The sequence below is a fragment of the Pseudophryne corroboree genome, chromosome 1 (assembly GCF_028390025.1).
Source record: "Pseudophryne corroboree isolate aPseCor3 chromosome 1, aPseCor3.hap2, whole genome shotgun sequence".
Classification (NCBI taxonomy): Eukaryota; Metazoa; Chordata; class Amphibia; order Anura; family Myobatrachidae; genus Pseudophryne; species Pseudophryne corroboree.
In genome coordinates, this window is record NC_086444.1 from 639,438,286 (window position 1) to 639,568,525 (window position 130,240).

At 47.3% G+C, this 130,240-nt stretch overlaps 1 protein-coding gene across 1 annotated transcript; it reads right to left on the reverse strand.

Moving 5' to 3' along the window:
• Positions 1-35,856: 35,856 nt before the first annotated feature.
• Positions 35,857-105,445, reverse strand: ARL9 (ADP ribosylation factor like GTPase 9). Its single transcript, XM_063914608.1, has 4 exons — positions 104,530-105,445; positions 79,455-79,617; positions 54,419-54,594; positions 35,857-36,830 (listed from the first exon to the last, which is right to left on the reverse strand). The coding sequence occupies exons 1-4, from the start codon at positions 105,202-105,204 to the stop codon at positions 36,639-36,641; spliced, it is 1,206 nt and encodes a 401-aa protein (XP_063770678.1). The 5' UTR covers positions 105,205-105,445; the 3' UTR covers positions 35,857-36,638.
• Positions 105,446-130,240: the final 24,795 nt, after the last annotated feature.

A 130,240-nucleotide genomic window follows, 5' to 3' on the forward strand; every position in this document is an offset into this window, starting at 1 on the left:
CGCTTCCAGGCCCGAGGCGGCATCCATGAGCAGGGCGACAGGTGACAGCAACATGCAGTGACCCCAGACGGAGTCCGCTCCGGCGGACCGACATAACAGCGGTGAGTCGATTCCTGACAGCCACTCCTAGATGGGCCAGGTGTTTGTGTCGGCCACTTCGGTCGCTTAGCTTAGTCACACAGCTACCTCATTGCACCTCTTTTTTTCTTTGCATCATGTGCTGTTTGGGGACTATTTTTAAAATCTGCCATCCTGTCTGACACTGCAGTGCCACTCCTAGATGGGCCAGGTGTTTGTGTTGGCCACTTGGGTCGCTTAGCTTAGCCATCCAGCGACCTTGGTGCACCTCTTTTTTTCTTTGCACCAAGTGCTGTTTGGGGACTATTTTCTTAATCTGCCATCCTGTATGACACTGCAGTGCCACTCCTAGATGGGCCAGGTGTTTGTGTCTGCCACTTGGGTCGCTTAGCTTAGTCACACAGCTACCTCATTGCACCTCTTTTTTTTCTTTGCATCATGTGCTGTTTGGGGACTATTTTTTAAATCTGCCATCCTGTCTGACACTGCAGTGCCACTCCTAGATGGGCCAGGTGTTTGTGTCGGCCACTTGGGTCGCTTAGCTTAGTCACACAGCTACCTCATTGCACCTCTTTTTTTCTTTGCATCATGTGCTGTTTGGGGACTATTTTTTAAATCTGCCATCCTGTCTGACACTGCAGTGCCACTCCTAGATGGGCCAGGTGTTTGTGATGGCCACTTGGGTCGCTTAGCTTAGCCATCCAGCGACCTTGGTGCACCTCTTTTTTTCTTTGCACCAAGTGCTGTTTGGGGACTATTTTCTAAATCTGCCATCCTGTCTGACACTGCAGTGCCACTCCTAGATGGGCCAGGTGTTTGTGTCTGCCACTTGGGTCGCTTAGCTTAGCCATCCAGCGACCTTGGTGCACCCCTTTTTTTCTTTGCATCATGTGCTGTTTGGGGACTATTTTTTAAATCTGCCATCCTTTCTGACACTGCAGTGCCACTCCTAGATGGGCCAAGTGTTTGTGTCGGCCACTTGGGTCGCTTAGCTTAGTCACACAGCTACCTCATTGCACCTCTTTTTTTCTTTGCATCATGTGCTGTTTGGGGACTATTTTTTAAATTTGCCATCCTGTCTGACACTGCAGTGCTACTCCTAGATGGGCCAGGTGTTTGTGTTGGCCACTTGGGTCGCTTAGCTTAGCCATCCAGCGACCTTGGTGAACCTCTTTTTTTCTTTGCATCATGTGCTGTTTGGGGACTATTTTTTAAATCTGCCATCCTGTCTGACACTGCAGTGCCACTCCTAGATGGGCCAAGTGTTTGTGTCGGCCACTTGGGTCGCTTAGCTTAGTCACACAGCTACCTTATTGCACCTCTTTTTTTCTTTGCATCATGTGCTGTTTGGGGACTATTTTTTAAATCTGCCATCCTGTCTGACACTGCAGTGCCACTCCTAGATGGGCCAAGTGTTTGTGTCTGCCACTTGGGTCGCTTAGCTTAGTCACACAGCTACCTCATTCAACCTCTTTTTTCTTTTCTTTGCATCATGTGCTGTTTGGGGACTATTTTTTAAATCTGCCATCCTGTCTGACACTGCAGTGCCACTCCTAGATGGGCCAGGTGTTTGTGTCGGCCACTTGGGTCGCTTAGCTTAGTCACACAGCTACCTCATTGCACCTCTTTTTTTCTTTGCATCATGTGCTGTTTGGGGACTATTTTTTAAATCTGCCATCCTGTCTGACACTGCAGTGCCACTCCTAGATGGGCCAGGTGTTTGTGTTGGCCACTTGGGTCGCTTAGCTTAGCCATCCAGCGACCTTGGTGCACCTCTTTTTTTCTTTGCACCAAGTGCTGTTTGGGGACTATTTTCTTAATCTGCCATCCTGTATGACACTGCAGTGCCACTCCTAGATGGGCCAGGTGTTTGTGTCTGCCACTTGGGTCGCTTAGCTTAGTCACACAGCTACCTCATTGCACCTCTTTTTTTTTTCTTTGCATCATGTGCTGTTTGGGGACTATTTTTTAAATCTGCCATCCTGTCTGACACTGCAGTGCCACTCCTAGATGGGCCAGGTGTTTGTGTCGGCCACTTGGGTCGCTTAGCTTAGTCACACAGCTACCTCATTGCACCTCTTTTTTTCTTTGCATCATGTGCTGTTTGGGGACTATTTTTTAAATCTGCCATCCTGTCTGACACTGCAGTGCCACTCCTAGATGGGCCAGGTGTTTGTGTTGGCCACTTGGGTCGCTTAGCTTAGCCATCCAGCGACCTTGGTGCACCTCTTTTTTTCTTTGCACCAAGTGCTGTTTGGGGACTATTTTCTAAATCTGCCATCCTGTCTGACACTGCAGTGCCACTCCTAGATGGGCCAGGTGTTTGTGTCTGCCACTTGGGTCGCTTAGCTTAGCCATCCAGCGACCTTGGTGCACCCCTTTTTTTCTTTGCATCATGTGCTGTTTGGGGACTATTTTTTAAATCTGCCATCCTTTCTGACACTGCAGTGCCACTCCTAGATGGGCCAAGTGTTTGTGTCGGCCACTTGGGTCGCTTAGCTTAGTCACACAGCTACCTCATTGCACCTCTTTTTTTCTTTGCATCATGTGCTGTTTGGGGACTATTTTTTAAATTTGCCATCCTGTCTGACACTGCAGTGCTACTCCTAGATGGGCCAGGTGTTTGTGTTGGCCACTTGGGTCGCTTAGCTTAGCCATCCAGCGACCTTGGTGCACCTCTTTTTTTTCTTTGCACCAAGTGCTGTTTGGGGACTATTTTCTAAATCTGCCATCCTGTCTGACACTGCAGTGCCACTCCTAGATGGGCCAGGTGTTTGTGTCTGCCACTTGGGTCGCTTAGCTTAGCCATCCAGCGACTTTGGTGCACCCTTTTTTTTCTTTGCATCATGTGCTGTTTGGGGACTATTTTTTAAATCTGCCATCCTTTCTGACACTGCAGTGCCACTCCTAGATGGGCCAAGTGTTTGTGACGGCCACTTGGGTCGCTTAGCTTAGTCACACAGCTACCTCATTGCACCTCTTTTTTTCTTTGCATCATGTGCTGTTTGGGGACTATTTTTTAAATTTGCCATCCTGTCTGACACTGCAGTGCCACTCCTAGATGGGCCAGGTGTTTGTGTCTGCCACTTGGGTCGCTTAGCTTAGTCACACAGCTACCTCATTGCACCTCTTTTTTTCTTTGCATCATGTGCTGTTTGGGGACTATTTTTTAAATCTGCCATCCTGTCTGACACTGCAGTGCCACTCCTAGATGGGCCAGGTGTTTGTGTTGGCCACTTGGGTTGCTTAGCTTAGCCATCCAGCGACCTTGGTGAACCTCTTTTTTTCTTTGCACCAAGTGCTGTTTGGGGACTATTTTCTAAATCTGCCATCCTGTCTGACACTGCAGTGCCACTCCTAGATGGGCCAGGTGTTTGTGTTGGCCACTTGGGTCGCTTAGCTTAGCCATCCAGCGACCTTGGTGCACCTCTTTTTTTCTTTGCACCAAGTGCTGTTTGGGGACTATTTTCTTAATCTGCCATCCTGTATGACACTGCAGTGCCACTCCTAGATGGGCCAGGTGTTTGTGTCTGCCACTTGGGTCGCTTAGCTTAGTCACACAGCTACCTCATTGCACCTCTTTTTTTCTTTGCATCATGTGCTGTTTGGGGACTATTTTTTAAATCTGCCATCCTTTCTGACACTGCAGTGCCACTCCTAGATGGGCCAAGTGTTTGTGTCGGCCACTTGGGTCGCTTAGCTTAGTCACACAGCTACCTCATTGCACCTCTTTTTTTCTTTGCATCATGTGCTGTTTGGGGACTATTTTTTAAATTTGCCATCCTGTCTGACACTGCAGTGCTACTCCTAGATGGGCCAGGTGTTTGTGTCGGCCACTTTGGTCGCTTAGCTTAGCCATCCAGCGACCTTGGTGAACCTCTTTTTTTCTTTGCATCATGTGCTGTTTGGGGACTATTTTTTAAATCTGCCATCCTGTCTGACACTGCAGTGCCACTCCTAGATGGGCCAAGTGTTTGTGTCTGCCACTTGGGTCGCTTAGCTTAGTCACACAGCTTCCTCATTGCATCTCTTTTTTTTCTTTGCATCATGTGCTGTTTGGGGACTATTTTTTAAATCTGCCATCCTGTCTGACACTGCAGTGCCACTCCTAGATGGGCCAGGTGTTTGTGTCTGCCACTTGGGTCGCTTAGCTTAGTCACACAGCTACCTCATTGCACCTCTTTTTTTCTTTGCATCATGTGCTGTTTGGGGACTATTTTTTAAATCTGCCATCCTGTCTGACACTGCAGTGCCACTCCTAGATGGGCCAGGTGTTTGTGTTGGCCACTTGGGTTGCTTAGCTTAGCCATCCAGCGACCTTGGTGCACCTCTTTTTTTCTTTGCACCAAGTGCTGTTTGGGGACTATTTTCTAAATCTGCCATCCTGTCTGACACTGCAGTGCCACTCCTAGATGGGCCAGGTGTTTGTGTTGGCCACTTGGGTCGCTTAGCTTAGCCATCCAGCGACCTTGGTGCACCTCTTTTTTTCTTTGCACCAAGTGCTGTTTGGGGACTATTTTCTTAATCTGCCATCCTGTATGACACTGCAGTGCCACTCCTAGATGGGCCAGGTGTTTGTGTCTGCCACTTGGGTCGCTTAGCTTAGTCACACAGCTACCTCATTGCACCTCTTTTTTTTCTTTGCATCATGTGCTGTTTGGGGACTATTTTTTAAATCTGCCATCCTGTCTGACACTGCAGTGCCACTCCTAGATGGGCCAGGTGTTTGTGTCGGCCACTTGGGTCGCTTAGCTTAGTCACACAGCTACCTCATTGCACCTCTTTTTTTCTTTGCATCATGTGCTGTTTGGGGACTATTTTTTAAATCTGCCATCCTGTCTGACACTGCAGTGCCACTCCTAGATGGGCCAGGTGTTTGTGTTGGCCACTTGGGTCGCTTAGCTTAGCCATCCAGCGACCTTGGTGCACCTCTTTTTTTCTTTGCACCAAGTGCTGTTTGGGGACTATTTTCTAAATCTGCCATCCTGTCTGACACTGCAGTGCCACTCCTAGATGGGCCAGGTGTTTGTGTCTGCCACTTGGGTCGCTTAGCTTAGCCATCCAGCGACCTTGGTGCACCCCTTTTTTTCTTTGCATCATGTGCTGTTTGGGGACTATTTTTTAAATCTGCCATCCTTTCTGACACTGCAGTGCCACTCCTAGATGGGCCAAGTGTTTGTGTCGGCCACTTGGGTCGCTTAGCTTAGTCACACAGCTACCTCATTGCACCTCTTTTTTTCTTTGCATCATGTGCTGTTTGGGGACTATTTTTTAAATTTGCCATCCTGTCTGACACTGCAGTGCTACTCCTAGATGGGCCAGGTGTTTGTGTTGGCCACTTGGGTCGCTTAGCTTAGCCATCCAGCGACCTTGGTGCACCTCTTTTTTTTCTTTGCACCAAGTGCTGTTTGGGGACTATTTTTTAAATCTGCCATCCTGTCTGACACTGCAGTGCCACTCCTAGATGGGCCAGGTGTTTGTGTCTGCCACTTGGGTCGCTTAGCTTAGCCATCCAGCGACTTTGGTGCACCCTTTTTTTTCTTTGCATCATGTGCTGTTTGGGGACTATTTTTTAAATCTGCCATCCTTTCTGACACTGCAGTGCCACTCCTAGATGGGCCAAGTGTTTGTGTCGGCCACTTGGGTCGCTTAGCTTAGTCACACAGCTACCTCATTGCACCTCTTTTTTTCTTTGCATCATGTGCTGTTTGGGGACTATTTTTTAAATTTGCCATCCTGTCTGACACTGCAGTGCTACTCCTAGATGGGCCAGGTGTTTGTGTCGGCCACTTTGGTCGCTTAGCTTAGCCATCCAGCGACCTTGGTGAACCTCTTTTTTTCTTTGCATCATGTGCTGTTTGGGGACTATTTTTTAAATCTGCCATCCTGTCTGACACTGCAGTGCCACTCCTAGATGGGCCAAGTGTTTGTGTCTGCCACTTGGGTCGCTTAGCTTAGTCACACAGCTACCTCATTGCATCTCTTTTTTTTTCTTTGCATCATGTGCTGTTTGGGGACTATTTTTTAAATCTGCCATCCTGTCTGACACTGCAGTGCCACTCCTAGATGGGCCAGGTGTTTGTGTCTGCCACTTGGGTCGCTTAGCTTAGTCACACAGCTACCTCATTGCACCTCTTTTTTTCTTTGCATCATGTGCTGTTTGGGGACTATTTTTTAAATCTGCCATCCTGTCTGACACTGCAGTGCCACTCCTAGATGGGCCAGGTGTTTGTGTTGGCCACTTGGGTTGCTTAGCTTAGCCATCCAGCGACCTTGGTGCACCTCTTTTTTTCTTTGCATCAAGTGCTGTTTGGGGACTATTTTCTAAATCTGCCATCCTGTCTGACACTGCAGTGCCACTCCTAGATGGGCCAGGTGTTTGTGTCTGCCACTTGGGTCGCTTAGCTTAGCCATCCAGCAACCTTGGTGCACCTCTTTTTTTCTTTGTATATATATATATATATATATATATATATAAGAAATGGTGCATCACCCCAAAGAAAGAATTCTCACTGCGGCTCCAGCTATAATATCAACGTTTCTCTGACGTCCTAGTGGATGCTGGGGACTCCGTCAGGACCATGGGGATATAGCGGCTCCGCAGGAGACAGGGCACAATAATAAAAGCTTTAGGATCAGGTGGTGTGCACTGGCTCCTCCCCCTATGACCCTCCTCCAAGCCTCAGTTAGATTTTTGTGCCCGACGAGAAGGGTGCAATCTAGGTGGCTCTCCTGAGCTGCTTAGAATAAAAGTTTAAGTTAGGTTTTTTATTTTCAGTGAGTCCTGCTGGCAACAGGCTCACTGCTACGAGGGACTTAGGGGAGAGAATAAAACTCACCTGCGTGCAGGATGGATTTGCTTCTTAGGCTACTGGACACCATTAGCTCCAGAGGGAGTCGGAACACAGGTCTCACCCTGGGGTTCGTCCCGGAGCCGCGACTCCCCTTGCAGATGCCGAAGTTGAAGAGGTCCAGAGGTTCAGAAACAGGCGGCAGAAGACTTTCAGTCTTCATAAGGTAGCGCACAGCACTGCAGCTGTGCGCCATTGTTGTCAGCACACTTCACCAACAGTCACCAACTGTCACTGAGGGTGCAGGGCGCTGGGGGGGGCGCCCTGGGCAGCAATGTATAATACCTTTTTATGGCTAAAATACATCACATATAGCCCTTGAGGCTATATGGATGTATTTAACCCCTGCCAGATCTCACAAACTCCGGGAGAAGAGCCCGCCGAAAAGGGGGCGGGCCTATTCTCCTCAGCACACGGCGCCATTTTCCTGCTCAGCTCTGCTGTGAGGAAGGCTCCCAGGCTCTCCCCTGCACTGCACTACAGAAACAGGGTTAAAACAGAGAGGGGGGGCACTTATTTGGCGATATGATTACATATATAAAAATGCTATAAGGGAAAACACTTGTATAAGGGGTTGTCCCTGTATAATTATAGCGTTTTTGGTGTGTGCTGGCAAACTCTCCCTCTGTCTCCCCAAAGGGCTAGTGGGGTTCTGTCCTCTGTCAGAGCATTCCCTGTGTGTGTGCTGTGTGTCGGTACGTGTGTGTCGACATGTAGGAGGACGATGTTGGTGAGGAGGCGGAGCAAATTGCCTGTATTGGTGATGTCACTCTCTAGGGAGTCGACACTGGAATGGATGGCTTATTTAGGAATTACGTGATAATGTCAACACGCTGCAAGGTCGGTTGACGACATGAGACGGCCGGCAAACAAATTAGTACCTGTCCAGGCGTCTCAGACACCGTCAGGGGCTTGTAAAAACGCCCATTTACCTCAGTCGGTCGACACAGACACAGACACGGACACTGACTCCAGTGTCGACGGTGAAGAAACAAACGTATTTTCCTTTAGGGCCACACGTTTCATGTTAAGGGCAATGAAGGAGGTGTTACATATTTCTGATACTACAAGTACCACAAATAAGGGTATTATGTAGGGTGTGAATAAACTACTTGTAGTTTTTCCTGAATCAGATAAATTAAATGAAGTGTGTGATGATACGTGGGTTTCCTCCGATAGAAAATTATTGGCGGTATACCCTTTCCCGCCAGAAGTTAGGGCGAGTTGGGAAACACACCTTAGGGTGAATAAGGCGCTCACACGCTTATAAAAACAAGTGGCGTTACCGTCTCCAGATACGGCAGCCCTCAAGGAGCCAGCTGATAGGAAGCTGAAAAATATCCTAAAAGTATATACACATATACTGGTGTTATACTACGACCAGCAATCGCCTCAGCCTGGATGTGCAGCGCTGAGGGGGCTTGGTCGGATTTCCTGACTGAAAATATTGATACCCTTGACAGGGACAAGATTTTATTGACTATAGAGCATTTTAAGGATGCATTTCTATATATGCGAGATGCGCAGAGGGATATTTGCATTCTGGCATCAAGAGTAAATGTGATGTCCATATCTGCCAGACGACAGTGGTCAGGTGATGCAGATTCCAGACGGCACATGGAAGTATTGCCGTATAAAGGGGCGGTCCATCGGACCTGGTGGCCATGGCAACAGCTGAAAAATCCACCTTTTGTTACCCCAAGTCACATCTCAGCAGAAAAGGACACAGTCTTTTCAGTCTCAGTCCTTTCGTCCCCATAAGGGCAGGCGGGCAAAAGGGCCAGTCATATCTGCCCAGGGGTAGAGGAAAGGGAAGAAGGAACAGAAGCCCTCCATAGCTTCTGCCAAGTCCGCAGCATGACGCTGGGGCCGTACAAGCGGACTCAGGTGCGGTAGGGGGTCATCTCAAGAGTTTCAGCACGCAGTGGGCTCACTCACAAGTGGACTCCTGGATCCTACATGTAGTATCCCAGGTGTACATTGGAAATTCGAGACGTCTCCCCCTCACAAGTTCCTGAAGTCTGCTTTACCAACGTCTCCCTCCGACAGGGAGGCAGTATTGGGAAAAATTCACAGGCTGTATTCCCAGCAGGTGATAATCAGAGTACCCCTTCTACAACAAGGGAAGGGGTATTATTCCACACTATATTGTGGTACTGAAGCCAGACGGCTAGGTGAGATCTGAAATATTTGATCACTTACATACAAGCGTTCAAATCAAGATGGAGTCACTCAGAGCAGTGATAGCGAACCAGGAAGAAGGGGACGATATGGTGTCACTGGATATCAGGGACGCTTACCTACATGTCCAAATTTGCCCTTCTCACCAAGGGTACCTCAGGTTCGTGGTACAGAACTGTCACTATCAGTTCAGACGCTGCCGTTTGGATTGTCCACGGCACCCCGGGTCTTTACCAAGGTAATGGCCGAAATGATGATTCTTCTTAAAAGAAATATGGACGCTTTCCTGATAAGGGCAAGGTCCAGAGAACAGTTGGAGGTCGGAGTAGCACTATCTTAAGTAGTTCTACGACAGAACGAGTGGATTCTAAATATTCCAAAATCGCAGTTTTTTCCGACGACACGTCTACTGTTCCTAGGGATGATTCTGGACACAGTCCAGAAAAGGATGTTTTCTCCCGGAGAAGAAAGCCAGGGAGTTATCCGAGCTAGTCAGGAACCTCCTAAAACCAGGAAAAGTATCAGTGCATCATTGCACAAGGATCCTGTGAAAAATGGTGGTTTCTTACAAAGCGATCCCATTCGGTAGATTTCACGCAAGAACCTTTACGTGGGATCTGCTGGAAAAATGGTCCGGATCGCATCTTCAGATGCATCAGCGGATAACCCTGTCTCCAAGGACAAGGGTGTTTCTTCTGCGGTGGCTGCAGAGTGCTCATCTATGAAAGGGCCGCAGATTCGGCATTCAGGACTGGGTCCTGGTGACCACGGATGCCAGCCTGAGTGGCTGGGGAGCAGTCACACAAGGAAAAAATTTCCAGAGAGTGTGATCGAGTCTGGAGACTTCTCTCCACATAAATATACTGGAGCTAAGGGCAATTTACAATGCTCTAAGCTTAGCAAGACCTCTGCTTCAAGGTCAGCCGGTATTGATCCAGTGGGACAACATCACGGCAGTCGCCCACGTAAACAGACAGGGCGGCACAAGAAGCAGGAGGGAAATGGCAGAAACTGCAAGGATTCTTCGCTGGGCGAAAAATCATGTGATAACACTCTCAGCAGTGTTCATTCCGGGAGTGGAAAACTGGGAAGCAGACTTCCTCAGCAGGCATGACCTCCACCCGGGAGAGTGGGGACTTCATCGGGAAGTCTTCCACATGATTGTAAACCGTTGTGAAAAACCAAAGGTGGACATGATGGCGTCCCGCCTGAACAAAAAACTAGATATTGCGCCAGGTCAAGGGACCCTCAGGCAATAGCGGTGGACGCTCTGGTAACACTGTGGATGTACCAGTCAGAGTATGTGTTCCCTCCTATGCCTCTCATACAAAAAGTACTGAGAATCATAAGAGGGAGATGAGTAAGAATGATACTCGTGGTTCCGGATTGGCCAAGAAGGACTTGGTACCCGAAACTTCAAGAGATGTTCACGGAAGACCCGTGGCCTCTACCTTTAAGAAAGGACCTGCTCCAGCAGGGGCCTTGTCTGTTCCAAGACTTACCGCGGCCGCGTTTGACGGCATGGCGGTTGAACGCCGGATCCTGAAAGGGCATTCCAGATGAAGTCATCCCTACCCTGGTCGAAGACAGGAAGGATGTAACCGCAAAACATTTTCACCGCATTTGGCGAAGATATGTTGCGTGGTGTGAGGCCAAGAAGGCCCCTACAGAGGAATTTCAACTGGGTCGTTTCCTACATTTCCTGAAAACAGGACTGTCTATGGGCCTAAAATTAGGGTCCATTAAGGTTCAAATTTCGGCCCTGTCGAATTTCTTCCAGAAAGAACTGGCTTTAGTGCCTGACGTTCAGATGTTTGTAAAAGGGGTACTGCATATACAGCCTCCTTTTGTGCCCCAGTGGCACCTTGGGATCTCAATGTTGTTTTGAGTTTCCTAAAGTCACATTGGTTTGAACCACTCACCACTGTGGACTTAAAATATCTCACATGGAAGGTGACAATGCTATTAGCCCTGGCTTCAGCCAGGCGTGTGTCAGAATTGGCGGCTTTATCATATATAAAGCCCTTACTTAATTTTTCATTCTGACAGGGCAGAATTGAGGACTCGTCCTCAATTTCTCCTTAAGGTGTTTTCTGTTTTTCACATGAACCAACCTATTGTGGTACCTGCGGGTACTAGGGACTTGGAGGACTCCAAGTTACTTGACGTTGTCAGGGCCCTGAAAAATATGTTTCCAGGAAGGCTGGAGTCAGAAAATCTGACTCGCTGTTTAGCCTGTATGCACCCAACAAGATGGGTGCTCCTGCTTCTAAGCAGACGATTGCTCGCTGGATTTGTAATACAATTCAGTTTACACATTCTGTGGCAGGCCTGCCACAGCCAAAATCGGTAAAAGCCCATTCCAAAAGGAAGGGGGCTCATCTTGGGCGACTGCCCGAGGGGTCTCGGCTTTACAACTTTGCCGAGCAGTTACTTGGTCAGGGGAAAACACGTTTGCTAAATTCTACAAATTTTATACCCTGGCTGAGGAGGACATGGAGTTCTCTCATTCGGTGCTGCAGGGTCATCCGCACTCTCCCGCCCGTTTGGGAGCTTTGGTATAATCCCCATGGTCCTGACGGAGTCCCCAGCATCCACTAGGACGTCAGAGAAAATAAGATTTTACTTACCGATAAATCTATTTCTCGTAGTCCGTAGTGGATGCTGGGCGCCCATCCCAAGTGCGGATTGTCTGCAATACTTGTACATAGTTATTGTTACAAAAATCGGGTTATTCTTGTTATGAGCCATCTTTTCAGAGGCTCCTTCGTTGTTATCATACTGTTAACTGGGTTCAGATCACAGGTTGTACGGTGTGATTGGTGTGGCTGGTATGAGTCTTACCCGGGATTCAATATCCTTCCTTATTATGCACGCTCGTCCGGGCACAGTATCCTAACTGAGGCTTGGAGGAGGGTCATAGGGGGAGGAGCCAGTGCACACCACCTGATCCTAAAGCTTTTATTATTGTGCCCTGTCTCCTGCGGAGCCGCTATATCCCCATGGTCCTGACGGAGTCCCCAGCATCCACTACGGACTACGAGAAATAGATTTATCGGTAAGTAAAATCTTATTTTCAATGCTCTTCATTAACGTGGCAATTTAAAATTTAATCAATGCCACTTTAATAAATGTCATTGAAACATTGAGAGCACCCAGCATTTTACTTGTTTATGTGGCTGTGCAGGACACATGCATGTATGCATATATATATACACACACACACACACACACACACACACACACACACACACACACACACACACACACACACACACACACACATATATGTATATATATATATATATATACATACATATACACACACACACACACATATATATATATATATATATTTGTTTTCCTTTTTGCTTTGTATTTTACACACAACACACACACACACACACACAGACACACACACACACAGGCAAACACATACACAATCACGCACACAAACAAACAAACATACATACATACATACACATTCACACACAAACTTCAACCTTACATATTTATACAGTACATACCAGGCAGGGGCTTAGAGAGCAGGCGGGCGGCACTATGAGGATGGAGGGAGCTGCTGTGGTGGAGTATGTGCAGCCAGCAGCTCCCCACAGACTTTCTCTGTGCAGAGAGCTACGAAGCTCTCTGATACTGCAGCTCCACGATCGCAATCGCGAACGCGGTCGTGGCTTTTCTTGAGAAGGAGACACAGCTGTCTCCGTCTCTAAAATGAAATGTTCTGCTCGGGGGGGGGGGGGGGGGGTTTCCAGGTACTTGGAAACCCCCCTCTGCGTGCGCCACTGGTACCTGGTGACTGTCTGTCACTGCCGGCGCCAGTGTCCAGCGGCACAGCTCCGCACTAGTGATCAATCAGACTCAAAGTAAACTACAGCACCTAGCAGCCCTTGGTGTGGGGAGCTCCCAGCAACAAGGGCTGCTGGGAGCTGTAGTTTATGTTGAGTCTGATTACAAGCAAGGTGCAGGGCGCTGCTGCCGGACACTGGCGCCGGCACCAACAGACAGTCATCAAGTCTGACAGTACTACTTGGTTCTACCCCCTGGCCATGGATGGCACAGCCGGACGGCCCCCCCCCCCCCCCCCCCCCCTGCCTGGCGCCCCTGGCGAGTGCCATCATGGCCAATAGGTAGATACACCCCTAACTGGAAGCAATACTAAGTTATATGTAACTATGTAACTTGCAACACAAGTGAATTGTCAAGTACTACACGGCACACTATCAGGCAGTTAATGGTAAACTGTGTGGACACAAGTGGTTAGTCAGACATTAGCTGGATGGCACAAACACAAGCAGGTAGTCAGACATTAGCCAAGTTGGCACAGAACTGGATACTCAGTTACATGCCAGGCTGATACACCTGTGGGTCAGTAAACAAGCTAGCAGCAGTTAATGAAGAGAAGCAGGTTCAGGTAGCAGAAGCTGAACAAACAAAATACTCTTGCAAAGGGATACGGTCATTAGGTCGACCAAACTTAGGTCGACAGTCACTAGGTCGGCCACTATTGGTCAACATGCATTAGGTCAACATGGTCACTAGGTCGACATGTGCTAGGTCAACATGCGTTTTTCCATTTTTTTTCTTTCACTTTTTCATACTTTACAGTCCATGCGGACTACGATTGGCAATAGTAACCTGAAGCATGGTGAGTGAAGCGAGCCATGCAAAGGGACATGGTGCACTAATTGGGTAAAAGTAAAAAAAACCTCATGTCAACATTTTTTCATGTCGACCTGATGACTGTCGACCTAAATGTGGTTGACCTAATGACCCATACCCCTTGCAAAGGCTTCAATCAGGCAGCACCAACTGACAGGTCAGAGTAGGTTTTAGGTACAATAATGAGCACTGGTGGCTGGAATAAAAATTGTTCCCTTATGACAGAAAGTGGTTAAATTAGCGCAAACCTGTTTGGGTCTCAAATTCACATACACTAATGGAAGGTAAGGTGACTATATGGCATATATGAGCTGTCTGGGAACAGTTTGAGCAGCAGCAGATTGTCAGAGCTGTGGTAATTAGAGCAAAATCAAGCTCTATTTTGTATTGGGTTCGGTATGAGATCCCGGCTGTCAGGATGATGGCGGTCACATGACTGATACCGGCATCCTGACACTGAGAATGCCGACAGGTGACGGGTAATTATTTTACCCCTCCCCTGTCCCCTACCCTAACTTGCCGGGGTGGCAGCTAGGACTAAGACTCTGCAGGTGGCGGCTGGGGCTAAGAGTTGGAGGGGTGGCGGCTATGGTTAACCTCCCCTAGTGCCTGACAGTGACCCCAATACTATCCTTCGGTATTCCTACAGTCGTTATTCCAGCGCCGTTATTCTGAGTGGTGTCGGGATTCCGGGGCCGGTTACCTGACCGTTGGCATCCCGACTGCCGGGATACTAAACGCATTCCTTTGTATTGGCCCACCTCTCCATCTTCATTGGTTGGCATGGCAATAACGAGACATCACTTGGAAAAATTGATGGGACATGAGCCAAGACTCGAGCTTCTGCAGCATTTAGAAAAACAAAGATCAGCACGTCAGAAAAAAACAATATGGGGTGGGGGGAAGAATGGCATAGCATTTGAATTGGAAGCACAATGTGTCATAATGTGAACTGGGGGAACACACAGTGTGGCATATAATATGACTTTGGGCATGCACAGTGTGGTATATAACGTGTACTGGGGACATGGACAGTGTGGTATATAATATGAATTGGCGGCATGTATAGTGAGGCATATAATATGAATTGGCAGCATACATAGCGTGGCATATAACATGATTGGATGCATGCATAGTGTGGCATATAATGCAAATGTTTTAAGAGGCCTAACATTTCAGTCTCAGATGATGGCAGAATTGTTTAAAAATAATCTAAAATTTATTTCACAATATCAAAGTCACTAAATCTTCGGGTGTCTAGGCAGTCCACAAGCCCACAACCAATCACTTCAAATTTCCAGCCCATTTTAGCAATCACATTTATGGGGACGATTCAATTAGTTGTGAGTTGGCCGGATATTGCTTGATGTGGCCCAAAAACCCATGTCTGCAACTTTTTGCCAATCAATTATAGCCCTTTCACACCAGCCTAAAATCCTGTGATTATTCCCGGGTCGACCTGAAACTAGCGCTGGTGTGAAAGGGTCCCGGGCCAAAATCCCTGGATTTCTGTCTAGGCATTTCAACCCTGCAAAGTAGCAGGGTTGTTCCCGGTATCATCCCGGGTTACTGGCCTGTGTAAACGGTGCAGGGACATGTCTCTCCTTCCTGGGTTGCCTCTGCTCATGGTGATTGGATATGCTGGGGAGCTTCCTGGTGTTGTCATTTTGTAGAGCCATGCTGAGCCATCACACACTGCAGAGACAGATACACATTGCAGCTCTGTGGCACAACAAACCCCAGCAGCTTCCTGATATAATTTTGCGCAGAGCCACCACACAGTGCAGAGGCAGATACACATTACAGCTCTGTGGGACAACAAACCCCAGCAGCTTCCTGATATAATTTTGCAGAGCCCCGCAGAGCCATCACACAGTGCAGAGACAGATACACATTGCAGCTCTGTGGCACAACAAACCCCAGCCACATTATTAACCCCTGCAATGTCTTGGTCCAATGAGCAGGTGATGGAGCTGTTAAGTATTAGAGGAGATCCGATGCCAGATCATGGGCACTGTCAAGGATTCCCAGGTCTGCCACAACATAGCAAAGATCCTGGCCACGCGGGGCATAATTCGGAGCCAGCAGCAAGTGGTCAATAAACTGAAAAGGCTCAAAAAGCAATTTAACAGGGTCCAGGACCACAACCGTAACAAGAGTGGGGCTGCAAGGCGAGGCTGGATCTTTTACAACCAGTGTACATCAGTCTTTGGCAACACTGCGCTCAGTGACCCCATCAGCCTTTCATCCTTCAGCTCTGTCACTCCATCCCCCATTGTGGTTGCTTCTGAGAACCAGTCCAGCATGGACAGTAGCTTATGTGGGCCAACATCTTCAATCCCAGATGACCCCATCGACCCCAATCTGTACTCTTCCAACAACCCGATTGATGACAGCATAGCTGACACCAGTATGGATGCTGTGTCTGGCCAGAACACAGATGTGGGTGCGGCACTCCAGTCTGATCCCGCAGTCATGTGCACCAATAGTAAGTATTTGTCCTTGCGTTGCATAATTTAGTGTATCAAGTGCAGGTGGTAGGAGGCCACAAACACATACGATCACACCCCTGCTAGTATGCTCCAGTGTACCACAATAATGACAAGTTCCCTATCCCCAAAATCTATTGCTCTACATCAATTCTGCCCTATACACCACCAGTACCACCCCGCCATAACGTTTACAGTCGCAAAGTGTATCAAGTGCAGGTGGGAGGAGGCCACAAACATGTAGGATCACACTAATACTTTTCTTACGCCCTTTTTTCCGTCTTACTCCCCTTGCAGTATATTCAGTTCCCAAGAAGAAACGCAAAGTAACCAAAGTGGAGCAAGGTGCACAGGGCAATGACCAGGGCGCTGGTTGAAGAACTGCGCGCGATGGACGCCAACACGCAGCACCAGAAGGATGCTCGCCAACTACGGTTCATAGAGGCGGAAAGAGAGCTGCAGCAATTCTTTATAACACAGATAATGGGCCACCAAGAGTGCATCTTACGCGAGTACCAAGCCAGTCAATTTCAGTTTCTGGGACACATCTTGCCCCGCATTCAGGGTAGCTACATGCACCCAGCTATCCAGGCCCCTCCTGTCCCCGAGCACAGTTACCCACAGTATTCCAGAGGTCCCTACTATGAACCCCTAACCCTTCTGAACACCCAGTATATAGTCAATTGCCATAGGCAGTGTTTTATTTGACTGTGTTTTCAGTTTTGCTTGTTTTTGGCTTATTCTTAGGTCCCAATTTTAATGTTTAGGGGGGGTAGGGGGTGAGGTTGGATTTGGGGGGTTTTGTGTTTTTTTTTGTTGTTGTTTATTTAAATGTTTGCTATGTGTTGTACATATGTTATAATTTAAGGCCTACAGATAAGGCCAAGTTTGGTATATTTAAATGCCTGTGCATTATTCTGGTTCGATTTATATCAAGAATAAAAAAAGAAATAAAGATTAATACACTCCAAACTGGTGTATTTATTAATAAATAACTTAAAATGGGGAGCATTATTTATCGGTTAACGTTTCTGTAGGGTGGGTAGCAATGGTTTCCCTTATGATTTCTGCATTTGGAATGTTGCCCCTCAAAAGACGCCAAATCAAGAGTAGAGTGTGCCACTTCAGGGACCAGCATAGTCCACTCCTGTAGAAACTGTTCCTTCTGTATCTCACATATGTTGTGAAGGATACAGCAATGCCACTACTTCATTAGCCAGCGCCGCAAAGGGTAGGCTGCATCCCGATAATGTGGACTGGGATGTCCACCCCGTCCACAGTCTTGGATTAAGTGTGGCTGTGGACTATCTACTCTTGTGGACACCCGAGGACGCTGCATGATATCTCGAGGACTGACGACTTCAAATTCCGGTCTTGAGGCCGTCGTTACCCTTTGGAGACCATCTGTGGATGTCCGTGAGCTGCTGTGCTGTGTTCCTGTGTGCCACTGGGTCCTTTACATGTGATTTTAATTCTATTTTTCTGTAAGTGCAACTTGTTATTAAAACATCAGCTTTGTTTTTACTACTGCACTATTATTGTTTTTATTTCTTGTGTCTCCCATTCCGCGGTTATCAAGCACTGGTTTGGAACACATTTTTGCAGAACCGCTATTACTTGGAATTGAATGAATTTCCAAAATTCACCTTTGTGAACAACCTGGCAAAAGGAGTCGGACATTTAAAGCTCAGTATACTGCATTTATTTGTGACTCTGTTTGTATTAAGGTGAATGGTATACATGTTTCAAACAGTTGTGCGCGGATATTGAACACACTCCTTTCTTTTTTTTCTGTAAGGAAATACAAGAGTATCACTATATTTCATTGCTGAAACAGGTATCAGGATGAAGCAGGTGGCAGCAACTTACACTGACATAGAGTATTTAAATAAATCTTTTGAAAAGAGAAACACTATAGTCCACACATATTACACCACAATTTACACCCAAAAGTGAAATCAGGAAAACCATTTAAAACACCGTTACCTCTCTGGGAAAAGGCCATCCGTCCTGCTTGCCTGGGATCAGTATGAAAGGTGCCGACCCAGGTCTAAAGGCTGGTGTAAATGGGGGCCAACCTGGGAATGCCCCGGCATGATCCCAAGACAGAATTCCCGGGTAAGTCCCTGCATTTCTGGTGTGAAAGGGGTATTAGAGAATCCATGTTAAATTAACACGGATCTCAGTGAGAGCTTACCCAGATTTTATTTTGGTGCCCCGGAGTATGTGAAAAATACTAAAAAATATTTAAGTTACACATTTTGGAATTCAGTTCAGAACCTCTGGTATACCTCTCCCAATCAGTAATTATGCACTTGGAGGGATTTAATTTGCATAATTTGGCCAATAAAGACATGTCATTCTTCAGGTGATTTTCTGTAAAAAACTAAAAAATGGGTGTAATTATGTCGGAAAGTATTTTGGGGTGTTGCACAGATGGAAAATTAACTTTTCAACTTGCAGATGGGAGTTACAAGTGTTTATTCACAATATTTTGTAAACGTGCTAAAAAAACAACAACATCGCATTACAGAAATGTTACCATTACCAGGGCCGTCTTAACAGCAGTGTAGGCTCCTGGGCACAGCAATGCACTGGGCCCCCTACCCATCCTCCAGCGGTAGGGGTGGGGGGTGCTATCAGCGCAGCTTTGATGTCCCACGGGCAGTAGGGGGTGTTCTATCTTCTGCTCAGCATGTAACAGTAATTTCTGCTATTTACTCCTTTGCTGCACAGATGGAGCTAAACTGTAGAAGGGGACATTGGGCTGAATGAAGAAGCCCTGGTACATGACTTCCAGGGTGGTAGGGGGTGTTTAATACGTAGGGGAGGGGTGGATAGTGGAGTGGATTTAATATTTATCATTTTCCGTGGGAGGGAAGCTTGCTGGACTGCAGATATCTCAAGTTCCTGAAAATATATTTCTTAGCTTTGAATGGGATAACAAACTAGAGAGTCTCACCTTTCAGAAGGTTCTGGGGACTTGGGGATCAGAGTTCAGGAGCCAAAGCAATTCACCAACAAAAATCTAAAACTGCATATTATGCATGTGTAGCTGGAGCAGGGGCCAGCTGCTGGAAGGCTGATATCTCTGGTTCTGGGCATAATAGAGACAAGCTGCCAGTATCCACTGAAAGCGGAGAGTCACAGCTTTTGGCTTATAACCTCAGAAATACTCTAAGTCAGACAAAACCCAAGATATCAGGCTGGGAAGAGCAATTATAAGGCTTGGTTGGGAACCACTGCTTTCAAGTCCGATATCTCCGGTTCCCGATGGCCGATTTTCAAAAATCTGGTACCTCTGGAAAGAGGGGACCCTCAGCTATCAGCCTAGGGCCCTTATACTCCTGGGGCCCTTGGGCAAGAGCCCATTGAGCCCATACGAAAAGATGGCCCTGACCATTACCCAAATAATCTAGAGCACAGGTTCTCAAACTAGGTCCTCAGGACCCCACACAGTGCATGTTTTGCAGATAACCCAGCAAATGCACAGGTGTATTAATTACTCACTGACACATTTTAAAAGGCTACAGGTGGAGCTAATTATTTTACTTGTGATTCTGTGAGGAGACCTGCAAAACATGCACTGTGTGGGGTCCTGAGGACCGAGTTTGAGAACCTGTGATCTAGAGCATAGGTTCTCAAACTCGGTCCTCAGGACCCCACACTGTGAATGTTTTGCAGGTAACCCAGCAGGTGCACAGGTGTATTAATTACTCACTGACACATTTTAAAAGGTCCACAGGTGGAGCTAATTATTTCACTTGCGATTCTGTGAGACCTGCAAAACATGCACTGTGTGGGGTCCTGAGGACCGAGTTTGAGAACCTGTGATCTAGAGCATAGGTTCTCAAACTCGGTCCTCAGGACCCCACACAGTACATGTTTTGCAGGTAACCCAGCAGGTGCGCCGGTGAATTAATTACTCTCTGACACATTTTTAAAGGTCCACAGGTGGAGATAATTATTCCACTTGTCATTCTGTGAGGAGACCTGCAAAACATGCACTGTGTGGGGTCCTGAGGACCGAGTTTGAGAACCTGTGGGTTAGAGCATAGGTCTGCAAACTCGGTCCTCATTACCCCATGCAGTGCATGTTTTGCAGGTCTCCCCACAGAAAGAAATAATTAACTCCACCTGCGGAGCTTTTAAAATGTGTCAGTGAGTAATGAATACACCTGTGCACCTGCTGGGTTACCTGCAAAACATGCACTGTGTGGGGTAATGAGGACTGAGTTTGCAGACCTATGGGTTAGAGCAGTGATGGCTAACCTTGACACTCCAGCTGTTGTTGAACTACACATTCCAGCATGCCTTGCATCAGTTTTAGCAAGGCCAAATAGCAAAACTGATGCAGGGCATGCTGGGATGTGTAGTTCAACAACAGCTGGAGTGTCAGGGTTAGCCATCACTGGGTTAGAGGATCCTGCCATAAGTTCAATTGAACAACAGGTGATGGAGAATATGGGTTTGGAGGTTTAACCAGTCTGCCTCAATTAAAGCTGGAAAAGTGTTTTTTTTTTTATAATTTATGGGCAGGTGAAGCAAGTCATTTACTTTGCAAAGGGCACCCAGACTTCTAATTACAGCACTGCCAGTAGTCAACTGCTGTAGCCTATCTTGTGTCCCAAGGGATCATTGTATTCTGCTCATATTGGAGCTTTAACCATATGACCAGAGCACAATGGAGAGTAATGAAAGAGAAAAAAATTAACCAGACTTTAATTCAGACTTGCATCCCATGATATTGCTGCTCATGATAGTATTAATTGCTCTCCATCCAGGAAACCTACTTTAGAAATCATCACCTCACACCTGATATAGCTGTAAGTAAGGTTAATAGCCTCCTAGTCTGAGTGTCTTGCTGCTCATTGGGACAGCAGCTCCCTTATTCAAAGGGCACCCTGGAAGTCATATACTCTGCAGCCTCCCAACTAGCCATGTGCTCAGTACAGGTGCAGCCAGCTACTACAGTATTCAAATACCATCTACAAAGCCTAGATAATGTAATATAGTATAATCCAACATGAAGATGCTCTCTCCACATCAATCCTGCAGCTAACAAAGCCCTATCTGACAGTAGTACATCAAAACTATGAGCACAATCCATAAAAATTATAATAAGGCTACTACTGGAGGACCTATAGCTCTCATCTGCTTCTACTATACAACAGTTTTTTATATACTATCTAACATCTACTCTATCTGAGCCTATCTACTCTGAAACCTCAAAAAAAGCAGAAAAGACCTGCCAGGTCTTCTTTAAGGGCCCTACACACTGGCCGACATGACTGCACGATATGAACAATCTCGTTCATTAATGAACGAGATACCGTTCATATCATGCAGTGTGGAGGCTCCAGCGATGAACGATGCGCGGCCCCTTCACTCCCGCCGTCACCCGGCTTCATAGCAGTGCAGGCAAATATGGATGAGATCGTCCATATTGGCCTGCATGCACAGGCGACGGGGCACCAGCGATGAATGAGCGTGGGGCCGCGCATCGTTCATCGCTGGTGCCTCCACACTGAAAGATATGAACGGTATCTTGTTCATTAATGAACAAGATCATTCATATCTTTCATTACTATCGTGCAGTGTGTAGGTCCCTTTACTTGCTGCTACTATTTGTTTGCACTTGCTTTCCATAACTCATAAGGGCCCTACTCACTGGCCGACCCGCCGCCGAGCTGCCCGACGGCGGATACGGCCGACGAGCGACCCGGCGGCGGGGGGGGCAGTGACGGGGGGAGTGAAGTTTCTACACTCCCCCCGTCACGCGGCTGCATTGAAGTGCAGGCAAATATGGACGAGATCGTCCATATTGGCCTGCATGCACAGCCGACGGGAGACCAGCGATGAACGAGCGCGGGGCCGCGCATCGTTCATCGCAGGAGTCTCCACACTGAAAGATATGAACGAGTTCTCGTTCATTTATGAACGAGATCGTTCATATCTTTCAAAAAATCGGCCAGTGTGTAGGGCCCTTCATGCAACACAAGCTTTGAGGGTCGCCCTGGGGCAGAAAAATATACACAGCCAAACTGTTCCTTAACTATATGACATAATATAAATGGGAGGCCTGAATATCAATCTCAGATTCATTATTTATATTTCTCTGGCTGGGTCCACAGGATTATCCACAGGATAACATTGGGATATTGTCGAGCGACAGCGAAAATGGCACCAACACGGTCACGAGCTTTCTGGCCTCCCAGGATGCATTGGGGCCTCCACTATATAGTCCCGCCCACTGACTCAGTCAGATCAGTTTTTTGCTTGGTGCGGCAGGAAGCCGCATGGTCACAAGGCTGCTGTGAAAGCAGCCTCAAGTTTTCATTACTTTATTTTTATAGACTTACTGTTTTGGTTTGAGCGACTTCTCTTAACAGCGTCTTAAACGTGTATTAGAAAGAGTCGCTCCAACAACTCCCCACCGGGTCGCAACAACGCTTACCTTCGCGGTACAGTGCTGTCTCGACGGGCGTCTGTGTCGGATGTTCTAGCAGGTCCAGCAGACGTTACCAGGCTGTGGCCGGAGCATGGGGAGACAGTGAGTATATGGACTTCCTTTTACTAGAGGGGTTAGGACACAGCTACGCTGATTTGGTGGAGACTACAAACAGCGTGTTGATGCGCCGAACATCTCGAGTGTGACAGCGCTACGCTCCGGGGATCATAGGCGCCAGGACTAGGTGAGGCCGCGATCCTGGGAGTTTAAGTCAACAGGGGGTTTCAGACGCTCTCCTGGCCGTCCCTCCTCCGAGTTCATGGCCAGTTCCCGCCGGTCTCTCGTTTCATGAATTGAATGACCTCACTTCCGGCTCAGACGCTACCACGAGGGTACTCGGTCGCAGCTTAGACGCTGCGGTTGTGTACACTGGATATAAACCCGCCCAGACCGAGTCGCAGGCCTTTAGTGTCTGCATGCACGTGGAGTCGCTCAGCGTCCGTGTCCGTTGGTGAGCGTCCGTGTCCGTTATCAGTTACCAAGAGCGGCAGTGTACACCAGTAGCGTCTGAATCCACTCAGCGTCTTTCGAGCGTCTTTGCTTGGATATGGAAGTGTGGTGAGTCTCCCTGTATCCCGCTCCCTGGAGGCAGGGTATACAGTACTAAAAATTCCTTCTACTTCTTAGTGTGCACTGTTAATTTTTAGTACCTATTGCATATGAGACCTGTATATTACTGTGTTTTCTGCATGTTATGTTGAAAAAGAACCAGTTAAACAGAAGTACAAATTTCCTACTTATGTATAAGTTATTATGGAGGTTGTATTCTCATATGACAATGTCTAATGCTTTAACATGTGACTGCTAGTATGTGTGCTGACTTTTCTGTGTAATGTCAGTCCTGTTCTGACCCTCAAATCAGGTGCACTGTGGTCAGATTGATTTCACCTCTATATACTGATTATAGGGTATGGTTCAGTCACAAAATTGTGTAGTCAATATCAGAAAAAATGTCTGTGAGCGGCAAAAGTGATGAGGAGAATTTGTCAAGCACTCCTACAGCCCTAACATGCTTATCTTGTAAGTCAGGGGTAATTGATATGATTCAATTGGTCACTTATGAGGGTTTGTGTGCAAACTGTTTCGCTTTTCAGCGAAGTAAAAAACAGGAGTTAGTTCAACCTCCAGTAGAGCCACCATGGAATATGTTCGCAAAGACTCTGTCTTCAATAGCGGACAGGTTAGCTCCAGTAGCACCACCTCAGGGGTTAGGTTACACTATGAACCCATACATGCAGCTCCCTTCCTATGGTTTGGTTCCAGTAGCCTCTACAAGCAACCAAGGGGTAGGTAAGACTAAGACAGATACGTCTGTATGGCAGACTACACAAGAGGATACATCGGATGATGATGCGGAAACAATAGATTCAACTCCGTATGATGATCAGTCGCAGAGCTTTAGTTCAGATGATGTAGCTGAACTCATTAATGCAGTAAAGGCTGTGCTTTCTCTGGAAGAACCAGCCAAGACAGCGTTAAAAGCAAAAGCACCTGTATTCAAACGAACAAAGTCAGTGAAAGCTGAATTTCCAGCGTCAGAGGAGTTGACGGAAATGATGGATGAGTCTTGGGCAGCGCCCGGTAAAAAGTATAAGATTCCTAGGAGATGGGATTCTTATTATCCATTTCCTGCTGGAGATTGTTCGAAGAGAGAAGTTCCTCCAAAAGTAGATGCACATGTTCTGCGACTCGTGCACAAATCTGCTTTGCCACTGTCATCTACCTCTTTGAATGATGTCACAGACAGGAGGGTAGAGAGCCTATTGAAAAATATTTTTTCTCTTGTGGGTGCAGTGGTAAGACCTGCTATGGCTTCCGCCTGGGTAGCAAAGGCAATGGGCGAATGGATAGAGGAACTAGAGAATGACATCCCCTCTCCTACTAGGGAGCAAGAGGATCGTCTTTGCCGTTTAAGACAATCTGCCCAGTATTTAGAAGAAGCAGCCATTGATGTAGGCACTGTTGCTTCTAAAGCTTCAGCCCTGGCAGTAGTCGCTCGCAGAGCAGTCTGGCTACGGACCTGGAAGGCAGATGCGGAGTCCAAGAAGGAATTGGAAGCATTGCCTTTCATGGGTAATATATTATTTGGAAAACCTTTATCGGATATCCTAGAGTCAGAGGCTGAATCGAAGAAGGTCAGATTTCCGGCTACCTACAACCCTAAGTCCAAGGGTTTAAAATTTCGCTCATTTCGCTGGCAAAGCAAAGCGAAAGGTAAAGAGGAGCCTAAACATCCCCAGTTTAAAAGGGGTAGGAAGCAGTGGGCTAGCAAAAAGCCAGCTTCCAAACCTGAACAGAAACCCTCAGCCTGAAGAGACGGGCCTCCGCCTGGAGGATTCCAGGGTTGGGGGCCGACTCCTGCAATTTGCACACACATGGCAACAGTCAACAACAGATGCCTGGGTGCAGAAGGTAGTATCTCAGGGGTATGGGTTCCCATTCAGGAGGCAGCCTCCTCAAAGATTTTTTTGCACCAGCCCGTCTCGTATAGAGTCGAAGGCCAATGCCCTGCAAGAAGCAGTCCAAAAATTACTGCAGTCAGGTGTGATTGTCCCAGTACCTCCATCACAAAAGGGACAGGGGTATTACTCCAATCTGTTTCTAATCCAGAAACCAAATGGGTCATATCGACCAATTCTAAATCTGAAGATGTTGAACAATTACATATGGATCCCAAAGTTCCACATGGAGACGTTACGCTCCATAATGTTGGCTATGGAACCGGGAGACTATATGGTATCTCTGGATGTGCGGGATGCTTACCTACATGTGCCTATAGCACTATCACATCAGTGTTACCTCAGGTTTGCCATCCTCAAGGAACACTTCCAGTTCCAAGCTCTGCCCTTCGGGCTAGCTACAGCACCCAGGGTGTTTACCAAAATCATGGTGGTTATGGCAGCTTGTCTGCGCAAACAAGGGATAAGGATATTCCCATACCTAGACGACCTATTAATCTTAGCACAGTCGCAAGATTTACTGTTGAGCCATCTCCAACAGACGATAGTTTGTTTACAGAGACACGGGTGGCTCATAAATTGGGAGAAGTCGTCCCTGAATCCATCACAGCGGATGGTTCATTTGGGAGCCATATTGGATTCAGACCTACAGAGAGTTCTCTTACCAGAGAAGAAAATAGTCAAGGTGCAGGTCATGGCTCAGGAAGCGTTGCAAGCCCAGACAATGTCAGTCCATGCAGCAATGCGACTGTTGGGTCTGATGGTATCAACGTTCGACATGGTGGAATATGCGCAATTCCACTCCAGACCATTGCAGCATCTCATTTTGACAAAATGGAACGGAAATCATCAAACAATAAAGAAGCAGATGATAAAGATTCCAGTAAATGTAAAAAGGTCTCTAGCATGGTGGCTACAGACAGACCATTTAAACAAGGGGAGACCCTTTTGGATAAAAGAGTGGCAAGTCCTGACGACAGATGCCAGCCTGCAAGGTTGGGGGGGCGGTACTCGGAAGCCTATGGGGCCAGGGAAAATGGACCGCAAGGGAAAGTCGCCTGCCGATAAATCGGTTAGAAATAAGAGCCATTTACTTGGCCCTAGTTCAGGCAAAGGACAATCTACAAGGAAGACCAGTCCAGATCCGCTCAGACAATGCGACGGCAGTAGCATACCTAAATCATCAAGGAGGGACTCACAGCAAGAGTCTGATGGAGGAAGTAACTCCCATTCTAAAGTGGGCAGAACTCCATCTCCCAGCATTGTCAGCAGTATTTGTCCCGGGTGTACTAAATTGGGAAGCGGATTTTCTCAGTCGGCACACCATTCAGGAAACCGAATGGGCACTACACCCAGAAGTGTTTCAGACACTGGTGAACAGATGGGGTCTACCGGAGATAGACCTTATGGCGTCTCGTCTAAACAACAAAGTTCCGAGGTACGGATCAAGAACAAGGGACCCAGGAGCAGTCCTGGTAGACGCACTGTCAGTAGAATGGAGGTTTCAGCTGGCATATCTGTTCCCTCCAATATCTCTGTTACCCAGAGTAGTGAGAAAGATAAAACAGGCAAAAGGAGCAATCATTCTAATAGCTCCAGCTTGGCCAAGAAGGCATTGGTACACAGATCTGTGGAGAATGTCCGTGGAAGCACCGATACTGCTCCCTCAACGTCCAGATCTGTTAATGCAGGGTCCTTGTTGTCACAGTCATCTGGATCGCCTGTCTTTGACGGCGTGGCTGTTGAAACCTCTATCTTAGAGGCTAAAGGATTTTCAAAGCAAGTAATCCAAACCATGCTTAGAGCAAGAAAGCCTTCTTCGGCCCGTGTATATCATAGAATATGGCAAGCCTATATTCATTGGTGTTCTGGAAAAAATTACAATCCAAGAGCCTTTAAAGTAGCTAGAATTTTGGATTTTCTGCAGGCAGGATTGGATTAGGGGTTGAAGGTTGCTTCCTTGAGGGTGCAAGTCTCAGCGTTGACTGTATGGTTTCAGCAAAAGATTGCTGACCTACAGGATGTACGTACTTTTTTCCAAGGAGTAGTACATATTCAACCTCCATTTGTTCCTCCTGCAGCTCCCTGGGATTTGAATTTAGTTCTTAAATTTCTCCAGGGTCCTTTGTTTGAACCACTTGAGAGAGCAGATCTTAAGTGGTTAACGGTTAAAGTTCTTTTTTTACTGGCAATGGCGTCAGCCAGAAGAGTGTCAGATTTAGGAGCATTATCATGTAAGTCTCCTTTCCTAAGTTTTTTTCCAGACAGAGCAGTTCTCAGAACGAGATCTAGTTATCTTCCAAAGGTGGTGTCAAAGTTTCACCTGAATGAAGAGATTGTAGTCCCAGCTTTTCAGGTATCGGGACTATCTGCGGGAGAAGCGTCACTGGACGTAGTCCGGTCTTTAAAAATCTACATAGATCGTACTAGTGCCATCAGGAAAACAGATTCCCTCTTCATCCTCTACGGATTCCATAGGAGAGGTTGGCCTGCTAGTAAACAGACGCTGGCGAGATGGCTCCGAATGGTAATATCTGAAGCTTATTCTCATGCAGATCTCCCTATTCCGGCTAATGTCTCTGCACACTCTACACGTAAGGTAGGTCCTTCTTGGGCAGCACAACAGGGTGCATCAGCAGAACAGATATGTAAGGCAGCCACATGGTCTTCCATAAACACATTCATCAGACATTATGCCTTGGATACTTTTGCCTCTCATGACGCAGACTTCGGGCGAAAGGTCCTCCTGTGCAATCAGGAGCGTCCCCACCACTAAAATGGCTTTGGGAATCCCAATGTTATCCTGTGGATAATCCTGTGGACCCAGCCAGAGAAATTAACGTTATAGTAAGAACTTACCGTTGATAACGTGATTTCTCTTATGTCCACAGGTATCCACAGGGATCCCACCCGGACGCATCTGATTTGAGGATCTAGACAAACACTAAAAACCTCTTCCTTCTTGTATGGAAGGGTGTGCATGTGTGTTCTTATCGCCTGTACAGGTCTCTACCTAATGTTCCTGCCTATAATCGCTGTGGAAAGAACTGATCTGACTAAGTCAGTGGGCGGGACTATATAGTGGAGGCCCCAATGCATCCTGGGAGGCCAGAAAGCTCGTGACCGTGTTGGTGCCATTTTCGCTGTCGCTCGACAATATCCCAATGTTATCCTGTGGATACCTGTGGACATAAGAGAAATCACGTTATCAACGGTAAGTTCTTACCATAACGTTCATTTTCATACTACTACTCTATATAAATCTGATACTGAATATTGCTGTCTCCACCTATGCAAATCAAACTTGCCTCAAAGAAAAAGAAAATTACTCAGTCAAGTCACTGTGGAATTTCTTAAAACAAAAAAGACATTCTGACCCTGACTGGGAGTCTCTAAACCCGGACTGGACAAGGAGAAGCTCACTAGCTGAAATTATGACATAAATGTCTGCATTTAGCAACCCCCTACAACAGTTCTTAAATAAGATCCACCATAATACCTGGCAAATCCCAAAAAGCTCCTGATTCTTTCAAGATAGAGGGCACAAGCCAATCCTTTACAGCCTATAAGTTTTTAGTGTCTGAAGCTATCACTTGTGCACTCACTATATGCCACAGATACCGCACCTATAGCTTTAGTAAATTACATTTTGACAGCTTGATCTATAGACCATACTTGGCCAGCTGCTGAGTTAATTGACATGTTCTTAATCTTGATATGTCTTTGAGAAAATTATGATACTGTCATGATATAACAAAACCATGACGAAATTTCTATGGCCTCGACAGTATTTCATAACTTGTTGGAAAGTGTGGGGTACATTCAGTAGCGTCACAGGGTGGGTGCGAGGGGTGTAGCCCGCACCCGGGTGTCATCCACGGAGGGGTGACACCAAAGTGCTGGCTCATGCTCAGTGAAAGGAGCCGGGTGCTGCATTGTTACATTACGAGCAGCAACCCGGCTCCTGTCACCATGTAGGAGCTGGCACTGCAAACACACCAGTCTCTGGTGGCAGGCCACAGCTCCCGGACTGACGAAAACGCTGGTCGGGGCACTTAGCCACGCCCCCTCCTGTGAAGCCACACCCCTCCCACGGGTTGCCCCATAAAGCCACGTTCCCTGCCACACCAGGTACAAAAGAGGTCAGTGACGCCTCAGGGTACATTCCTTAGTCTGAAGGACAAGCAGTTGAAGTCCAGCAGGCCCATGGGGATGGTAAAGTCCATTTTTTCTCAGTCAGTGCCGATACCCACTGTTGAGATCAAGGGGTAAATTTACTAAAGCTTCTAAAACAGAGAATTGGTGATGTTGCCCATAGCAACCAATCAGATCCTGTCTATCATTTTCTAAAATGCAATAAATGATAGACAGCATCTGATTGGTTGCTCCGGGCAACATCACCAATTCTCTGTTTTAGAAGCTTTAGTAAATGTACCACCCTGTGTTGAGAAGCTGCAGATCTCAGGGCTGTCAAGGACTCTTCAACAGATAAGCATCTTTCTGGGTGTCTGGGTTTAATTTTCAATAGTCACTCTAAGCATTCTTAAACGTCTCAAGGCAGGAAACATAGTCTAGGTGGAAGGGCCATATTTGGTCACTATGTTAACTGTTAGTTTATTAAGCCAAGATTATTTTATTTGCTGTGTGACATTTCTTATTGATGGAACATGGGAAGATGTGAAAACAGATGAAATGTAAAAAAAAAAAAAGAAAAAAGAAAACTTTTACTTCTTATCGTGGAAAATCATAGAACAAAGTAGTTAAAATAATTGTTTAATTTCAAAATAGACACAGCACTCTATTACAAGAAAAGTTTTATAGATTGAACTTAACAAACATTTTTGGTATCAAGGCAACATTTTGATATTTAGCACATTTGATAATCTTTTCACCTTTGTTCCAATTAGTAGTGCAACGTTTTAGGTGTGTTTTGTCTTGCGTGAGCCTGATCTATATCCTTGCATAATATTCAACAGAAAGGACACTACTTCATTTGAAAATGTATTCTATGATAACATTCAGTAAGACAGAATCACTGAAGAGAAAAAAACATACAGTAGATCTGTACAAATATTTATAGGGATTTTATACCTTAAGATGATTTATATTCTCATGTATGCCTCTTACGGCTCTTACTAAAAGAACATTTGTGTTCTTGAAGAGTTGGATGTATACATTTTCCTATTGTGCACAGTACACATAACTGTATGTATATGCAGAAAACAAAAAAGCTTGTGTCCATGCATCTTAAGCTAGGTCAGTGAAGTAATAACGGGTTTTCACAGCTGCGCCTGATACCTATGGTGTGTGTAAAGAGGTTTTCTAATGATTTGATTCCTAAAACACTATGTAGTATGACAACCTTAACCCTATGCGTAACGTGATAACGATAAGGAAAAAAATGCAATAAACAGTATTATAATGATAAAGATTCTGTTTTTATTATAAATGAATAATAAATGCTGAGAGTGTGATAAAAAGAAAAAAAGAAAAAAGAAAAGGGGGGGGGGGGGGGGTCAGGGGAAGTGGGTATGAGGATAATCCTCTGCTGTCAAAAACAGCGATGGAGTTCTAAGTTAGAAAAAGTGGAATTTTTCTAAAATGTTGGTCACTCCAGAATGGTGGCGTCCCACCTCTGAGTGAATCGTTATTATGTGTAAGGCAAAATGTCCAGAGCTTCAGGTGAAGTAGTCTATTGTCTTTGGATCCGGAAAAAAAGGGGGAAAAAAGAAAAGGAAAAAAGGACCAAGAAAAATATGTGGGGTACCCCTGGGTTGCCGCTGGCGATGAGGGGTCAGGGTATGGTGAGTGCTAAGGTAGTTAGGACTCCGGACAGGCTGTGCCCCTCTAAGCCCTGGGCCACCCTGATGTCGCTCTAATGAGCGCAACACGGTGTCCTGGACAGAAGGGGAACAGTCATGAGTCTTGGAGAGGGAGGTAGGGGCTGCTTCTAGCACAGTTAGTGCTGTCCGCCGCGCCTTCTCCTCTCCTACAGAGTCCCTTACCTTGTAGCTTCTGTTCCGTCTCCTTGTCCCTCCGCCAGCGGTCTTCTCCGTGTCGGTCGTGGCCCGACGTTCTCCTGCACTTCCGGGTTGGTCTAATTTCCATTTTATTTTAATTTATTCTATTTAATTTTCTACAATTTATCATTTACTATTCATTTATTTACTTAATCTTTATTAATATTTTTTATTATTATTATTATTATTTTTTATTTATTTATTTATTATTATCAAATATTATTATCATCATCACTTTTCATTCTTTTATTTTATTTTATTATAATTACTGCACTTCATTCCTTTAGTTAATTCTTCCAGATTATTTTTCTTGGTCCTTTTTTCCTTTTCTTTTTTCCGGATCCAAAGACAATAGACTACTTCACCTGAAGCTCTGGATATTTTGCCTTACACATAATAACGATTTACTCAGAGGTGGGACGCCACCATTCTGGAGTGACCAACATTTTAGAAAAATTCCACTTTTTCTAACTTAGAACTCCATCGCTGTTTTTGACAGCAGAGGATTATCCTCATACCCACTTCCCCTGACCCCCCCCCCCTTTTCTTCTTTTTATCACACTCTCAGCATTTATTATTCATTTATAATAAAAACAGAATCTTTATCATTATAATACTGTTTATTGCATTTTTTTCCTTATCGTTATCACGTTACGCATAGGGTTAAGGTTGTCATACTACATAGTGTTTTAGGAATCAAATCATTAGAAAACCTCTTTACACACACCATAGGTATCAGGCGCACCTGTGAAAACCCGTTATTATTATTGTCTACGTGAAGTACTCTTGGAGGTGCTTCATCCATAGGTTGCAGCCCAAACAAAATATCCAGACACACGAGCGCCATTCACCCCCTTTTTGTATAGGTCAGTGAAGTGCCATAACTATTGGTGTGCAAGTGGTGCCATCACACAGAGGTCAGGACTGTGTGGGTGGCACGGGCGGTGCCTGCCCCACAGCTCTTGCTTCTGGCTTAGCAGGATGTCTGTAAGACCTAGATGCACACACACATATGCCTGTCAGCAGGAATATCTCTTGCAAGGGCTTCATTATGATAAATGCTTCTAATTGTCTGCCTTATTACTTATGACCTTTAACCAAATCCACTGTGATATGGGGCCTGATTCAGGTTGGATTGCAAATTCTGCTAATTCTGATCGCATGCTGGGGGCCGCCCATTGCAGGGCAGAGCCTCCCAGCTTGCCGATTGCCGCTCCCCTCCCTTGATCAAGCAGAAATTATGATCGCACCGCAATTATTGTTTAATCGCTAAAATTAAAGAAGCATCCTGCCGGCGCAGCCTGGCTGCGTCCGCAGGAGGCCCTCCGCCATTTTGTTGATTGCCGCGGCTGCGTGACATCACGCAGCCACCCCGAACACGCCTCGTTTCTTAGCCCCGCCCCCGCAATGCTCGATCTTTATTTCAGCTGCTTATATAGGATAGTGGAGCAGCTGAATTGTGCTTATTTAGCAGTTGGGTTTAATGTATGGCTGTAGGGACATACAACTGGGGGTTTCCAGTTGCCCTGAAACCACCTATTACAGCGACACATGCAGGATTACCTCTCTCTGGCAGGTCTGCCTTCAAAAATTGACCCCTCCTTTCTCTGCACAATACGCTGTCCATTACCATAAAGGGGTGTATTCAATAGCTGTCGGAAAGACGGCAGCTTCCGACCGATTTCGGTTGGAAGGCGTTCAGACCTATTCAATATGGGCTGTTTTTTTCCGACAAGTCGGGAATTCCCGACTTGTTGGAAAACACGTGGATCGGCGGAATAGCCGCCGATCCGCATGCTTCTGTCAGAAACGGGACCAAATCCGACAGGCTTTGGCCCCGTTTCTGACAATCTGAATCCAACTTTAAAAAGAGCTGGATTGAGGTGAGGAGTCAGGGCAGCGGTGCGGCAAGCTATGGCGAGCGGTGCAGGCAGGTACCTTAAGACAGGCACCTCTCCTTGCAGCGCTCCCCGGCCGGCACTGGGCTACACGGCTGAGTGCCGTGAAGTGCGGCTCCCTCCAGCAGCTCCCTGTAATCTCACACACGGGGAGCTGCTGATAGCAGCTGCACGGACACCGGACAAATCCGACAGTCGGATTAGGCTCAAAGCTGACAGTTGGATTCGGCCACTCTATTGAATAGGGGTTGTCGGATCCATTCCGACAAATGCATGGCGGAATGGATCTGACTCTTATTGAATATACCCCAAAGAAGGCAGCACCCAGCCATTTAGCCCCCACCACAACTCAAGTGAGTGGCACATATCCATGACTTGCACTTCTATCATAGTCATCCCCCACCTTTGTGTCTTGCCCCTCTTCCAGCCACGTGTCTTTCTCTATCTACCAACTCCTTCTATATGATTACATTTCTTTATTTAATATTGTATTTTTAACTTTCATTCCCTCTCTTTATTTTCACATATATTTATATTCCTTAACAAAAGGTCTAAATGTAAAAACATTAGAAACATCATTCTAAAAATGTGTGTAAACTTGTCAAATAACTAGCCTTTCACATTATATAAGTTATTACGAATGTTAAACAATAATAGGATTTTTATTTTATGTTATTTATTTTCAGTGCATCTCATTATCTTTTTTGATTAGGGCATATACTGTATGTTACCATAATTTTTTTAAAATAAAACAATCTGTAACCCACACTCATTGGTATCAGCAAACCTGTAACTTCTCAGCAACAGTGGACACATTCTGATTACAAAGGAGAAGTACAGAATACACTCTGGCTCATCATACTGCTGAGAGACACTTCACATGTGCATTTCTGTTAAGAAATACCAGTGTAATGCAGCCATTTATTTGGCATGTACTTATTTCCCACAGTCAGAGCATTGTGTGAGGTGCAGTGCTATAAATAGGAGCAATGTTTGTTTGCAATGTTTAGACTAGAGGCGATTTCAATAATCTTGCCTTCACATACACATGTATAGCCTGAAGGCGATGATGTTATTATATATTAATTCCCATGAGTATTTACACCTAAAATAAGGGTCTTTTACAGTGCCACTTTTAAAAAGATATTCTATAATAAAATAGAAAACCTTAGGCGGTAAACTATACACAATCCTTCCCACAACTACCTTAATGCAACCGATATGTGTTTACATTTAAGATCATATAAAATGTTCTAGTAAAGAAAATAGAAATCATGTGATTAAATTCATACAATAGAGTTGAAGCACAACATATAGATTATACTGTATGTATTTATTTGGTTTAAAAGCTGCTATGCTGACTCAAAAGCATTGACCTATCACTGAGCTTTAGTATTCTGTTCTATAAAAGAATAAAACACACACACACACACACACACTTTATTTTAGTTGCTAACTAGAACCCAAATGTCCTAGTGCCCAAACCTGGCCATTCCTGGTGAAAGAAGGAAGGTTAAGTGTGTACTAGGGTGGCCAATCCCAGGCCATTTTTTCAATCCCAGGGAATCGGGATTGAAAAATTATCAATACCAGGATTCCCGGTATTGGAGTGTTTTGTGTAAATTAACTTTTTTTCATGACTCTCTCTCCATCACACATCCCAGCCCAGCCCACTCACAATCCTCCAGACGGTGGGTGGGAGTATCCACTTGGTGCGGCCTGTGGCGGTGTGAGGTCCGTGTGGGCGGTGTTGAGCTGCGTAGCGTGAACGTTGACATCACGTCACACCTTTGTAGTGCACCAGCCGGTGGAAAGGGGATCTGGGCAGCGTCTGAGCCCTGAGGACGCTCAGCGCTGCCCAGCATTGAAAAAACAAATCCCCAGGACTGGAAGCTCCAATTCCGGGATGGACTCCCGGGCAAGTTTTGGCCACAATCCCGGGATTACGCCGATCCGAGGATTGGCCACAATAGTGTGTACCTTACTTACAGTATTAATGTTATGTCCATCTCCCACATAACAGTGGCATTAGTGTCATCAGTATTCATTCCTACTATATGTAATCTGGTATACGTTTGGATGGTCGACAATGTTAAGGCTGACAGTCATTAGGTCGACAACTATTGGTTGACACTGACATGGTCGATATGGACACATGGTTGACACATGAAAAGGTCAACATGGCTTTAAAAAAAAAAAAAAAAAAAAAAAGTTAGATTTTTACATTTTTCATACTTTACCATCCACGTGGACTACGATTGGGAATAGTAACCTGTGCTGAGCGCAGCGAGACACCTTGCCCGCAGCAAGGCACGGCTCGGGCAAGGGGACGCGGTACACTAATTGGGGTTCCTGGTCACGTTACGGAAAAAATGACACCAAAAACAGTTCAAAAATCCATGTCGACCTTTTCATGTGGTGGCCATTTCCATGTTTCGACCATGTGTCCATGTCGACAAATAGTGGTTGACCTTAACACTGTCGACCTTTCATACCAGAACAATGTATTCTTTGCACATGCATTACACCCAATAACCCCCGACGTACAAGGGTAGAAATGTAAGCTTGTGTAGCTTAGCTTGTGTCAAATCATGTTGGCACCTGCAGAGCACAGTCCTGCAGCATATTGAAACATATGTAGTATTGGTACATGGGAAAGGAGACAGGGGGGCTTAAGGAAACACTCAACTATACTTTTGCTGTTTATTGTGAAGATTACATGTCCATTTTCACTGTATATATTCTATTATATTTGTATGGACAGCGGATAGAAAAAGAAGTACCCGATTACAGGAGTGCAACAAAATGTCAAACCTACCGTAAGCTTGGAGAGAAATACAGTAAAATGGAGAGAGAAAAAGTGCCAAGCAATCTGCTCCTACTGTCATTTTTCAAACACGGCCTGTAAAATGACAGAAGGTGAATGGTACTTTACCTCTCTCCAGCATTTGATAAATCATATAGATATGCTGGGAAGATCTGAATGACACCACCAAAACACATTTGTAAGTGGAATAGGGTATCTGTATTGAAGTGCAAGGAAACAGACAAGCTGAACTGGAACTTATATATTAATATATATGTATTGTGAATTCAGTCATGTATGAATTCACCCTATGGCATATGTATAAAATGTACTTGCTGATAGCAGAGCTAAACAGGTAATAGCTGAAGTTGTCCTACCATATTAGTTGTATTTCAAACCCCACCAAGTTCAAGTTCTGTTAGATGTATATTGTATAAAAGATTTACCGTTTCCCAAGAACAGTTATCAAACATGAAAAACATTGTACTACTATGACTTTTAAAAATATACTGTGTAGAACAATTATTTGAAGTCTCCATTCCAACGGACCACCTATTAGCACGAAGGAATAGCGGCTTGCTTATGCAAAGTAGTCTGCGCCATTTAATGCTAGACCATTTCCTCATTAAAATGATGATACAGTCTGTAGCTTAGGACAAATAGAACTATGTTATAGTAGAAGAATTTTCTGACTGCAGCTGTGAAATGAATTCCTTTGCATCTTGAATGCCAGAAGAAATTTCAGGGCCATCTTTTGTCACATGTGTCCCAATTAAAAACAGCTTTCTATTTTCACAAATCTCCGACAGTGCAAGGGCATCGTGGATTTCAGGGATGTGGTATGCATTTTCTAGATCCTGTGGAAAAAGCAAAGTGATTACTATCTCTACTAGTCCAATACCCAAGAATGAAGGTAGCTATACATAACATTTGTTTTTCAGATAGGAGTCATTTTTATATATACCCATAATTTACAGGTAAAAAAAACAAACAAGTTTGTGGGTAAAATAAGTTTTACATTTTAAAAGGAAGTTTCCGTATATCTTATTAGTTACAAAAAAAATAAATCGGATCTGTAACAATTTTAAATACAGGTTGAATTTTGCTATCAAGTACATCACTTCCATAACCACACGCACCAGCATGCGGGTCATTAAAGGGCCCGCTGGTACCTGTAGTTAAACAACAAAAGAAATATTTAAATGAAAACACACACACACCAGTGACAGTATAATTTTATAAAAACACACACACGCACACTTACACATACTTACCTACATCCCACGCCACCATTCATGTCCCATTCTCCAGTAGAATCCACAGGTACCTGTAAATAATTTTTGTTTTATATACTCAACAAAACTTCGGTGTAGATCGGTCTTCTTTCCATGTAGGCATCTACAGGGTTAAAAAAAAACAAAAAAAAAACCACAAAAAAAACAGAACCACGCAACTAAAGGGGATCCATGTTTACACATGGATCCCCTTTCTCCGAATGGTGGGACCCCTCGTGACTTCTGTCAGTTGGGGACCTGCCAGGCAATCAGGGAGCGCCACGTCATAGCGCTATGTGCTCCTGGCTTGTCAGACGGAGTGCATAGGCAGTAATGGGGAATGAAATCCCCATTACCGCCTATGGTGGGAACCTGCGGTGTATATATATATATATATATATATATCTCAAAAAAATAAAGGGAACACTAAAATAAAACATCCTAGATATGAATGAATGAAATATTCTCATTAAATACTTTGTTCTTTACATAGTTGAATGTGCCGACAACAAAATCACACAAAAATTATCAATGGAAATCAAATTTATTAACCCATGGAGGTCTGGATTTGGAGTCACCCTCAAAATTAATGTGGAAAAACACACTACAGGCTGATCCAACTTTGATGTAATGTCCTTAAAACAAGTCAAAATGAGGCTCAGTAGTGTCAGTGGCCTCCTCGTGCCTGTATGACCTCCCTACAATGCCTGGGCATGCTCCTGATGAGGTGGCGGATGGTCTCCTGAGGGATCTCCTCCCAGACCTGGACTAAAGCATCCGCCAACTCCTGGACAGTCTGTGGTGCAACGTGGCATTGGTGGATGGAGCGAGACATGATGTCCCAGATGTGCTCAATTGGATTCAGGTCTGGGGAACGGGTGGGCCAGTCCATAGCATCAATGCCTTCGTCTTGCAGGAACTGCTGACACACTCCAGCCACATGAGGTCTAGCATTGTCTTGCATTAGGAGGAACCCAGGGCCAACCGCACCAGCATATGGTCTCACAAGGGGTCTGAGGATCTCATCTTGGTACCTAATGGCAGTCAGGCTACCTCTGGCGAGCACATGGAGGGCTGTGCGGCCCCCCAAAGAAATGCCACCCCACACCATTACTGACCCACTGCCAAACCGGTCATGCTGGAGGATGTTGCAGGCAGCAGAATGTTCTCCTTGGCGTCTCCAGACTCTGTCACATGTGCTCAGTGAGAACCTGCTTTCATCTGTGAAGAGCACAGGGCGCCAGTGGCGAATTTGCCAATCTTGGTGTTCTCTGGCAAATGCCAAACGTCCTGCACGGTGTTGGGCTGTAAGCACAACCCCCACCTGTGGGCGTCGGGCACTCATACCACCCTCATGGAGTCTGTTTCTGATCGTTTGAGTAGACACATGCACATTTGTGGCTTGCTGGAGGTCATTTTGCAGGGCTCTGGCAGTGCTCCTCCTGTTCCTCCTTGCACAAAGGCGGAGGTAGCGGTCCTGCTGCTGGGTTGTTGCCTTCCTACGGCCTCCTCCACGTCTCCTGATGTACTGGCCTGTCTCCTGGCAGCGCCTCCATGCTCTGGACACTACGCTGACAGACACAGCAAACCTTCTTGCCACAATTCGCATTGATGTGCCATCCTGGATGAGCTGCACTACCTGAGCCACTTGTGTGGGTTTTAGGGAGGTCATACAGGCACGTGGAGGCCACACACACTACTGAGCCTCATTTTGACTTGTTTTAAGGACATTACATCAAAGTTGGATCAGCCTATAGTGTGTTTTTCCACTTTAATTTTGAGGGTGACTCCAAATCCAGACCTCCATGGGTTAATAAATTTGATTTCCATTGATAATTTTTGTGTGATTTTGTTGTCAGCACATTCAACTATGAAAAGAACAAAGTATTTAATAAGAATATTTAATTCATTCAGATCTAGGATGTTTTAATTTAGTGTTCCCTTTATTTCTTTGAGCAGTGTGTATATATATATATATATATATATACATACATATACACACACACACACATATATATATATATATATATATATATATATACACACACAGAGAGAGAGAGAGAGAGAGAGAGAGAGAGAAAAAAAAAGACAGTATCACATAAGCATGAGAACAGTAAAATCTCTGAATCAGTCCAGCTTTTATGACAGTACAGCAAACCTGCAGCCTCTCTAGGAGTATTAATGAGGGTAGGCCAAAACTCAACAATTGTTCTGTGCTCTCATGCACGTTCATAGAAAAGTCAGAGAACACTGAAGTATGCTCATTGCTCCATTCCAGGGGGCCCCTAGTGCGAGCCATATGAAGAATAGCGTCCTTGTCCTGGTAATAAAGCAGTTAAACAATAAAGGTGCATGGTAACGTGCCAGGGGGAAAGGCTTGTGTGGGGACTCTATGAGCCCTTTCTGCCATGTATTCAGTGGAGTCCATATCATAGGTATCAATAACCTGTTTCTCAAGAAATTATACAGGGTGCGTGCCCTCTGCCTTTTCAGGAAAAGTCCTTACATTGTTGCGGTGGAGATATTCCTCAAGATCAGAGTTTCCTCTGGACTGCAGACATCTGGACTACAGTCCCCCCAGCTGAGACTTCAATGGAGCCCGAGTATCCTCTAGGGTGGAAATGAGAGAGTCTCTCCCACACACTCGTCTTTGCATGTCACAATGCAGGAGAATGGTCAGCCTGCACCTCTCCAGTTTTATCACTGAGCTGCTTTTTTGTGATACTGACTGCGTTTAGGACTTATCATGGAAGCGGCAAGGCAAAAAGTCCAACAGACCACACCAGGAGTGCATAGAAGTCCCAGCAAGGTAAATGCACAGTAGAGAGTTGAAGGGAAAACCAGCTTGAAGGCAGACAAATGCACAAGGCAGAAGTGAGAGAACCTCCACATATTCTATCAATATGTAAAAGTCAGAAGCATCAATGAGGTAAATACAGAGTGCCAGGCTGTTCACAATCCTCCGCACTGGAAAGCAGCAATCTGTGTAAAGGTACCTCAGATGGATATTTACTAAAGGTCGATTTTAATCAATTTAAAATCTATGAAAATCAATTTCAATCGATGTTGGGTTTCAGGTGCTGAAACACACATTTGCTAACAGGTGATTTTTTTGTATTAATTTTTAAATATTAATACATGTGTGGTTTGGCCCTGGAAGTACAACACTGATTTTGATCAATTTTCATTGCTTTTAAACGAATCAAAACGACCTTTAGTAAATTTTGCCCCAGGTGTAAGTACTGTAAGTATTTGGCATAAAAAAGGTGTTATCAACCAAATTCACCAGGTAGGGTGGGAGTTACAGTGCTGTGTGCTAGAGACCGTCCAGTGAAGTAGACCTGGCCAGAGAAGCAGCTGAGAGGCCACAGAGAGACAGCAATGGCCAACCAGAGCAAAAATGCAGTACACCACAAAAAGGTGGGAGAACACTGGAGAGGCCTCACCACAGACCAGCCGGGGAAATTGCTGTTCATTCACTGTACCAAGACAGCAGGTGTAGGTAAGTATTGGGCAGCTAAAAGGGGTTTCAGGTTAAATCCCTGTGTAGGATGGGCTACAGGATGTATGAAACTGGAGAGCTCGCACAAACGTGTCTTCTCCATGCCCTTACTGGCCACACACCCACACAATATTCTTTTTAATGGCAACACTTTAGAACAGTGGTTCTCAAACTTTTTGGAATCACGGCGCCCTAGAGCATCAGAATATTTTTCACGGCACCCTTAGGCCAAAAGTTTCTTACTGGAAATTTAGAAATATATGTGCGGGTGCTTTATCAAGGATACGCTTCCCACCCGCAGTGGTGCGAAATGCATTGGCAAACTCCAGAGCAACAACCTTCTCAGACGCCAGGACTCCCTCCGCAAACTCCGAACAACCGGTGATGTCGTCATCCAGCGCCACGGCCCGCTAACCGCCGCTCAGTTCAGCTGGTAGGGTAAGATAGGGACAGCACTATACCACCAACGCCTCTGTGTTTTGCTACTGAATCCCATAACAACAAATAATCACAAAAGAGCTTAAACATTATACGTTTTTTATATGTATGTTTGTTTGTCCTAATCTATTCATCAGCGCTCGTTTTTTACATATATAGACCCAGGAACTTTTTCTAAATGAGCTGCTTTTTACATACATAGCGCTAGATGAAAATAAAAAATTAAAAAAAATTATATGAGAAATTTAGAAAGAAATATTAAATGAAGTAAATTGTGTTTATATGGCATCCTTAGGTTCAGTTGTGTGGTGAGGGACAATATTTGCTTCTGTTTGTCCACATATTTTATGATTGGCAGCCACCAGCACTGGTTCTGCCTATTACATTAACCATAAATAATTTGAATTGGGCCTAGACCACCAATCCAAGGCACCCCTGTAAGTGTCCCGAGGCACCCCAGGGTGCCACAGCACACAGTATGAGAACCACTGCTTTAGAACATATGTGCAGACTTCTCCAGCAAACTGAGGGGTAGATGTATTAATCTGGAGAAGGCATAAGGAAGTGATAAACCAGTAATAAAGCAGTGTTAAGTGCAAGGTGATGATGCACCAGCCAATCAGCTCCTAACTGTTAATTTACATATGGGAGCTGATTGGCTGGTGCGTGTATCACCTTGCATTTATCACTGGTTTATCACTTCCTTATGCCTTCTCCAGGTCAATACATCTGCCCCTGAGTCTGAAGCAGTATTTGTTTTTGTAAACCCTCTTACAGTACAGTTTATCAGTTCTAGGGATTTAGCTCAAATTAGTGTGTTTTTACCATTTGCGCCCAATCACACGCAGTCATTATCAACTTTACACTCAATACACTGTCAGAGAACCCTTAAGGAGGCTACATTTTAGACTCTGACTGCCATTTTAGTTGCAGTTTGTGACAACACACCCACACCACACCCTTGCTGTACTTTGGCTGCATTCTCACTGTGATCATAGGCACAACCACTTCCAGAGAGTGCAAACCATTCTCGACCTGGCCGTGGCTCCATAGTCATACCTCTCAAGTCAAGTCTGAGGCAGGATAAAGAATCAAACTGAAAAAATAAGAATTTACTCACCGGTAATTCTATTTCTCGTAGTCCGTAGTGGATGCTGGGACTCCGTAAGGACCATGGGGAATAGCGGCTCCGCAGGAGACTGGGCACAACTAAAAGAAAGCTTTAGACTAACTGGTGTGCACTGGCTCCTCCCACTATGACCCTCCTCCAGACCTCAGTTAGGATACTGTGCCCGGAAGAACTGACACAATAAGGAAGGATTTTGAATCCCGGGTAAGACTCATACCAGCCACACCAATCACACCGTACAACTCGTGATACAATACCCAGTTAACAGTATGATAACAACTGAGCCTCTCAACAGATGGCTCAACAATAACCCTTTAGTTAAACAATAACTATATACAAGTATTGCAGACAATCCGCACTTGGGATGGGCGCCCAGCATCCACTACGGACTACGAGAAATAGAATTACCGGTGAGTAAATTCTTATTTTCTCTGACGTCCTAAGTGGATGCTGGGACTCCGTAAGGACCATGGGGATTATACCAAAGCTCCCAAACGGGCGGGAGAGTGCGGATGACTCTGCAGCACCGAATGGGCAAACTCTAGGTCCTCCTCAGCCAGGGTGTCAAACTTGTAGAATTTAGCAAATGTGTTTGACCCCGACCAAGTAGCTGCTCGGCAAAGTTGTAGAGCCGAGACCCCTCGGGCAGCCGCCCAAGAAGAGCCCACCTTCCTCGTGGAATGGGCTTTCACTGATTTAGGATGCGGCAGTCCAGCCGCAGAATGTGCAAGCTGAATCGTACTACAGATCCAGCGAGCAATAGTCTGCTTTGAAGCAGGTGCACCCAACTTGTTGGGCGCATACAGGATAAATAGCGAGTCAGTCTTTCTGACTCCAGCTGTCCTGGAAACATAAATTTTCAGGGCCCTGACTACATCCAACAACTTGGAAGCCTCCAAGTCTTTTGTAGCCGCAGGCACCACGATAGGTTGGTTCAGATGAAAAGCTGATACCACCTTAGGGAGAAACTGGGACGAGTCTGCAATTCTGCCCTATCCATATGGAAAATCAGATAAGGGCTTTTACATGACAAAGCCGCCAATTCTGATACACGCCTGGCCGAAGCCAAGGCCAACAACATGACCACTTTCCACGTGAGATACTTCAATTCCACGGTTTTAAGTGGCTCAAACCAATGTGACTTTAGGAAATCCAACACCACGTTGAGATCCCAAGGTGCCACTGGAGGCACAAAAGGGGGCTGAATATGCAGCACTCCCTTAACAAAAGTTTGAACTTCAGGTAGTGAAGCCAGTTCTCTCTGGAAGAAAATCGATAGAGCCGAAATCTGGACCTTAATGGAACCCAATTTTAGGCCCATAGTCACCCCTGACTGTAGGAAGTGCAGGAAACGGCCCAGCTGAAATTCCTCCGTTGGGGCCTTCCTGGCCTCACACCACGCAACATATTTTCGCCATATGCGGTGATAATGGTTTGCGGTTACTTCTTTCCTAGCTTTAATCAGCGTAGGAATGACTTCCTCCGGAATGCCCTTTTCCTTCAGGATCCGGTGTTCAACCGCCATGCCGTCAAAGCAGCCGCGGTAAGTCTTGGAACAGACAGGGCCCCTGCTGCAGCAGGTCCTGTCTGAGCGGCAGAGGCAATGGGTCCTCTGACATCATTTCTTGAAGTTCCGGGTACCAAGCTCTTCTTGGCCAATCCGGAACAATGAGTATAGTTCTTACTCCTCTTCTCCTTATTATCCTCAGTACCTTTGGTATGAGAGGAAGAGGAGGGAACACATAAACCGACCGGTACACCCACGGTGTCACTAGAGCGTCCACAGCTATCGCCTGCGGGTCTCTTGACCTGGCGTTTTTGTTTAGGCGGGACGCCATCATGTCCACCTGTGGCCTTTCCCAACGGTTTACAATCAGTTGGAAGACTTCTGGATGAAGTCCCCACTCTCCCGGGTGGAGGTCGTGCCTGCTGAGGAAGTCTGCTTCCCAGTTGTCCACTCCCGGAATGAACACTGCTGACAGTGCTAACACGTGATTTTCCGCCCATCGGAGAATCCTTGTGGCTTCTGCCATCGCCGTCCTGCTTCTCGTGCCGCCCTGTCGGTTTACATGGGCGACCGCCGTGATGTTGTCTGACTGGATCAGTACCGGCTGGTTTTGAAGCAGGGGTTTTGCCTGACTTAGGGCATTGTATATGGCCCTCAGTTCCAGAATATTTATGTGTAGGGAAGTCTCCTGACTTGACCATAGTCCTTGGAAGTTTCTTCCCTGTGTGACTGCCCCCCAGCCTCGAAGGCTGGCATCCGTGGTCACCAGGACCCAGTCCTGTATGCCGAATCTGCGGCCCTCTTGAAGATGAGCACTCTGCAGCCACCACAGCAGAGACACCCTGGTCCTTGGAGACAGGGTTATCAGCCGATGCATCTGAAGATGCGATCCGGACCACTTGTCCAACAGGTCCCACTGAAAGGTTCTTGCATGGAACCTGCCGAATGGAATTGCTTCGTAGGAAGCTACCATCTTTCCCAGGATCCGCGTGCAGTGATGCACTGACACCTGTTTTGGTTTTAGGAGGCCTCTGACTAGAGATGACAGCTCCTTGGCCTTCTCCTCCGGGAGAAACACTTTTTTCTGTTCTGTGTCCAGAACCATCCCCAGGAACAGTAGACGTGTCGTAGGGACCAGCTGTGACTTTGGAATATTTAGAATCCAGCCGTGCTGTTGTAGCACCTCCCGAGATAGTGCTACCCCGACCAACAACTGCTCCCTGGACCTCGCCTTTATCAGGAGATCGTCCAAGTACGGGATAATTAAAACTCCCTTCTTTCGAAGGAGTATCATCATTTCGGCCATTACCTTGGTAAAGACCCTCGGAGCCGTGGATAGACCGAATGGCAACGTCTGGAATTGGTAATGACAATCCTGTACCACAAATCTGAGGTACTCCTGGTGAGGATGGTAAATGGGGACATGCAGGTAAGCATCCTTGATGTCCAGTGATACCATGTAATCCCGCTCGTCCAGGCTTGCAATAACCGCCCTGAGCGATTCCATCTTGAACTTGAATTTTTTATATATACGTGTTCAAGGATTTCAAATTTAAAATGGGTCTCACCGAACCGTCCGGTTTCGGTACCACAAACATTGTGGAATAGTAACCCCGTCCTTGTTGAAGTAGGGGCACCTTTACTATCACCTGCTGGGAATACAGCTTGTGAATTGCCTCTATCACTGCCTCCCTGCCTGAGGGAGTTGTTGGCAAGGCAGGTTTGAGGAAACGGTGGGGGGGGGGGGGGGGGGGGGGAGACGTCTCGAATTCCAGCTTGTACCCCTGAGATACTACTTGAAAGATCCAGGGATCCACCCGTGAGTGAGCCCACTGATCGCTGAAATTTTTGAGACGGGCCCCCACCGTACCTGGCTCCGCCTGTGGAGCCCCAGCGTCATGCGGTGGACTTAGAGGAAGCGGGGGAGGACTTTTGCTCCTGGGAACTGGCTGTATGCTGCAGTTTTTTCCCTCTACCTCTGCCTCTGGGCAGAAAGGACGCGCCTTTAACCCGCTTGCTCTTATGGGGCCGAAAGGACTGTACCTGATAATACGGTGCTTTCTTTGGCTGTGAGGGAACATGGGGTAAAAATGCAGACTTCCCAGCAGTTGCTGTGGAAACTAGGTCCGAGAGACCATCCCCGAACAACTCCTCACCTTTATAAGGCAAAACTTCCATGTGCCTTTTTGAGTCTGCATCACCTGTCCACTGCCGAGTCCATAACCCTCTCCTGGCAGAAATGGACATTGCACTTATTTTAGATGCCAGCCGGCAAATATCCCTCTGTGCATCTCTCATGTATAAGACTGCGTCTTTAATATGCTCTACGGTTAGCAATATAGTGTCCCTGTCTAGGGTATCAATATTTTCCGACAGGGAATCTGACCACACAGCTGCAGCACTGCACATCCATGCTGAAGCAATAGCTGGTCTCAGTATAATACCTGTGTGTGTATATACAGACTTCAGGATAGCCTCCTGCTTTCTATCAGCAGGTTCCTTTAGGGCGGCCGTATCCGGAGACGATAGTGCCACCTTCTTTGACAAGCGTGTAAGCGCTTTATCCACCCTAGGGGATGTTTCCCAACGTGACCTATCCTCTGGCGGGAAAGGGTACGTCATTAGTAACCTTTTAGAAATTACTAGTTTCTTATCGGGGGAAGCCCACGCTTCTTCACACACTTCATTTAACTCCTCAGATGGAGGAAAAACTACTGGTAGTTTTTTCTCTCCAAACATAATACCCTTTTATTTGGTACCGGGGGTAACATCAGAAATGTGCAACACATTTTTCATTGCCTCAATCATGTAACGTGTGGCCCTATTGGAAGTTACATTAGTCTCATCGTCGTCGACACTGGAGTCAGTATCCGTGTCGACATCTGTGTCTGCCATCTGAGGTAGCGGGCGTTTTAGAGCCCCTGATGGCTTTTGATACGCCTGGGCAGGCACAGGCTGAGAAGCCGGCTGTCCCATATTTGGTATGTCGTCAAACCTTTTATCTAAGGAGTCGACACTGTCACGCAGTTCCTTCCACATAACCATCCACTCATGTGTCGGCCCCGCAGGGGGTGACATCACATTTATAGGCATCTGCTCCGCCTCCACATAAGCCTCCTCATCAAACATGTCGACACAGCCGTACCGACACACCGCATACACACAGGGAATGCTCTGACAGAGGACAGGACCCCACAAAGCCCTTTGGGGAGACAGAGAGATAGTATGCCAGCACACACCAGAGCGCTATATAACACAGGGATCCCACTATAAATGAGTGTTTTTTCCCTTATAGCTGCTTATATTATATATACTGCGCCTAAATTTAGTGCCCCCCCTCTCTTTTTTACCCTTATGTAGCTTGACACTGCAGGGGAGAGCCAGGGAGCGTCCTTCCAGCGGAGCTGTGAGGGAAAAATGGCGCCAGTGTGCTGAGGGAGATAGCCCCGCCCCTTTTCCGGCTGACTTCTCCCGCTTTTTCTGGAATTCTGGCAGGGGTATTTTTACACCTATATAGCCTTCCTGACTATATATGGTGTAGATTTGCCAGCCAAGGTGTATTATATTGCCCTCAGGGCGCCGCCCCCCCCCCCCCCAGCGCCCTGCACCCATCAGTGACCGGAGTGTGAGGTGTGCATGAGGAGCAATGGCGCACAGCTGCAGTGCTGTGCGCTACCTTGTTGAAGACAGAAGTCTTCTGCCGCCGATTTTCCGGAACACTTCTTGCTTCTGGCTCTGTAAAGGGGCCGGCGGCACGGCTCCGGGACCGAACGATCGAGGTCGGGTCCTGTGTTTGATCCCTCTGGAGCTAATGGTGTCCAGTAGCCTAAGAAGCCCAAGCTACCTCCAGTCAGGTAGGTTCGCTTCTTCTCCCCTTAGTCCCTCGCTGCAGTGAGTCTGTTGCCAGCAGATCTCACTGTAAAATAAAAAACCTAAAAATAAGAATTTACTTACCGATAATTCTATTTCTCGTAGTCCGTAGTGGATGCTGGGGACTCCGTCAGGACCATGGGGAATAGCGGCTCCGCAGGAGACAGGGCACAAAAAGTAAGCTTTTAGGATCACATGGTGTGTACTGGCTCCTCCCCCTATGACCCTCCTCCAAGCCTCAGTTAGGTACTGTGCCCGGACGAGCGTACACAATAAGGAAGGATATTGAACCCCGGGTAAGACTCATACCAGCCACACCAATCACACCGTATAACTTGTGATCTGAACCCAGTTAACAGTATGACAAACGTAGGAGCCTCTGAACAGACGGCTCACAACAATATAACAACCCGATTTTTTTGTAACAATAACTATGTACAAGTATTGCAGACAATCCGCACTTGGGATGGGCGCCCAGCATCCACTACGGACTACGAGAAATAGAATTATCGGTAAGTAAATTCTTATTTTCTCTAACGTCCTAAGTGGATGCTGGGGACTCCGTCAGGACCATGGGGATTATACCAAAGCTCCCAAACGGGCGGGAGAGTGCGGATGACTCTGCAGCACCGAATGAGAGAACTCAAGGTCCTCCTCAGCCAGGGTATCAAATTTGTAGAATTTTGCAAACGTGTTTGCCCCTGACCAAGTAGCAGCTCGGCAGAGTTGTAATGCCGAGACTCCCCGGGCAGCCGCCCAGGATGAGCCCACTTTCCTTGTGGAATGGGCCTTGACAGATTTAGGTTGTGGCAAGCCTGCCACAGAATGTGCAAGTTGAATTGTGCTACAAATCCAACGAGCAATCGTCTGCTTAGAAGCAGGAGCACCCATCTTGTTGGGTGCATACAATATAAGCAGTGAGTCAGACTTTCTGACTCCAGCCGTTCTTGAAATATATATTTTCAATGCCCGGACCACGTCCAACAACTTGGAATCCTCCAACTCGTTAGTAGCCGCAGGCACCACAATAGGCTGGTTCAGGTGAAACGCTGACACCACCTTAGGCAGAAAATGAGGACGCGTCCGCAGTTCTGCCCTGTCCGTATGGAAAATCAGATATGGGCTCCTATATGATAAAGCCGCCAATTCTGATACTCTCCTGGCTGAAGCCAGGGCCAGTAGCATGGTTACTTTCCATGTAAGATACTTCATCTCCACCGATTTGAGCGGCTCAAACCAATGGGATTTTAGAAAATCCAAGACTACATTAAGATCCCACGGTGCCACTGGGGGCACAACCGGGGGCTGTATATGTAGTACTCCTTTTACAAAAGTCTGGACTTCAGGAACTGAAGCCAATTCTTTCTGGAAGAAAATCGACAGGGCCGAAATTTGAACCTTAATGGACCCCAATTTGAGGCCCATAGACAATCCTGTTTGCAGGAAATGTAGGAATCGACCCAGTTGAAATTCCTCCGTGGGGGCCTTCCTGGCCTCACACCACGCAACATATTTCCTCCAAATGCGGTGATAATGTTGTGCAGTCACCTCCTTCCTGGCCTTTACCAGTGTAGGAATGACATCTTCCGGAATGCCTTTTTCCTTTAGAATTCGGCGTTCAACCGCCATGCCGTCAAACGCAGCCGCGGTAAGTCTTGGAATAGACACCGTCCCTGCTGAAGCAGGTCCCGTCGTAGAGGTAGAGGCCACGGATCCTCCGTGAGCATCTCTTGAAGTTCCGGGTACCAAGTTCTTCTTGGCCAATCCGGAGCCACTAGTATCGTTCTTACTCCCTTTTGCCGTATAATTCTCAGTACTTTTGGTATGAGAGGCAGAGGAGGGAACACATACACTGACTGGAACACCCACGGTGTTACCAGAGCGTCCACAGCTATTGCCTGAGGGTCTCTTGACCTGGCGCAATACCTGTCCAGTTTTTTGTTGAGGCGGGACGCCATCATATCCACCATTGGTTTTTCCCAACGGTTCACAATCATGTGGAAGACTTCTGGATGAAGTCCCCACTCTCCCGGGTGTAGATCGTGTCTGCTGAGGAAGTCTGCTTCCCAGTTGTCCACTCCCAGAATGAATACTGCTGACAGTGCTATCACATGATCTTCCGCCCAGCGAAGAATCCTTGCAGCTTCTGCCATTGCTGTCCTGCTTCTTGTGCCGCCCTGTCTGTTTACGTGGGCGACTGCCGTGATGTTGTCCGACTGGATCAACACCGGCTGACCCTGAAGCAGGGGTTTTGCCAGACTTAGAGCATTGTAAATCGCTCTTAGCTCCAGTATATTTATGTGAAGAGACATCTCCAGGCTTGACCATACTCCCTGGAAGTTTCTTCCTTGTGTGACCGCTCCCCAGCCTCTCAGACTGGCATCCGTGGTCACCAGGACCCAGTCCTGTATGCCGAATCTGCGGCCCTCTAACAGATGAGCACTCTGCAACCACCACAGAAGAGACACCCTTGTCCGTGGCGATAAGGTTATCCGCTGATGCATCTGCAGATGCGATCCGGACCATTTGTCCAGCAGATCCCACTGAAAAGTTCGTGCGTGGAATCTGCCGAATGGAATCGCTTCGTAAGAAGCCACCATCTTTCCCAGGACTCTTGTGCATTGATGCACAGACACTGTCCCTGGTTTTAGGAGGTTCCTGACAAGTTCGGATAACTCCCTGGCTTTCTCCTCCGGAAGAAACACCTTTTTCTGAACCGTGTCCAGAATCATTCCCAGGAACAGCAGACGTGTCGTCGGGGTCAACTGAGATTTTGGAAAATTCAGAATCCACCCGTGTTGTTGCAGCACTAGTTGGGTTAGTGCTACTCCGTCTTCCAGCTGTTCTCTGGATCTTGCCCTTATCAGGAGATCGTCCAAGTAAGGGATAATTAATACGCCTCTTCTTCGTAGAAGGATCATCATTTCGGCCATTACCTTGGTAAAGACCCGAGGTGCCGTGGACAATCCAAACGGCAGCGTCTGAAACTGATAATGACAGTTTTGCACCACGAACCTGAGGTACCCTTGATGTGAAGGGCAAATTGGGACATGCAGGTAAGCGTCCTTTATGTCCAGGGACACCATAAAGTCCCCTTCTTCCAGATTCGCTATCACTGCTCTGAGTGACTCCATCTTGAACTTGAATTTTTGTATGTACAGGTTCAAAGATTTGAGATTTAGAATAGGTCTTACCGAGCCGTCCGGCTTCGGTACCACAAATAGCGTGGAGTAATACCCCTTTCCCTGTTGTAGGAGGGGTACCTTGACTATCACCTGCTGAGCAAACAGCTTGTGAATGGCTTCCAATACCGTCGCCCTGTCCGAGGGAGACGTTGGCAAAGCAGACTTTAGGAACCGGCGAGGGGGAGACTTCTCGAATTCCAACCTGTAACCCTGAGATACTACCTGTAGAATCCAGGGGTCCACCTGTGAGCAAGCCCACTGTGCGCTGAAATTCTTGAGTCGACCCCCCACCGTTCCTGAGTCCGCTTGTAAGGCCCCAGCGTCATGCTGAGGGCTTTGCAGAACCCTGGGAGGGCTTCTGTTCCTGGGCAGGGGCTGCTTGCTGCCCTCTCTTACCCCTTCCTCTGCCCCGAGGCAGATATGACTGTCCTTTTGTCCGCTTGTTCTTATAGGAACGAAAGGACTGCGGCTGAAAAGACGGTGTCTTTTTCTGTTGGGAGGGGGTCTGAGGTAAAAAAGTGGATTTTCCGGCAGTTGCCGTAGCCACCAGATCCGATAGACCGACGCCAAATAATTCCTCCCCTTTATACGGCAATACTTCCATATGTCGTTTGGAATCCGCATCACCTGACCACTGTCGCGTCCATAAACTCCTTCTGGCAGATATGGACATCGCATTTACTCTCGATGCCAGAGTGCAAATATCTCTCTGCGCATCTCGCATATAAAGGAAAGCATCCTTTAATTGCTCTATAGTCAATAAAATACTGTCCCTATCCAGGGTATCAATATTTTCAGTCAGGGAATCCAACCAGACGACCCCAGCACTGCACATCCAGGCTGAGGCGATGGCTGGTCGCAGTATAACACCAGTATGAGTGTATATGCTTTTCAGGGTAGTTTCCAGCCTCCTATCAGCTGGATCCTTGAGGGCGGCCGTATCAGGAGACGGTAACGCCACTTGTTTCGATAAGCGTGTGAGCGCCTTATCCACCCTAGGGGGTGTTTCCCAGCGCGCCCTAACCTCTGGCGGGAAAGGGTATAATGCTAATAACTTTTTTGAAATTAGCATTTTTCTATCTGGGTTAACCCACGCTTCATCACATACATCATTTAATTCCTCTGATTCAGGAAAAACTACAGGTAGTTTTTTCACCCCCCACATAATACCCCTTTTTGTGGTACTTGTAGTATCAGAGATATGCAAAGTCTCCTTCATTGCCGTGATCATATAACGTGTGGCCCTACTTGAAAATACGTTTGTTTCATCACCGTCGACACTAGATTCAGTGTCTGTGTCTGGGTCTGTGTCGACCGACTGAGGTAAAGGGCGCTTTACAGCCCCTGACGGTGTCTGAGACGCCTGGGCAGGTACTAACTGGTTTGCCGGCCGTCTCATGTCGTCAACTGATTTTTGTAATGTGCTGACATTATCACGTAATTCCATAAACAAAGCCATCCATTCCGGTGTCGACTCCCTGGGGGGTGACATCACCATTATCGGCAATTGCTCTGCCTCCACGCCAACATCGTCCTCATACATGTCGACACACACGTACCGACACACAGCAGACACACAGGGAATGCTCTTATCGAAGACAGGACACCACTAGCCCTTTGGGGAGACAGAGGGAGAGTTTGCCAGTACACACCCAAGCGCTATAATATATATGGGAACAACCCTATATAAGTGTTGTTCCTTATAGCCGCTTAAATATATAAAAATATCGCCAAAATATGCCCCCCCTCTCTGTTTTACCCTGTTTCTGTAGTGCAGTGCAGGGGAGAGTCCTGGGAGCCTTCCTCACAGCGGAGCTGAGCAGGAAAATGGCGCTGTGTGCTGAGGAGAATAAGCCCCGCCCCCTATTCCGGCGGGCTTTTCTCCCGGAGTTTTAGACATTTGGCATGGGTTAAATACATACATATAGCCTTAATGGCTATATGTGATGTATTCTTTTGCCATAAAAGGTATTATATATTGCTGCCCAGGGCGCCCCCAGCAGCGCCCTGCACCCTCCGTGACCGTCTGGTGTGAAGTGTGTGACAACAATGGCGCACAGCTGCAGTGCTGTGCGCTACCTTCATGAAGACTGAAGAGCCTTCTGCCGCCTGTTTCCGGACCTTCAATCTTCAGCATCTGTAAGGGGGGTCGGCGGCGCGGCTCCGGGACGAACCCCAGGGTGAGACCTGTGTTCCGACTCCCTCTGGAGCTAATGGTGTCCAGTAGCCTAAGAATCCAATCCATCCTGCACGCAGGTGAGTTGAAATTCTCTCCCCTAAGTCCCTCGATGCAGTGAGCCTGTTGCCAGCAGGACTCACTGAAAATAAAAAACCTAAAAAACTTTTTCTAAGCAGCTCTTTAGGAGAGCCACCTAGATTGCACCCTGCTCGGACGGGCACAAAAACCTAACTGAGGCTTGGAGGAGGGTCATAGGGGGAGGAGCCAGTACACACCATGTGATCCTAAAAGCTTACTTTTTGTGCCCTGTCTCCTGCGGAGCCGCTATTCCCCATGGTCCTGACGGAGTCCCCAGCATCCACTTAGGACGTTAGAGAAATATACTTTCTTTCTAGGAGCTCAGGAGAGCCCCTAGTGTGCATCCAGCTCAGCCGGGCACAAGATTCTAACTGAGGTCTGGAGGAGGGTCATAGTGGGAGGAGCCAGTGCACACCAGTTAGTCTAAAGCTTTCTTTTAGTTGTGCCCAGTCTCCTGCGGAGCCGCTATTCCCCATGGTCCTTACGGAGTCCCAGCATCCACTTAGGATGTCAGAGAAATGTTGCATTATTTTGTGATGAAAAGAAGATCTCAAAAGATCTCAAACTGCATTTGAGATTGCATCTGAACAAGACCAATAATTCCCGCTCTTCATTTTCGTCTGCTTAACCAGCCATGTAAGATTTTACATCTAACCATCATGACAGCCCACTTCTCTTATTGTATTTCAGGAAGAATGGCAGATGTATAATGTAACAAGGCAATGTTCTGCATGACTTCTCAGATGGACTCCTGCAGCTATATAATGGCATTGCATGGTTTGTAAAGGGTTCTGCTCCCTTGCACCTGTACAACCCACTTTCTCTTTGGTCATTAGACTGGGTAAGTGGCTAGTACAGATGATGACCCAAAGTTGGGGCAGATGTGAGTGCAAGAATGGTTTCTCTGGAGATCAGTATGAAAATCCATCCGTCAGTATACCGACAGCGGGATCCTGGCCACCGATATGCCAGCTGCGGGGCGAGCGCTAGAAAGCACCTTGCGGGCACAGTGGCTCGCTACGCTCATCACAGGTTATATTCTCCCTCTATAGGTGTCGTGGACACCCATAGAGGGAGAAAAGCCTGTGGTGCCGGGACTCCGGCGTCAGTATTTCAACGCTGGTTGGGATCCCGACTAGCAGTATTGTAACTGCATCCCGTTTCTCTGTACAGCCTCAAAAGTAAGGTGTAACATTTATACGAGGGAGTGATTAAAGTAAAATATTTGTAAATGCATCTACTGGTCCTTTAAATAGATCTACAAAATCAATAATTGACAATACCTGTTTATTAGCGAGGACTATAAGTGGAAGGACAGAGTCTTGTTGAATCAGCTGATGAAGATGTCTTTTAGCCAGTGGAAGGCGACTGTGATCTGCAGAGTCCACTACAAAAATTACTGCAAATGCCCTGGAGAGGTACATTTTCCAATAGGGACGTAGCTGTTCACTGCCTCCAACTGTAGGTGAAATAGAAACATGGTAAAGTTTAGGGTACCATTTTCCATGTTACAGGCTGTGTTTGAAACATGACAGAATATGATTGGTTGGTACTTTATCTCTCCCCCCAAGCTTTCATATATCTCCTCCTTTATTCTGACAGATTGCACAGTATTCTAGGAAGACAGGAGGACGTTCTCCCAAGTAAAACGTAAAGGTAACGCTGGCCCAAGATACAACTTCATTTTTCAGGATTCTGGCTTTATAAACGATTAAATTTTCAAATCTGGTGGCTTATAGGTTTTACTGGAACATTTGGTTACTTCACAAATGAGCATTTCTTCATCAGAAATCATACAGAATGGTTTTATGCAATAATCTATGTGCCCTGTCAAATGAGTGATGGTAAAAATCAGGCTGTGTTATGACAGCGGTAGCTTGCTGAAAAATAGGCAAATAATGGAATTATTGCAACAGAGACCAGTGGCAGTGGCTATATACAACTGCGGGCATTTATTATCAATTGGAGTGTGTAGCATAAAATGTACATTGTTTGCATGACAGATTAAAGAATGCATAAATAATAATTCTGGGATTAACCACTGGCAAGTAAAATGTGTATACTTGTTACAAAAAAAATCTCAAAAATGAAACTCTCCCAAACTAATTACACTTTAATAAAACCTGACTGGTGGGCCAAAGTTGGTGGAACATACACTGAAGTGGTTGGCTTTGCACTAGGTGTGTTTAGGAAGATTCTGGACAGGGTGTATTTTGCCTTTATAAAATATTGGGAAGTATGCATATACAACTTTGTGAGGTAGTCATTGTTTCACCGGTATTTATACCCTCCTTCCTGTTAACCACTGTCTTTTCTCAGATCTCACTATGGGCCCAATTCATGTTTGGATGGAATTGCACAGCTGCAAGCATACGCGCACGCAGGGGGGTTTCCGAGTACCTAGAAACCCCCCCTGGCCACCGATCTATCCCACAGCCGACCGATTTTTATTTTTTATACAGTACGGAGCTCAGGCAGTGTAATGGGGCAGCTGCAGCAGCTGCCTCCGTCCTACAAGGACAGTGGAAGGCAGGCGGCTGGCTGCAGCTAGAGGGCGCTGAAGTGGGAGTGCGCAGCTACGCTCAGAAAGTTAAGTTCTCGGCATTCGGATTTAAAGTGAGGAACATGCAGTGACGTAAGTCCCGGAGGCAAAGGAAGGATCTGCCTCCGTGCACCAGCTGTTAAAAGGGCAGAGAGAAGCAGAGTCGGTAGGAGAGCCAATCCACGCAGAGACCAGTGCCAGATATAAGCCACCATCCAGGTACATGCAATTTAGGCACGTTTGTTTTATTTCCCCCTAAACTGTCTTTATGTCTTGCAGTGACCTGTGAGGGGAGGGAGAGGGGAAATCCATCTGAGGCAGCAGCAGGGGATTCCTTTCAGTTTCAAATGCATGTCTCACCCACCAGCAGCAGTGCAGAGTATCTCCCATTATCTTAGCCTAAAGGTCAGAAGAGCATGTGCTGAGCCCTGATTGGAGGAACTCAGCACATGCTGATTAGAAGAGCACCTAATTGGAGGGGACTAACACCTGCTTCCCTGACCCCTGGGACATTAAGGATCTCTCTCAGCATGGCCCCCATTTGTGAGTAATCAGCCTGCCTACACAGGTTAATGCTACTGTTCCTGTTGCTTCTGCCTATCTCTGCCACCCACTGCTTCTGTCTCTCTGCATGTTTCTGTCTCTCTATATTCTGTGCCCACCTTCTGTCTCCCCACTCTCTCTGCCCACCATATGTCTCCCATCTGCCCACCACCTGTCTCCCCCTCTCTCTGCCCACCAGCTGTCTCCCCTCTGCCCACCACCTGTCTCCCCCTCTCTCTGCCCACCATCTGTCTCCCCTCTATGCCCACCACCTGTCTCCCCCTCTCTCTGCCCACCATCTGTCTCCCCTCTATGCCCACCATCTGCCTCCCCTCTCTCTGCCCACTATCTGTCTCACCCTCTGTCTCTCTGCCCACCAGCTGTCTCCCCCTCTCTTTGCCCACCATCTGCCCCCTCCCTCTCTCTCTGCCCACCATCTGTCCCCCACCTCTCTCCTCTCTCTGCCTAGCATCTGTACCCCCCTCCCTCCCCTCTCTACCCAGCATCTGTGTCCCCCTCTCTCTGCCCAGAATCTGCCCCCACTTTCTGCCCAGCATCTGGCTGCCGACCCTTTGCCCAGCATCTGTCTCCTTTTTCTCTCTGCCAAACATATGACTGCCCCCCCCCCCAGCCCCCAATCATCTGTCTGTCTCCCCACTCTGCTCATCATGTCTCCAAATCTCTCTCTGCCCACCATCTGGCTGGGGCACACTGTCTCTTCCCAGCATCTGTCTTCCCCCCTCTGTCTGCCCCACACCTTGTCTGCTCAGCATCTGCCTTTCCCACCCTCTCTGCCCAGCATCTGTCTTTCCCACTCACTCTTTGCTCAGCATCTGGCTGTCCCCCCTCTCTCTCTGCCCAGCATCTGTCTGCCCCCCTTCCCCTTCCCTCTTCTCTGCCCAGCATCTGTCTTTCCCACTCACTCTTTGCTCAGCATCTGGCTGTCCCCACTCTCTCTCTGCCCAGAATCTGTCTGCCCCCCTTCCCCTTCCCTCTTCTCTGCCCAGGATCTGGTTGCTCTCTTCAGCTTCAGTTTAATTTTTTTACAAGGGTGGGGGGAGGGCGCAATGTGTTTTATTTATCTCCTGTGTGGGGACAATGTGTGCACTAATTGTTAAAATAATCTCTATTAACATTTGCGGCCATCCCCTTAAAATAGATTCCTTATTGCTGCAATTTGCGGCAATAAGGAATCCTTATTTGCCCTTAGTTATCAGTGAGTCACAGGGAAAGGGGCTCCAATAGGAGCCTGTCCTGGCGATCACTGAGAAGGTGCTGCCAGACGCTGGTTGGTAGATGGGGGGAAAGCACTACCATCTGTTTCACCTCCGGGCACCTGTTATGAAGTTACTATCCTTGGCGCATGGTAACCGGAAAAGGAGAAATAGTGTCTTCAAGTTCACCCTCTCTAACTCTGCAGTAGCGAGATGTGTCTGTGTCACATATGCCGGGGGGCAGGGGGAGGCGATAGTCCGTAGTCTATAATAAATTATGCTGGCTTGGTCACCGCACTCCTGATAACTGCAGCAGTTGTTTGTGTGACCAGCAGTGTTGCCAACTATGAAATGAAAAACAAGCAACTGATGACTAAAAAATAAGCCCAAAACAAGCCCAAACCATTCCTAAAAAAGCTCCCCAAAAAGCCCAACTTAAGTTTTTAGTTTTTCTTTTTTTTTTTATAAATTTTTTTATTGAAGCATCATCATGTCAATTCAACAACATTGTGGTGAATCATTTCAACATTTTTGAAAGATGGTCCATCATCGTACAGTACCACATATATCAAATTGTCGTGTTATCAGTAAATAAAACGTTTTCATATCAATGTTGTAAAACACATTCTTATTCATCTATTCACATTAATTGAGAATGAAAGTCAAATTAAACATAATGTATGTGAATGTCTGCCGTGTCACCAGAGCCCCACCCTTCCCCCTCGTCCTTCCCCCGGGCACTTCATGTTTTGCATATAACAAAAATGCCCCATCTGAGATCTGACGTTAACTAAAATGTAATATCACAGAGGAATCGGAGGGTCATTAGCGACCATCTGCGACATATACCAAACTGTGTCCTTAAAGCTATTGTGAATTTGGGTCCTTAACGGAAGTGACAGGGTAGCTATATATGTCTCCCACGTTAGAAAGAACCTCTCAACTTTGTTTTCTCTATCCAGTATCACCTCCACCCACTGCATCCTAAATAGGTAGTGTAATTTAGCTTTAAAAAGTGCCAACAATGGCTGAGAGGGTTGTAGCCAAGTTTGTAGGATGGTTTTGCAGGCCGCTGCTCCTATAGCCAGCAGGAGCCTTTTGCCCCCATGTGATGTACGAATATTGGGGGGAAGCATACCAAACAGGGCCCATTCAGGTGTCATAGGGATGTAACTGATCAGGCTATCAGTAGAATATTTCCTGACCTGAGTCCAAAAACCTCGAATTACGGGGCAATCCCAAAGACAGTGGAATAAATTTGCTGAGTTAGCTCCACATTTGTAACAGTTGGAATTTGATGAATTACCTATCAAGAAACTCCTGTTAGGGGACAAGTAAGCTCTGTGCAGTATGTTTAGAAACATAGTGATATATGGAGAGTAAGGCAATAGTGCACATGCTCTGGTATGAGAACGAAGTATATCGTTTGATGATGTATTTGGAAGTCGTGAAAGCCAAGGAGCTAAGTTCGTGGAAGATTTGTCTGGTATAAACACTTGCCGTATGCAATTGTACGTTAAGGAAATGGCTTTTTGTGTCAAGCTTTGACTTTGAAGTAGTATGTCTAGTGGGTTGTTCCAGTCCAACATTGTGAAGGGACGTATAATAGAGCTAATATAGTGTTGGGCCTGTAAGAATGCAATAGGGTGGGCCGCCATCCATGGATGGCGTTCCCCAGCATCCTGGAACGTGGAAGGCCTCCTTGCCGACGTAGAGACCAAATCTCTCACAGTCCTCACACCCTGTGTCTGCCAACTAAAAAATGGGTGGGAAGCCTGCCCATTCTGGAATTCAGGATTATCTACAAAGGTGAGAAAAAGAGATTTGTATGCATTTAATCCAAATTTGTGTCTTAGTACATGCCAGGTTTTCCTAGTGTGCCAAAGCAATGGGTTATCACGTATTTCCTGTGAAATTTCGCAGTCATATACATGAAGGAAACTTGTGAGGTTAATTCCTTCCAAGAATTCCTTTTCTAGTGATGTGTTCGCATAAAGATCCCGGCCGATTAGCCAATCTTTAATATATCTAGTATGCGCTGCATATGAGTATAATTGGACATCAGGAAAGTTTATCCCCCCATTATGTTTCATTTGCTGTAGTTTGTTTAGCCCTATCCTCGGATGTTTTCCCTTCCAAATAAATTGTCTAAAACTACGGTTAATCGACTTTACGTCTTTGTTCGAGATCACATAGGGGAGTGCCTGTATTAAGAACATTAATTTTGGGAATGAAATCATTTTAACAAGGTTTGCTCTACCTAAGTATGACAACCACAGTCCCTTCCACCCGTCCAATTCTGTTGCTATAGAGCGAATAACATTGGAAAAGTTGAGACTGTAGAGGAGAAAAGGGTTGTGTGAGATTTTAACCCCCAGGTAAGTAAAGTGTTGATGTGTCCACATTATTGGGATGGTGGATTTAAAAGAAACGCGAGAGGAGGGAGTTCCAAGACGAAGCGCCACCGATTTAGACGTATTGACTTTGAAGCCGGACACCTGTCCATACTTAGTCAAAAGAGAGAATATCCTATCCAGGGATTCTGCTGGGTCCCCAACAAACAACAAAATGTCGTCCGCGAAAGCGGTCAACTTTATTTCTTTTCGACCAATTTGGATCCCCTTAAAGTAATCTCCATCTTGAAGAAGTCTAAGTAATGGATCTATAGCTAAATTAAATAGAATAGGGGAAAGGGGGCAACCCTGTCTTGTACCCCTAGACATCACTATGGTGTTGCTACTGTATCCATTTATTATTAGAGAGGTGGAGGGAGTGGTATAGATGTATTTTATAAGGTTAATGAACATTGGGTCAAATTGCCGTGCGTGGAGAGTTCCAAACAAATGTGGCCATAAAACAGTATCAAACGCTTTGGTCGTATCCAGATTTAAGAGAATATTTTGGGTATGTGGTTCTCCATGAGATTTTACCACCGCTGCTATCGCTGTTCGAATTCCTTTGACTAGATGTTTATGTCGAACAAATCCCAGCTGGTGATCAGTGAGAATCTGCGGGAGCAGCAGCTGGAGTCTATCCGCCATAATTTTGGTTAGTATTTTAATGTCCGTATTGAGTAGCGTAATTGGTCTATACGAATCAATTTGCTGGGGGTCACGCTGTGGTTTGGGGATTAGGATTGTGTGTGAGTCATTGAAATGAGGAAAGATTGTACTATTGTGTAGAATTTCATTAAACAGTTCCCCCAAATCAGGTGCTATGTGTCCCTGAAGTATTTTGTAATATTCGTTGGATAACCCATCTGGGCCTGGTGATTTATGTAATTTTAGTTTCGAAATAGCATTAGTTATTTCTTCAAGAGTGATATCTTGTTTGAATACTTCATTTTGTGAGCTGGACAATTTGGGAAGGTTTGCTTCAGACAAAATACTGTCATGTAATGTCTGATCAAATGGACGTGCATCGTACAAATTAGAAAAGTATGTTTCAAAGTGTGTTAGGATACGTGAGGTCGTTGTGTCAATAGAAGACGAGTTCGGGTCTTTAATGGCGGTGATTAATCTCTTTGGGGCGCTCAATTTGGACATGGTGGCTAACAATCGTCCGGTTTTGTTGCCCCACCGAAAGTATTTAGATTTTGAAAAAGTCAAATCGCGCTGTGCCTGGGACAGCAGAAAATCATCCAACATCTGTCTTGCCTGTGTGTATTCTTGTCTATTTTCTGGGGAAGGGGAATCTATGTATGTTCGCAAAGCAGCCGTTAATGAAGCATGAAGAGCTTGGTATTGCGCGGAGACTTTCTTTTTTCGTTTGGAGATATACTCCATTATGCTCCCTCTCATAGTAGCCTTAGATGCTCCCCAGAATATAGTTGGTTTCTCCCAATAATCAATGTTGTCGTCAGTGAAAGTCATCCAACTATTTGTTAGAAAAAGACGAAAGTCTTCCGAATTGTATAGATAGGTCGGGAATCTCCAGGGCTTAAAGTTCCCAGCTGACGAAGATCTGGTGAGATGAAGTGTAATTGGGGCATGGTCGGAGACCAGGATATTGTGGATGTCAACTTTTAAAACACGCGACACCAAGGGATCAGCTATGAGAAAGGAGTCTATTCTAGACCATGAGCCATGTACTGCTGAAAAAAAGGTAAAGGAATGGTCGGTTGGGTTAAAGAGCCTCCAAATGTCACTAAGCTGTAATGTTGTCTTGAGGAAATGTCTTTGTGTGTAAGAAGCTGACGAAGGGTTCTGTGGGACAGGCTGTTTATCAATCTTTGGGTCATCTACCGAATTAAAGTCACCCGCAAGTACTAGGAGACCATTCTGCCGCTGCGCCAGGGTTTGAGCTAAAGATTGTAAAAACTCCGAAGTTGATACATTAGGTGCATAGATATTAACTAGTGTGTAATTTGTTCCCCATATGATTACGTCTAAAATTATAAATCTTCCTTCTGAGTCGAGTATAGAATTAGTGATAGAGTATTGAACATCTTTTTGAAATAGGATCGACACTCCCCTGGTTTTATTGCGAAATTTAGATGAGACGCACTCGCCCAACCATGAAGCCCGCAGTGTCGATTCGCCTCCCGTCTCCCAATGGGTCTCCTGCAGAAATATAATATCTGGATGAAATTTACGTAAGTGGTTCACCACTCTCCTTCTCTTAATGGGAGAGTTGAGGCCTCCCACGTTCCAGGATATTAGCTTCAGAGGGGCAGGGGTATTCAAAGAAGGGATAGGTTGAGGGTTAGATTGCATTATCCAACACCCATTTTGGGAAACCTTCTTGCCATGTGGTATGTGCGTGTTGGAAAGACCCCTCCGTCCCAGCCATCGGAAGGGGTCGAGTATCTAGGGGGACAGGGGGAGGGTGCAGGCCCCGGCAGCTTCGACTTAACATACAAACAATGCTTCAATTCACATTTTCTAAATTTTCCATAACCGAACATCTTAAGAGTAGTCAATACGTTTAAAGTATTGACACCCATGAACATATACCACAAAAAAATGAGAGATATAAGAACAAAAACAAAATAAAAATCAAACATCAGATCATCTCGAGTAGCCTTGTAGTATCTACTGGCATTATTTCTTAACGTACATGGTTGAGTCAACCACTTTATATTTAGCGATCAGATGGACCCTCTGTATGAAATACCCTGTCAAAGTGTGTTTTGGCCAATTTCGGGTCAGAGAAAAATACGTCGCGGCCATTATCTTGCACCCGCAATTTAGCCGGGTACAATAGTTGGAATCGTGTACCGCTGTCGTGGAGTAGTTTGCATATTTCTCCAAATTCCTTCCTTTTTTGGGAAACAGAGGCCGAAAAATCCTGGAAGATTAAAATTTTTGACCCATTTACCTCTAACCTTGAGATTTTACGATAAGCACCCAGAGTTGCCTCTTTCATACGGTAGTCTAGATATTTGGCTATAACAGGCCTTGGTCTAGCCGCGGACTCGGGTCTTTCTGGTCCCAATCTGTGTGCCCGTTCAATATGTACTAGGAAAGGGGAATCATGGGTTCCCAATTCTTTGGGGAGGTCAACTGTGAGGAACTCAAGCAGTTTAGGGCCCTTAACTGTTTCGGGGATGCCAATGAAACGAAGATTACTTCGTCGATGACGATTTTCCATATCATCAACCTTAGCTTGGAGATTTTGGATGGAGGAGGTCTGGGTATCTACCAGTCGTTGTAGTGAGTCTACACGGTCCTCCGAATCACTGGTCCGTTGCTCCAGGGAAGCAATACGGGTAGTATTGGTATCTATTTTAGCCAAGGCTGCATCGAATGCAGTTTGTAAGGTTTCCAGTTTTTTATCAATTAATGGCATGATGATTTTCGAGATTTCCTGGGCCGTTTCTATGGCCGAGGGAACTCTGGGGACCTGAGTGGGAGAGGAGGGGGCGCTTAAAGAATCATCCTCTTCCGAGTTGTGCACTGGGGAAGAAGGAGCAGTAGCTCTTCCTTGGTTATTTTTGGATTTCCCCGTCCTTGTGTTCGTAGAGGATTGGTGGGATTTTTGGGAATTTGTTCTGTTATAGTATTTGTCCATTTTTCTCTATCTCTGTCACTAATTGCTGTTAGTTTGGGCAAAAAGAATATCTGCCTTTGCAGTAGATGTTTGCAGGTTTGAAAAAGACTACTCGAAAGGTAGGAGCTGGCCTACATGCTGTTTAAAGGATACACTGAGTATGAAAAAAAACTCTTAGTGGAAAAACTCTAAGACTGTAGGGTCACACTGCTATTATGTTATGTTTCAAACTTAGTCAGGTAGTATACACTGCTATTTGTCAGAGCGACACCAGATGTCGTTGTTGCATAAACTGTATGCCCTACCTGTATACGCTATTTGATGAATTGTATAGCATTCATCCAATTCAAGCATACATCTTTAACATCAGCCTATAGTAAATCAATGAGTGGCTTGTTTGAATTCTTAGAATGTTAGGCACACAGAAAAATATTTTGTACACAGTCTCCCAAAAAGTGTTATCCGCACACAACGGTTGAGTCACTATTTACTGGTAATCTGAGCGAAAAGGTTATTCGCTTGTGCAGCACTTGTGTGCAGGTTTGAAAAAGATCCTTCAAAAGATTAAGTTAGACCTATATGTCGGGTGAAAGATATATTGAACAAGAAATACCTCTTAATGTTAAAACAATAAGACTGTAAGATCACACTGCAGTTGTGTTATGTTTCAAAATCAATCAGGCAATATACACGGCTATTTGTCTGAGAGGCACTGGATGTCACCGTTACCTAAGCCGTGTGCACCACCTGCTTATCCTATATAATAAATTTCCAAGCACCAATATAGTTCCAACCTGCAACCTTACTAGCTACCCGTAGTGAATTGATGAGTGGATTGTTGAAACAGGCCACTCAATAGGTCAAATTAGGACTGCATGTTGTGTGAAGGATACACTGAATGAGAAACAGCACTTAATGGAAAAGCAATAACACTGTGTAATCACACCGCAGTTGTGTTATGTTTCAACCTGAATCAAGTAATATATACAGCTATTCGTCAAAAAGACACTAGATGTCGCTGTTGTATAAGCTACATGCACTATCTGCACAACCTATATAGCAAACTTCATAGCACAAGTAAGGCCAAAAGCCTAACAATCAAACTTGCTCCGGTGCACAGTTGGGCTATCAGAGCTTGAGTTTGTGTCCAGAATCTGGTATGTGTCCAGTGATAGCAATGCACACCGTCCAGAGACCTAAGAGAAGAGGGCAATAGGGAGGGAAAATAGAATATATGGTAGGGGGGTGCAGGGTGGGGTATGGGAAACACAGTAGGTGGGGAGGTTCAAAGAGATGGGGAAGTTGAAGAAAGGGTGTTAGATGAGAGAGTGGGGATAAACAAACAATATTAGTACCCTGCAGGGGGAGAGATGCAGCCAGGTGACCAGGGTCCGTCTTGCATCCAGCAGCACCGCGTCTGCTCCCTGAGTTCCAGCGAAACGAGTCCGGAGAATAGTTCAGACTGGGGTCCGGATATAGGTAAGCAGCTTCCCTCCTCCGCTTCAGCACGCCATCAGCCCGAGGACCGCCATAAAGATCCGCCTGCAGGGCTATCAGCGCAGTGTACTTGGAGATCCCCAAGGCCACCTCTTATCCGCTTCAGGTTCCACCGCCGCTCCACAGGGCCGCCGGGACAAAGCCACTCCGTCAGCTCCCTCTTGTGTGAAATTTAGTAGGTCCGGGACAGCGTGGCGAACAACTCCGGCGGCTTCCCCGACATGGGCCTCCAGCTGCTCCAGCCAAGCCACTCGACACCACGGGGGGGGGGGGGGGGGAAGACGGGCCGCGCAGCACCCGCCGACGTTCGCCCCGGCAAGTCCGGGCTCCGATGCAGGTAAATCTCGGGTTGGCAAGGGGTCTGGCAAGCGGGGATAAGCGGCCCAGGGGGAGATAATCACCAAGAGCAGGCCCGAACTCGGCCACGGCGGGTCCCCGGGAAGGCAGCGCTCCTATCAACGGCGTCTCACTGTTACAGGCACCCCTTTTCTGTCGTCTCCTCAGCAGTCCACGCCAAGCCCCAGCGGCAGTAGGGCAAGGCAAGAGATGCAGCAGCTCCCCTCCAAGCAGCACCGCGTCTTCCGGCGCCACGCCACGCCACCGGGTGCTGGGGAGGCCTGATTTACTGCAGGCCTGACTCCGGTGGAAATTCAGCTCCAAAGTTCCCGATTTTCGGCTCCACTGGAACAGCGGGGTCCCCTCTTTTCTTATGAGGAGGATAGACCCCCTACTCAGCAGTATTGAGGGGAGATGCAGTCGGATTGTAGAGAGGGGGAACGGAGCTGGTCTAAAATGCGGCCATCCAGATGCACCGCCCACCGGAAGTCAAGTTTTTAGTTTTTCTAATTAAAATACATATAATTATAAGTGCTATGTCTGGCTACTACTCAGTGTTATCTCAGGTGCTGCTGGATGGACTGAAGACAAGTTCTGGAACTTCAAGTGGATAGCTTTCAGTTTCTTGAACTTTTTCTTCTGGTATCTGGTTCTCCAGTCGGGATGATAATGATATCCCGGTGGACTGGATGCTGGCTGTCCATATACTAAGAGCGGAATCCCGGCAGCCAGAATACCGGCAGCGATGAGAGAGCAAAGAGTCCGCTTGTGGGCTCGGTGGCTTGCTGCACTCCCCACAGGTTTTATTCCCACTCTGTGGGTCTTGTGGATACCCACGAGTGGGAAAACCTGTGGCGAGTGCTGACGGCATTACCGTCTGTCAGGATTTCACTTCAGGATCCTGAACGCCGAGATCTCGACAGCCGGCTTAACTGCATCCCCTCCAGTCTGTGGTAGACATTATGGGCCTTTCTCAGACCATGACACAGACGGGGAAAAAAATAAGAATTTACTTACCGATAATTCTATTTCTCATAGTCCGTAGTGGATGCTGGGGACTCCGTCAGGACCATGGGGAATAGCGGGCTCCGCAGGAGACAGGGCACATCTAAAAAAGCTTTTAGGTCACATGGTGCGTACTGGCTCCTCCCCCTATGACCCTCCTCCAAGCCTCAGTTAGGTACTGTGCCCGGACGAGCGTACACAATAAGGAAGGATCTTGAATCCCGGGTAAGACTCATACCAGCCACACCAATCACACCGTACAACTTGTGATCTGAACCCAGTTAACAGTATGATAACAAAACGAAGTAGCCTCTGAAAAGATGGCTCACAACAACAGTAATAACCCGATTTTGTAACAATAACTATGTACAAGCATTGCAGACAATCCGCACTTGGGATGGGCGCCCAGCATCCACTACGGACTATGAGAAATAGAATTATCGGTAAGTAAATTCTTATTTTCTCTAACGTCCTAGTGGATGCTGGGGACTCCGTCAGGACCATGGGGATTATACCAAAGCTCCCAAACGGGCGGGAGAGTGCGGATGACTCTGCAGCACCGAATGAGAAAACTCCAGGTCCTCTTTAGCCAGAGTATCAAATTTGTAAAATTTTACAAACGTGTTCTCCCCTGACCACGTAGCTGCTCGGCAAAGTTGTAATGCCGAGACCCCTCGGGCAGCCGCCCAAGATGAGCCCACCTTCCTTGTGGAGTGGGCCTTTACAGATTTAGGCTGTGGCACGCCTGCCACAGAATGTGCAAGTTGGATTGTGCTACAGATCCAACGTGCAATCGTCTGTTTAGACGCAGGAGCACCCATCTTGTTGGGTGCATACAATGTAAACAACGAGTCAGTTTTTCTGACTCCAGCTGTCCTTGAAATATATATTTTTAATGCTCTGACAACGTCCAGTAACTTGGAGTCCTCCAAGTCGCTAGTAGCCGCAGGCACCACAATAGGCTGGTTTAAGTGAAATGCCGAAACCACCTTAGGGAGAAATTGAGGACGTGTCCTCAATTCTGCCCTGTCCGAATGGAATATCAGATATGGGCTCTTGTATGACAAAGCTGCCAACTCTGAAACTCTCCTGGCAGAAGCCAGGGCCAACAGCATGGTTACCTTCCATGTAAGGTATTTTAATTCTACCGATTTTAACGGCTCAAACCAATGAGATTTGAGAAAATTTAGAACCACGTTCAAATCCCACGGTGCCACTGGAGGCACTATTGGGGGTTGTATATGTAGTACACCTTTGACAAAAGTTTGTACTTCAGGCACTGACGCCAATTCCTTCTGGAAGAAAATTGATAAGGCCGAAATTTGAACTTTAATGGACCCCAATTTTAGGCCCATAGACAATCCTGCTTGCAGGAAATGTAAGAATCGACCCAATTGAAATTCTTCCGTTGGAGCCTTCTTGGCCTCACACCACGCAACATATTTTCGCCAAATGCGGTGATAATGTTGTACAGTCACTTCCTTTCTAGCCTTAATCAAGGTAGGAATAACTTCCTCTGGAATGCCCTTTTCTTTTAGAATCCGGCGTTCAACCGCCATGCCGTCAAACGCAGACGCGGTAAGTCTTGGAACATACAAGGTCCCTGCTGAAGCAGATCCCTTCTTAGAGGTAGAGGCCACGGATCCTCCGTGAGCATCTCTTGAAGTTCCGGATACCAAGTTCTTCTTGGCCAGTCCGGAGCCACCAGTATCGTTCTTACTCCTCTTTTCCGTATAATTCTCAGTACCTTTGGTATGAGAGGCAGAGGAGGGAACACATACACTGACTGGTACACCCACGGTGTTACCAGAGCGTCCACAGCTATTGCCTGAGGGTCTCTTGACCTGGCGCAATACCTGTCCAATTTTTTGTTGAGGCGAGACGCCATCATGTCCACCTTTGGTTTTTCCCAACGGTTCACAATCATGTGGAAAACTTCTGGATGAAGTCCCCACTCTCCCGGGTGAAGGTCGTGTCTGCTGAGGAAATCTGCTTCCCAGTTGTCCACTCCCGGGATGAACACTGCTGACAGTGCTATGACATGATTCTCCGCCCAGCGCAGAATCCTTGCAGCTTCTGCCATTGCACTCCTGCTTCTCGTGCCGCCTTGTCGGTTTACGTGGGCGACTGCCGTGATGTTGTCGGACTGGATCAACACCGGCTGACCCTGAAGCAGCGGTTTTGCCAGACTTAGAGCATTGTAGATCGCTCTTAGCTCCAGTATATTTATGTGAAGAGACGTCTCCAGGTTTGACCACACGCCCTGGAAGTTTCTTCCCTTTGTGACTGCTCCCCAACCTCGTAGGCTGGCATCCGTAGTCACCAGGACCCAGTCCTGTATGCCGAATCTGCGGCCCACTAACAGATGGGCAGTCTGCAACCACCACAGGAGAGACAACCTTGTTCTCGGTGACAGTGTTATCCGCTGATGCATGTGCAGATGCGATCCGGACCATTTGTCCAGCAGATCCCACTGAAATGTCCGTGCATGGAATCTGCCGAATGGAATCGCTTCGTACGAAGCCACCATCTTTCCCAGGACTCTTGTGCATTGATGTACTGACACAGTTCCTGGTTTTAGGAGGTTCCTGACAAGTTCGGATAACTCCCTTGCTTTCTCTTCCGGGAGAAATACCTTTTTCTGAACCGTGTCCAGAATCATACCCAGGAACAGCAGATGCGTTGTCGGGGTCAATTGAGATTTTGGAAGATTTAGAATCCACCCGTGTTGCTGAAGCACTACTTGTGTTAGCGCCACACGGACTTCCAGCTGTTCTCTGGACTTTGCCCTTATCAGGAGATCGTCCAAGTAAGGGATAATTAATACGCCTTTTCTTCGTAGAAGAACCATCATTTCGGTCATTACCTTGGTAAAGACCCGAGGGGCCGTGGACAAACCAAACGGCAGCGTTTGAAACTGATAATGACAGTCTTGTATCACGAACCTGAGATACCCTTGGTGTGAGGGGTAAATCGGGACATGTAGATAAGCATCTTTTATGTCCAAGGACACCATGAAGTCACCTTCTTCCAGATTCGCTATCACTGCCCTGAGTGACTCCATCTTGAACTTGAATTTCTGTATGTACAGGTTCAAGGATTTCAGATTTAGAATAGGCCTTACCGAACCGTCCGGTTTCGGTACCACAAATAGAGTGGAATAATACCCCTTTCCCTGTTGTAGGAGGGGTACCTTGACTATCACCTGCTGAGAATACAGCTTGTGAATGGCTTCCAAAACCGACGTCCTTTCTGAGGGAGACGTTGGTAAAGCAGACTTTAGGAACCGGCGAGGGGGAAACCTTTCGAACTCCAGCATGTAACCCTGAGATATTATCTGCAGGACCCACGGGTCCACTTGTGAGTGAGCCCATTGATTGCTGAAAATCTTGAGTCGACCCCCCACCGTTCCTGGGTCCGCTTGTAAAGCCCCAGCGTCATGCTGATGGCTTTGTAGAAGCCGGGGCGGGCTTCTGTTCCTGGGCAGGGGCTGCGTGCTGCCCTTTCTTACCCTTTCCTCTGCCTCTCGGCAGATAAGACTGTCCTTTTGGTCGCTTTTTATAGGAGCGAAAGGACTGCGGCTGAAAAGACGGTGTCTTTTTCTGTTGTGAAGGGGTCTGAGGTAAAAAGGTGGATTTGCCGGCAGTTGCCGTGGTCACCAGGTCCGAAAGACCGACCCCAAACAATTCCTCTCCTTTATATGGCAATACTTCCATATGCCTCTTGGAATCCGCATCACCTGACCACTGTCGCGTCCATAAACTTCTTCTGGCAGATATGGACATCGCGCTTACTCTTGATGCTAGAGTACAAACATCCCTCTGAGCATCTCGCATATAAAGAAAAGCATCCTTTAATTGCTCTAGAGTCAATAAAATACTGTCCCTATCCAGGGTCTCAATATTTTCAGTCAGAGAATCCAACCACACTACCCCAGCACTGCACATCCAGGCTGAGGCTATTGCCGGTCGCAGTATAACACCAGTATGTGTGTATATACTCTTCAGTGTAGTTTCCAGCCTCCTATCTGCTGGATCCTTGAGGGCGGCCGTATCAGGAGACGGCAACGCCACTTGCTTTGATAAACGTGTGAGCGCCTTATCCACCTTAGGGGGTGTTTCCCAGCGCGCCCTAACCTCTGGTGGGAAAGGGTATAATGCCAATAACTTCTTTGAAATTAGCAATTTTCTATCGGGGGTAACCCACGCTTCATCACACACATCATTCAATTCCTCTGATTCTGGGAAAAATACAGGTAGTTTTTTCCCCCCCCACATAATACCCCTTTTTGAGGTACCAGCAGTATCAGAGATCTGCAACGCCTCCTTCATTGCCGTGATCATATAACGTGTGGCCCTATTGGAAAATACGTTTGTTTCTTCACCGTCGACACTAGATTCATCTGTGTCGGTACCCGTGTCGACTGACTGAGGTAAAGGACGTTTTACAGCCCCTGACGGTGTCTGAGACGCCTGAACCGGTACTAACTGGTTTGCCGGGCGTCTTATTTCGTCAACTGACTTTTGTAGTGTGCTGACATTATCACGTAATTCCATAACTAAAGCCATCCATTCCGGTGTCGACTCCCTAGGGGGTGACATTACCATCATCGGCAATTGCTCTGCCTCCACACCAACATCGTCCTCATACATGTCGACACACACGTACCGACACACAGCAGCCACACAGGGAATGCTCTAATCGAAGACAGGACCCCTTAGCCCTTTGGGGAGACAGAGGGAGAGTTTGCCAGCACACACCAAAAGCGCTATAAATGTATATAAACAACCCTAGAAGGTGTTGTTTACTATATATGCGCTCTTAATATATAAATATCGCCAATTTATGCCCCCCTTCTCTTTGTTACCCTGTTTCTGTAGTGCAGTGCAGGGGAGAGTCCTGGGAGCCTTCCTCACCAGCGGAGCTGAGCAGGAAAATGGCGCTGAGTGCCGAGGAGAATAAGCTCCGCCCCTTTTTCGGCGGGATTTTTCTCCCGGTTTTTAAGAAACTGGCCTGGGTCAAAATACATACATATAGCCTTAATGGGTATATGTGATGTATTTATTTTGCCACTAAAGGTAATTATATTGCTGCCCAGGGCGCCCCCAGCAGCGCCCTGCACCCTCCGTGACTGAGTCAGTGAGCCGTGTGACAACAATGGCGCACAGCTGCAGTGCTGTGCGCTACCTTCATGAAGACTGTGGAGTCTTCTGCCGCCTGTTTTCCGGACCTCCGTTCTGCCGTCTCTTCAGCGTCTGTAAGGGGGATCGGCGGCGCGGCTCCGGGACGAACCCCAGGCTGACCTGTGTTCCGACTCCCTCTGGAGCTAAGTGTCCAGTAGCCTAAGACTCCAATCCATCCTGCACGCAGGTGAGTTGGAAATATCTCCCCTAAGTCCCTCGATGCAGTGATCCTGTTGCCAGCAGGAATCACTGAGATTGAAACCTAAAAAAAAACTTTTCTAAACAGCTCTTTAAGAGAGCCACCTAGATTGCACCCTCTCGGACGGGCACAAAAACCTAACTGAGGGTTGGAGGAGGGTCATAGGGGGAGGAGCCAGTACGCACCATGTGACCTAAAAGCTTTTTTAGATGTGCCCTGTCTCCTGCGGAGCCCGCTATTCCCCATGGTCCTGACGGAGTCCCCAGCATCCACTAGGACGTTAGAGAAATAAGAATTTACTTACCGATAATTCTATTTCTCGTAGTCCGTAGTGGATGCTGGGAACTCCGTAAGGACCATGGGGAATAGCGGCTCCGCAGGAGACTGGGCACAAAAGTAAAGCTTTAGGACTACCTGGTGTGCACTGGCTCCTCCCCCTATGACCCTCCTCCAAGCCTCAGTTAGGATACTGTGCCCGGACGAGCGTACACAATAAGGAAGGATTCATAAATCCCGGGTAAGACTCATACCAGCCACACCAATCACACCGTACAACCTGTGATCTGAACCCAGTTAACAGCATGATAACATAGGAGCCTCTGGAAAGATGGCTCACAACAACAATAACCCGATTTAGTTAACAATAACTATGTACAAGTATTGCAGACAATCCGCACTTGGGATGGGCGCCCAGCATCCACTACGGACTACGAGAAATAGAATTATCGGTAAGTAAATTCTTATTTTCTCTGACGTCCTAGTGGATGCTGGGAACTCCGTAAGGACCATGGGGATTATACCAAAGCTCCCAAACGGGCGGGAGAGTGCGGATGACTCTGCAGCACCGAATGAGAGAACTCCAGGTCCTCCTCAGCCAGGGTATCAAATTTGTAGAATTTAGCAAACGTGTTTGCCCCTGACCAAGTAGCTGCTCGGCAAAGTTGTAAAGCCGAGACCCCTCGGGCAGCCGCCCAAGATGAGCCCACCTTCCTTGTGGAATGGGCTTTTACAGATTTTGGCTGTGGCAGGCCTGCCACAGAATGTGCAAGCTGAATTGTACTACAAATCCAACGAGCAATAGTCTGCTTAGAAGCAGGAGCACCCAGCTTGTTGGGTGCATACAGGATAAACAGCGAGTCAGATTTTCTGACTCCAGCCATCCTGGAAACATATATTTTCAGGGCCCTGACTACGTCCAGCAACTTGGAGTCCTCCAAGTCCCTAGTAGCCGCAGGTACCACAATAGGCTGGTTCAGGTGAAACGCTGAAACCACCTTAGGGAGAAATTGAGGACGAGTTCTCAATTCTGCCCTGTCCGTATGAAAAATCAGGTAAGGGCTTTTATAGGATAAAGCCGCCAATTCTGACACACGCCTGGCCGAAGCCAGGGCCAACAGCATTATCACTTTCCATGTGAGATATTTTAAGTCCACAGTGGTGAGTGGTTCAAACCAATGTGATTTTAGGAACCCCAAAACTACATTGAGATCCCAAGGTGCCACTGGAGGCACAAAAGGAGGCTGTATATGCAGCACCCCCTTGACAAACGTCTGAACTTCAGGAACTGAAGCCAGTTCTTTCTGGAAGAAAATCGACAGGGCCGAAATTTGAACCTTAATGGACCCCAATTTTAGGCCCATAGACACTCCTGTTTGCAGGAAATGTAGGAATCGACCCAGTTGAAATTCCTCTGTAGGGGCCTTCCTGGCCTCGCACCACGCAACATATTTACGCCAAATACGGTGATAATGCCTTGCGGTTACATCCTTCCTGGCTTTGATCAGGGTAGGGATGACTTCATCCGGAATGCCTTTTTCCTTCAGGATCCGGCGTTCAACCGCCATGCCGTCAAACGCAGCCGCGGTAAGTCTTGGAACAGACAGGGTCCTTGCTGGAGCAGGTCCCTTCTTAGAGGTAGAGGCCACGGGTCCTCTGTGAGCATCTCTTGAAGTTCCGGGTACTAAGTCCTTCTTGGCCAATCCGGAGCCACGAGTATAGTTCTTACTCCTCTCCGTCTTATAATTCTCAGTACCTTGGGTATGAGAGGCAGAGGAGGGAACACATACACTGACTGGTACACCCACGGTGTTACCAGAGCGTCCACAGCTATTGCCTGAGGGTCCCTTGACCTGGCGCAATACCGGTCTAGTTTTTTGTTGAGGCGGGACGCCATCATGTCCACCTTTGGTTTTTCCCAACGGTTCACAATCATGTGGAAGACTTCTGGATGAAGTCCCCACTCTCCCGGGTGGAGGTCGTGCCTGCTGAGGAAGTCTGCTTCCCAGTTGTCCACTCCCGGAATGAACACTGCTGACAGTGCTATCACATGATTTTCCGCCCAGCGAAGAATCCTTGCAGCTTCTGCCATTGCCCTCCTGCTTCTTGTGCCGCCCTGTCTGTTTAAGTGGGCGACTGCCGTGATGTTGTCTGACTGGATCAGCACCGGCTGACCTTGAAGCAGAGGTCTTGCTAGGCTTAGAGCATTGTAAATGGCCCTTAGCTCCAGGATATTTATGTGAAGTGATGTCTCCAGGCTTGACCACAAGCCCTGGAAATTCCTTCCCTGTGTGACTGCTCCCCAGCCTCACAGGCTGGCATCCGTGGTCACCAGGACCCAGTCCTGAATGCCGAATCTGCGGCCCTCTAGAAGATGAGCACTCTGTAACCACCACAGGAGAGGACACCCTTGTCTTTGGTGACAGGGTTATCCGCTGATGCATCTGAAGATGCGATCCGGACCATTTGTCCAGCAGGTCCCACTGAAAAGTTCTTGCGTGGAATCTGCCGAATGGGATTGCTTCGTAGGAAGCCACCATTTTTCCCAGGACCCTTGTGCATTGATGCACCGAGACTTGGCCTGGTTTTAGGAGGTTTCTGACTAGCTCGGATAACTCCCTGGCTTTCTCCTCCGGGAGAAACACCTTTTTCTGGACTGTGTCCAGGATCATCCCTAGGAATAGAAGACGTGTCGTCGGGATCAGCTGCGATTTTGGAATATTGAGAATCCAACCGTGCTGCCGCAACACTACCTGAGATAGTGCTACCCCTACTTCCAACTGTTCCCTGGATCTTGCCCTTATCAGGAGATCGTCCAAGTAAGGGATAACTAAAACTCCCTTCCTTCGAAGGAGTATCATCATTTCGGCCATTACTTTGGTAAAGACCCGGGGTGCCGTGGACAATCCAAACGGCAGCGTCTGAAACTGATAGTGACAGTTCTGTACCACAAACCTGAGGTACCCTTGGTGAGAAGGGTAAATTGGGACATGGAGGTAAGCATCCTTGATGTCCAGAGACACCATATAATCCCCTTCTTCCAGGTTCGCAATCACCGCTCTGAGTGACTCCATCTTGAACTTGAACCTCTGTATGTAAGTGTTCAAGGATTTTAGATTTAAAATAGGTCTCACCGAGCCGTCCGGCTTCGGTACCACAAACAGCGTGGAATAATACCCCTTTCCCTGTTGCAGGAGGGGTACCTTGATTATCACCTGCTGGGAATACAGCTTGTGAATGGCTTCCAATACCGCCTCCCTGTCGGAGGGAGACGTCGGTAAAGCAGACTTTAGGAAACGGCGAGGGGGAGACGTCTCGAATTCCAATTTGTACCCCTGAGATACCACCTGAAGGATCCAGGGGTCCACTTGTGAGTGAGCCCACTGCGCGCTGAAATTCTTGAGACGGGCCCCCACCTTGCCTGAGTCCGCTTGTAAAGCCCCAGCGTCATGCTGAGGACTTGGCAGAGGCGGGAGAGGGCTTCTGTTCCTGGGAACTGGCTGTTTGCTGCAGCCTTTTCCCTCTCCCTCTGCCACGGGGCAGAAAAGAGGAGCCCTTTGCCCGCTTGCCCTTATGGGGCCGAAAGGACTGCGCCTGATAATATGGCGTCTTCTTATGTTGAGAGGCTACCTGGGGTAAAAATGTGGATTTCCCAGCAGTTGCCGTGGCTACCAGGTCTACCCCAAATAACTCCTCCCCTTTATAAGGCAATACTTCCATATGCCTTTTGGAATCCGCATCACCTGACCACTGCCGCGTCCATAACCCTCTTCTGGCAGAAATGGACAGCGCACTTACTCTTGATGCCAGTCGGCAGATATCCCTCTGTGCATCACGCATATATAGAAATGCATCTTTTAAATGCTCTATAGTCAGTAATATACTGTCCCTGTCTAGGGTATCAATATTGTCCGTCAGGGAATCCGACCAAGCCACCCCAGCACTGCACATCCAGGCGGAGGCGATTGCTGGTCGCAGTATAACTCCCGTATGAGTGTATATACATTTTAGGATATTCTCCTGCTTTCTGTCAGCAGGTTCCTTAAGGGCGGCCGTATCAGGAGACGGCAGTGCCACCTGTTTAGACAAACGTGTGAGCGCTTTATCCACCCTAGGGGGTGTTTCCCAACGTGCCCTATCCTCTGGCGGGAAAGGGTATGATGCCAATAACCTTTTAGGAATTATCAGTTTTTTATCGGGGGAAACCCACGCTTCATCACACACTTCATTTAATTCCTCAGAAGCAGGAAAAACTACAGGCAGTTTTTTCTCACCAAACATAATACCCTTTTTAGTGGTACTTGTATTATCAGAAATATGTAAAACATTTTTCATTGCCTCAATCATGTAACGTGTGGCCCTACTGGAAGTCACATTCGTCTCTTCATCGTCGACACTGGAGTCAGTATCCGTGTCGGCGTCTGTGTCTGCCATCTGAGGTAACGGGCGTTTTAGAGCCCCTGATGGCCTTTGAGACGCCTGGACAGGCACAAGCTGAGTAGCCGGCTGCCTCATGTCATCAACCGTCTTTTGTAAAGAGCTGACACTGTCACGTAATTCCTTCCATAAGCCCATCCACTCAGGTGTCGACTCCCTAGGGGGTGACATCTCTATTACAGGCAATTGCTCCGCCTCCACATCATTTTCCTCCTCAAACATGTCGACACAATCGTACCGACACACAGCACACACACAGGGAATGCTCTGATAGAGGACAGGACCCCACTAGCCCTTTGGGGAGACCGAGGGAGAGTATGCCAGCACACACCAGAGCGCTATATATAAACAGGGATAACCTTATAGAAGTGTTTTTCCCCTTATAGCTGCTATGTTAATACTGCGCCTAATTAGTGCCCCCCTCTCTTGTTTTACCCTTTTCTGTAGTGCAGGACTGCAGGGGAGAGTCAGGGAGACGTCCTTCCGGCGGAGCTGTGAGGGAAAATGGCGCCCGTGTGCTGAGGAGATAGGCTCCGCCCCCTTCTCGGCTGACTTTTCTCCCGCTTTTGCTATATTCTGGCAGGGGTTAAAATACATCCATATAGCCCTGGGGGTTATATGTGATGTATTTTCGCCAGCCAAGGTGTTTTTATTGCTGCTCAGGGCGCCCCCCCCCAGCGCCCTGCACCCTCAGTGACCGGAGTGTGAAGTGTGCCTGAGGAGCAATGGCGCACAGCTGCAGTGCTGTGCGCTACCTTGGTGAAGACTGGATGTCTTCTGCCGCCGATTTTCCGGACCTCTTCTTGCTTCTGGCTCTGTAAGGGGGCCGGCGGCGCGGCTCTGGGACCGGACTCCGAGGCTGGGCCTGTGTTCGGTCCCTCTGGAGCTAATGGTGTCCAGTAGCCAAGAAGCCCAAGCTGGCTGCAAGCAGGCAGGTTCGCTTCTTCTCCCCTTAGTCCCTCGATGCAGTGAGCCTGTTGCCAGCAGGTCTCACTGAAAATAAAAAACCTAAAACTAAACTTTTTCTAAGAAACTCAGGAGAGCCTCCTAGAATGCACCCTTTTCGGCCGGGCACAAAAATCTAACTGAGGCTTGGAGGAGGGTCATAGGGGGAGGAGCCAGTGCACACCAGGTAGTCCTAAAGCTTTACTTTTGTGCCCAGTCTCCTGCGGAGCCGCTATTCCCCATGGTCCTTACGGAGTTCCCAGCATCCACTAGGACGTCAGAGAAATAATCGCAAACAACCGATTTTGAGCCATCTGCGTATGCTATCATGATTGCATCATAATTGACAGGCGACGGGTGTCCGGGGGCAGCAATACGGCATGGGGGGGGGGGGAAGAGTGTCACGGGAAATGCAGGCGTGTCATGGCCGTTTTCGGGGCCGGCCAATGATGTCGCCTTCGTTTCATGCGATTGGAAACATGGCGGTGGAGCCCCTGCTTATGCAGTTATGCTGCATAGGCAGGGGTCAACCTCTTTTTGAATTGTGATCGCATCACAGGGAGGCACCACACATGCTGGGTGGCCTTGCCCTGTGTGATTTTGGTGATTGCAAATTTTGCTAAAATAGCAAAATCTGCAGCCAACTCTGAATAATCTCCTTAGTTTGCAGAAAAGAACTTGCTTACTATAATTTTTCCATTGTTTTAGAAAAAGGCAGCCATTTCACACAATTGAAACCCCCCAGATTCATCTATTCATTCACAGCTTCGCACGCATGTGTTTGTGAGGATCTGTGTTGAATGAATGGATGAATGACTACTTCTGATGGTCGGTGCCATCTGTACCTATAAAAATAAATAAATTAAAAAAGCCCAAAAACAAGCAGCAAAAGAAATAATAATCCTAAAAACAAGCAACCATCAAAAAAATAAAGAAAGCAACTTGAAAAAAAGAAGAAGCCCAATTTCGATTGTTATAAGCTGAATTGGCAACTATGGTGACCAGCATGAGTTGTTGGGGGGAATAAAAGAATGATGGTGGCTATTTTTTCTGCTTATGGAGAGGGGGTGCTGGGGGGAAATGATGGTGGATCTGCTTTCTGTTTATGGAGGGTGTTCGGGGGGGGCTGATGGTGGCTGAGCTTTTTTTTCATAGGTTCTGTAATAAATTGTTTGGAAACCCCCCTTTCCTTGCCAGTGGCAAACGCAGGATTTTGAATCTACTGTGCAGTTCCGCATAATTAAAATGCAAATGCAGCAGGAGGTGTCTGTAGGAGACAGACGCCTCCTGCCAGCATCTATGAGATCAGAGTGCTGTGTCCGAGGACCATTGGTTGTGATTTGCAATATTTTTAGGGCATCGGTTAGCCTGTGTAAACTGAAACTACTCATCAAACATAGTGCTGTGATGTCAGCTGCGGGCTTACTGCCCACGTTAACAGCTTCACACCTGCCACTTAACTCAAAGAATGCCATTCATCACGATTAAATGGAATTTTCAAGGCGCGGTAACTTGCATCTCTCGACTTAAGTGCCAGGTTTAAAGTCGGGAGATGCAGATTAATCTAATAGCTCCTGGCACTCATTCCCGTAGCTACTCAATATCACATTTAATTGAATTCCCACTTATGACTTCTACACAACATTATGCACAGAACCTAATAGAATAAATGGACAGCATGAGAGAATTCCAAAATGGGATGCGGTTAAGATCCTGGCTGTCGGGATCCCGGCAGTTGTAATACAGACACAGGATTCCTGACAACTGCCAGGAGACTGCTGTTGGAATCCTGGCAGAGTCAGAAGAGGGGGGTGAGTATTAGGCACCACTAAAGGGGAGTATTAGGGTTAGGCATTAAGGGGGGGGGAGTAAAGGTTAGGCTGCGGGAAGGGAGGGATAGGGGGTAGAGTAGAGGGGATGCTGGCGTCGATATTGTCGGCATGTCAAACATACTAAACTTGTTGGAACGTATGCTTTAGATGATTCACTGTCAAAACATCTGGGCATGTGACAATGTAAAACTACTGTTTTATTATTTTCCTTAGACTACTGGTTTATTTATAATACAAGAACTAAAAAAATAATAATAAATTGTTAAAAAAAAACATCCCAAAACACTGTCATGTCAATTTACAAACATTTCAAACTTACTTTCCAAAAACTCCATTTTAGAATTTCCATTGTTGAGACACATTGCATTAACTCCTTCTGTAGGTGTTGTCATTTGCTTCCCTCTGTTGGCTGCGATGGAATTCAGCACGCTAGTCTTTCCAGACCCATCAAGTCCTAATACCAAAACTTGTGACGTTTTTCCCTGTTAAAATATTAATGCAGGATGCGTTTATCATAAGGATATCAGAGTTACAGTGTTCCAAAAATACATTTTGTACATACGATTTACTTCCTCCTTTTAATAAATGTGTACAATCAATGTCAATACATTTTAATATACAGGAGCATTTTGAGCAAATATTCTCTTCCCCATACCTCCCAACTTTTGAGAACATAGAAGCAGGACCTGCGCGCGGGGCGTGGTTTCAGGTGAGAGGTGCGTGGCCTTGCACACTGACCCGTTTTCTGGTATTTTGGTGGCATGGCCAGTGCTCGCCGAGCAGCTGGGCAACCCCCTGTTTGCCTCCCGTAATTGAATAGATTCTGTGCGCATCTATTCAGAGATCACCCGCTGCGCTGCATTCTCCTTCTCTGATCAGGGCTTCCATAACAGTATTGTAGGCCCTGGGCACAGCAAAGCAAAGCAGTGGGGCCCCTGCAGCCCCATTCACAGGAACCAATAAAAAAAATAAAAAAAATCATAACGTGGCCCCTCCTGTGGTCCTGCGCCATCTCTCTACATGCCTCATACAATGAAACTGATTGGTAGATAGCGCCAGCCTCCCACAAAAAACAGCATGCTGTCATCCAATCACTGTCTGGCAGCAGGTAGAAAATGCTGCCACTGCTCTGATTGTGTAATCGCAACCCACCCCTGCTCAAAGGCCCCTAGAAATGTGGGGCCCTGGGCAGCTGCCCAGTGTGCATATACATTAAGATGGCCCTGTCTCTGTTACCCTTCACTCTGTGCCAAGCCACATCCTCCCATGCAAGCAGGGCCCTCTCTACTTTGTTTTTTTAAAGGTGGGTACACACTATAAGATTTATTGTCCAATAAATTGTCCCAGGACGGATTGGAAGGAACATCTTAACGGCCCCATACACTAGAACAATAATGCCCGATTTCGGCCATTCGGGACGATATATATCGGATGAAATCGGGCATTTCGGATGTGTTTTACAGCTGATCCGATGCGCGTTCCTGTGAGTATCGGATCAATCCCCTAGATTGAATGTGCTGCACTCGTGATATGTCGGACCCCGCAGGCTTGGCTGGGATTGCACAAGATACATCATATGCAAAAGGACAGCATACGATGTATCTTATGCGATCCTGCCCCCCGGGAAGCTGCCGGAGTGATCGCCTGTATCATGAGGGTCCGACATGTTGCAGTAGTGTATGGGGCCCTTTATAGCTGCTAAATATTAGGGAAATTTTCCGTTTGCAGAGGATTTCTCCATTAAATCTGCAATGTATGGGTTCCCCAATTAGCAATTCTGATCAAACGTGATTGGGATCACCAAATCAGATGATTTTTAAACATGTTAAACTTACCGATAAATAATAGCAATTTTTTTTTTTTTTTAAATAACGTACCGACCGTTTCGCCGATAGAACAACTGAGACACTACCCTTGTATTGTCATAAATATTATCTTTTATTTATATGGCAACTTATACTGGAAATGTAATGCAGTGGGTGAGAAGGTGAAGATAAGGCAGTGCCAAAAAACTAAATTACTAACAAAGCAATGCCCGTTTTAATTATGTGAATAAGGATCTGCCAGTAGTAGAACAGGTTAACCTTTCAGTATCAGCCAACACATTTAGCTTGGACGCCACATATACAGCATGCATACAGCATTAGGTTTCAGGTTTAGTTACTAAGGAGGGAGGGTTAGGCTGCGGAAGGGGGGGGGGGGGGGGGGGGAGAAAGACGATTAGTCCAAAAGCGAGCCTTAAGAGAAAATGAAATGTAGGGATACAAAAAAAATAAATAAAAATAAAAAACAACCAAGAAATACAGAAAAAGAAAACCTATTTTTAACTATTATACTGCATAAATAGCTGGATAAGTTTGCTATGGGTTCAGTATGATTTTACCAACGGACACAATACTGATGGTCATAATCCCGACAGCCATTGAACGACAGTCAAAATACCGACATGGTCAAAGTACCGACATTAATTACCGACATTAATTATGCAGACATGTTCAAAATGCAGACTGCTACCAGCTTGCTACAATTATACCAATTAGATAACACAGGCGTAATTGTATGAGTACGATACACAAGCACAGATGACTACTTTAAAGTTCTATATTGTTAATGCAGCCATTTTTAATATGGAGAATATGAAAATATCAATATACACAGAAAGTACATATATACAACTGCAACATGATCAAAAGACAATTACCGCCAGACACCACTTAACTTATTATTTACTAGTAAAGAACCCGGCATATGCCTGTGCCATGTCATCTCAGTCTGCCCGCTGTAGCGCCTCCTCTCTGTCCACTGATCCATCCCGCCCAGCTCCCATCACTACTATGTCCTGCTCCATCTTCCCGCTCTGTTGTGCTCCGCCTCCCCTCCCCTGCTCCATCTCATTTCCCATTCCAGTCAGTAGCGGATCTTGCCACGGGCAAGCAGGACTTTTGCCCGGGGCGACGCATCATGGCAAGATCCGCTACTGCTGTACTCCCCTTCGTGGAGAGGACCTTTGCTGTGCGGTGCGCGATGATGTCATCACGCACCGCTCAGCATTTCAGTGGAGCTACTCTACTGTACAGAGGGCGTAACTGACCACGCCCCCTGTACAAAGCCACGCCCCTATTTCCCGCCTTGGGGCGAAAAAAGGGCTAGAACCGGCCCCGATTCCAGTTTAAACAATATATATGGCTGATACTTTATTCTGTAATACATGGACGCAAATACCACTCAATGTCCACTTCAGGAGATTCCCCATTAAAGTTTATGTGAAAAGTTATGCTGTCAAGAGAACCTGCATTTCATTAGCTGCACAACTATTGTGGAAACTTGTAAGCATTGACTCAAGCAATAATTACCTGGAAATTATTGGTTAGTGCGTTAGCAGCGTACTAACTGAAGCATAGCACAGGCAATGGTGCAGACGTCCAGTTATGATCACTAAAGGGCGACTTACTCTTCAGTATTTGCAAATACATATAAAAACCAAAACTGTGAAAGACACTAAAAACTACACAATCAGCACTAATATCACCAGGAGAAACTACATTTGCAGTAAAACATTACCTTCTTTATTCTTTTCTCCATGGGCCACACATTCATCAGCAAATACGCTTACTGTGTTTGGTAAATATTTGTGATCGTAATGATGCTCAAGCAGCAACGGACAGAGAAACAAATGTGACCATGAATTAATTGGAGCCGCTATTAATAAGATTTGTCTAATGCAGTTAAATCTAATCCAGCCTTGACCTAAAAGCAACACACCTTTCGTAGCTTCATGTAAACTGTGCGGTACGTGTCAGCAGAAGTGCAAAAACAGAGCATGGCTGAAAAGATCCCATAACGTGTAATTTCCCTAAGATACTGTGCTCTAAGGAAATTATACGTCAAACAAACTCCAGACATCATATTATAGAAGTCTAAAGGGGTGCACACGTAGTGATTTTTACTTAATTTCTAAGCAATCTGACTACATTGCTTAGAAATTAAACACACAACTCCGTGTGTAGGGTGCCGGCGACAGCGATGCGCAGTCCCGCGTGTCGCTATCGCTGGCTCTAGATTTGGCATGCGTGCATGCCAAATCTAGTTAGATTGCTGACTTCACCCTACATGGCAGATACGGGATGCATTCGATATCCCGGCGCTCAGCATACCGGCGCCGGGATCCCGACAACTATTCTGCCTCTCGTAGTATCTCGTAGTGTCCACGACACCCCTGGAGGGAGAATAAATAGTATGGCGCACGTATCACGCCACCGTGCCCGCAAGGGGCTCTTTTGTGCTCGCCCCGCTGCTGGCATTCCAGCGCCCAGCATCCCATGGTCGGGAATCTAGATACCAACCTGGCAGATACACTTACTTGTGAATCAGGTTGACTTTTACTGCAACAACAAGCTGCATCCATGTATTTTACAAAGAGAAAGTTTTAATTTAAAATTTCAGGATATAGTGTAGTATGGCATACCCTCTCTGCCATGGGTGTCAGAACATTTTTTAGTTTGGGGATATAATTTTGGCGCACCTAAATCACTGAAGGTTGCCCCTCAGGGGCAGCTGTTATAACCCGCCACACCACCTACCAGATGCAGGGGTTAAACAGTAGTAATAAAAGGGATTCCCTCACCTTCTTAGCAGCTATGTCCTTTCGACCTAATAAAATAAGAATTTACTTACCGATAATTCTATTTCTCGTAGTCCGTAGTGGATGCTGGGGACTCCGTCAGGACCATGGGGATTAGCGGCTCCGCAGGAGACAGGGCACAAAAGTAAAAGCTTTAGGACTAGGTGGTGTGCACTGGCTCCTCCCCCTATGACCCTCCTCCAAGCCTCAGTTAGGATACTGTGCCCGGACGAGCGTACACAATAAGGAAAGATTTTGAATCCCGGGTAAGACTCATACCAGCCACACCAATCACACTGTACAACTTGTGATCTGAACCCAGTTAACAGCATGATAACAGAGGAGCCTCTGAAAAGATGGCTCACAACAATAATAACCCGATTTTTGTAACACTAACTATGTACAAGTATTGCAGACAATCCGCACTTGGGATGGGCGCCCAGCATCCACTACGGACTACGAGAAATAGAATTATCGGTAAGTAAATTCTTATTTTCTCTGACGTCCTAAGTGGATGCTGGGGACTCCGTCAGGACCATGGGGATTATACCAAAGCTCCCAAACGGGCGGGAGAGTGCGGATGACTCTGCAGCACCGAATGAGAGAACTCCAGGTCCTCCTCAGCCAGGGTATCAAATTTGTAGAATTTTGCAAACGTGTTTGCCCCTGACCAAGTAGCAGCTCGGCAAAGTTGTAAAGCCGAGACCCCTCGGGCAGCCGCCCAAGATGAGCCCACCTTCCTTGTGGAATGGGCATTTACAGATTTTGGCTGTGGCAGGCCTGCCACAGAATGTGCAAGCTGAATTGTACTACAAATCCAACGAGCAATCGTCTGCTTAGAAGCAGGAGCACCCAGCTTGTTGGGTGCATACAGGATAAACAGCGAGTCAGTTTTCCTGACTCCAGCCGTCCTGGAAATATATATTTTCAGGGCCCTGACAACGTCTAGCAACTTGGAGTCCTCCAAGTCCCTAGTAGCCGCAGGCACCACAATAGGTTGGTTCAGGTGAAACGCTGACACCACCATAGGGAGAAACTGGGGACGAGTCCGCAGTTCTGCCCTGTCCGAATGGAAAATCAGATATGGGCTTTTGTGAGACAAAGCCGCCAATTCTGACACTCGCCTGGCCGAGGCCAGGGCCAACAGCATGGTCACTTTCCATGTGAGATATTTCAAATCCACAGATTTGAGCGGTTCAAACCAATGTGATTTGAGGAATCCCAAAACTACGTTGAGATCCCACGGTGCCACTGGAGGCACAAAAGGGGGTTGTATATGCAGTTCTCCCTTGACGAATGTCTGGACTTCAGGAACTGAAGCCAATTCTTTCTGGAAGAAAATCGACAGGGCCGAAATTTGAACCTTAATGGACCCCAATTTGAGGCCCATAGACACTCCTGTTTGCAGGAAATGCAGGAATCGACCGAGTTGAAATTCCTCCGTGGGGGCCTTCCTGGCCTCACACCACGCAACATATTTTCGCCAAATGCGGTGATAATGTTGTGCGGTCACCTCCTTCCTGGCTTTGACCAGGGTAGGTATGACCTCTTCCGGAATGCCTTTTTCCCTTAGGATCCGGCGTTCAACCGCCATGCCGTCAAACGCAGCCGCGGTAAGTCTTGGAACAGACAGGGTCCTTGCTGAAGCAAGTCCCTTCTTAGCGGCAGAGGCCATGGGTCCTCTGTGAGCATCTCTTGAAGTTCCGGGTACCAAGTCCTCCTTGGCCAATCCGGAGCCACGAGTATAGTTCTTACTCCTCTCCGTCTTATAATTCTCAGTACCTTGGGTATGAGAGGAAGAGGAGGGAACACATACACTGACTGGTACACCCACGGTGTTACCAGAGCGTCCACAGCTATTGCCTGAGGGTCCCTTGACCTGGCGCAATACCTGTCCAGTTTTTTGTTGAGGCGGGACGCCATCATGTCCACCTTTGGTTTTTCCCAATGGTTCACAATCATGTGGAAGACTTCCGTGTGAAGTCCCCACTCTCCCGGGTGGAGGTCGTGCCTGCTGAGGAAGTCTGCTTCCCAGTTGTCCACTCCCGGAATGAACACTGCTGACAGTGCTATCACATGATTTTCCGCCCAGCGAAGAATCCTTGCAGCTTCTGCCATTGCCCTCCTGCTTCTTGTGCCGCCCTGTCTGTTTACGTGGGCGACTGCCGTGATGTTGTCCGACTGGATCAGCACCGGCTGACCTTGAAGCAGAGGTCTTGCTAGGCATAGAGCATTGTAAATTGCCCTTAGCTCCAGTATATTTATGTGGAGAGAAGTCTCTAGACTTGACCACGTTCCCTGGAAATTTCTTCCCTGTGTGACTGCTCCCCAGCCTCTCAGGCTGGCATCCGTGGTCACCAGGATCCAATCCTGAATGCCGAATCTGCGGCCCTCTAGTAGATGAGCACTCTGCAGCCACCACAGAAGAGACACCCTTGTCCTCGGAGACAGGGTTATCTGCTGATGCATCTGAAGATGCGATCCGGACCATTTGTCCAGCAGATCCCACTGAAAAGTTCTTGCGTGAAATCTGCCGAATGGAATCGCTTCGTAAGAAGCCACCATTTTTCCCAGGACCCTTGTGCAATGATGCACTGACACTTTTCCTGGTTTTAGGAGGTTCCTGACTAGCTCGGATAACTCCCTGGCTTTCTCCTCCGGGAGAAACACCTTTTTCTGGACTGTGTCCAGAATCATCCCTAGGAACAGCAGACGTGTCGTTGGGATCAGCTGCGATTTTGGAATATTTAGAATCCACCCGTGCTGTTGTAGCAGTACCCGAGATAGTGCTACTCCGACCTCCAACTGTTCCCTGGACTTTGCCCTTATGAGGAGATCGTCCAAGTAAGGGATAATTAAGACGCCTTTTCTTCGAAGAAGAATCATCATTTCGGCCATTACCTTGGTAAAGACCCAGGGTGCCATGGACGATCCAAACGGCAGCGTCTGAAACTGATAATGACAGTTCTGTACTACGAACCTGAGGTACCCTTGGTGAGAAGGGCAAATTGGGACATGAAGGTAAGCATCCTTGATGTCCAGGGACACCATATAGTCCCCTTCTTCCAGGTTCGCTATCACTGCTCTGAGTGACTCCATCTTGAATTTGAACCTTTGTATGCAAGTGTTCAAAGATTTCAGATTTAGAATAGGTCTCACCGAGCCGTCTGGCTTCGGTACCACAAATAGTGTGGAATAATACCCCTTTCCCTGTTGTAGGAGGGGTACTTTGATTATCACCTGCTGGGAATACAGCTTGTGAATTGCTTCCAATACTGCCTCCCTGTCGGAGGGAGACGTTGGTAAAGCAGACTTCAGGAACCTGCGAGGGGGAGACGTCTCGAATTCCAATCTGTACCCCTGGGATACTACCTGTAGGATCCAGGGGTCCACTTGCAAGTGAGCCCACTGCGCGCTGAAACTCTTGAGACGACCCCCCACCGCACCTGAGTCCGCTTGTAAGGCCTCAGCGTCATGCTGAGGACTTGGCAGAAGCGGTGGAGGGCTTCTGTTCCTGGGAAGAGGCTGTCTGCTGCAGTCTTTTTCCCTTTCCTCTACCCCGGGGCAGATATGACTGGCCTTTTGCCCGCTTGTCCTTATGGGGACGAAAGGACTGAGGCTGAAAAGACGGTGTCTTTTTCTGCTGAGAGGTGAGTTGGGGTAAAAAGGTGGATTTTCCAGCTGTTGCCGTGGCCACCAGGTCCGAAAGACCGACCCCAAATAACTCCTCCCCTTTATACGGCAATACTTCCATGTGCCGTTTGGAATCCGCATCACCTGACCACTGTCGTGTCCATAAACATCTTCTGGCAGAAATGGACATCGCACTTACTCTTGATGCCAGGGTGCAAATATCCCTCTGTGCATCACGCATATATAGAAACGCATCTTTTAAATGCTCTATAGTCAATAAAATACTGTCCCTGTCAAGGGTATCAATATTTTCAGTCAGGGACTCCGACCACGCCACCCCAGCGCTGCACATCCAGGCTGAGGCAATCGCTGGTCGCAGTATAACACCAGTATGTGTGTATATACTTTTTAGGACATTTTCCAGCTTCCTATCAACTGGCTCCTTGAGGGCGGCCGTATCAGGAGACGGTAACGCCACTTGTTTTGATAAGCGTGTGAGTGCCTTATCCACCCTAGGGGGTGTTTCCCAACGCGCCCTAACTTCTGGCGGGAAAGGGTATAATGCCAATAATTTCTTAGATATCAGCAATTTTTTATCGGGGGAGACCCACGCATCATCACACACTTCATTTAATTCTTCTGATTCAGGAAAAACTACGGGTAGTTTTTTCACACCCCACATAATACCCTTTTTTGTGGTACTTGTAGTATCAGAAATATGCAAAGCCTCCTTCATTGCCGTGATCATGTAACGTGTGGCCCTACTGGAAAATACGTTTGTTTCTTCACCGTCGACACTGGAGTCAGTGTCCGTGTCGACCGACTGAGGTAATGGGCGCTTTAGAGCCCCTGACGGTGTTTGAGACGCCTGGACAGGCACTAACTGACTTGCCGGCTGTCTCATGTCGTCAACAGTTTTTTGTAAAGTGCTGACACTATCACGTAATTCCTTAAATAAGACCATCCAGTCAGGTGTCTACTCCCTAGGGGGTGACATCACTAATACAGGCAATTGCTCCGCCTCCACACCATTTTCCTCCTCATACATGTCGACACACGCGTACCGACACACAGCACACACACAGGGAATGCTCTGATAGAGGACAGGACCCCACTAGCCCTTTGGGGAGATAGAGGGAGAGTTTGCCAGCACACACCAGAGCGCTATATATGTATAGGGACAACCTTATAAATAAGTGTTTCTCCCTTATAGCTGCTATTATGTTTTTATATGCCAAATTAGTGCCCCCCCCTCTCTTTTTTACCCTGTTTCTGTAGTGCAGGACTGCAGGGGAGAGTCAGGGAGACGTCCTTCCAGCGGAGCTGTGAGGGAAAATGGCGCTTGTGTGCTGAGGAGATAGGCTCCGCCCCCTTCACGGCGGCCTTTCTCCCGCTTTTTATGAGGTAAAATGGCAGGGGTTAAATACATCCATATAGCCCAGGAGCTATATGTGATGTATTTTTTACCATAAATAGTGTTTTCATTGCGTCTCAGGGCGCCCCCCCCCAGCGCCCTGCACCCTCAGTGACCGGAGTGTGAAGTGTGCTGAGAGCAATGGCGCACAGCTGCAGTGCTGTGCGCTACCTTTCTTGAAGACAAGATGCCTTCTGCCGCCGATTTCTGGACCTCTTCACTCTTCTGGCTCTGTAAGGGGGCCGGCGGCGCGGCTCCGGGACCCATCCATGGCTGGGCCTGTGATCGTCCATCTGGAGCTAATGTCCAGTAGCCAAGAAGCCCAATCCACTCTGCACGCAGGTGAGTTCGCTTCTTCTCCCCTTAGTCCCTCGATGCAGTGAGCCTGTTGCCAGCAGGACTCACTGAAAATAAAAAAACCTAAGTCTATACTTTTATTCTAAGCAGCTCAGGAGAGCTACCTAGATTGCACCCTTCTCGGCCGGGCACAAAAACCTAACTGAGGCTTGGAGGAGGGTCATAGGGGGAGGAGCCAGTGCACACCACCTAGTCCTAAAGCTTTTACTTTTGTGCCCTGTCTCCTGCGGAGCCGCTAATCCCCATGGTCCTGACGGAGTCCCCAGCATCCACTTAGGACGTCAGAGAAATAATAATGTATTTAAAAGGCGTTTGTAAATAGTGTAACATGGGCAAACTATATTTCATGTCATTTTCTCTAAAAGGCAGAGAAAAAAAAATCCATGTCATCATTTATTACTAAAATGCAGATGTATTTGCCAGTCATTTTTCCTACTTATAGACAACACTATACTGTACAGACATTAAAATGACATTCAAAATTACCCCCAAATACATGCAGCTGTTGAAATACACTTGCTGGCTGTCATTTTTCATTAATAAAAAAAAATTGTGCTGTACAAGCCTGAGACCTTAAAACAGCCTTTTCATTTTAATTATAGCAATCTAGTTATGGGTGGCGGTGGTATTATGAGTTCATTAGAATGGCATAATATATTATTATTTTTCTTTGAATAGCAACAGTTCTTAATATGTTAAGAGGAGTAGCTTCATTCCCCCCCCAAAAAAATTATAATGACCACCTCTGCCGAGTAACTGTTCACAAAGGTTTATTTATTATTTATTAACAGTTTCTTATATAGCGCAGCAAATTCCGTTGCGCTTTACAATTGGAAATAACAATGATATAACAAAACTTGGTAATACCAAACAGTCATAGAGGTAGGAAGGCCCTGCTCGCAAGCTTACAATCTATAGGGAAATAGGCATGTATACACAAGGAAAGGTGCTATCTATTGCATAGTTGTCCACCAGATTGCAAAGGTTCTTGGTGGGCTGTATGATATGGTCACACAGCAATGATGAACTGGGGTCTAAAGGAAGAGAAAGTGAAGAATGAGAAGATGTGAGGAGATGTGTGGACTGTGCAGAGTAGATGCAATTTGATAGGAAGGTTTATGAAAGTTATGTGGGCGGTTCTGGAATTTGATACGCTTGCCTAAAGAGGGGAGTTTTCAGGGAACGCTTGAAGGTTTGGAGACGAGAGTCTTATTGTGCGTGGTAGGGCATTCTACAGGTTATAGATTACTTACTTATTAGTTACTGTGTACAGTATATGACAGAACAGTTATTAAATAAGTGCAATACATGATATTGTGTTATGTATTCTCCAAAAAATAACGCACAATGCTGCTAATTTCACCCCTGCTCAAAGGTGTTTTAAGAGATGAGGGGGGCCATATACAGTGGTTCCATTAACCACGGAGAGAGACGACCCCCCCCCCCCCCCCCCCCCCCCCCTTCCTATACCTGTGGTGGTGAAGTCCGTGCGACTGACCCTACTCTATTCTCACAGTGGAGTGGCCATCTTTCCGTCTATGTATTTGCAGAAAAAAGCGAAGTGCTGTGCGGTGCCATTTTACCGAATACATAGCTGGAAAGATTGCTACGCCAATGGTAACTAGAATATAGGAGGGGGCAGACACATAACATTGGCCAATTTCTGAGTGTAGGGTTTGTGTCACGAGTATTTTAGATACCACTACCCCTGCTGTACCAATATTAGTTTAGTACTATTGACCTGTCCATGGTATGTACTGTACTACTACCAACATTAGCACAATACCATTTGTTACTTACACTCATACCGATCAGTCTGACGCTACAACGTTACTTCACTATGTTTTTTTATCCTGTTTTACATAAAAAGTATCTTTTTAGAACAGAGAATAAACACTGCTTGTGCTGGTCTTTGTTTTTCTTTTTGTTATGGTCAATAACTCTTTATTGGCTTTCTACCCTTGCACAACAATGATCAGGCTCTTGTTCAGAGATAAATGATCTGGAAAAGTACCTGGCAAATGGGAATAATGAGTCATAAATGCGCATGCGGAGTGAAGGCTGCCCATCTGGTCTTATCCCATTAAACGGCTAATGTACAGTAACATAAATGTCTGAAAAAGTTAATGCTCCGTACGATAGAAAGGTGTCACATTACACAGTGCATTTCAGCTTGCTGCGTAGCAGCAGACCGGACAGAGGTGGTAATTCAGAGTTGATCGTTTTGCTGCTGCTGCGATCAACTAGTACACGCCTATGGGGGAGTGTATTTTAGCTTAGAAGGGCTGCGGTCGCTTGTGCAGCCCTGCTAAGCTAAAAAAAATTCAAGCAGAAGTAGACTAGGGCTGGACATACTTACCCTGTGCAACGATCCCTGCGATGCTGGAGCCGGCTTTGACGTCAGACATCCGCCCTCCGTGCTGGACACGCCTGCGTTTTACGCACCACTCCCCGAAAACGGCTCCAAACGGTCCGGATCCGCCCTGGCACGCCTCCTTCCTGTCAATCTTCTTTGCGGTCAGCTCTGCGAACGCTTCCTTTGTAAGTCGCGATGTAACCCGGCGACCGCAATGTCGCGCACTCGCAGTGTGGCCGCCGCGCATGCCGCACCCGTTCGCACCGCAGTGATAAACCGCTGCGTGCGAACAGGTCGGAATGACCCCCAGAGTGTCCATGCTGACCCCTGTCCACTGCCGCTTGCGCTTACAATGAGCATGTGTGCAATTTACTTGGGGAAGAGATTGCACCAGGATGCATTATGGAAAGAAAGCAAGCTGGCATGCTATGGGCAATGTTCTGGTGGGAAACCTTGGGTCCTGCCATTCATGTGGATAATTATTTGACACATACTACCTACGTAAACATTGTTGCAGACCAAGTACACCCCCTCATGGAAACAGTATTTCCTGATGGCAGTGGCCTCTTTCAGCAGGATAATGCACCCTGCCATAAAGCAAAAATTGTTCAAGAATGGTTTGAGGAACATGGCAAAGAGTTTAAGGTGTTTCATGGCCTCCAAATTCCACAGATCTCATTCCAATCAAGTATTTGTGGGATGTGCTGGAAAAGCAAGCCCATGCCATGGAGGCTCCACCTTACAGGACTTAAAGGATCTGTTGGTAACGTTTTGGTGCCAGATACCACAGGACACCTTCAGGGATCTTGTGGAGTCCAGGGAGGTTTATTTATAAAGAGTCAGGTTGTAAAACCTGCCACTCTGGATCGTGTTTCTGGACGATATTTAAAAGGGCTATGCTTCTACAAGCAAGCCATGGCTAGTACAAGCATTGTCCTTTTAAATATCAGGCAAAAACACAATCCGGAGTGACTGGTTTTACAACCCGACTCTTCTTAAATAAACCTGTATGCCTCGAAGGGTCAGAGTTGCTGTGATGGCACGATGAAGGCCAACACAATATTAGGCTGTGGTTTAATGTTATGGCTGATTGGTGTACATGTTGTAATGATAGTGGCACTCAAGAATTTTTTGGGACTGGTAATGTTGACTGTCTGGCACCTAATACAAAAAAAGTTGAATGCCTCTTATCCACACTATTCTACAGAGAACCAAACTGCAAAATTGTGCATTTACATTTCAGTCTTGTATTCACTAATAGTTTGCCTTAGCAGATCATTTCTGAATAGGAGCTGCCATGTTGGTAGTGTTATTATTCGAAAATGGATTGACAATTCTGGACATCACAAAAAACTTCCTCGAAACATAGCTAGCTTGATCATGCCAGTATTGTGACTAATATGGCCTACTTGTACAGAAGGTATAAAGAATGAATACAGAAGAACATGTCTGTAGAACAATATAATAAATGTAAGGTACCACTATTCAGAAAATTACCTCACTTGTACTTCGGTCAATTGACCACTTTGCAGACTATTAGATGTTTGTGTAGTCTGAAACAAGTGTAAGGTAATGCACTGTGGTAACAAGAACAAAAATTACACCTACCTACTAAATGGGGTAAAATTAGGGGATTCTGTACTGGAAAATGACTTAGGTGTCCTCATAGATAGCAAGCTAAGCAGTAGTACCCAAAGTAGGACTGCAGCAAAGAAGGCTAATAAGATATTAGCATGCATAAAACGGGGTATTGATGCTAGGGACGAGAGTATTATACTCCCGTTATATAAATCACTAGTGAGGCCACACCTTGAATACTGTGTACAGTTCTGGGCACCGTACTACAAAAAGGATATCCTGGAGCTTGAAAAGGTACAGAGGAGGGCGACCAAACTAATTAAGGGCATGGAGACGATGGAATACAAGGAAAGGCTTGAAAGACTAGGCATGTTTACATTGGAAAAGCGGAGACTAAGAGGGGATATGATCAACATCTACAAATATATAAGGGGACAATACACAGAGCTTGCGCGGGACCTGTTTTTGGTTAGATCAACACAGAGGACTCGTGGACACTCGCTCAGGTTAGAGGAGAGGAGATTCCGCACAATACGGCGTAAAGGCTTTTTCACGGTAAGGACAATACGTGTTTGGAATTCCCTGCCCGAGGGAGTTGTAATGGCGGAATCTGTCAACACCTTTAAAAATGGGTTAGATAAATTCCTATTGGATAAGGATATCCAGGGGTATGGTGCATAGTCATGCATTATAGTTACTATAAATAGGGATAAAATGCAATGGCTGACAGCAACATCAGTCAGAAATTTTAGTCAAATCATCTTGCATAGGACACCACAAATAGGTTGAACTCGATGGACAATTGTCTTTTTTCAACCTCAGATACTATGTATGTAATCACACACTTCATCCACATTTCTGCCTACTCCCTCCCAACTAGCTGGTCTTCCCCTGCCCTGGCTCATTCCAGGTTCTTCACGGTCACTTAAGCGGAGATGAATCATTATTTCTGCTTACTCATAAATAAAATGCCAATATTTTGCTAGAATATAAATATTTGAAGAAAACTATGCATAACTATGTTGTACAAAAAATAATAATAATAGTAAAATGTGTAATTTCTTGCATTAAAAAAATACATAAATTCAGTCAATCCCTGATTATTTATTATCATTATTATTCTTTATTTATATGGCACCACAAGAGGTCCACAGCACCTTACACAGGGGGTCATTCCGACCCGATCGCACACTACGATTCTTCGCAGCCGTGCGATTGGGTTGGAACTGCGCATACGCGGCGGCTGCATTGCGCAGGCGCTTCTTTGCCCGGCAACGGCCGTCGCCAGGCAGCGACGCTGCAAGCGAAGAAAGCGATCGCTGCGGCGACCGCAAGAAGATTGACAGGAGGAAGGCGGATCCGGGCGGCAACTCACCGTTTTCGGGGAGTGGTGAGTCCAACGCAGGCGTGTCCAGGTGTTTGGAGGGCGGATGTCTGACGTCAATTCCGGGACATGCATCGCTGGATCTATCGCACAGGGTAAGTAACTCTTACCCTGGTCTTCTTTTACAGGAAACTTTTTTTGCATAGCGGGGCTACACAAGCGTTCACAGCCCTGCTATGCAGAAATACACTCCCCCATAGGTGGCGTCTAGTTGATCGCACGGGCAGCAAAAAGTTGCTACGTGCGATCAACTCGGAATGACCCCCATAGTACATAAACAAGCAATGCAACAGTACAAAACAATGCATTACCTAGGATATCAGGTGGTGGTTAGAGCAAAGTGGGCGTGCAGGAGTGTGGAGGGAGAGGAGGTTTGAAATGTAGTGAAATGCGTGTTTTATAGGTTAATGTGAGGAGTCTGACTTGAATTCTGAAGTGGAGACAGTGAAAAGGGGTGCAGAAAGGAGGCAGAAGCCAATGGCGTATCTGTAATGGGTGCAGTGTGTGCGATGCATATAGGCCCCATGGGGCCCACACTGCACACATTTCTTCTATAGTTACCTCTCCAGAGTTATGCAGCAGCAGCGCTGCAAACTCCCCAAGAAAATGGTGTGGCGGCCACTTTCACAGCATTTTGTGCAGGCGCAGTAGAGAAATTGATAGGAAAATGGCCCCTGCGCCATTTTCCCAGACACCTGCGCCAAATGTAGTCAACTCTAGCACAGTGCTAGAGTCTACTAGTGCTTACACACGCACACACCGCTACCGGCTAGACAGGAGGGGACCATGATGAGGACTGCGCATGGGCCCCCTTCTGTCTTAATATGCCCACGGCCAGTGGTACAAGTTGAAAAAATGTCTTATAGGTACTGTGTACGCGCGCGCGCACCTAGCCCAAAAAATGGGTGTGACCAAATGCTACATGGGGCGTGGCCAATAAAAATGGGAGTGTGATACACATATGGGGGGAGGGGCAGATACACATATGACCCCAATAGTGCCAGATATACATTGCCCTACAGTGCCAGCTATACATTGCCCGACAGTGCCTGATAAACATTGCCCGATAGTGCTAGATACACAAATGCCCCCAGAGTGCCAGATATACATTGCCCCACAGTGCTAGATACACAAATGTCCCCAGAGTGCCAGATATACATTGCGCCCCCAGTGCCAGATACGGAAATGCCCCCACAGTGCCAGATACACAAATGCCCCCAGTGCCAGATACACATGTCCTCGCAGTGCCAGATATGCCCCCAGTTGCAGATACACATGTCCCCCCAGTGCCAAGTACACATGCCCCCCCCTTCCCCTGCTGCTCACCGCTGCTGCTGTTCTGTGTGTGAGGGGAGTAGAGCGCAGTGTGCGCCTCTCCTGCCCCCCAGTCTCTGGCGGTGGTGCGGGTGTCTACCTTCAATTCAGCGCCGATCTGTGAGCCAATCAAAGCAAGCGGTCCGGCAGCAAATCAGGAGCCTTGGCTGCCGGTCCGCAAGCTCTGATTGGCTCACGGGCCGGCGCTGAATTGAAGGTAGACACTGAGGGGCAGGAGAGGCGCACGCTGCGCTCTCCTCCCCTCGCAGCAGCAGCAGCGGTGAGCAGTAGTGGAGGGAGCGGGGGCTCCTCGGCGGTGGGTATGGCATACCCACGGCTAAATTGTTAAGGGTATGCCATACCTGCCCACTTGCACCGCTGCCCATGGCAGAAGTACTTTGGAGAAGATGAGCAGTGAAGCAGCACTGAGAACAGACTGAAGCGGTGACAGATAGTAGAGAGACAGGAGTTGGGATGGCCAGATAGGAAGTAGGTTACAGTAGTCCAATCTAAAGTTGACCAGTAAGTGTAAGATGGTCCATAGATAGAAAAGGTTTGACCCTGGATATATTTGGAAGGTAGAAGAGACTGTCAGAGGAACCGGATAAATAATAAGTGTGGGGTTTAAATGAGAGGGCAACCAATGGGGGGCGGGGCTAGGCTTTGTGTACCAGCACCAGCTTTGTACCATTGATTCTCCGCCATTGATGGCAAAAGTAATATAGGCATTAAACCATTGATGGCCAACCGTACATAGCAGTCCATGCCTAAACACTCAAGTGAACCGGGGGCAGATTATTTCTCAAAGCTTGCAAAAAAGTACCAACCAATCAGCTCTTAACGGTCATTTTACAAGCTGTGTTTGAAAATTTACAGTATGGAACTCATTGGTTGGTACTATATCTCTCTCCAAACTTTGATACACCTCCAGTGATATTTGAGCCTTAAGGCTAACATCATGGGGTAATTCCAAGTTGATCGCAGCAGGAATTTTGTTAGCAGTTGGGCAAAACCATGTGCACTGCAGGGGAGGCAGATATAACATGTGCAGAGAGAGTTAGATTTGGGTGTGGTGAGTTCAATCTGCAATCTAAATTGCAGTGTAATCATAAAGCAGCCAGTATTTACCCTGCACAGAAACAATATAACCCACCCAAATCTAACTCTCTCTGCAAATGTTATATCTGCCCCCCCTGCAGTGCACATGGTTTTGCCCAACTGGTAAAAAATTTCCTGCTGCGATCAACTTGGAATTACCCCCCATATGCGCACCTACACATATTAACCCGGGGACCTGCACATAAAAAGAAGCAGAAGAACCAAATTCCAGGATATGGTCCTTAGGTCAACATGCATTAGGTCAACACCTGAAAAAGGTCAACATGAGCATTAGGTCGGCACATGAAAAGGTCGACATGAGTTTTTAACTTTTTTTTACTTTTTCATACTTTACGATCCACGTGGACTACGATTGGTAATAGTAACCTGTGCTGAGTGGTAGCAGAGTGACGCACCTTGCCTGAAGCATGGCCAGAAAAAATAAAAACAAAAAAACCCTCATGTTGACCTTTCCCATGTCGACCTTTTCCAGGTGTCGACCTACTGCCTGTCGACCAATAGTGGTCGACCCAACAAACCCATTCTTTCCTAACACATAAGCATCGACTTATGATTTTACCCCTTTGCCCGTATGTTAAAAATAAAACACTACAGAGTATGCTGGCATAATAAAAGTACTAGTATGAATCCTGCAAAACTGTATACGTGCGCAAAGTTTGCTAATACTGTATCACATATGTTAAAATGACGGGTCGCTCCCGGGAGCTGTACACAGGTGCTTCCCAGGTGCGACCTGTCAAGAGACCCTTTTCAGACAGCGGCCCGACCGAGCATATTGCCAGGTTGGTGATTTGTCCGCTGACATGTGCGGAGACGAGACTTGGAGATGAAATGAATGCCAAGTGCCACCGCTTCTCTATGCAGTGAATGGGTCCCATCGACCAGGCTAACCTGTTTACACTCCACCGCGACCCGGATCCTTCCAAGGACCATCCCTGCAATTCCCGGGTAACTGGACCCAGGTTAACCCTTTTACACTCTACCGGGTTTTTAGTGGCTGTGTAAAAGGGGGTATGGGTCGTTGGGTCGACCCAACTTAGGTTGACACCCATTAAGTCGACCACTGATGGTCGATATGCATTAGGTCGACATGGGCGTTAGGTCGACAGGTCAAAAGATCGACATGAGGTTTTTGACTGTTTTTGGTGTCGTTTTCTCCGTAAAGTGACGTGGAACCCAAATTAGTGCACCGTGTCCCCTCGCATGGCTCGCAAAACTTCGGGCAAGGTGGCTCGCTCCGCTATCACTTCGCTCTGCACAGATTACCGTTCCAATCGTAGTCCACGTGGATCGTTAGGCAGGGATTTTTTGTGTGAAACTCATGTCGACCTTTTGGCCTGTCGACCTAACGGCATTGTCGACCTTCAGTGGTCGACATAAGTTGTGTCGACCTAACGACCATAACAGGTGTACAAGCTAATAGATGGGTCAGTGCAAAACAATCATAGTAGGTCATACCCCTTTTCCACTGTAGCACGGGTCGCAGCCGTGTCGCCTGACACGGCTGCGACCCGTGCTACAGCCCCCTTTCACACAGCGCTTACCAACCCGGCATATTGCCGGGTGGGTGTCGCTGCTAGTGACGCTGGGAGATTACATGATCTCCCAGCGCCGCCCTCCCATACACTGTGAATGGGAACCGTGTCGCCTCAACACGGCTCCCGTTCACACTACAAAGCTTACCGGGTTGAACACGTGTTCAACCCAGCAAGCTACCCGGGTAGGATTCCCGGATCACTTGATTCGGGAATTTGCAGGGGGACCCTTTTCCACTAGGGAAAAAAATAAGAATTTACTCACCGGTAATTCTATTTCTCGTAGTCCGTACTGGATGCTGGGAATTCTGTAAGGACCATGGGGAATAGACGGGCTCCGCAGGAGACTGGGCACTCTAAGAAAGAATTAGGACTACTGGTGTGCACTGGCTCCTCCCTCTATGCCCCTCCTCCAGACCTCAGTTAGGGAAACTGTGCCCGGAAGAGCTGACACAATAAGGAAAGGATTTGGAATCCCGGGTAAGACTCATACCAGCCACACCAATCACACCGTACAACTCGTGATACTATACCCAGTTAACAGTATGAATAACAACTGAGCCTCACGAACAGATGGCTCATAACAATAACCCTTTAGTTAGGCAATAACTATATACAAGTATTGCAGACAATCCGCACTTGGGATGGGCGCCCAGCATCCACTACGGACTACGAGAAATAGAATTACCGGTGAGTAAATTCTTATTTTCTCTGACGTCCTAGTGGATGCTGGGAACTCCGTAAGGACCATGGGGATTATACCAAAGCTCCCAAACGGGCGGGAGAGTGCGGATGACTCTGCAGCACCGAATGAGCAAACTCAAGGTCCTCCTCAGCCAGGGTATCAAACTTGTAGAATTTTGCAAACGTGTTTGATCCCGACCAGGTAGCAGCTCGGCAAAGTTGTAAAGCCGAGACCCCTCGGGCAGCCGCCCAAGAAGAGCCCACCTTCCTCGTGGAATGGGCTTTGACTGATTTAGGATGCGGCAGTCCAGCCGCAGAATCTGCAAGTTGAATCGTGGATCAGATCCAGCGAGCAATAGTCTGCTTAGAAGCAGGAGCACCCAACTTGTTGGGTGCATGCAGGATAAACAGCGAGTCAGTCTTTCTGACTCTAGCCGTCCTGGAAACATAGATTTTCAGGGCCCGGACTGCGTCCACCACAATAGGTTGGTTCAAATGAAACGCTGATACCACCTTAGGGAGGAATTGGGGACGCGTCCTCAATTCTGCTCTGTCCATATGGAAGATCAGATAGGGGCTTTTACAGGACAAAGCCGCCAATTCTGACACTAGCCTAGCCGAAGCCAAGGACAAAAGCATGACCACTTTCCACGTGAGATATTTTAATTCCATGGTCTGAAGTGGCTCAAACCAATGTGATTTTAGGAAATCCAACACAACGTTGAGATCCCAAGGTGCCACTGGGGGCACAAAAGGGGGCTGAATATGCAGCACTCCCTTAACAAACGTCTGAACTTCAGGCAGTGAAGCCAGTTCTTTTTGAAAGAAAATAGACAGGGCCGAAATCTGGACTTTAAATGGATCCCAATTTTAGGCCCATAGTCACTCCTGACTGTAGGAAGTGCAGAAATCGACCCAGCTGAAATTCTTCTGTGGGGGCCTTCATAGCCTCACACCAAGCAACATATTTTCACCATATGCGGTGATAATGCTTTGCTGTCACATCTTTCCTAGCTTTTATCAGCGTAGGAATGACTTCATCCGGAATGCCCTTTTCCATCAGGATCCGGCGTTCAACCGCCATGCCGTCAAACGCAGCAAGTCTTGGAACAGACAGGGCCCCTGCTGTAGCAGGTCCAGTCTGAGAGGCAGAGGCCAAGGGTCCTCTGAGATCATTTCTTGTAGTTCCGGGTACCAAGTCCTTCTTGGCCAATCCGGAACGATGAGTATAGTTCTTACTCCTCTCTTTCTTATTATCCTAAGCACCTTTGGTATGAGAGGAAGAGGAGGGAACACATAAACCGACTGGTACACCCACGGTGTCACTAGAGCGTCCACAGCTATCCCCTGAGGGTCCCTTGACCTGGCGCAATATCTTTTTAGCTTTTTGTTTAGGCGGGACGCCATCATGTCCACCTGTGGCCTTTCCCAACGGTTTACAATCAGTTGGAAGACTTCTGGATGAAGTCCCCACTCTCCCGGGTGGAGGTCGTGCCTGCTGAAGAAGTCTGCTTCCCAGTTGTCCACTCCCGGAATGAACACTATTGACAGTGCTATCACGTGATTTTCCGCCCATCTGAGAATCCTTGTGGCTTCTGCCATCGCCATCCTGCTTCTTGTGCCGCCCTGTCGGTTTACATGGGCGACCGCCGTGATGTTGCCTGACTGAATCATCACCGGCTGGTTTTGAAGTAGGGGTCTTGCCTGACTTAGGGCATTGTAAATGGCCCTTAGTTCCAGAATATTTATGTGTAGGGAAGCCTCCTGACTCGACCATTGTCCTTGGAAGTTTCCTCCCTGCGTGACTGCCCCCCAACCTTGGAGGCTTGCATCCGTGGTCACCAGGACCCAGTGCTGTATGCCGAATCTGCGGCCCTCTAGAAGATGAGCACTCTGCAGCCACCACAGCAGAGACACCCTGGCCCTCGGGGACAGGGTGATCAGCCGATGCATCTGAAGATGCGATCCGGACCACTTGTCTAACAGATCCCACTGAAAGATCCTTGCATGGAACCTGCCGAATGGAATTGCTTCGTAAGAAGCTACCATCTTTCCCAGGACTCGCGTGCAGTGATGCAACGACACCTGTTTTGGTTTCAGGAAGTCTCTGACCAGAGATGACAACTCCTTGGCCTTCTCCTCCTGGAGAAACACCTTCTTCTGTTCTGTGTCCAGAATCATACCCAGGAACAGCAGACGCGTCGTAGGAACCAGCTGCGACTTTGGAATATTCAGAATCCAGCCGTGCTGTTGTAGCACTTCCTGAAATAGTGCTACTCCGACCAACAACTGCTCCCTGGACCTCGCCTTTATAAGGAGATCGTCCAAGTATGGGATAATTATAACTCCCTTCTTTCGAAGGAGTATCATCATTTCGGCCATTACCTTGGTAAATACCCTCGGTGCCGTGGACAGACCAAACGGCAACATCTGGAATTGGTAATGGCAGTCTTGTACCACAAAACGGAGGTACACCTGGTGAGGTCGGTAAATGGGGACATGCAGGTAAGCATCCTTGATGTCCAGTGATACCATGTAATCCCCTTCTTCCAGGCTTGCAAAAACCGCCCTGAGCGATTCCATTTTGAACTTGAACCTTCTTATATAAGTGTTCAAGGATTTCAAATTTAGAATGGGTCTCACCGAACCGTCTGGTTTCGGTACCACAAACATTGTGGAATAGTAACCCCGTCCCTGTTGAAGGAGGGGAACTTTTATTATCACCTGCTGGAGGTACAGCTTGTGAATTGCCGCCAGCACTACCTCCCTGTCCGGGGGAGTAGCTGGCAAGGCTGATTTGAGGTAACGGCGAGGGGGAGACGTCTCGAATTCCAGCTTGTATCCCTGAGATACCACTTGTAGAACCCAGGGATCCACCTGTGAGCGAACCCACCGGTCGCTGAAGTTCCGGAGACGGGCCCCCACCGCACCTGGCTCCACCAGTGGAGCCCCAGCGTCATGCAGTGGATTTAGTGGAAGCAGGGGAGGATTTCTGTTCTTGGGAACTGGCTGTATGGTGCAGCTTTTTCCCTCTACCCCTGCCTCTGGGCAGAAAGGACACGCCTTTAACCCGCTTGCCTTTCTGGGGCCGAAAGGACTGTACCTGATAATACGGTGCTTTCTTTGGCTGTGAGGGAACCTGGGGTAAACATGTCGACTTCCCAGCTGTCGCTGTGGAAACGAGGTCCGAAAGACCATCCCCAAACAATTCCTCACCCTTGTAAGGCAAAACCTCCATGTACCTTTTAGAATCCGCATCACCTGTCCACTGCCGAGTCCATAATACTCTCCTGGCAGAAATGGACATTGCATTTATTCTAGATGCCAGCCGGCAAATATCCCTCTGTGCATCTCTCATGTATAAGACTACGTCTTTAATATGCTCTATGGTTAGCAATATAGTGTCCCTGTCAAGGGAATCAATGTTATCAGACAGGGAATCAGACCACGCTGCTGCAGCACTGCACATCCATGCTGAAGCAATAGCAGGTCTCAGTATAGTACCTGAGTATGTATATACAGACTTCAGGATAGCCTCCTGCTTTCTATCCGCAGGCTCCTTTAAGGCGGCCGTATCCTGAGACGGTAGTGCCACCTTTTTTGACAAGCGTGTGAGCGCTTTATCCACCCCCGGGGATGTCTCCCAACGTACCCTGTCCTCTGGCGGGAAAGGGTTCGCCATTAGTAACTTTTTAGAAATCACTAGTTTTTTATCAGGGGAAGCCCACGCTTCTTCACACACTTCAGTCAACTCATCTGAAGGGGGAAAAACCACTGGTTGCTTTTTCTCCCCAAACATAATACCCTTTTTAGTGGCACCTGGGTTAATGTCAGAAATGTGCAACACATTTTTCATTGCCGTAATCATGCAACGGATGGCCCTAGTGGAATGTACATTAGTCTCGTTGTCGTCGACACTGGAGTCAGACTCCGTGTCGACATCTGTGTCTGCCATCTGAGGTAGCGGGCGTTTTTGAGCCCCTGATGGCCTTTGAGACGCCTGGGCAGGCACTGGCTGAGAAGCCGGCTGTCCCACAGCTGTTATGTCATCGAACCTTTTATGTAAGGAGTTGACACTGTCGGTTAATACCTTCCACATATCCATCCACTCTGGTGTCGACCCCGCAGGGGGTGACATCACATTTATCGGCACCTGCTCCGCCTCCACATAAGCCTCCTCATCAAACATGTCGATACAGCCGTACCGACACACCGCACACACACAGGGAATGCTCTGACTGAGGACAGGACCCCACAAAGTCCTTTGGGGAGACAGAGAGAGAGTATACCAGCACACACCACAGCGCTATATAAACAGGGATTTACACTACACAAAGTGATTTTCCCTATAGCAGCTATAATATACAGTTTTGCGCCTAAATGTAGTGCCCCCCCTCTCTTTTTTACCCTATTGAGCCTGGAAACTGCAGGGGAGAGCCTGGGGAGCGTCCTTCCAGCGGAGCTGTGAAGAGGAAATGGCGCCAGTGTGCTGAGGGAGATAGCCCCGCCCCTTTTTCGGCGGGCTTCTCCCGCTCTTTTATTAATATTATGGCAGGGGATTTTTACACATATATAGTTTATTAGACTATATTATGTTTTTTTGCCATTTTAAGGTACTCTAATTGCAGCCCAGGGCGCCCCCCCCCCCCAGCGCCCTGCACCCATCAGTGACCGGAGTATGTGGTGTGCATAGGGAGCAATGGCGCACAGCTGCAGTGCTGTGCGCTACCTTAATGAAGACCGGAGTCTTCAGCCGCCGATTTCCAGGATGTTCTTCTTGCTTATGGCTCTGCAAGGGGGACGGCGGCGCGGCTCCGGACGACCGAGGCTGGGCCTGTGTTCGATCCCTCTGGAGCTAATGGTGTCCAGTAGCCTAGAAGCCCAAGCTAGCTGCAAGCAGGTAGGTTCGCTTCCCTCCCCTAAGTCCCTCGTAGCAGTGAGTCTGTTGCCAGCAGATCTCACTGAAAATAAAAAAACTAATAAATACTTTCTTTACTAGAAGCTCAGGAGAGCCCCTAGTGTGCAACCAGCTCGAGCCGGGCACAGATTCTAACTGAGGTCTGGAGGAGGGGCATAGAGGGAGGAGCCAGTGCACACCAGTAGTCCTAATTCTTTCTTAGAGTGCCCAGTCTCCTGCGGAGCCCGTCTATTCCCCATGGTCCTTACGGAGTTCCCAGCATCCACTAGGACGTCAGAGAAACACGCGTCCCCGCACATTTACCCGTGTTTTAAAAGCTAGTGGAAAAGGGGTATCAGTTGCTTATGAAGCAGGGATGGAGTCCTCTAGATAAGCACCTGTTTCATCTTAGCATTAAAATGCAAATACATCAGAACAGGTTTAGGAAAATGGGAACTTTCCCTTTGTCATTGTGATTATTTTGATTTCAGAGTATTCTCACCTTATGCTGTATTTCAGCAGATGAATTAATGACAGTTATTTCCTTTTCCACAGGGGGCTCTACAGATGTTCTGTCCGAAGCTTCTCTCTTGTCTCCCATATCTAGTAATGGTGAGGGGCCTGTTCTCTCTTCTTCTCTCTGTACTGGGCTGAAGTCTTGGTTTGCACTCATATTCCCCTCATATAGATGTGTGGTACCTGGGGTTGCTGTTTTGTCTTCCTCCAGTACTGGTATAGAGCCTGTTTCGCTCTTATTGATCTGGTCCTCCTTCTGCACCGGTGTAACGTCCGGGCGTGCTCCTGCCCCCTTCTCTCCATCCAGGACAGGTGTGTGGCCCAATTCTTCTTCCTCGTCCCCCTGCTGCAGTGATGCAATGTCCGGGTCTTCCCCATTGTCCCCATCCGGGACTGGTATACAGCCCAGGTGTTCTCTCCTGTCCCATTGCTGCTGCACTGGTGAACTGTCCGGGACCGGGTCTTCCCCACTGTCCCCATCCGGGACTGGTATACAGCCTAGCTGTTCTCTCCCGTGTCCCTGCTCGTGCACTGGTGCGATGTCCGGGGCTGCTGTTCTCCTTTGTCTCCTAGTAGAGATGTAGCTCCATGAAGCAAAGGCCAACCCTCCAGAGGCCGCCAGGAGAGCTGCTGCCAGACCAATGCCCTGAAGAGAAGACATTCTCCCGCAGTGACCGCTAACCCCGCACACACAGCTCTAGTACCTCCATGTGCTGCTGAGCAGGGCAGCCTGTATCCCGGACCAGCTGGCGCAGCTGCGTGGGGCTGGGGGCTGGGCTATGTATGAAGACTCGATGTGTATGTAAATAAAAGTAAACAATGCTTGGCACTGAGCGCTCCACCCCGCACCTCCCGTAACTTCACTACTTCCGAGAGCAAGGGCTAGAGGGGAGTGGTGCCAGTGACACAGCTGCAATGGGGAGCGATCTGCCCTTTTAGTGGCACGGTAGCGTCTAGTTTACCTTCGTGGAGAGGACCTTTCCCCACAGTGGCACTGGCACTGTCTCCGGCACAATCGCGCTTTGCTTCAGACTGACAGAATGTGCTTCCAATTTGCTTTTTACTGTGGTCACTTATGTACAGGACAGGTGTCTGCACTGCTGACATTGTGTAGTCAGTGAACGTCTAATGATTGATGCTGTTACATAACACACTGACACTGACAGTACATTAGATCTGTGCTCTGACTTCAGAAAACATTTTTGTTCGTTATTCATATTGAATGATCATAATTCCCTATTAATAACATTATACATTAGCCGTAACGTTTTTCATTATTCTCCTCCATAATTAACACACACCATCATTAACATTTTTCATTAACCCTTACACCCCATCACCTTAATTTTTCCCACACTTCCTCGCCCTCACTCAGACGTTTGCTAGCTCTTCAGGTTGGGTTTGTGTGACCAGTGGTTGGGAGACTGCTGGTCACCATACTGATGGTGAGATTCGGTTTTCAAATGGCTGGCGGGGGTGGGATTGTGGTGAAGGCGCACTGCACTCGCCATAGGTTCTATTTCCACTCTATGGTGTTGCGGATACCCACGAGTGGGAATAATCCCTATTGGTCGGCATTCGGGATCCCGGCGTCGGTATAGTAACCGGCGGACATAACCGCATCCCAGCTCTCCAATACCCACATTTCCCCACTGGTTAGATTTAAATAAGGCACTTTAGGGCCATATTTATCAATGAAACATAACCCCTTTAGCACTCGCTAAAGGAGTTATGTCCTACTTCTAGTATTAAAAAAACTGCAGGAAACTAAGTTTACAGCTGTTTGCCACTCGCCTCGGTCTCACCATGTATAGCTGGCGAGAGCGGTATGGTCCCCATTGCTGGCAATGGGGACCCAGCGCAGCCTTTCCAGATTCAGTGAAGCCTTCCGAGCATAGCTGCGTCCCCACTGGGTGAAGCTGTCATACACATGCGCAGACTGACTACACACACACACCATTAGAAGTGTATACATATTGGCTACGTTACAGCAACTAAAAGGAGAAGGAATTGAAATGAGGGAGGGTCCTGCTCAGGAGAGCTTACATTCTAAAGGGGAGCTGTAGAATAGACGGTACTGGGAAGACACAAAAGGAGATGGGGTAGGAGTCAAGCAGTACCTGAGCTAATTCATTTTGAAAGAGAGTTTGAAAGACAGACTGTGCGGAGGGGGCACCGCAATACCTATACAACATTCATACACCCAACTTGAGATTTCTTTGTTATTCAGTGACACTGGGCCTAATTCAGATCTGTTAGCTCGCTAGCACTTTTCGCTGCGCAGCGATCAGGTAACTACTGCGCATGCACCACAATGCGCAGGCGCGCCATACGGTTACAAAGCGGATCGTTGTTGTGCACTGGTTCTAGCCGTTCGCAAGGAGATTGACAGGAAGAGGGCATTTGTGGTTGGCAACTGACCGTTTCCTGGGAGTGGTTGGAAAAACGCAGGCGCGTCAAAGCGTTTGCAGGGCAGGTGTCTGACGTCAATTCCGGGCTCGAATAGGCTGAAGTGATCGCAGCGGCTGAGTAAGGTCAGAGCTACTCAGAAACTGCACAAGCTGTTTTTGAACAGGGCGGCTGCACATGCGTTCGCACACTTGAAAAGCTTAAATACACTCCCCTATAGGTGGTGTCTATCTGTTCGCAGCGCTGCAAAAAATAGCTAGCGAGCGAACAGATCTGAATTAGGCCTACTGTCCTTTATTACATTTCAAGATGCTGACATACCCGGGATTCTAACTCATTGCTTTTGCCATTGCAGTCATACGGTCTATTCATTGAGGTATCTGCCCGTGCATAGAAAAGTAGATAATTCTAACTATTTGAAGCTTACCTTGTACTGTGTTAAAAAATTATCAGCATTGCGGCTGGGCAGATCTATGTACTGTATGGTTGCAAGAGATTGGATGGGTGTCTACACACTACATTAGATCTGCACAATTGCAATGCTGATTTTTTTTAGAAAGTACCAGTAGCTTCATATAGTGTTCATAGGTGGTTATTCCGAGTTGATCGCTCGCTGACGATTTTCGCAGTGCAGCAATTAAGTAAAAAACTGCAAAAATGTGCATGGTACGCAGCGCGCATGCGCTAAGTACTTTCACACAAAACTTTGTAGATTTACACAAGCTCGAGCTACGTTTTTTCATCGCTCGAATGATCGTAATGTGATTGACAGGAAGTGGGTGTTTCTGGGCGGAAACTGGTCGTTTTCAGGGAATGTGCTAAAAAACGCAGGCGTGCCAGGCAAAAATGCAGGAGTGGCTGGAGAAACGGGGGAATGGCTGGCCGGACGCAGGGCGTGTTTGTGACGTCAAACCAGGAACTAAACGGACTGAGGTGTTCGCAGTCTAGGAGTAGGTCTGGAGCTACTCAGAAACTGCAGCAAATTATTTAGTAGCAGTTCTGCTCTTCTTTCGTTCGCTATTCTGCTAAGCTAAGATACACTCCCAGAGGGCGACGGCCTAGCATGTGCAATGCTGCTAAAAGCAGCTAGCGAGCGATCAACTCGGAATGACCACCATAGTTTCTATGCAGGATCAAATAGCTCAATGAGTAAGGTGTTTGATCCAAATTCAACAGGTAATAGGTTTGAATCCTGGGTATGGCAGTATATTGAAATGTGTTATTTAATAAAGGGTATTGTAAATTAATAACAACTAACTTTCAATTAAAGTGCATGAATATGGTATAAAGAGGATTTGTGTCCAAATCCATTTTCTTGCAGTGTTCTATAAAGGTGTATGTATTATCTATCTATCTATCTATCTATCTATCTATCTATCTATCTATCTATCTATCTATCTATCTATCTATCTATCTATCTATCTATCTATCTATCTATCGCACTGGTAGAGAGTTCCGTAGTTTAGGAGCAGTAAGGTAGAAGTCTTGAAGCTGAGTGAGAGGAGGCTGTCATCAGATGACTAGAGAGGGAGGGAGTGTGGAGTGAGATGAGGTTGAAGAAGTAGGTAGAAGTTTAGAGTGCAAGAGCTTCGTGATTGAGCGTGAGGCCCTTAAATTTAATTCTGAATGGGAAAGGTAGACAGCAGATGGATTGGGAGAATGAGGAGGTAGAAAGAGAGCATCGTGAAAGATAAGATTCAGAGAGATTAAGGAGAGATTGAAGAGGAAGGGAAGTAGACAAAAGAGAAGCCTGCAATAGTCAAGAAAATAGGATTTGAATTACCTACCAGTAAATCCTTTTTTCGTAGTCCGTAGAGGATACTGGGGTTCCATTTAGTACCATGGGGTATAGACGGGTCCACTAGGAGCCATGGGCACTTTAAGAATTTCATAGTGTGGGCTGGCTCCTCCCTCTATGCCACTCCTACCAGACGCAGTCTAGGAAACTGCCCGAGGAGACGGACATACTTTGAGAGAAGGATATAACGGATAGTGGTGAGATTCCGAACCAGCGCACACAAACCAGAGGAAAGCTATGTTGACCAAACTTTAAACAGGAACAGCTGAACCAACAATACTTAACCAAGTAACAGTGCAGGAAGAACGAAGCACCGGGCGGGCGACCAGCATCCTCTACGGACTAAGCTCCCAAACCGAGTGGGAGTGTGCTGAGGTTCCTGCAAAACTGATTGACCAAACTGAAGGTCATCAGAGGCCAAAGTATCAAACTTGTAGAATTTAGCAAACGTGTTTGAAACAGACCAAGTCAGGGACGTGCAGTCAGGGGAGGCAGTGCCTCCCCTGTCATTATTTAGTAAAATAATACAAGGAAGATACTTATGACATGTTCTGTGTCATAAGTAACTTCGTAATATTATTTTAACCATTGTAAGTTATGGAAGTAGCAGGTTAGGAGGCACTGATAACAGTGCCTCCCGTTGTGAATGGGACGGAGGAGAAAGCGGGGGGCGTGGCCAAGCACTGGGCTGTAAAAGCCCATAGAAAATAGACGAGGAAGCGGCACTAATAGAAGTGCCGCGACGATAGGGACAGATGTGATTGTACAGCGGATCCGGGGCTGGATCCGCTGGTCCAATCACCTATAAGCTGAAAAATGAGTGCTCACCTCCCCCAGCGTGGCCGCTTCCTTGTCAGGCACAGTCCCCCTCCTGGTGCATGTTCCCCCTCCTTCTCTGTCCGCGACGGACGCCGCTTTGAAGAGCCGCTGTCAGACCTGCTCAGCAGGAGCAGTTGGAGGGCGGAAATGAGTGGTTCGTGCTGCCGCATGTTCCCCCTCCTTGTCTGTCCATGGCCACGCCGGGCGTAGCAGTGGCAGGTCCGCTGAGAAGATCCCCCGCTGTCAGTGTCAGAGCTGCTCCCTCCGCCGGCAAGTGCAGCTGGAGGGCGCAAACAGATTCACTCCAGGTTCGTGTCTCTCTCTCTCTCTTCTCCCCTCCCTCTCCCTCCCCCCTCTCTCTCTCTCCCTCCCCTCTCTCTCTCTCCCTCTCTCTCTGGGCGGGATGTACTATATGTCATCGCCGCCCCAGTAGGGATGGACATCGAAAGCAAAACATCATATGATGGCAATGCTCCACCATTGAAACTTTCGATGCAATGGTTACTAACCATCACATCAAAAGTATTCGATGGTGAAAACTATTTATATGACTAGTTCATGCGCAAAAGCCTGCATTTTCGTTTACAATGTGGGAATTGGGATCGGGGGCAGGGCGAGACTCTGAGCAACATATTACTTTATCACTGGACATTGTGTGTATAATATACATATAATATACACACACAATGCCCAATGATGAAGTAACATTGCCCCCTCAGTGCCAAATATACAATGCCCCCACAGTGCCAGATACATTGCCCCCACTGTGCCAGATATGCAATGCCCCCACTGTGCCAGATATGCAATGCCCCCACTGTGCCAGATATGCAATGCCCCCACAGTGCCAGATATGCAATTCCCCCACAGTGCTAGATATACAATGCCCCCACAGTGCCAGATATGCAATGCCCCCACAGTGCCAGATATACAATGCCCCCACTGTGCCAGATACATTGCCCCCACAGTGCCAGATATGCAATGCCCCCACAGTGCCAGATATGCAATGCCCCCACAGTGCCAGATATACAATGCCCCCACTGTGTCAGATATACAATGCCCCCACTGTGTCAGATATACAATGCCCCCACAGTGCCAGAGATACATTGCCCCCACTGTGCCAGATATGCAATGCCCCCACAGTGCCAGAGATACATTGCCCCCACTGTGCCAAATATACAATGCCCCCACAGTGCTAGATACATTGCCCCCACTGTGCCAGATATGCAATGCCCCCACAGTGCCAGATATACAATGCCCCCACAGTGCCAGAGATACATTGCCCCCACTGTGCCAGATATACAATGCCCCCACAGTGCCAGAGATACATTGCCCCCACTGTGCCAGATATACAATGCCCCCACAGTGCCAGATATGCAATGCTCCCACAGTGCCAGATACGCAATGCCCCCACAGTGCCAGATACGCAATGCTCCCACAGTGCCAGATACGCAATGCCCCCACAGTGCCAGATATGCATTGCCCCCACAGTGCCAGATATACATTGCCCCCACAGTGCCAGATATACAATGCCCCCACTGTGTCAGATATACAATGCCCCCACTGTGTCAGATATACAATGCCCCCACTGTGTCAGATATACAATGCCCCCACTGTGTCAGATATACAATGCCCCCCTGTGGCAAATATACATTGTTCCACTGTGCGCTCATTGCCCCCCACCCCTTACCACTGGCTCTGTTTCTTCTATGTGAGGGGCGGAGAGCATAGCGCCTCTCTTGCCCCTCAATTCTCTTTGATGCCCGGTCTCACTCTCCAACGGCGGCGGGGTCAATCTGAAATGATGCGCCGGTTCGTTAGCCAATCAGAGCTCGCGGACCGGCAGCCAATCAGGAGCCGCGGCTGCTGGTCCATGAGCTCTGATTGGCTAGTAAACCGGTGCCTTATTCAGATTGACCGCGCCGCCACCGATGGAGAGTTAGACTGGGCATCCAAGAGAATTGAGGGGCAGGAGAGGCGCTGCGCTCTCCTCCCCTCACACAGAACGAAGCCAGCGGAATGCAGTATTGTGAACGGCCCGGCGGTTCTTACAATAATGTGGATGGCAACTTGCTCAGTGCGCGGTTTGCTTTGCTGTCTCACATGGGACCAATTCCGATGATTATGGTGTGGAGTTTGTATGTTCTTTCCATGGTTTTTGTGTTTTCTCTTGGATTTTTTCCACAGTCCAAAACATACTCAAGCAAAGACTTTGTCCATAGCCCTCCTAAATTATTCCCCCTGATCAGTGGTGGTGTATAGCTGGAGTGATATAAATATCAGTGACGTCACTCTGTCTCCTCTGAATCCTCCTGAGCTCCGAGTGTCTGTGGCTTCTGCTGCTGCAGGGTAAGGTCTGGGATCTGATTGGCTCTCTGAGTCAATGAGAGCCAATCAGAGCTTGCAGTGGGCCCTGTTGCCTAGCAGCAGCCTAGAGAGGGGAGGGGGTGAGGGGACTGGCTGAGCAGGCTCATGTCTGAAACAGACAGCCTCCAACGGACTTAAGAAGTTTCCCTGATAGACACAGTAGCAAGGGGAGGCATAGCTATTTGGAATTAGAAAAAAACAAGCCACCATCGGAAGACCATCGAATGACTATCATTCGATGGTGAAAAACATCGGGAGGCCACCATTAAATGCTAAAAACATTACCATCGAAACGAAAACATCGATGGTTCGGAAACATCGACCATCGATGTCCATCCCTACCGCCCCTCGCCGCCTACCGCAGTGATACTAATCGTATATGTACTAACATATGCGATTAGTATCGCAATGCGGTATAGGAGGCCCCCGCGATGATGTGTGCAGGGGTCAGCACGGGTCTCCGTCACCTCCCAGACCCGGGAGGTGACGTGTTCAGGGAGTCCCCCCTGTAGCCCGAAGGAGATAAGGCTGTGCTGCGGGGGAGAAGGAGGAGGGGGGCCGCATCAGCACAGGTATGCCGGGGGAGAAGGGTCGTCGTGTGCGGCGCGGGGGGGAGCGGCGGGATGCGGCGGTAAGAATCCCATAGGCTTTTATAGGGTATCGCCATAAAAAGATGGCGATACCCTATGGGGAGAAAACGCGGCGGTCGGGGGTTAGTACATACGAAAATGCGGTAAAACGGGGTTTTACCGCATTTTCCCTTTAGTACATCCCGCCCCCTCTCTCTCTCTCTTTCCAAACTCCTAAATGCATATGCCTGAGTGTATAGGTAAGTAAGTCTGCCAAAGAACAAATTGTGTGCCCTCTCTCCTCTACAGGTACCGGCCCTATTGGATTCTACTGGACAAGTGGACGTGACCGGCGTGGGATGTAGGTAAGTAATCTCTCTCATTTTTACAGGTACCGGCCCTATTGGATTCTACTGGACAAGTGGACGTGACCGGCGTGGGATGTAGGTAAGTATGTGTGAGTGTGTAAGTGTGTTTTAATAAATTTTTACTGTCACGGTGTGTGTGGTGTTTTTATTTGTTGTTGTAGAATTACAGGTTTTTTGTTGTTGTAGAATTACAGGTACCAGTGGCCCCGTTATTTCCCCGCATGCTGGTACTTGAGGTTCTCCAAGTACCAGCAAGCGGGGGAGGCTTGCTGGGCCTTGTAGTTCCACAACAAAAAACAATATTCTTTTTTTACACACATGGCTATCAGCCTCCCATCCACCGCCCACGGATGGGGGGGGACAGCCTCGGGCTTCACCCCTGGCCCTTGGGTGGCTGGAGGGGGGGACCCCTTGATTAAAGGGGTCCCCACTCCTCCAGGGAACCCCGGCCAGTGGTGACTAGTTGGGGGGGTAATGCCACGGCCGCAGGGACCTACATAAGTGTGTCCCCTGGCTGTGGCATTATGTTACTGGCTAGTGGAGCCCGGTGCTGGTTTTAAAAATACGGGGGACCCCTACGTCTTTTGTCCCCCGTATTTTTTGAACCAGGACCGGACTAAGAGCCCGGTGCTGGTTGTCTAAATACGGGGAACCCCTGTCAAATTTTTTCCCAGTATTTAAACAACCAGGACCGGCTCAAAGAGCCCGAAGCTGGTTATACTTAGGAGGGGGGACCCACTCGCATTTCTTTTTTTAAATTTTAACCAATTCATAGCCTTTTCCACAGATAAGCATGCACGGATGTCGCTGATCCGTGCATGACTATCACAACAAGCCAGCAAAAAGCAGGTCTATTTGAAAGCTCCATTTTTTTTACAAATTCTATGCTCCCGGCAGTGTTTGTCTTTTTTTAACTTAATAACGCCGCATCCACGGTGCTATTAAGTTAATGGAAGCCCTGGACAACAAAATTGCATTCATGTCTTCCTCCCACCCCTTCCCAGTCCCAAACACTAATTTTTTTTTTTCTATAAAAATGTACAATATATCACAAGTATAATGAACAGGCAGGCAGCGGGCATTGGCGGCAGTGGTGGTAGGGGTCATCAGCAGGATTTGGCGGACATTATGGCTGCAGTGCCTCACCAGCCACTGACCTCACCGCACGCCACTGGACCAAGTAGCTGCTCGGCAGAGCTGTACGGCCAAGACACCCCGGGCAGCTGCCCAGGAAGAACCAATCGACCTAGTAGAGTGGGTCTGTACAGATTTTTGAACCGGCAAACCTGCCGTGGAATAAGCATGCTGGATAGTGAGCCTGATCCAGCGTGCAATTGTCTGCTTTTAAGCAGGATACCCAATTTTATTGGGATCATAGAGAACGAACAGCGAGTTGGATTTCCTGTGACGAGCTGTCCTCTTTACGTATACCTTCAAAGCCCTCACAACATCCAAAGACTTTGAAGTAGCAGAGGTGTCGGTGACAACCGGAACCACAATAGGTTGGTTGATGTGAAACGCAGACACCACTTTAGGAAGAAATTGCTGATGAGTTCTGAGTTCAGCGCTCTGTCCTCATGGAAAATTAAATAGGGGCTTTTGTGAGACAAAGCCCCCAACTCCGACACACGTCTTGCTGAAGCCAAGGCCAACATTGTGACGGTCTTCCACGTAAGATATTTTACGTCCACCTCCTGTAACGGTTCAAACCAGTCCGATTGGAGTAACTGCAGCACCAAATTGAGATCCCAAGGTGCAGTGGGAGGAACAAAGGGAGGTTGGATGTGCAGAACACCTTTCAAGAACGTCTGGACCTCAGGGAGAGAAGCCAAGTGGACAAGGTCGAACTCTGGACTTTTATGGAGCCCAGACGTAGGCCCACATCCACACCTGCCTGCAGAAAAAGCAGGAAACGTCACAGATGAAATTCCACCGCAGAATCATTTCTGCCATAGCGGTGGTGCATGCATTAAGCAAACCTATCTCTTTTATGGCTTCCACCATAAAGTTTGCAGAGTCCTGTATATGCTGCAGGAGTAAAACAACATCCTCCCTGGACAAGGAATATAACTCCTCAATTAGGTTACCTGACCATTTACCAATGGCTTTTGTGATCCACGCACGTGCAATAGTGGGTCTCAGGGCCACCCCAGCAGTTGTGTACAATGATTTGAGTGTAGTCTAAATTTTACGATCAGCCGTGTCCTTCACGGAGGCTGCACCAGGGACAGACAATACAATTTTTTGTGACAGCCTAGAGACTAAGGCATCCACTATCGGTGGATTTTCCCATTTTTTCCTATCCTCCAGAGGAAAAGGAAAAGATGAGAGCAACCTTTTAGGGATTTGAAATTTCTTATCAGGATTAACACACAGTTCTTCAAACAGGGTATTCAATTCCTTTGACGCAGGAAAAGTGACTGAGGACTTTTTTTTTTTACATTAAAATAAGATTCCTCATACTCCTCTGACACCTTATCAGGAATTTGCAGAACATCTCTGATTGCCTCTATAAGAGCCTCTATTCCCAGTGACAGAGTAGCATCTGCCCCCTCCAAATCCATCTCGCCCTCCTCCATGTCTGACCCATCAGCGTCAGACTGCAGGATATGGACCAGAGATTGTTTTTGCGGACGGAGGGGATTGAGACGCTGGTTTGGGGACTGAGTCTCTATTCATAAACTCATCCACAGTCTGTCTTAAGTATTGTGTCTCTTTCTCATTGTGGGATAATTTTGTAGAAATATTGGAGATCATTCCTTTAATGGAATTAACCCACTCCATTTTAGCTCCGCTATTCTGGGAAGGTGCACTGCCCTGAGTACCCAGTAGTGAGCCCCCTGGTGAAGAGGAACACTCCGCTGTACAAGAAACACACTCTTTGCCTGACATAATGTAAATGTGACAGCACACACACGAAAAGGTTAAGCACAATTAACCCACAAAGAACCCTTCAGGGAGACAGAGTTATTTGGAACCAGCCCCCACCGCACCCTTATCACTAATGCCAAGCTTGGCCAGGTCACAGACTAATTACTCTGATAGGGGACTTAGTACACTAATAATCGCTCCCCCCTGCTATGACTTCCTGGTACCGCTGAGGTAATCTGGAGTCTCTCTGGAGAAGCTGCGCGTTTCTGTCAGTCAGCGTCTGTGTGCACTGCAGAGGGAAAATGGCGCTGGTGAGCTGCTGGATCCGCTCATAGTGAAGGCCCCGCCCCTTCAATGGCGCGCGGTCTTCCCGCTTTTTTATACTGGCTATGTAATCTGGTGCTTACAATGGAGAGAAAACCATTTTAAGGCTGTTTTTTGCCAGTGTGGGTACTATGTACAGTGTACTGAGATGCAGCTGTGTACTGTGTCTGGAGACGCAGTCCGCCCTGGTTAGAAGCCGCGCGTCTCCGTACCCTCATGCCGCCATGGCCGGCACCCCGCTTACCAGGATGCCGGCTTAGTACTCACCACTCTTCATTCTTCTGGCTCTGTAGGGGGTGGCGGCGTGCTGCGGGAATGTACGCTTACCGTGGTGGGGCTTGCGAATAGTTCCCTCAGGAGCTCAGTGTCCTGTCAGCGGGGAACGGGACCATTAACCCTTCAAGAGGTTGGGTCCCCCCCCCCCCCCTAAGTCCGACGAAGCAGGCATGCTGGTGCCATCCGGGATCCGGTCTGAAGGTCGACAATGTTTAGGTTGACCACTATAGGTCGACAGGGTAGGAAACAGGGTTTCTAGGTAAGACATGTTCTAGGTCGACAGGTCAAAAGGTCGACATGAGTTTCACATTTTTTCCTTTTTTTGAACTTTTTCATACTTAACGATCCATGTGAACTACGATTGGAACGTTAACCTGTGCCGAGCGAGCCATGCGATGGGACATGGTGCACTAATTGGGTTTCTCGGTCACTGTACGGAGAAAACGACACCAAAAAACATGAAAAACTCATGTCGACCTTTTCGACCTAGAACATGTCGACATAGAAACCCTGTCGACCTACTGACTGTCAACCTAGACACTGTGTCAAAGTCGAAAAATATCATGCTTCACATTGCCATATATTAACCCCATGCACATGCCCGCTGCTCGTGCGTATAGTCTGCTGTACGTGCACATGTCCGCAAATTGCGTACGCGCGCTCCGGCGAGTACGCGCGGTATATGCGTATTTACGGTAGAGTTTATGAGCTTGTAGCGGGCGACTCGTTTATAGTATATTTAACCCACATAGCATGTTTTGTAGGTATTATTCCCTTTAATAATATCTGTAAGTATGGTTAGTGTAAATGGTTCGTGGACAAGGGAATTCCTCTTTGCATGATACAAAGGGTCAGACAGGGTCTGAACAGTGGTGTTTAGTACCTAACTGAAGAGTATTTTATTAAAAACAATCCGGTGTTGGTTAGGAAGAGATAAATCGCTCCTGCGTATAGTTATGTTTAAAAGAAGTTTATGGACATTTACAGTATTTGCAGTTCATTACACATGCAGGGGGAATCCAGAGGATGCCTCCCACCTGAGCAGTTGGAGAGAGACACATCCCCCCCGTACGAACCCACCTATGACCTTTTGTTATAGTGCAAAGAGACATTCCTGTGTCCAATGAACAATGAGATTGTAGGGACCATTGTATTGTGAATGTAGGCTGTAAATATAAGGATCACCATTGCTGGGGCAGCACACATTCTCTACAAAGGTTTTCATCATTGATTAACTTAGAGCTGGATTCCAGATGAGCGCCTGCGATTCATTCCCACGTGTGTAAGTTTTTCTCTGCGGCCATTTCGTTACTCTGTATGTATGCAATTGTTCCTTTGTAGCTAACCTATAAGTGTTTGCCATTTATCCTCTTTCTGTTTATTTGTATTTGCAATCGTTTGCTAATGTTTGTATTTCTGCTTAGTTATTGTGTTTAGGTATTAATGTTAGTTTTGTAGTGTATAAGCTGTTAACTGTACTTTTCCCTTTTTACATACTAAAATCGTCAGTAAAGGTTTTGGAACCTTACAAGGTAGAGTGTATTCATCATTACATTGCTAAGGGTATACTGAGCGTCTTAATCGCTCCAACAGCTTTCATATGATAAGGGTTAATCAGCGTTGCATTGTGGTAATATTACAGTAATAAGGTTTACAGCATAAGCATATCCTTTCAGTGTGTTGCTAGCAAGGTTTACGGAGTGTCATTCTGTGAGCGTCTGCGCCGCTCGTGTTCTCATGGGCACAGCGTCTGCTACGCTATAAGCGTACCATTACGGTACTTCATACGCCAATTGCGTACTGAGTCTGGTACAAATATATAGTGAATGTTATAAGGTAAAGAATAGGCTTTATCAACTGTCGATCTAATGATCCACACCCGTGCCATCCAGCCCTGCCTGAAAATAACAAACATATAAAATAAATGCAGAAAACTCTGCAGGAGCTACCGTAAGCGTGACCGGCTCCTCCGGGCACATTTTCTAAATTGAGTCTGGTAGGAGGGGCATAGAGGGAGGAGCCAGCCCACACTATCAAATTCTTAAAGTGCCCATGGCTCCTAGTGGACCAGTCTATATCCCATGGTACTAAATGGAACTCCAGTATCCTCTAGGACATAAGAGAAATGATCATGTAATCTACTAGTGTTTTAGTGGCTTCAATGGAAAGAAATGGTATAATGCTGGCATTGTTCTGGAGATGGAAAATGCAAGAGCAGGTGAGAGACTGAATGTGGGAAATGAATGAGAGTGAGGAATCAAGGGGGACACCCAGGCTGCAAACTTAATGAATTGTAGAGATGGTGGAGTACAGCAAGGCCAGTCTTGGACAATTAAGCTTGAGAAAGTGTGAATATATCGAAGAGGTAGTATTATGAACACTATTATGTGTCCCACTGCACTCTGGCGGTAACAAGATGAGGAGTATTGGCACCACCAGGCATGCTGAGACTCGTAGTTCTAAAGGGAGAGGCCATATCTTTTACTCAACCCAGAGGTTGTGGAGGATGAGGGTGGTGTTTGACTGTCTTCCATTAACCTGCCTCCCTTCAAAAGCCTGAGCTTATGGTGTTTGCAGTCTCCTGGTAATGAACACACCGAGCAGACTGCAGATTTATTCTTGTATAGGGCTAGCGATGTTACAGCGAACTTCATCTCCCTTTATACTCCCACTCGTCTTCTTCAGTCCACAAATGCATGCTGCCTTTCCTGCCTACTTCCTCCCACTCCTACCTCCAAGATTGTGTACATGCTGCTCCCTACCTCTCCCCATTAGACTCTCCATGTCTCTACAACACTTCAAACGGGCTCTCAAGACCCACTTCTTCATCAATCCCAGCCATCTCTCATGCTAACCCCATTTCATGCTGTCTACCCCATCTGTGTCACCCTTGTCTGTCTACCCCTCCACTTGTAGGCTCTGACGGGCAGGACCCTCTCCCATCATGTGCTTTTCCTTCTCTTAAGTTAGACTATCTTCTACTACATACTCACAATGGCACCTGGCCCTCAGCTTCTGCCACCCTGATGCAGAAATGTCTATATATCATGTTCTTATCCTACATTGTCAGTTGCTGTTTTTATTGTTTTGCTCATTTGTTTCTGTACTTTGTTAGGTGCTGTGTAACCCTTTGGCTCCATATAAATAAAGGATAATAATAATATTGCAGTGCAGCCATTTAAACCATGAATCACCGCTGACCGTGGCAGCTCCAGAGGTGGGGCTGCAGTGTAGTCAAAAGTTCAACTAGGGGAGCCACACCAACTGCCACCCCAAACAATGCAACCATAATCGGCCAGAACTAACTGGGAGTTGATGTGGCCAGCCTATTTGAATTTACTGCCATCAGGCTTCCTCCTGCTTGCTTGCACCTCATGTCATCTGTCTGTCGCTTCTCCCCACTAGATTGTTAGCTCTTCAGAGCAGTGCCCTCTTTCCTCTTGTTGTCAAAGACCTCTTCTCAACACATTTCACTCGCAGCTCTCTCCTACTCAGCGACCATCTTTACCCGCTTTTTCTCCTACTGGTAAAGGCTCCTCTCTGTCTATGGCCGCCAGTACCAAGTAGTACAATGATTACTCCCTTGCTATTTACATCTAAGCTGTATTATGTTTTGAGACTTGTGGTGCTCTTTGTTACCTGTACTCTATTATTGTTATTTATTTACTGTAATGCTAAGTTTTGTCTCCCTGTACTGTCCTTTGTACTGCACTGCGAAACACTTGTGGCGCCCTATAAATAAAATGTAATAATAATAATAATAATAATATTGTGTGGCCATGCCACTTCCTCACGAAGGGGCTTTTGTCACGATCCGGGTATCTGGACGCCATTTCTTACCCATCAGATGCCTCCTAAGGCTGGCTCAGCGCTCCAGGACCGGATCCCATCTGTTATCCTGATGTGTACATTCCTGTATCCTCTCCTGTCACTCTGGGACGCTGTCACAGTAAACGCCATATTACACCTGGCATGGCGTCTCCCGCGGCCTCCGCCGCCGTCCCTGAACTTCTGCATGCAGAGTGTCTGAGTGGCGATTACGTCAGCCGCGGCCTCCGCTGTGTCCGCGTGGTTGGATGTGCATCTGTCAGCCTGGCGCCTCCTGTCTCCGATGGCCGGCGCCGCCATTACTGTTTTCATTACCACATGGATTACAAACCAAACTTCCCTCCAAGTGTCTGCATGGGCGCAGCCATCTTGGATTCTGTCAGCTGATCATTTCCACCAATCTGTTCTCAGTATTGATAATCTGCATAATTGCCTAGCCAATCCCTTCCTTGCTGCAGGTATAAATACACTGTGCCTGAGCAAGGAAGGCGTCAGTGCTTTGGTTGTCAAACCTAGTTCCTGTTTGTCTCTCTCCTGTGATTGTCTTCCAGGTTCCAGCTCCTGTCTCAAGACTTCCACCATAGAGACCCGCACCAGCATTCCACCTGCGGTGTAGCCTGACTCTCCAATCCATTGTGGATTCATCTGTTTCCAGCTACAACATTACCTGCTTCCAGCTCAGCTTCCAGCAGAGTACAGCTTCCCTTAAAGGGCCGGTGTCCTTTCTACACTTTACCACTCTCCACCGGTATTATTATTTCTCCGCTCTCAAGTTCTACATTTCAGTTCATATTTCATCGCTCCCAAGTTCATTTATTATTTAACTGGTTCCAGCCAGTATCCACTCCGTGCTAACAACAGTCTGGTTCCAGCCAGTATCCACAGCAGCTGTTTTATCTTCAGCAACCCAGCTTTTCCTGGAACACCAGCTGGCACAATCCTGGGTTATCTCCATTGCTACAGTCGGGCCTGGTAAGGACTTTCCATCTAGAAGATCATAAGAACTATCTCACACTACCAGTGCCCTGTGGCTCCTGCCATCCTGTAGTACCCAGGAACTGTATTTATTCTTTGCTGACTTTTACGTTTTCTTTTACTGCTGCTGTGTTGCGGAGTTGTCATAATAAACATCATTGACTTTTATCCAAGTTGTCGTGGTCACGCCTTCGGGCAGTTATTATTCATGTTACTTACATGTCCAGGGGTCTGATACAACCTCCCAGGTTCCGGTACATCTCAGCCCCTACAACTGAGGCTGCCTCCCGTCAGCTCAGGCCCTCAGTTGTGACAGTAAGCACTGACCTAATGAATCCAGCCGGAGACCAGGATCAAGCGGCCAGGCCGATGCAAGAACTGGCAGCCCGACTAGAACATCAGGAGGCTGCACAGGGCCACATCATCCGCTGTCTCCAGGATCTCTCTACTCGGCTGGATGGGATTCAGACAACTCTCCGTGGATCAGGCGCGTCTGGTGCGTCAACCACAGTGACTCCAGCTATAACCCCACCCACCTTACCCATTTCTGCTCCACGTCTTCATCTTCCAACGCCAGCAAAATTTGACGGATCTCCAAGATTCTGCAGGGGATTTCTCAACCAGTGTGAGATTCAGTTTGAGCTACAACCTGGCAATTTTCCCAGTGACCGTACAAAAATTGCCTACATTATTTCTCTTCTCAGTGGCTCAGCCCTTGATTGGGCATCACCGTTATGGGAGAGGTCCGACACCCTGCTATCTTCCTACACTGCCTTCGTGTCAACATTCAGGCGCATCTTCGACGAGCCAGGCCGGGTAACCTCAGCTTCATCCGAGATTCTCCGTTTACGCCAGGGGTCACGTACTGTAGGACAATATCTGATACAGTTCCAGATCCTGGCATCCGAACTGGCATGGAACGACGAGGCCCTGTATGCTGCATTCTGGCATGGCTTATCTGAGCGTATTAAAGATGAGTTAGCTACCAGAGACTTACCTTCTAAGTTAGATGAGCTAATCTCACTCTGCACGAAAGTTGATTTACGTTTCAGAGAGAGAGCAACTGAGCGTGGAAGATCATCTGCTCTAAAATCTTCTGCTCCTCCCTCCTCGTCAACTGTCACCATCTAAAGATGAGCCCATGCAACTTGGCCGTTCCCGTTTAACTCCTGCTGAGCGCCGAAGACGTCTCTCCGAGTTTCTCTGTCTCTATTGTGCAGCTCCGTCTCACACCATTAATGCCTGTCCCAAACGTCCGGGAAACTCCAAATCCTAGCTCGCCAAGGAGAGGGCCGGCTAGGAGTAATGATCTCCTCTCCATCTCCTCAAGATTGTAATCTCCCAGTCTCGCTTCAAGTTGCTCAACGTTATCGGAAACGTCATTGCCCTCCTTGATTCCGGAGCAGCTGGGAACTTTATTACCGAAGCCTATGTTAAACGGTGGTCCCTACCCACCGAGAGACTTCCTTCGTCCATTTCTTTAACTGCCGTGGATGGCAGCAAAATTTTTGATGCAGTTATTTCTTTAAGGACTCTACCAGTTCGTCTGAGAGTGGGAGTTCTTCATTCCGAACTTATTTCTTTTTTAGTGATTCCAAGAGCCACACATCCTGTGGTCCTGGGCCTTCCATGGCTCCGTCTTCACAATCCTACAATTGATTGGACGACTACGCAAATCCTGGCATGGGGTTCCTCCTGTGCTGAGACATGTTTGTTTAAAGTATTGCCTGTCTGTTCTTCCTCCCCCAGGTCGTCTGATGTTCCACCTCCTCCATATCAAGATTTCACGGATGTGTTCAGTAAAGCTTCTGCTGATATCCTTCCTCCTCATAGAGAATGGGACTGTCCGATTGATCTCGTTCCAGGGAAGGTTCCACCTCGAGGCCGAACTTATCCGTTGTCTCTGCCTGAGACGCATTCTATGGAGGAATATATTAAAGAGAACCTAGCAAAGGGGTTCATTCGACCTTCTTCTTCTCCAGCCGGCGCAGGCTTCTTTTTTGTAAAAAAGAAAGATGGTGGTCTGCGGCCGTGCATCGACTACAGAGGTTTGAACGACATTACCATCAAGAACCGTTATCCTTTACCCCGGATTACTGAGCTCTTTGACAGAGTTAGCGGAGCTACCATCTTTACAAAGCTGGACTTGCGAGGTGCATACAATCTCATCCGGATCCGTGAGGGTGACGAGTGGAAGACCGCCTTTAACACCCGTGACGGACATTATGAGTACCTCGTCATGCCCTTCGGATTGAGCAATGCTCCAGCTGTCTTCCAGCATTTTGTCAATGAGATCTTCAGAGACATTCTATACCGTCATGTCGTGGTCTATCTAGACGATATCCTCATTTTTGCCAACGATTTAGAGGAACATCGTTTTTGGGTTAAAGAGGTTCTGTCCCGTCTCCGTGTCAATCATCTCTATTGCAAATTAGAAAAATGCGTCTTTGAAGTCAAGTCCATTCCGTTTCTAGGGTACATTGTGTCCGGTTCCGGACTAGAGATGGATCCTGAGAAACTACAAGCAATCCAAAATTGGCCGGTACCCTTAACCCTCAAAGGGGTCCAAAGGTTCTTAGGGTTCGCCAACTATTACCGAAAGTTTATACGAGACTTTTCCACCATTGTGGCGCCTATTACTGCTTTCACTAAGAAGGGTGCTAACCCGTCCAAGTGGTCTGAAGAAGCCATGCAAGCATTTCATCTTTTAAAACAAAGGTTCATCTCTGCGCCTGTTCTGAAACAGCCTGACATCGACTCTCCTTTCATCTTAGAGGTGGATGCCTCCTCCGTTGGAGTAGGAGCGGTGTTATCTCAGAGGGCTAAAGATGGCCATTTACACCCTTGCAGTTTCTTCTCCCGGAAGTTCTCCCCAGCTGAGCGCAACTATGCCATTGGCGACCAGGAGTTGCTAGCCATCAAGCTCGCTCTAGAAGAGTGGAGGTATCTGTTGGAGGGAGCTTCTCATTCAATCACCATACTTACAGACCACAAGAACCTTTTATACCTGAAGGGCGCACAATGTCTCAACCCTCGTCAGGCCAGATGGGCACTTTTCTTTTCCAGGTTCGACTTTAAACTCCAGTTCTGTCCGGGCTCTCAGAATCGCAAGGCCGATGCCCTTTCCCGCTCATGGGAGCAAGAAAATGAGTCAGAGTCTTCAGACAAGCATCCTATTATAAATCCGTTGGCATTCTCCACGGTAGGGATGGACTCTACGCCCCCATCAGGGAAAAGTTTTGTGAAGCCGACGCTAAGGAAGAAACTCATGCATTGGGCCCATGCTTCCCGTTTTGCCGGACATACAGGTATCCAAAAAACCCTGGAGTTTATCTCTAGGTCCTATTGGTGGCCAACTCTGAAAAAGGACGTCTTGGAGTTTATTGCATCTTGCCCAAAGTGTGCCCAACATAAAGTATCCCGCCAGTCGCCTGCGGGGCAACTGGTTCCACTATCCGTTCCCCGTCGACCATGGACCCACTTGTCGATGGATTTCATTACAGACTTACCCATGTGCAACAAGTTCAATACCATCTGGGTGGTAGTTGACCGGTTCACCAAGATGGCACACTTCATTCCTCTCACCGGTCTTCCGTCAGCTTCCAAGTTGGCTCAAGTATTCATACAAGAGATCTTCCGACTCCACGGTCTTCCTGAAGAAATTATCTCAGATCGAGGAGTTCAATTCACAGCCAAATTCTGGCGAAGTTTATGTCAAGTCCTCCAAGTCAAGCTAAAGTTTTCCACGGCTTACCATCCTCAGACCAATGGTCAAACCGAGAGGGCGAATCAGGACTTGGAGGCCTTCCTCCGCATCTATGTGTCCTCCTCTCAAGATGACTGGGTTCAATTACTTCCCTGGGCCGAGTTCTGTCATAACAACCAGTATCATTCTTCATCTGCTTCAACACCATTCTTCACTAACTTTGGATTCCACCCTAAAGTCCCTGAGTTCCAACCGCTTCCAGCAACTTCTGTTCCCGCAGTGGATATCACCTTGCATCAGTTTGCCAATATCTGGAAGAGCGTACGATCAGCTCTGCTCAAGGCATCGTTCAGGTACAAGAAGTTTGCGGATAAGAAGCGTCGAGCAGTTCCTGCTCTCAAGGTGGGTGATCGGGTATGGTTATCCACGAAGAATTTGAGGTTAAGAGTTCCCAGTATGAAGTTTGCACCTCGCTATATCGGTCCTTTCAAGATTGAACAAGTCATCAATCCTGTTGCTTACAGACTCCAGTTGCCTCCCTTCTTAAAAATACCCAGGACATTCCATGTTTCCCTGTTGAAACCGCTGATCTTGAATCGGTTTCATTCCTCACTTCCTCCAACTCCGAAAGTCCAAACTCAACGAGGCGTTGAGTATGAAGTGGCCAAGATCCTGGACTCACGTCACCGTTACGGTCAACTACAATATCTTATTGACTGGAAGGGTTATGGTCCTGAGGAACGTTCATGGACCAATGCTTCTGATGTCCATGCTCCTGCCTTGGTCCGGAGATTCCATTCCAAGTTTCCTCAAAAGCCAAAGAAGTGTCCTGGGGCCACTCCTAAAGGGGGGGGTGCTGTCACGATCCGGGTATCTGGACGCCATTTCTTACCCATCAGATGCCTCCTAAGGCTGGCTCAGCGCTCCAGGACCGGATCCCATCTGTTATCCTGATGTGTACATTCCTGTATCCTCTCCTGTCACTCTGGGACGCTGTCACAGTAAACGCCATATTACACCTGGCATGGCGTCTCCCGCGGCCTCCGCCGCCGTCCCTGAACTTCTGCATGCAGAGTGTCTGAGTGGCGATTACGTCAGCCGCGGCCTCCGCTGTGTCCGCGTGGTTGGATGTGCATCTGTCAGCCTGGCGCCTCCTGTCTCCGATGGCCGGCGCCGCCATTACTGTTTTCATTACCACATGGATTACAAACCAAACTTCCCTCCAAGTGTCTGCATGGGCGCAGCCATCTTGGATTCTGTCAGCTGATCATTTCCACCAATCTGTTCTCAGTATTGATAATCTGCATAATTGCCTAGCCAATCCCTTCCTTGCTGCAGGTATAAATACACTGTGCCTGAGCAAGGAAGGCGTCAGTGCTTTGGTTGTCAAACCTAGTTCCTGTTTGTCTCTCTCCTGTGATTGTCTTCCAGGTTCCAGCTCCTGTCTCAAGACTTCCACCATAGAGACCCGCACCAGCATTCCACCTGCGGTGTAGCCTGACTCTCCAATCCATTGTGGATTCATCTGTTTCCAGCTACAACATTACCTGCTTCCAGCTCAGCTTCCAGCAGAGTACAGCTTCCCTTAAAGGGCCGGTGTCCTTTCTACACTTTACCACTCTCCACCGGTATTATTATTTCTCCGCTCTCAAGTTCTACATTTCAGTTCATATTTCATCGCTCCCAAGTTCATTTATTATTTAACTGGTTCCAGCCAGTATCCACTCCGTGCTAACAACAGTCTGGTTCCAGCCAGTATCCACAGCAGCTGTTTTATCTTCAGCAACCCAGCTTTTCCTGGAACACCAGCTGGCACAATCCTGGGTTATCTCCATTGCTACAGTCGGGCCTGGTAAGGACTTTCCATCTAGAAGATCATAAGAACTATCTCACACTACCAGTGCCCTGTGGCTCCTGCCATCCTGTAGTACCCAGGAACTGTATTTATTCTTTGCTGACTTTTACGTTTTCTTTTACTGCTGCTGTGTTGCGGAGTTGTCATAATAAACATCATTGACTTTTATCCAAGTTGTCGTGGTCACGCCTTCGGGCAGTTATTATTCATGTTACTTACATGTCCAGGGGTCTGATACAACCTCCCAGGTTCCGGTACATCTCAGCCCCTACAACTGAGGCTGCCTCCCGTCAGCTCAGGCCCTCAGTTGTGACAGCTTTGATGCCTCTACGAGAGTGGATGGGTGGGTGTTGAAAGGATTAATAACTTGTTCATCTCTCCCAGAAGATACAGCTTGATACAAGTAATCACGAGACTCTCCCAAACTCCTTGGCTGTAGGGAATTAACAAGAATGTCATCTTTAATCTCAGTATAATGTAAAAGGAATCCTAAGACCCATGCCCAGTGTACCTAAAGGTGAAACATTCAGTATCCCAGTGCCTGTGTCACTCTACTTTCAAGGAGAAATAGGTCAGTATACAGTACTCACAAACATCAGGGTCAGGATTCAAATAGCCGTGGGCTTATGTAGCAGCCAGGGCTATTTAATTGCAGCCCGCAGGCTGACTTTAAAAGGAAGGTACACACTGAGAGATCCGTGCTCAAATTCTAAGCAATCTGACTAGATAGCTTAGAAGTTAAACACGGATCTCTCGTGTGTATGCCCCACAGCGATAGCGATGCGAGGCCCACGCGCGTTGCTATTGCCGGTGCTAGATTGAGCCTGCATGCATCATTTCACCCTGTCACCCCCCTCACTCATCGCGCTGTGTGCTGAGCGGTCTGTGCTAGATTGCTCAGCACACATCTCCGGGTCCATCTCCTCGTGTGTATGGGGCTTAACATGGATTTCTGTTAGTGGCTGAGGGAGGTTCGAACAGAAACCCCCTGTAAATGCCCTTTTCAGGGGTGGTGTAAAGGTGTACCAGACCCTTTTCTCTGACGTCCTAAGTGGATGCTGGGACTCCGTAAGGACCATGGGGAATAGCGGCTCCGCAGGAGACTGGGCACAACTAAAGAAAGCTTTAGGACTACCTGGTGTGCACTGGCTCCTCCCTCTATGACCCTCCTCCAGACCTCAGTTAGAATCTTGTGCCCGGCTGAGCTGGATGCACACTAGGGGCTCTCCTGAGCTCCTAGAAAAAGAAAGTTTAATTTAGGTTTTTTATTTTCAGTGAGATCTGCTGGCAACAGACTCACTGCTACGAGGGACTAAGGGGAGAAGAAGCGAACCTACCTGCTTGCAGCTAGCTTGGGCTTCTTAGGCTACTGGACACCATTAGCTCCAGAGGGATCGAACACAGGGCCCGACCTCGATCGTCCGGTCCCGGAGCCGCGCCGTCGTCCCCCTTACAGAGCCAGAAGCAAGAAGACGGTCCTGGAAATCGGCGGCAGAAGAGTTCGGTCTTCATCAAGGTAGCGCACCTCACACTCCGGTCACTGATGGGTGCAGGGCGCTGGGGGGGGGGGGGGGGGGGGGGGGGCGCCCTGGGCTGCAATATTAAGTACCTTGGCTGGCAAAACTGCACATAATATAGTCATAGAGACTATATATGTGTAAAATCTCCTGCCAGATATACCTACAAAAAAGCGGGAGAAGTCCGCCGAAAAAGGGGCGGGGCTATCCCCCTCAGCACACTGGCGCCATTTTCCCTCACAGCTCCGCTGGAAGGATCGCTCACAGGCTCTCCCCTGCAATTTCCAGACTACATAGGGTAAAAAAGAGAGGGGGGGCACTAAATTTAGGCGCAATATTGTGTATACAAGCAGCTATTGGGAAAATCACTCAGTTACAGTGTTAATCCCTGTGTATATATAGCGCTCTGGTGTGTGCTGGCATACTCTCTCTCTGTCTCCCCAAAGGGCTTTGTGGGGTCCTGTCCTCAGTCAGAGCATTCCCTGTGTGTGTGCGGTGTGTCGGTACGGCTGTGTCGACATGTTTGATGAGGAGGCTTATGTGGAGGCGGAGCAGATGCCGATAAATGTGATGTCACCCCCTGCGGGGCCGACACCTGAGTGGATGGATAGGTGGAAGGTATTAACCGACAGTGTCAACTCCTTACATAAAAGGCTGGATGACGTAACAGCTGTGGGACAGCCGGCTTCTCAGCCCGCGCCTGCCCAGGCGTCTCAAAGGCCATCAGGGGCTCAAAAACGCCCGCTACCTCAGATGGCAGACACAGATGTCGACACGGAGTCGGACTCCAGTGTCGACGAGGTTGAGACATATACACAATCCACTAGGTACATCCGTTGCATGATCTCGGCAATGAAAAATGTGTTACACATTTCTGACATTAACCCAAGTACCAAAAAAAAAAAAAAAAAAAAAAAAAAAAAAAGGGGTTTTATGTTTGGGGAGAAAAAGCAGCCAGTGTTTTGTTCCCCCATCAGATGAGTGAATGAAGTGTGTGAAGAAGCGTGGGTTCCCCCGATAAGAAACTGGTAATTTCTAAAAAGTTACTTTCCCGCCAGAGGATAGGTCACGTTGGGAGATATCCCCTAGGGTGGATAAGGCGCTCACACGTTTGTCAAAAAAGGTGGCACTGCCGTCTTAGGATACGGCCACTTTGAAGGAGCCTGCTGATAAAAAGCAGGAGGCTATCCTGAAGTCTGTATATACACACACTCAGGTACTATATTGAGACCTGCAATTGCCTCAGCATGGATAGTGCTGCTACAGGACAGGGATATTATTTTGCTAACCATAAAGCATATTAAAGACGTCGTCTTATATATGAGGGATGCAGAGGGATATTTGTCGGCTGGCATCCAGAATTCTCTTCTCTTTGATATAGATATCGGAGAATTAAGATAAGCTCGCAGCCCCCAAAAAAGTTACATTTGTAGAACCAGTCTTTCTAAAGTAAAAAATTACATTTGTCACTTGCTAAGCTATCAAGAGAACAAGAGTGAAACAATAAAACCACACTTCCCACTAAAGGAGGTACAGTATTCTGGATGAAAAGTAGTCAGTACTGGACCAGCATCATCATATCCACCTGAAAGGCTGGATAGTCACTTTAGACGAGAGTGCTCTGATAGGATGCATAAACTCTGGAAGCTGGAAAGCACTGTAGAGACAGGCTGTAGCAGGTAAAAAAAAACCTGGAGCACTTTAAAAACTCCTCAACTAGAGAGGCGTGAACCCATTCAGCTGGATTTCAAACATTCACTGCTGGTGACTCAATATGGAAATGAATCACGATTTTGCTAATCACTTCCACTTGCACACCAGTTGTAACCAATAATAATTTAGCACTGGTACACCTCTGATACACTGTACTATTACTTTCTATGGAGGCTGCTCCAGTATTAATTAAAACTAAAATAAAAACCTTTCCCATACACTATATAAGCAAATCAAGTTATTAACAAGCAGGCAGCATGCTCTTCTCCGGAACCAGGCACCACAACCTGTAAACGCCCCCACTG

Excerpts from the sequence above, each read along its gene's own strand:
- ARL9 (XM_063914608.1), bottom strand. The coding sequence starts at position 105,204 with ATGTCTTCTCTTCAGGGCATTGGTCTGGCAGCAGCTCTCCTGGCGGCC. Across the intron at positions 79,618-104,529 it reads CTGCTGAAATACAGCATAAG|GGAAAAACGTCACAAGTTTT; the intron begins GTGAGAATACTC and ends ATATTTTAACAG. Across the intron at positions 54,595-79,454 it reads TAAAATGGAGTTTTTGGAAA|TTGGAGGCAGTGAACAGCTA; the intron begins GTAAGTTTGAAA and ends TTTCACCTACAG.